The following is a 137,306-nucleotide window of genomic DNA, read 5'->3' as shown; positions in this document are numbered from 1 at the left end:
AAAACTCTCTATGACATGTCTTAGCTCGTTGCTCGATTTCTCGCCGTTGGCACCATCCGAAGCGAGATAGGTGAGACAGGCGAGGGAGGTACCAGAAGGTGCTGCCATTAGTGAACGCGCACGCCACGGCGCGTGCACTTCCACTAATGAGGGAGGAGCGTTCGGTCAGGTGACGCAAAGCTCGGTTCCCCGCAGCACCACCACATGGCGTTGCCCAGCGCGCATCACTAGCGGCGAAACCCGCCGACTGCGCCTGCAGTATCGTAAAGGTTTTCCCGCGTCACGGATGCTTACCTTTCCGTTCGTCAGATCGGTGGCTGAGTGAGGCTTTACCACCTCAACGCATTAACCAGATGGTGTTTAACATTACGGCATCGGAAGCGCCGGCAGTAGTGCCACGTTTGGCGCGCTGCAGAATGTAAGTCAAGCCGGCACTCGTAAGCATACCCTTCTATAGAAACTTTACCCTTAAAACCAGCTTCGAGAAATATATTTTGAGCACGAACGCCTTCCTTTTACAGCGAACCGTTTTACATGCAGCCCTTTGGAAGATGTCGAAGCACTGTCTGGAACGTTTCTGCATATCGCTGCGGAATTCGAGTACCTTGGTTGCGCTGTACGAGTGCTGACCTGGTCACTGCTGAATACGCACACAGGATTAGAGATCGAAGCCGCAAACGCAGGCGCTGAAAAGAGAGAGATATTTGGTTGGACTGATTTGCTCACCGCGGTCGCCTGGCTGCCCCCGTTGCGAGTCTCCCCTCGGCGTCGGCATACTGTTTGAAGTTATGTGTCCTAAACCAAAACGCTATTTGACAGATTATTCCAACGCAGCTTCACAAAGTTTAGTCAGCAGTTCTCCATTAGAAATTGCCTCTATAACAAGAGCCGGAACAATATGGCTGCTGCCACATTTAGTGCGCATCGTCAGAAGGGGCACGAGAGAACACGGACTGTCAGTGTGCTAACTCTTATAATTCTAGCTGTAATTTACCATTTTCCAAGACAGGTTCACTTACTTATTTCCTGTTATCTATAACACGCAATGCATTCGGCAGAATACCTACATCTTTATTTGCCTTCATGAAGATAGCTCGACATATAGACATACCCGAGCGACGAAGAATAAAGTTAGTTGAAAGTTAGTGCTTGTCCGTGTCCCTTATTGCGCCCTTATCTTGGATTCCGCGCACTCCATTTATTTGTTCGCAACATGTCTTATTACAACAGAACGAAATGAATAGTTCATGCGCTATGTCCACGAATATAGTCGCCATCGGCAAAATTTCTCCTTTAACGCCGTGCTTGGCGAATCTGAAACCATTACATGGGTCGTGCAGTAGTGCTCAGCGCTTTGAATTGTCACAAACCATTCCTTTTAATTTGCTTTTTGTTATGTGTGTTCCATAGCTGGCTTCCTCCCCAGCGTCCCAATATCCAGTGCGCTGTTTCTTTGTCTTACATTTGTCATCGCCTCTCTCGACGCGCATGCGTTGCGGTAATATTCACTGGTTGATTTTATATCACGTTTGGACGTTTTATATGCGAGTGCGAGCTGTCCCCAACTAACGAGCTGAGAGCTTCAATGATACTCGGCATGCTACCTTGGATGGAAAAATTGTCTTCTGTTACACGATCGACCACATCTTCGTTTGACTGATACAAGCTGAAGCGAAGATGCACATTTTGCAAGGCAGTCATCAGCGGGGCATGCTGTTCCACCTTGAAATCAAAAGTCACTTAAACTCACATGCACTTTGAACATTCATCGTCGATCATGACGTTGTCAAGATGATTGTGACAGTGACGATGACGCGAGCGTACCTTTAGAGACTGCGTGGTGACGCGTGTCACCAACCTCCTTCTGGTGTGACTAAGTCGTCAAATATATTTATGCTCTTAATTACATATACTGACGTTTTGTACTGAGGCCCGTACACGAAATTAACATAAGGCGATGCCCTGTTTATAAACATTATGTACATAGAACACGCGCAACTTATTCATTGCGTGATATGCAGATTACGCATTGAAACGCTAATGTGAGAAAATTGCCAGATTATGCGAAAGAAAGCACAGCAGTATGAACCACTGACCCGCTTTGCGAATAGACCACGAAGCTGTGCATCGTACCCGTCGACAAAGGTGGCACGAAAAATGTCGCCGATTAGCGCAGAGTGTTTGTGCCGATCTGCTGAGCGTCCGGCCTTCCTCATAGACTGTTGCGGAAATGCGATATACTGCTCTACCACTACTTTACTACCATACTACGATATACTACGTCGAACAAACCTTTTACGTGTCAGTAAAGAAAACTTTAAACATTGGCAGCAAACACCTGTAGACTTGCACTGACCTCTACATTTGAGCAATATAATGGGAAACTTACCAGTGTATTGAAGTATCTCAAGATACACACGGCAAGTATCGTATCGGGTACAATTAATGCGCTTGTGTCTTGTATCTGTATCTCAAATACTTACCGCCTCAGTAACTTGTACCTGTATCGTGACACATTTGCAAAGTATTTTTGCCCATCCCTGGAGCACTAAAATAAAACATTCTGAGCAAGTTTTCTTCATCCTTCAAGCCGCAATGTCTGCAAAAAATGGCGGGCTGGGCAGAACGGGCTTATCGGCGCTAAGCGATCGGGCCTGACCTGAGCATCACTCCTAGGCAGCCGCCCAAACGTAGGGCCAAAACACGGCCATCTCCAGCTGTAATACTGACCCAGAGCTAAGCAAACTATTGGCAAAAAATTGGCAGAGGCTTAGCTTGGCTAAGCCTAGTGGATTGCGAAAGCAATCTTCTGTTCAGGTTGTAAAGTTCCACACTGCTCATCGAACGTGTAGATGCAGTCTAGTCGCCATCTAAAGCATCCATAAGGCTTGCTGTCGAACGATCAGGTGTCGCCAAAGTCGCGTCAGCATTGAGAGCATGCATGATACTAGTGAATGCACCCAGATCAAGAGATGTTGAACGCATTCGCCTGGCTGCATAATATGCACGCCGTTTAGCTAAACGTTGTTTCCGCTCTTCATCCGTTTCTTCCGCACGCCGCCGCTTCTTAGCTGCAGCACATCGTTGCTGCTTCACCTCATACACATTATCCGACATACCGTGGAGGATTCGCTGGGACGACTGCGACGAGCCGAGTTGGGGGGCCGCTTTTCCACAGCTGGTACGACGTCACACATAGGTCACGCTAAAGGTCGATTGGTGGATTCTCCGGGACGGCGGCCAAGAGTGGAAACCTCGAGCAGTATTGCTTTCGCAATAAAAAAGAAAGAATGCTACAAGTAAAAAAAAAGTAGAATGCTGGAAATTCTGACGTTCATTGGGACAGCAAATACTCAAAGCGGTTGATCGCAATCACGGCGCGCCATACGATACTACCCGCCTGCAGTAAATAGGCTGTCGCGTGTCGACGTGCTCACACACATCCTCGCGGCTACATATAGAAGGACCCTTCTCCACTCGTTCCTTCCAGGGCATCGCCCGCCTGCGACCTGGTCGAGCGCCGACCTTCGTCGTCACCTGCAGCAGCGTGTCCGCAGACGTCCGCTGGAACGACGGACGTCCCTGTTCGATGGCGCGCAACGTGGCCACCTTCCTGTGGCGGACGCTGTACGTGCAGGGCGTACGTCGCCACTACATCGCCACGGCGACCGAGCTTGCGGCCGTGGCGTGCCTGTTTTACTTCCTGGGGGGCTTGCGGAAGCCGGCCAAGCGACTCGGCAGCGACTCGGGCGAGGTGGACGCGCGTTGGGCCTTTGTCCCGCCCAAGGTGTCGCACATTGTGTACGCGCCAAAGAGCGACTACAACGACGAGCTGATGGCCGCCGTCCTGAGCCGATTGTTGGGGAATTCAGCGCGCGGTGAGTGGCGCATGGGCGTTTCGTTTCTTAACCCTAACGGGCACCCGCGTGCAAAAGCTGCGCGTGCTGGACGCGACCACCGGACCAGAATCGCTGGCTTTCACCAAACCATGCAGGAACAAAACGACTGGCTCTGAATATGCTTACGTGGAGCGATGACAAATCGGGCTGAATGCAACAGAAAGGAGGACATCTTCTGGGTCACGTTAAAACCTTTGTTCTCCTTTTTTACGCTTATTGCAGCGCTCGTGTGATGTCGTCCTTGTTTTTGTCTTCAGTCATGATCCGTTCACGCTGTGGATGACAGCCATGACTTGCCCGACTTGCCATGAGTGAGCGTTGCATGTCTGTCTTGAAACCTATAAATATAGATGGGCGGCGTCAGAGGAAGTTGGCTTGCAGAGGCTCTACGACTTCAGGTTGATGCCTTTTTCCGTCACCATAGGCTAAAATCCAAAGAAGTCGACGGATGGCCATTGCATAGTCATTGCGCGTAGAACATAAACTCGTGGCATTGTAAACAAGCAACACCAGAAAAAAGTCTGCTTGTTGGGGAAAAGGAAATCCATTTACAGTTTCCAACATTCATTGATTTCTGGAAGCCCAATTAAAATAACAAGATCTTAAGTTTACAACTGCGGAAGCACGGGCCGCAATTCGGACCAAGTGCTGACCATAATCGTCTAGCAAGGCTCACAACGACCAATTGCATGACCATTCGCGGACAACTTTTCTTCGCTATGAAGCGAAAGCTACGGAGGCGGAGCTTCTGCACACATGACTGTATTCGTACGCAATGTAGTCCGGACGCGCGCGGCACCGGTTCCGGTTTCGCCAACCTTGCACAACCTCTTTAGTGAAGGCAGATACAATTAGCTCGGCGTGAATAAACATTTATTCACATCCGATATGCACCAAGTTCTGAACAGCGAGCATCGCAGCCCGCGTCGGAGCTCCGAAGCACACGCACGGCGTCGGTTAGGACTCGGACGCGCAACCGACGCTGGCGTCGGCAGAGCCGGCGTAGCAGCAAAGCCACCTGGAAAAAATTGTGGATTTGGTAGCAGTCAGCTCGCTCACTCGTTTCTACATGCCGAAGGTTGCGATTTCCAGATAGGTTTGCTTTGCTTCCGCTCAGTCGCTGAGCGCTGTCGCTGTCGCAGTCGCAGTCGCTGAGTCGCTGTGCGTTTCAACAGTCTTTTGTTGCTAAAGTTGGTCAACAGCCTCTCAGCGAAGTCGAATGGCGGGACAGCAAGCGGCAATGAATAACTAGAAGAGGTGGGCACCATTTTGCGTTTGATGAATGTGCAAAACGTGCGACGATTTCGGGTGTGCAAAAACTTGCAGGAGCAAACTAGAAATACAATAAAATAACAATGGCGGACCGGTGAATGTTACGTATCGTTTCAAATTAGGTGCTGTAAAATCAAAAAGGATATTGTTTTCTATTTCCCACGTAAGAAAACCGGAGGAAAACTGCGGGACTACTTCCAGCAGCGGTGAAAGAGGCGCGCTTAGTTTTCGTAGCCTTCGTATTATAGCCAAGAAAAGTCCGCGAGTATAGTGTATCTTGGGAAAGTGGGACTAATACGGCGTTTAAAGCGCGAAGCGTGCCGGCGCCACGTTTGTGTTTATCCTATACTGAGAGACTTGCATTTTACACCCGTAAGCGTTTAGTTCAAGTATACTAAACACCAGAATTTTGATATTTTCGAGCTTGAATCTATTGGCTTGGCCCCACTACGGCGTGCCTCATACTCAGATCGTGGTTTTGGCTAAGGACCCATATTTTAATTTTTTTTAAATTGCCTTACTCATTGCCATAATTTTATTACAGATGCATTTTACTCGCTTTAGTGAGACTGTGTGTGTGTGTGTGTGAAGTGATTTTTGGAAAGGAAACGGAAGAGATGAGTGCAGCGCCGTAACTGTCTCTCACAGGAGGACACCTCAACAGCACTGCACGGGGAAGGGGGAATGGGAAGAAAAGGATGAAGGAGAGAAAGACTGGACGAACGTTGGAAGGGGGAAAAAAGGATGTGAGTGCGGGGCTCACAGCCGCGCTCTCAAGTGCGTCGCATTGCAGTAGTCTAGCAGTGCCGAGAGAGCGTGCTTCACGATGGACGAGTGGGCTGCAGGGAATAGCAGCGCGGTCGCCGTATCGTTGTCTTACGCCCCTTTACAGCCAAGCCGGCACTATTGGGCCATTATTGACCCTTGCGCCATAAAATTCCATACATCATCAGCGACGTCAAGTCTACTTTATGTAATTCATTGCTCCACTGCCAACTAATTAGCACCGGCATGGCGCTCTTTAGCCATAGTTGGGCCTTTCGCCCCAGAAAGCCAAATTCGTCATTATCATAATCAAATCGTGGTTTTGCACGTAAATCCGCCATAATTTAATGTTCTTTTTAAAATCTAGGTGACCCTACACGTATTTATGCGTGAAACTACGTAATTTATCCTTGCCACCTCATGAAAAACACCCCAAGCCCTATGCCTCTTACTATTTTTAATTAATACTTCCTTCGCTCTCTCTGTTTAGGTCTTCTGTCTGAAGATAACGCGACAAATACACTCGAGCCAGCAGTGGTCACCCTGAAAGACGCAGACGCCGTGGCTCTTAAGTGCAAGGAGCTCCTGAACGACAGCGACGATAGCAGCACCACCAAGCCGCTGTGCTTAGCCTTTCCCGCCACGGCGAGCGATTCCGCCAGCCTCTCGCTAAGGCTCTACGCTCCCGTTAAAGTTATTTGGACAAGTATGACGGAGTATCACCTCGGTACTACCTTCACGCCTGAATCGTTTTTCGGTGAGTCACCGGCGTGGCCGCAACAGGCCGTGTAGCACACGTGACCAGGTTGTCACGCAATTACGCAAACCTCACGTACCGTGCGCATGTGAAGGGTCCCAGTCTTCCCGTACCACGTAGCGCAGAAAGAATGTATATGGCTTGCAACACCCCGCTGGCGGCGCTCTTCATCGCACCAGCGTAAAGCCCCTTAAATTTCGTAAAGTAGTGACACTCTCCTCCTCCGCCTTCACTCCTCCTCGTTTCTCCTCTCTTTCACGCTCCCTCCTCGACCGTGGCGCCGCCTACACTGCTCGAGCCTAGCAACGGCGCCAACATGCGCTCCTCGCCACTCCGTAGACGCTTCTCGAGCAAAAATGGCGCTGAAGCAAGGCGCGACGTCCCACGTGATGCTACTAGGCCAATAGCGACGCGGCAGCGGCCTCGTTCAGAGCGCGAGAGGAGGAAGTGGCATTTTTCAAAGCGTGGCACTACTTTACGAAGTTTAAGGGGTTTTACAGCAGCGTTGTGAGACGCTTCGTAGCTGCCAGGGTTGCCTTGCGCGCTGCGTCGCGCCAAGATTTCGCACCCGCGTACGCTTTGAGTATCGCCTGAGGAATCCAGGCGCAACGTTGTACCTTGCTACCGCTGTCAATGCGACGCCCTTCGGGCGAGACTGGTGATTTATTAACATGCGGGCATGAGAACGAAAGGTTTGAACGAAAACCCGTCTGTCGGCTTGTGTGTGGCAAAGGAGGAGAGATGGGTGGATAGGAGGCCAGTGCGGGTGGAAGGGGACGCGGCATCTGACTGAGGCAGTGCCAGGAGGCGGGAAACTGCGTTCCTCTCACTGGCCATGTTCCTCTTACTGGCCTCTCACTTAGCAATTTCGTAAGACCTGCAATGTGCGCCAATTCCACCCGTGAGTGCCGCCCGCGCCGAATTAAATCACAAGCTGAACAAAAACCGCGGTGACGTCATGTCCCTCTCCTTTCACCCTTCGCCATCCTTCTTCCTGCCTGCTGCACCCTCCTCTCCCTTGACGGCTACGCCCTGCTCTTCGCATTTTCGCTTCGGACGCGCGCGCGTGACTTATTTTCCAGGGCGGCAGGCCCACGACTGAGGCGCCACCACTCGGCAAAACGTGAACCACGGCGGCATGTCGCCTCCGGGCTCTTTTGCTCCCTAAAGAACCGCCTTTGCCTAGGTACTACGCAGGAAGCTTCCCTAGCTCCATTCGTCCCCTAGCTGCACTGGTTGGCGTGTGTTTTCGCTGGTTGCAACTTGCAAGTTGCAACACAGCCGCCCTGAAGTCGCGTCCGCGGCATTTGATGCTCTGCGGTGCTCTGCGGTCATAAATTGTGTTCTCTCTGTCGCCATGAGGGCATGTGGAAACCCGATAATCGTAAGGTGGTGAGTAAGACGTTTCAAATTAACGACGCGGTAGCGGTATCTCTGGTTCATTTTCGTGCCAAGGCACCGGTAGTGATTTTAATTAGCACAACGTCAGTGAATTGTAAATCTAGCCCAGACCACTGCGACTTTCGCATTTAAATCCATTGGGACATTCTGAGTGTACGAAGTAATCTGCAGTGCAGCTTACTGACCGTAGACGATTGTAAAAGCTCTTCAGCAACGTGCCGATTTGGCATTCACGTGGAACAAATTCATAGCGTTTCTGCACGAGACGCACAATAGGAAAGACACACGAACACACGCTCGGTGAAGCTGCTACGCCGTAGAAATGACGAAGCGCTTCTGGTTAATAAGCGGACGCATTTGATTACGCTGGCTTGCAAACAGGCGTAGGTGCGATAGAAATGACCAACGTGCGCTTCCACAACGCCTTTCTTTAACTACTTGCTATGTGAAACACACGTAACATTTTAACAAAATGTTACTTGAGACACAAGTAACAAGCCCCATCAATAATTGTGCAACAAATTTATGCCGTTCTCCCGCAATTATTCATAAGTTATGCGAATGGTCCAACCATGGCGTGAACCGTTTGCACGAATCCAGGGTTACGGGAATGAACCCAGGTTGTGTGAACACAGGGTTGAACTAGAAATCCCATGCTTCTGATTACTTACTCCATAAGCTTTTATTTTGTAACAGAATTCAGCAAGGCTTTGTTTAGGCCAGATATGCCTAAACCAACACCGCGCATTAAAAAAGCTCCCCTATTTGTATATTTATAAGCAAAAATTGTCGCATATGTTGTAGCAGGAGGAGGACGGAAAGGAAGGAAGGAAAGGTATAGGGAGGTCAACCCTACACAGGGGAAGGAGATTAAGGGTAGAAAAGAACGGAGAGGGAGATATGATGTAGATATACGCTGTGCAGTTACAGGTATATATTTTGACCCCGCAAAAATACATTTGAATTGCAGAAAACTTGAAAATATCAAAACCATTGAAAAGATTTGACACATTGTTTCAAGAGCTGGAGCGTATTTCTGACAGCTCCAGTCTGTATACAAGTTTCACTAAAATTTGAGGTCATTCTTGATCGGCTGATTCATGCCTTCAATGTATTTCATATATTATAGGCATTTGTATACCATTTGTAGAACTTGATTTTATGTTTACTTCGGCTTTGCATATTGTTTACGAGATTGGTGCAAGCAAAAAGAAAACTTTCTTCCTTTTTATTGTTAAAAGTTTCTGGAACATCGCAGGCCCCAAGCTATATTCATCGTTAACACTGCTGGTACTCTCATCCCAGCTAGAACGTTATCTAGCGAGGCGAGGAATTAGAGGGCAGTAAATGGGATATAATAGGGCTCAGTGAAGTTAGGACAAAAGAAGCATATACAGTGCTAAAAAGCGGACACGTCCTGTGCTACCGGGGCTTAGCGGAGACAAGAGAACTAGGAGTCGGATTCCTGGTTAATAAGAATATAGCTGGTAACATACAGGAATTCTATAGCATTAACGAGAGGGTGGCAGGTCTTGTTGTGAAACTTAATTAGAGGTACAAAATGAAGATTGTACAGGTCTACGCCCCTACATCCAGTCATGATGACCAGGAACTGGAAAGCTTCTATGACGACGTGGAATCGGCGATGGGTAAAGTCAAAACAAAATACACCAAACTGATGGGCGACTTCAATGCCATGGTAGGCAAGAAGCAGGCTGGAGACAAGTCAGTGGGTGAATATGGCATAGGCTCTAGCAATAGCAGGCGGTAGTTATTATTAGACTTTGCAGAACAGAATAATATGCGGATAATGAATACCTTCTTCCGAAAGCGGGATAGCCGAAAGTGGACGTGGAGGAGCCCGAATGGCGAAACTAGAAATGAAATAGACTTTATACTCTGCGCTAACCCTGGCATAATACATGATGTGGACGTCCTGGCAAGGTGCGCTGCAGTGACCATAGGATGGTAAGAACTCGAATTAGCCTAGACTTGAGGAGGCAACGGAAGAAACTTGTACATAAGAAGCCGGTCAATGAGTTAGCGGTAAGAGGGAAAATAGAGGAATTCCAAAGCAAGCTACAGAACAGGTATTCGGGCTTAACTCAGGAAGAGGACCTTAGTGTTGAAGATATGAACGACAATCTTATGGGCATCACTATGGAGTGTGCATAGAAGTCGGGGGTAACACCGTTAGACAGGATGCCAGTAAGCTACCGCAGGAGACGAAAGATCTGATCAAGAAACGCCAATGTATGGAAGCCTCTAACCCTACAGCTAGAATAGAACTGGCAGAACTGTCGAATTTAATCAACAAGCGTAAAACAGCTGACATAAGGAAGTATAATATGGATAGAATTGAACATGCTCTCAGGAACGGAGGAAGTCTAAAAGCAGTGAAGAAAAAACTAAGAATAGGCAAGAATCAGATGTATGCGTTAAGAGACAAAGCCGGCAATATCATTACTAATATCGATGATATAGTTCAAGTGGCTGAGGACTTCTATAGAGATTTATACAGTACCAGTAGCACCCACGACGATAATCGAAGAGAGAATATTCTAGAGGAATTTGAAATCCCACAGGCAACGCCGGAAGAACTAAAGAAAGCCTCGGGAGCAATGCAAAGGGGAAAGGCAGCTGGTGAGGATCAGGTAACAGCAGATTTGTTGAAGGATGGCGGGCAGATTGTTCTAGAAAAACTGGCCACCCTGTATACGCAATGCCTTATGACTTCGAGCGTACCGGAATCTTGGAAGAACGCTAACATAATCCTAATCCATAAGAAAGGAGACGCCAAAGACTTGAAAAATTATAGACCAATTAGCTAACTGTCAGTTGCCTACAAAGTATTTACTAAGGTAATCGCAAATAGAATAAGGAACACCTAAGACTTCTGTCAACCAAAGGAGCAGGCAGGATTCCGTAAAGGCTACTCAACAATAGACCCTATTCACACTCAATCAGGTGATAGAGAAATGTGCGGAATATAACCAACCCTCATATATATAGCTTTCATTGATCAGGACAAAGCGTTGGATTCAGTAGAAACCTCTGCAGTCATGGAGGCATTATGGAATCGGGGTATACACAAACCGTATGTAAAAATACTGAAAAATATCTACAGCGGCTCCACAGCCACCGTAGTCCTCCATAAAGAAAGCAACAAAATCCCAATAAAGAAAGGCGTCAGACAGGGAGATACGATCTCTCCAATGGTATCCACAGCGTGTTTACAGGAGGTATTCATAGACCTGGATTGGGAAGAATTGGGGATACGAGTTAATGAAGAATACCTTAGTAACTTGCGATTCGCTGATGATATTTCCTTGCTTAGTAACTCAGGGGACCAATTGCAATGCATGCTCACTGATCTGGAGAGGCAAAGCAGAAGGGTGGGCCTAAAAATTAATCTGCAGTAAACTAAAGTTATGTTTACCAGTCTCGGAAGAGAACAGCAGTTTACGATAGGTAGCGAGGCACTGCAAGTAGTAAGGGAATACATCTACTTAGGACAGGTAGTGACCGAGGATACGGATTATGACACTCAAATAATCAGAAGAATAAGAATAGGCTGGGATGCGTTTGGCTGGCATTCTCAGATCACGAACAGCAGGTTGCCATAATTCCTCAAGAGAAAAGTGTATAACAGCTGTGTCTTATCAGTACTCCCGTACGGGGCAGAAACCTGGAAGCTTACGAAAAGGGTTCTACTTAAATTGAGGACGACGCAACGAGCTATGGAAAGAAGAATGATAGGTGTAACGTTAAGGGATAAGAAAAGAGCAGACAGGGTGAGGGAACAAACGCGAGTTAATGACATCGTGGTTGAAATCAACAAAAAGAAATGGGCATGGCCAGGACATATAATGAGGAGGGAAGATAACCGATGGTCATTAAGGGTGACGGACTGGATTCCAAGGGAAGGGAAGCGTAGCAGGGGGCGACACAAAGTTAGGTGAGCGGATGAGATTAGTAAGTTTGCAAGAACATGACCACAATTAGTACATGACCGGAGTAGTTGTAGATGTATGGGAGAGGCATTTGCCCTGCAGAAGGCGTAACCAGGCTGATGATGATTATGATGACCCATTTTTACCAATAATGGTTATAATAGAAGGTATCGTTGAGTCAAACAAGAAATTTTGCCACCCAATTTTTTCTTTCGTGAGCAAACACCTCTACTGTCCTCCGCAAAACAACCTCTAACTGCATGCTAACAAGTAGTGCGAGCAACGAAACAAAAGAAGAACCACACAGGTTTAGCGCTTAACTTGACCTACATTTTAACGCAATAGTGTTAAGGGCCCCGTGTCGCAAGATATTTGGTGTCGGCGTCGGATATTGTCTCGCGAAAAATCCTTCCGAACCACAAACACGCACACTCTGTGCGTGGCGCAGGTGCTTTACTGAACTAATTGAATTCATCAGGGTAAAACGCGCCAGAAAAATTGCAAAATACGACCTAAATACAACCTAGAGACATGATAGCATCGGACTGTAATTTGAACATACCTGAAAACATAATTCTGCTACGAAGACACTCAAACAAAAGCCCCCTTTCCTGCGTTTCTACCATTTGTAAAGCCGCGGCTCGCTCGCTCGGCTCCCTGCGACAAGACCATCCAGACGGCGCTCTTTTACGGGCATCCGTAAAACCCCTTAAACTTCGTAACGTAGTGACACTCTCCTCCCCCGCCTTCCCTCCTCCTCGTTTCCCCTCTCTTTCACGCTCCCTCCTCGACCGTGGCGCCGCCTACAATGCTCGAGCGTAGCAACGGCGCCAACATGAGCTCCTTGACACTCGGCAGACGCTTCTCGAGCAAAAATGGCGCTGATGCGCGGAGCGAGAGCCCACGTGAGCTGCGTGAGCTGGGATGCTACCTTAGTCGTATATTTATACATCGCCAGTTTGGCCTACATATACTCGACCGCAAGAAATTGGTAGACGCGGTGTGGCGCCTGACTTTGCAAACGCCTTGTTCGGAATCAGTGGTGCGGGCACGTGCTCTTACTGCTGAGGTCTGGGGTTTGCGGCGTGACAAAAACCCCTACTTAGACGTTATAATCGATGACAAGATTCTTCAGTCGATGTGAGACTCGTTACCGCTCTCCGTTGCCACCGAATCGGCACCGACTCACCCACTGGGCTTCTTCGATTTTCCACTGCTGGCTACCCGCGGGCTGCCAGAGCCAGCCAGAGCGCCTTTGTTTTTCTCGGGTTTCTCCGCCCACCGCGTCACCCACTTCCGCCGGGCGTTCGTTTTGCTCAGGCTGGACGGTTCTGGCTACCCGAGGGCTGCAGGAATCTGCCAGAACGATTTTGGCCTGGCTGCTATCTGGACGTTCTCTGGCCAGCACACGACTAAAAGAGGCGATGGGCGCTCGCCGCCATCTTTGCGGATATTTCACGGATTGCAACGCGGGCGCTTGTGGACTTGCATTTACCGCGCTCAGCCAGCTGTCTACGGTCATCTTCGGATTTCCTTAATTCTAGCGTTATCTTCTTAGGTTCTAACGCACCATTCCGCATTGCGAGGTGGTGCGATGCGAGCGGCGGTGAACCGTTTCAAGCTTTTGTGTATGCATGTGTGTGTGTCGCCTGAAGGCTTCTTCCCGGCGGTGACCAGCGCGCCGCGCTCTCATGCGTGCACGTTATCTCCATCGTGTTCCACGCAAGTTGTAGACGCTCATTAACACATTGCGGTACATTTCCGGTTCGTCTTTCTTTGGTGGTGTTCCTTTTCACATATCTCGCGTATGTATGCAGCGATATCTCATTTTTTCTGCAGTTAGCGAAGGCGTTGCCGCTAGCCCGTGTTCACTCCGTCTCTCCGTCGTATGCTTGGGTGGCAGCTCGAAACCGATGTGTGCCCGAACTGCAGGCCGTTGATGCAAGAATGCACTGGTTGAGTAATAGGCACACGTACATTAGACACACGTACATTGGCTTATGGCTGTCACGATCGCAACCAATGTTGGTTTTCGTGTGAAACTTTTCGCTGGTCATAGGCAGCGTGCATTTTCACGCGCCAGCCGCGTCCCCAGCTCCTTAGGGTCAAAATGAGAAGCACCATCAGCCGCGACAAACTTTCTGAAATCGAAGCCTAAGCAGGTCGGCACGAAATTTTATGCGTATTAGGACGTACCCGATATCCTCCTTTTTCATGTCTCGTGAGGTGATGAGACAACGCCAACTCAACGATGTCGCCGGTGGGCGACGTGATCGCTGCGAGCAGGGATCCTCGAGCTATCGCTTTTGTGGGCGCAATCACGCGCGATTTCACGTCTTGTTAGCCGACGCGTCGGAGGCCATCTGTTGCGCTGCGCAAGGTGAGGTTGGCCCAGTGCGCGTCCTGCGCCGAGCCACTCGAAATCGCGCGAAAGAGATCGTATCCCTGAATGCAACTGCATATTTTCAAGCAGGCAACGCACAAATGGGCCGACTACGCCGTGTACGCGCCGGCCTCGCTGGGCGCTGCCATGCCGGTAGCACGTTTACCTTTGGCCAGCTGTGCCGGCGTTCGATTTTGCAAACTTCGGGCAGGTTCGGGTTGTCTTGGGATCCCAGCGCAGGATGGGAACTAGCTGTACAACTCCGTAAATCGAAGAAGCCCACTTTTCAATAACTGCATTTGCTGTATCACACATGATGCAGCAAATTAATCGTTGCCTCGCATAACCAGCCAAATTTACTTCTCCGTTAAAACGTCACAGTAGACTAATGAAGAGGAAATAAATATCCTGATCTGTTCCGTGCACCAATTTGAAGTCTACGAATTGTGGTAATAACCTGCGTGTTTACAAACATAGGCACATTATGCGAAGAGATAACAGTATACTTTCCCGCAGGGGCGTCTGCGTCAGGAGGGGTTTGGAGTGTTGCGAAATCGCGTACCCGAGCACACGAGGGTAGGACCCTCCCGCGTCGAACCGTGCGCGGCTTAGCTGTGTCCGGGCAAAGGGGGATCCTGGGTGTTGAGCCGATGCTGAGTGCTTGGACCTTTAAGGCCCCTCGGCGCAGGCAATACGTCCCTTTGGCCTCGGCTTTGCGTAGACGCCCGCCCCCAGACTGACCCATCCGGAGTAAATCGGTAGTTGCCTTTTCCTATCCCCCTCTCCAATCTTCGTCTTTCTCTCTCACTTTTATTCGTTCCTGTCTTCTCGTCTCTTCTGCCTTATTTCCAATTTTCTATGCAGCGAGGGTTAACCCTATATGATATGACCACTCTAGGTTAGTCATAGCGGTGGCCTATGGCTGGCGTTTCCAGGACCTGTCCTCTACAGACTATGCAGCGTCCCCTTGTTGGGATCCATGGTGGGTGGCCGGCGCCACCGCGGAACCGCATTCTGCATATATGGATGGTTCCTTTCCTGCACTTTATGATCGCAACCAGAAGCGGGGGCGCACCGAAGAAGTATTTCAATTCTTGAGCCAGAAAACAATTTTTTCTGCGCTTTCACGTAATTCATGCTGAGAAGCCAGAGAAGAACGTAAGAGTTGTATCACCTTTTGTCTTGCGAAATGTTTGACCGAAACCATAGATCTAGGCTGCAAGGCTACAAAGTCGGCAAGTGGAGATCTCGAACTTCACGACAAAAACCATGAAAGTTACATACCCTAGTGTCTTTTGGCGAAGTACAGCAACAGTGACCCCGCACCGCACGATTAACACCACTCATGGTGTCATCTCAGATGATGTTCTAATGGACCTAACCGAAGCTGAGCTTCTGGAGGGCTGGATAAACGAAAATGTGATCAACGTAAAACAAATTAAGATGAGACGCGATGGCAAAGAGATTCAGACGAAGCAAATTATTCTCCCATTCGGTACAAGTGTGCTACCCGATACCGTCAAGACCCGATACCGCATCAACTGTGATGACGAGCATGCCGCCTACTCGCTGTCCTGACCATCGTGGAAGAAAGAGACGGAAATATTTGAAACAGAACAGCGCGGTATTCACGGGGACAAGCAGGGAGAAACGACACGGACGAGCCTGCTGCTTGTCCCCGTGAATACCGCGCTGTTCTGTTTCAAATATGTCTTACCAACTCGCCCAAACGTCTGTTTTGAGAAGGAAATAGTTACAGTTGAAGTCAAAAAAAAACATTTCATTTAAAGAGGCATGGAGGCGGGTGTCCTACCTGTCTAATACCATGTTTGACGAAGTGACGCGTCAGGGGGCAGCGTCACAACGGCTTCCAGCTGCCGTCTGGCCCACGCGTAGTGAGCCGGTGGTGACGCCATATGCAGCTAGCACTGCTCCACCATCTCAGAAGAAGGGGCCATCAACCTCCGGGCTGATGGCTTCGAGGGTCTCGCCCCTCGATACGAGGCCTAAATCACGAACAAACCGCTCACAAGAGCGGGTGTCCAGCACCCCGCAAGAGGCGATGGACACATATCCCAGCCAGACGGCGCCGCCAGAGCCTAAGGAGCGGGCAGAATCTCTCGAGCGTTCCAAAAATTGAGTAACATCGCATTACGGGGCCTGTAAAGGGGTCTGTAAGCTGTCTTTTCTTAAACACATAGCACAAAAAACCACGTTCAACATGGAAATAGAAATATTACACTAGAATGTCAGAGGTCTCCTCCACAACTTTGATGACATCAAAGAGCTACTATATAAGCATAATTCAAAGGTGCTGTGTGTTCAAGAGACATATTTAAAGCCCACGGAAACAAATTTTCTTCCACAACATGCTATTCCACAACACGCGATGACACTGTCGTGTCATCCGGTGGTGTGGCTATCATAGTCGACAGAGGTGTTGCCTGCCGGGGATAAAAAGTTCGTACGCCCCTAGAGGCCGTTCCTGTCCGATGAATGTTGTTTGACAAGGTAGCCACTATCAGCTCTGCTTACATCTATCCTAATTATCATCTAACTGAAACCGAATTTCAGAACTACATAGATGGCCTTCTGGCTCCGTACATAGTTGTCTGAGATCTCAACGCACAGAACCCTTTGTGGGGAGACCCTCGCTGTGATGCCAGAGGACAGCTAATCGAAAACATCCTATTCTCTTCAAATGCCTGCTTCCTTAACCAAAAAAAAACATTATATAGCCCTGCACACAAAACCTTTTCTTTAATAGACCTAAGCATAGTGTACAGTACATTCGTACCATATCTGGCCTGGTATGGGATTAATCACCCTTATGGAAGTGATCACTTTCCCATTGTTCCAAACCTCACAAAACAAGCTCAGGGTTCTACAAACGTTGCCCGGTTGAAAGTAGATTCAGCCGACTAGACGCGGTTTCGTGAACTATCACATCTGCCCTAGCTTTCAGCGATGCTAGTTAAAAGCGGTAACGGGAAACCTGCGAGCATCGCTTAACTAGCATCAATCAAAGCCTCGCAACAAGCCTTCAAAGAAAGCAATCGGCAGCTGCTCAATCTGAAACTTGTTCACCGCAAATGGTTGCGGCTATCACATATGTGCACCAAGTTGTGCATAATCTCAAAAAGTTTGTCGGCAGGGCAGGCGTTCGGTTGCTGTTCACTGCCAGAAATAAGTTAGGTAGCCTGTGCCATCAAGTCTGCTGGATGACCGAGAACAACAAAAAATGTTGCGAAAAGCAGTGCAGGCAGAGGTTTGCTGTTGACTGTTGTGACTGCGTGGTTTATAAGATTCCTCTTTCATGCAAGCGTTTCTATATCGGTCATACGGGGCGGTGCATCAATGACCGGATGCATGAACACACAAAGAAAGTTCAAGAACAAGCTGGAAATAATCAATTATCGTTGCATTGCAATGAATGCGGCTGCAAGCAGTCTTTTAACGATGTGACCTATTTGTCAAAATACCGCGATGACCGCGCTCGTCTTACTTCAGTAGCTTTCCACATTCAGAACAGCGGCGAAGCATTGTAAGCCTCCCCTCCATTTCTCTCCTTCCGAAGGAGATAGCCTTCCTATCGCATTCATTGCAATTTATTGCCCTGCGCATGCTGAATTCTGTTGATTCCGTGCTTTGAGATAGCGGTAGAGTATATACCATGCTGACTCAAAGAATAAAGACACTTGGTTGTTAGTCAACGCTGCGGTCTTTGTCTCTATCTTCGTCATGTTGTTCAGCGCTGTTTACTGCTCGCGACCATGAACAAATCAGCCCAAACGCGTACTCGTATGCAGACATGGCGGTTGTGCGACGCTCTATGTTTATGGGCACCTCGTTTTCCACCACCACCACTATCGCCCCGCACCGTCCTCCTTGTGCGCTTAGACACACACACACACATACATACATATATATATATATATATATATATATATATATATATATATATCATGTGAGCGCACTTGAGAGGTGCAGAGCTTTCTTTTACTGCGGCGCGCGTCGGCATCCTATCCAGTCACCGAGCGAAAGGGCACAGCGAAAGATGAGGGTCAACGCGGAGCGTAGCGGGAGATGTAAAACAGGTATAGCGAAGAGAGCGCGAGGAGGAACGCGGAGGAGCAAGGTATTGCTAAAGCTTGAGAAGAAAAGCGTAGTGCAGCGCACGACAGGCTTAGCGGCGCCGATGGCTACGAGATGGAGCCAAAGTAGCACGCGTCCTCTGTATGGAAACAAAGCGCTGCATGAGCTGAGGTCTGTCTGCGGCGGCTGCTGTGAATCGCGCTCACGCATCACGATTAGAGAGTCAGTCGCGTCACACTTCACATCGTTTGCAACGTACTGCACCAGAGAGAGTGTTCGCGCCAGCCAAGATATCGCGAAATCAAAACACGTATAGAGTTGCGCTCAAATTTCTCATTCGGTAGTGTCGTAATCGTCGGTGATTTTTTTTAATGTGCCAAGCATATTTAGAAACACGAGAAACACAACTTCGTGGTTACGAATGGTTTATATGCTGAACAATTTCGATTGGTGGAACAATCTTCTTCAAGGGGATGAAGGGAGGGGCTCCCCGACTGCAACTGTTGGGCAAATAAGCCATTCGGAACCGCGTAGTTGTGCTTTTACATATATATATATATATATATATATATATATATATATATATATATATATATATATATATATATATATATATGTATATATATATATAATCAACGAGAAGAAATGATGATGTGTGGGCTTATTGGTTAGTTGCCTTCACCCAAAACGTTCACGAGACGTGAGGCCTGCGGCAGAAAGGCTGTTTCACATGCGTCGTGGAGGCCGTGAGTGGTGGCAGTGGCTGACACTCTCCGGACTAGTCCTGGTAGATAAACACAAATACCCCACAAAGTGGATGGGAAAACGGCGCCGCAGTCGGTCAGTTAGTAATAGCGTCGCAAGTGTAATGCGAAGGCATGGGCTCGTATGCCACCTGCGGCCAGTTTGTTCGTTTGCTTTCACTTATCATTTCTCAATTAATAACTGCAGATAATTTTCCGCTCTGCATACTTTGGTTTCGTTGATGTTGGCTGCCTATGATATGACTAATTTCTTCTCGTTCACACACACACACACACACACACACACACACACACACACACACACACACACACACACACACACACACACACACACACACACACACACATATATATATATATATATATATATATATATATATATATATATATATATATATATATATATATATATATATATATATATGTGTGTGTGTGTGTGTGTGTGTGTGTGTGTGTGTGTGTGTGTGTGTGTGTGTGTGTGTGTGTGTGTGTCTGACGCGTCGGCAGGTGGACCCGACTTTGTCAGTCTAGACCCTTTGACAAGGGCTGGTCCACCAGCCGAAACGTCAGTCACACATACTGTGCTTATTCAACGCACTCTTCTTATATATATATATATATATATATATATATATATATATATATATATATATATATATATATATATATATATATTTGTTTGCTTTTGGCTTCAATAAAACAATTGAAAGAAAGCGTATTCATTCGTTCAAACATGCTCATGAAATGCGATGTCTTCTACTTTCAGATGAAACGACTGCTTTTCTGCATATAATACAGCAGGAGCACTTAAAGCTAAAGAGTACGGCATTTCCAGAAGCAGAAATGAATTACACGGTGAGTGAACATAATGTACAAAATTTCGTGTTTTAGGAGTTGCATGCGCGCCTATTTGGCTACCCTCGGGGCGTTGTGGCAAAGCAAACACATGGGCTGCAACCTCTCGAGTTTTGAGTTCTACATTCTTGTAGTGAAATCATTGACTATCATGTTGTTCTTTTAGCGGGATAGCGTTAAGGGCCCCGGGTCGCCGAAAATCCGGTGTCGGCTTAGTTTCGGCGAAAATCATTACGAAATACGCATCCCCAACCACGCAGACGCTCCATGTATCGCTAGGAAGTTACCGAACTAATTTAATTTCTTAAGCTACAATACGTCACAAAAATCGTAAAATACAGCTCATACACAACATACCGATATGGTAGTGTCGGATTGTAATTTGAATATACGAGAAAACACAATTCTGTTATGTAGGCAGCGTTTCTGTCAGAAAGCTCACCTTCGAGCATAGCGTTCGCCGCCAGCGTTTCCCGGTAGAAATCACGGTCACATAAGCTGCAGCTGCCGGGAAGCGTGAGAAGCAGTCAGGGATCTTTGAATGCTACCACGTTCCTCGAAATTTTTAGTATAACTGACCTGTGTATATCAGAGCTTTCTCTGAGCTGAGCATATATGTATATGTATATATGTATATATGTATATATGTATATATTAAGTGAATCAGTTATATGAGTTGAAATTGCTCTCTTACGTCCTTAACGAAATCAAGCTCAATCCTTCTAAATACATTTAACTGCACTCAAGCAGTAATGTGTCGTACAAATAAAGACACGACCATTACAGAATTCCACTTCTGCGGACCAACTACGGAACCCAAATGCTTTCATACTTAATTCCCAGTGCTCTCAACAGACATACACAGGCCATCGATATTATTCAGAAATGCGTGTCCCTGAACTTTTTAAAAAAGAATCTTAAAGCTTACCTTCTTTCCAGTCCTAATGAATAATAGGTTGTGTATACAGAATATACTGTGATCCTGAGGTTTCCTTATTTATACGAATTTTCCTTTATGATTGCAAATGTTTGCACCTTATTCCGTTGTTTACTTCGCATAAAACTGTTTTCTGTATATAACGATAGTGTATGTTTTCGTTTCCGTTGCTGCATCCTCAGAGTCTGTGCATTCCGGTTCTGGGGTCCCGTCATGCAGAGCACATGTGCCTTTGGTTTTGTATACGGGACCTTGTTGTGTGAAATTAAGCACAGAATTAATTTACAAATATTATGTCGAGATATATAGGTTGAAAACACAGAGAATGGACAAGCTCACAGACACCATTTAGTGGACCGAAACGACGTACTTCAAATCAAATCAAATCAAGTTTATTTTCCTCATGAAGATATGGAGGGAGGCTTGAACAAAACGTGAAAACTAGTTCACTTGACGAAGGTTCAGGCCCCCGTTTACATAACAGACAGCCGAGGTGTCGCTGAGGTTTGGCTTGTATGCAGCGCGTGTAATGTTTGCATTAATTGTGAGATGTGTGCGTTCAAAAACTATGGGTCAGAAATTCAGCTGTTCATTGCACATAGGCTTTACTAATTAATGTCTGCACTCAGGCTACTGCTGTATAAAACGCGTCAGTGTGTCCGTTTATTATGTGTTGCATAAGCAGCTGCAGATTCTTTTCAGGTAACGTGGGGGGACATCGGATTCGGCCCACTATTCTAACAGCTAATTCCAGCAATTATAATTTTTTTGCAGCTGCTTTTGCAGTATCCACGATCGAAAGAATACATTCTACGCTCGCGTGTCCCAAAAGCGCGCGTCACGAAAGCGCGCGTCGCGTGTCACCCAATCCAGCAAAGGAGACGCCGGCCCCACGACTTCTTCGGCAGAGGAGAAGAGCGCGTACGCCACAGACAACCGACGCGATCAACGGTTACTGACTAAAGCTTCGACAAGATACTCCAAGAAGAGAGCGGAGAGAGAGGACGCCCGCCGAAACACCCTCTCAGACCTCGACACACGGCGAGCATATATCGAGAGGGCAGAGCGACAGCCTGAGCGTGCGCCAACGGCTGCGTCACCACCCTCCTCGAAGACGCGGCCGAAGACGCGGCCGAAAACGCGAGAAGTGTCCGGAAGATTCCCAGGCTTTGCTCATGCTGTGGGAGCACGACTCCGTCAGAAAGTTCGAGATGCGCAGGCGATAAGAGCGCCGTGCTGGGATCTGGGGAAAGGGAGTCCAGGGTTGCCAGGTTTGGCGATCTCTCGCCAAATTGGCTACTTTTAGAAGCTCCAGGTGACGGAAAATCGTGATTGGCGGTTTGGCTACTTTCTGTCTACACTTGGCGGCGGTAATTGGTATAGGCAGTGTCCGAATCACACTCCCTCCAATGGCTCCCTCGATGCAACAGCCCCAAACTGCAGATCATGAAGGCTATGCTTATGTGTGTCTTGCAAGCTGAGTAAGCAAATTCAAGAGCTGAGAATAGATCATAGCCGTCATATGGTCAGTGAGCCTATTCGACTTGTTCTGGGCTGTCCAGGACTGCGCGACATACGCTTCATGTTCAACGCTCGTTGCCTGAAATCAACCTTTTGGGCAGTCCGGGACTGTCATAGACGGATAATTCAACAGGCCAAAGCAGCTCTCTCTGAGTAACAGGAAATAACCAATATTAAAGGAAACGATTTTACGTCCTTCGTACGACGGAAGCAATAAGTGGTGCCCTAATATCACCCCCAGCGGCGAATAATTACCTCTGTAGAGAACCTCGAAGACCATGGTCCTTGGCGCCAGAAACGACTGCAACAACCGAGAACGCGTCACGGCAGCCATGACATTACAAGTGTCACTGTCTATGCGACTATGTGACTGCTTACCAGGGTGGTAAGGAGTGTGTGACGTCATAACGGTCGTCCGCCCTGGAACGTTTGAAGTGAAGTCATAGAGGAGCAAGGACGCCGTGCAGCGAGCTTATTGTACTGAAACTGGCGGCACCGCTTTATCAAAGAACGTCAGCCCGTTATTACGGTAAGTTATGACAGAATAATATGTGATAACATTTGTTTTGTTCTGTTACTTTTGTTTGGCTTCAGTGAAGCAGCATGCTACAGGTATTTTTTGCTTTCTTTCTTCATTATTTTCGCGTCAAAACAATTGTTGGCTTGGCGCATCGTGGCTACTTTTCTGGCTACCAATTAAAGCTTTCGCCGCAGTTGTCTACTTTTTTTTGGGCTACTTTTCGAAAAGTTTCGGCAGCTTTTTCTGCTGAAGAGCTGGCAACCCTGAAAGAGATCGCGCCCCTGAAGAGAAGTGACGCGTAGACTGGCCGTCTGCAGAAGAAGAGGGGCTTCGCCGGCAAGCTGCTTGAGTTTCTCGAGCGTATGCATTTCCGGAAGAAGTTCCTTCTCCGAGATTTGCTTCGAGCTACGCTGAGGATGTCGGGCTCAAGACCAACATGGGTGAATACGAATGGACACTTGGTGCTCTTACTCATTCTGTATTGTACATGCTGAACTATTAGTGCTTGTCGTTAATTATTTTCCAGAGTTTTGTTAATACCCATCTGAATTGCATTGTGATGTGCCTAGCCGAAGTGTGCATGTGTGAATGCAAATGACTTATTTGCAAATGCGTTTTGTTGAGTTTTGACAACTGTGGGCTTTGCCTCGTTCTTTGGACCACAACTAGCGTTCGCAGGGGCACCAGAAGGCCTTTTATTAATTGTCCGTGCTTTAGCGGGGTTATTTTTGGAGGCTAAGTCGGCTTTGGAATTGGCACGGTGTTGGCGCCTCGTTCACGGGGTGTGTGACACCTAGTATTTAAGTTAGTGATTGCGGTGCGGAACTAGCGCGTGGTTGCAAAGAAAGGGACACCATACGAAAATACACGTAGCATTGCGTGCGTCATTATCTGTTGTCACTGCGGCAATTCCATACTGTAATCAGTGAGCAACTAGTCCCTCGAGAAGTTGATCACCCAGACCAACGTGCACGTTAAAGAATCTAAGGCTGTCAATATATTCCAGATTCCTCCCTTACGGCCTGCCTCATAGTTCCAGTGCCATTTTGGGACATTCCATTGCATGACTTGATCAGTAAATATAAGTTGTCTTAAGTGCCTCAAGGCTGTACTGGTTACTGGTTGCTTCTCTATATCGGGGCAGTCGAGCCTTAGTTGCACCCTTGCACACAAAAAGACGAAGACTTTCTCGAGCAGCACCAATAAATGAGGCAACAACAACAACAACCAGAGTGACGCGACTTCGTGTCCCACGATCCTCATCTCCACAGTGGTGACCTGGAGTGGCCGAATACAACGCTTCCAGCGATCACCGGAGCCCGGAACACTGTTGCGCCCCAAATCGACTGTATGAGTTCTTTGGGTGTTTCCCCAAAAGCAGCAGCCAGGCACTGCTGTCGCCCGCCCGACACCGAATGTGACGGCAAAGCAAGCGACTCTCTTAGAAACGACCGCGTCCGTCGCCCTCTTTGGAGGCGGTAACGAGCGTGAACTGTTTCGTGCAAGGAGCGCGAACGATATCTGTTTCCAGATTGTCTCGTCCTTGCTTTGAAGGTTGGATATCGGAGATGGAGTTCTGTGAACTATGCGACACCTCCGATTGGCCGCAACAAGGTCATCCAATTCGCTTGCGTAGGCAACTAGGGAAGCAGAACGTTTTAAAAGCGAGCCCTTGGTGCAGAGAGGTATGCTGACGTGTGCTGGCGTTTGCAGACATGTGTGAGCTCTCACTAGAACCTGACGACTTCTTTCAATATGTGAATAACCTATGATAAACCAGTTCCCTATCACTTCTACTTGTTCTTCTACTCCGTACTCATCCATATGCCATGAAGGATTCGTTGCCTAAACGCTACCCCGATTCTCAACCACGCCAACTTCACCGGCAGCTCAAGCAATCATTGTTCGATTTTGCCCTTTCTGAACGCAAAATCCTGAAGTCTGATCGAGTAAGCTGAAGAATTGTTCCACCTACTCCGCATCACCTGTCCAGGTGTTCGCTATGTCCACATCCAGTGTTCGACGTCCTCTCCAACCCACGCGCGACAAACGAGTAGGACGCTGTCAAGGCAGTAGTCCTGGAACGTATCATGCTGACCGGACGCGACAGCGTCTGCAACAGCTTGTTTCCGGGAAGTAAGTCGGTGGCCGCCGATCTAGACTACTTCTCGAACACATGAAACCCTTGTTAGGAGGTACATCAGCAGCAACATTTTACCAGCAGCTTCTTCGGGACCTCTTTCTCGGCCGCGACTACCAGCGCCCGCGCAGATGATCCTAGCCACAGTGGCAGACCTCTCCCAGCTGGCTTTGGCTGTCCAAACTGACGAAATCGTGAAAGTTGCCGGACTATCTCCTGCCGCACCAGCTGTTTCATCGGCGCTCGTTCATGACGTTTGCTGCGGTTCCGCCTCACTGCCCGTTTCAGTCTGCCAAACTCGCGTAGCGAAACCGCGGAAACTGTGGCAGGACATCAACAACCTCCGGGACCTTTTCGATTCAATGTCATCGCAAACCTATCGAAATGGAGGCCGCGGCTCGTGCTCAAGTTCCTAAACGCGTCGCACCAGCTGCCGCTCTCGATCCCCGTTCACGAACCGCTGACTGATGCCGAAACGCGGCACTCGTTTATTGCTGGTACCATCATCGTTCGGGTGCTGCCGCAGAGCGCAGGGCACCCCCGTGTGCATAGCCCGAAAACGAGGACAGAGACTACTAATACCGACAAATAGTTCTCACGGCACTCGTGATCGCCTCTTATTACACCATCGACAAGTGCAATGATGTTCCTTGCAGGGAATTCGCCACTTTTCGCGTGCAATGTTGTGCCGCAATTTTTGAACCAAACAGAAAAAAGAGAATCTTTGCGATATTGCAGCAAGCATTAGGTTTGATGAAGTAAATATTAGGATGATGCCTTTGAGCAAGCCAATCACTTTGGCAAACCACAGCACACCCTTTTCAATCCACTAGCCCAACTTTGGGTTGGTCAGCTCCAAGTTGTAGTAGCCTTTGTTGTTGAAAAAGTATACGCGTGCTGTTTTGGTACAAAACATGAACTGCAGCTCGTTGCGTCAATATTCGATGAGGCGACCCTCTCAGAATGGCTAAAAACCTGCGAGCCGCCAATGGTAGTTGATGCTGGAGCTCTGTTTACGCGCAATATATGTCGGGGACTGACATTAGAAAGCGACGCCCTTGTATAAGTTCTTGTAAAAGTTCTTGTACAAGTTCTTGTATGATTGTCAGGCCGAGATGCAGAATAAACTGTGTCTAACACGCAAAGAATAAACACGCGAAGTGCCTCGAGCGGCCAGTCAAGCAGTAATTTTGCGAGTATTTACAGGCTTCTTTCACGCCCGGAAAGGCACTTTTAAGCAGCACGTATTGAGCAACAAGGAGCTCTATCGGGAGTTTTTCATGTTGCTCTACAATTTTCTCATTGACACTTTTCATCTAATACTTAAGAAGTTGATTAGTTAAGACTGTAGTTATGTAAATGTACGGAATGTAAAACATACTCCGAGTATCTCCAAGCGATGGCAAACAACATTTCCTCGGTTCTGTCTAGCTACATGTCATTTGCATATTTTAAATCTGGTGCATGATAGTCGGGACAACCTGTACATATACACACACATATACAGCGTGTCCCACGTAACCTGAGCCACGAATTTAAAAAAATGAAAGGCGTGTCAAAAGCGAATTTAACCGAACGCATACTGTTCGCAATAGTCTATAGTAACTCCGGCAGTTTTTGTTTTCCCCCATTACTCACTAATTAAGTTTAATTACCCAACTTTTTAATTCCTGGCTGAGGACTTCAAGTATGATAGGCCGATTTGTAGAGCACCTTCAGAAACCACCGATCGAGTTGTTTATTTGTAATATGAAAAATGCCACGTGACGGAGCGCTTGCGCTGTGGTATCGTGCTGCTTCTCAAGCGTGCGTTCGGTGAACAAGGTCGGCTCTCGCTGGATGACGGCACAAATGCATGTTGGTGGCCGAGCGGTGCCGAGGCGATAAAGAACGCCTTGCCGCTTCCCCGTCGCCAGTCACGATGCAGCTGACCTTGTTGACCGAACGAACGCTTGAGAGCAGCACTGGAGCAGCAGTTCTGCTCCAGTGCTGCTTACGGCAATGGAGCGCAACTGTTCGATTACATCTCGTCCTGGATGTTTCCTAATTCCGCCCTTACTTATACAGCCCATACCTCTCTGTAACCCTGCACCATCCCGCGCTCTGCCGGCTTTCGTCACAAGGATCCTACCTGTCGGCTTGCTAGCTGGGCCGTGCGGCTAAAAGAATATTACTATGCTGTAGTGTACAAGGCGGCCCGCCTGCATCAAGACGCAGGCTGTCTACCACGTTGTTCAGTGGATGAAACACGCCGCTTCCCTGACACCGACCCCGAGGCTTGCGTTTTCCCGTTTCGCGACTGCTCCACGTCACCGACGAGCAACGCCGTGGTGCCTCCTTGCGCGCCATCATTGGTCGCCTAGAATTGTCGCCGTCCGAATCACCTCTTGTTTGTCCTCCGAGATGGTGTGTTACACCACCGCAACGTTCGTCCCTGCAGTCCTGCACTACTACTCGCCATTCCCAAGCACCTGCGGTCGGGTTGCTCTCCGTGAACTTCACGACTTACCAACCGCGGGTGACTTCGGCGTCTCCCTCACTTACGACCGGATTCGCGGACGCTTACTGTAGCCAGGCCTTGCCCGCTCCATCCGAAAATACATTGCGCAGCGCAAGAAATTGCAACGCCGATAAACCCCATCTTTGGTGCCCTCAACCGCTCGACGTGCCGGCGGGGCCTTTCTCTCGCGTTGGCTTGGACTTACTTGACCCGATTCCTCTTGGACGCCTGGCAACAAGCGGGTCACTGCGGCTGCTGATTACACCACGCGCTACGCAATCACCATTGCGCTTCCAACAAGTTGCACCACAGATGTCACCGATTTTCATCTGGAACTTGTTGGGACTCAGGGTAGCGTATCCCATCGCTGCCGTACAGCTAGTTGTTGTGACTTTGCGTCCGAGCGGCCATTACGGTTCCGTAGTTGGTAATATGCCCGGTGCCGGTCAATCGAGAGGTCAAGGGCAACGTTCGAGTCTGCAACCTTAAACTGAGTACACGAAAAACGTAAAGCACCCGCGCGTGGGTGGGAGGGTTTTCATCTGCTTCTTCAATGGCGCCCGTCAAAGCAGGTGCCGGCGCATGGCAGGTGGACTGGCGCGCGTCTTCGTCAGCTTTCTAATTCTGCGGCGCCTGTTGCAAGATGTGGCATTATCATACAAAATTATCACATCAGGTATTCCCCAAGATAGTGTATCGGCACTCTCACCTTTCTAATTTATATTATTGATTTGCTGAGTAACATAACCTCTAGTATACGACCCTTTGCGGACGACTGCTCAATTTCCAGAACTATTAGCGCTCAAGATGATAATCTACCTTTGCAAAAGCACGTTCATTCTTGTAGTGTACGAGCCTTAGCGGACGATTGCTCAATTTACAGAGATATTAGCAATCAAGATGATAATCTAGCGTTGCGAAAGGACGTTCCCCTAGTACATGAGTGGTGGAAGGGTTGGCAAATGACACTAACCACATCCAAGTGCTGCGTAATTGCAGCCATAAAAGCATCATCTTCAACTTGGCGTACGCTATTTGTTCCGCCGAAATTCCGGGCGCCTACTTATTGACATCCATCTTTACTACAATCTCCACTGGTCCGCTCGTGTTGAGATATGCGCTTAGGGAAAAAAAAGTCGCAGTTTCGCCCTAAAAGCGAAGCATCCAATGCTATAGCAAATTAATACACAGCGATACAAAGTAAGGATAGTAGTTTTGACAGCCGTGTAAACTCGTAAACATTCGCTTACTAAGTTAACAAGCATGGTGGCAGCGCGCGCAGGCAGACATGAACACACCACACTTGATGACTGCGGACACTCACTCTCAATACGCTGGCGTGAGGAAGCGCGGTAGCAGCAGCGAGCGAAGTGACCTTCGTGCTGTCTGTCGCTTCAAAGCAAACAGAGTGGCGAGAACATGGCACACGCAAAACTACGAGCCGTCGGAGCACTTAGACTGTGTCCCCAAAGCAGATCGCTTTCACGATAAAAGGCCGCGCCATATGTGGTTGCTGCCGAAGTGCCGCGCCTCCACCCCTCTCTTCCGCCCCGGTACCATGCGCCAGACGGAAGACGGCGCGCTTCCTCTCCGTTTTCCTCCTCTACGCGCGTGAGATTGCTCCGCGATTGTCTCCTCACCCTCGCACGCTTTTACCTGCACATACAGCATACGGTGCTCGGCGACGGTGTCATCGCCCTTAGTGTTTATACGGAACATCAAGACGACGGCGGCGACGTCGAAAATGCGCATGGAGTGTCCGTATTGTTGCGTACTCCAGGGTAGCGTACCGTACTGCTGCCGAGAAGTAGCGGCGCCTGCCTAACGAAGCTCGACCGACATTACTTATTGGGTAGCGTGGCGTTGTCGGCGGGCTGCAGGCATCCGGTAGATCATGGCGACCAAGCAGGGGCGAGACGATTTGCTAGTGCGAAACTTGCACGGTTTATTCTAAGGTAGTTGAAAGAAAATAAGGAAAGCATGAAGTATGAAGTCTCAAGTAAGAAGTATCTCAAAGTACATTTCGGAGCCCCTTAAATAGCTCTCTACACAAGTGTGGGCGGGATCTTGCTTCCATCGATGACACGTGACAGGCACGGAGAGAGGGCCCCTCCTCCTGCAATACCAAGCACGGGCAGGAGAGGTCGATCCTCTCAGCGACAAATCCGGTCCGGTGAATGACCCCTACGGTGCACGTGGGCTCCGGTTCAGAGAAGGTCGGGTGAATGACCCCTCCGGTGCACGTGGGATCTTGTTCAGGGAAGGTCGGGTGAATGACCTGTCGCCACGTGGTGTCAGACGCCAACCCTAACAGTATACTTGCTATCTCAATAGCATCCCCCTGGGATTTTTATGTCGGCATCTTCATCAATCTCCATCTGCCATTCTGTCGACAACTGGCCTAACAAACCTTTGTCCGCCTACAACTTCAATATGCGTCGTCGATCTGGTCTCGCCATGAATTATGAAGTAGATAAGTTATAATTCGTCAAAAATCGTGCTACCTGTTTTATAAAAAAAGCAATTACAATCGTCAATCTAGCATTTGTCAAATTAAGCGCACTAATATGTTTATTAACTTGGATTTCCGCCGTTATATTGCTGTTCTATGCCTTTTTCATGGGTACTTTTACGATTCGTGGTCTAGTCGTCTCTCGCTTGAAAATCCTTCGCGCATATCTGGTGGACATCATAATCACCTCAGTTTCAGGCGTAATTTTGGCCGCACACAGTCTTTCAACAATGCCTCCTTGCCACGCGTCATAGAATTATGCAATAATCTCCCTAGCGATATTCTGCCGATAAGTGACCTTGTTAAATTTCGTGAACCATTCCAATTTTAAATGTCGTTTTGATTTTGTATAATGATGGCTACTTCCGTTCTATTTGCTCTGCGCTTGCGTACTGTTCTTTTTTCTTTCCAACGTAGTTTTCTTTCGCGCGTCTGAACGATTTTTGGATTTCCTGTATTTTTGTCTCGTTCGTTCCTGTATATGCTTTCATTGTTGTTATTTTTTCGTAACCCCCTTACCCAATGCTCCTTTGGGGCCTGGAGGGTAATATGAATAAATAGATAAAAATAAATATAAATAAATAAATAAACACGTCGCCACTCACCAGGCCCCATGCTATCCACCAGTGGCTATTTAGTGCTCACGAGGTCGCTTCCTGTGGAGCGGACCGCCCTACGACGTGACATGTCTTGTGCCGCGGAGATTGCTCCGAGACCGTGACATGTCACCCAAGCGAATCCGAGCGTTCAGGACTTCCCGAGTACGACTGTATATATTCTGTAGTTTAAATGCCCCTACTGCGTGCGCAGTGTCTGTGTGCTTTGGGGTGTTTTGTATGATTTTTCTTTGATTACAAATGTTAGTTTTGTATGTTCAACTTGTCCATGTCTGTATCTAGTCTGCCGAAACTAATGACATGGTACCGTTTAGAGGCTAAACGTGCCATTCCTACTTGCTGAATTCATTTTTGACTAAGGCAACATTAAAGAAGGTTGCGACGTGTTATGGTTAGCGGTTCTCCTGGTTCCGCAATTACACTAATCAGTTATTTTTTTTGTGTGTGGTCCAGCTTATGATTGACAACATGCCCGGCTGGGTGTTTGCGGGGCATGAAAATAGTTATGAATACCTTCTCCAACGTGCAATTTCTGCCGGATTCCTGATTTCTCTCATCAGACGAATGAATGCAATACAGTACGAGTTTTCGACCGGCACTGCGGTGAGTACAAGTGGCCTTAAAGCTTTCTTCACATATACGCCATTCAGAACTATGCACGACATGTCTTCCTATGTCTTTCAGTCTTTCTTTGTTCCTTAAAAAATAAAATATTGTCACGTAGTAGTGACGGTGAAAAGCGCTCACCCGTAAAAGATAAACAAGTCTACGTGTCAATGCCCCCCTCTCAGAGAGCATCGTCCCGATGCTACCAAGATAACAAGAGAGCGAAACCCAAGAGGACACTTATTAAACAAAAGTAACAAAACAAGAAAGAAACATAGTTCAAAGCGACTCAGTCTAAAGAAAAAGTCCAAAGTGCATCTACACGAAGTCCCAAAGTTCGTTAGCGCTGCAAGAGCGGCTTAAGTCGCGCAACATGGAGTACTTCAGGTCGTGAGCGTCGCCGCTGGTATAGCGAAATGCCGTCTGGCACAACCTCATAGTCGACTGTGCCAATGCGTCGGATGATCTTGTAGGGCCTGAAATAGCGTCGCAGTAGTTTTTCACTGAGTCCTCGTTGGTGTATCGGGGTCCAAACCCAAATATGGTCACCGGGCTGGTACACGACCTAATGTCATCGAAGGTTGTAGTGTCGGCTGTCGGTCCTCTGCTGGTTCTTCATCTGCAGGCGGTTGAGCTGTCGGGCTTCTTCGACGCGCTGGAAATAGGTGGCGACGTCAAGATTCTCTTGGTCGGTGACGTGTGGCAGCATGGCGTCAAGAGTCGTCGTCGGGTTCCTGCTGTAAACCAGCTTGAACGGCGTGATCTGTATTGTTTCTTGCACTGCCTTGTTGTAAGCGAAGGTTACGTACGACAGGATGGCATCCCAGGTCTTGCGTTCGACGTCGAAGTACATAACCAGCATGTCGGCGAGGGTCTTATCCAGGCGCTCCGTAAAACCATTCGTCAGCCGGTGGTAGGCAGTTGTCTTCCTGTGGCGTGTCTTGATTGCAGAATGGCTTGGGTGAGCTCCGCTGTAAAGGCCGTTTCTCTGTCGGTGATGAAGTCTTCTGGGGCGCCATGTCACAGCAGGATGTTCTTGACGAAGAACTTCGCCACTTCGGCTGCACTACCTTTCGGCATAGCTTTTGTTCCAACGAAGCGGGCGAGGTAGTCCGTTGCCACGACGATCCACTTATCTCCGGATGTTGATGGCGGAAAGGATCCAAAAAAATCTATCCCCATGAGATGAAATGGTCGGCAAGGCTCGATCGGCTGTAGTAATCCTGCTGGCCTTGTCGGTGGTGTGATGCGTCGCTGACAGTCTCGGCATGTCTTGTAATGGGCGACGTCGGCGGTCAGACCCGGCCAGTAATACCTTTCCTGTATCCTCAACAGTGTCCGGGAGAGTCGGGGTGCCCAGCGGTCGGATCGTCATGTAGGGCGTGCAGTATACTTCTGGACGCAGCGCTGAGGGGACAACAAGAAGGTAGTTGGCCCGGACTGACGAGAAATTCTTCGTTACGAGTAGGCCGTTTTGGAGCGAGAACGAAGACAATCCTCGCTCTGAGGCTTCACCGCATCAGGCGTCCTGAAGGGTACTTTCGCTAGCCACCACAACGCGCGATAATCGCTGAGGAGACTGCCCGTCTGTCATATAGGTAAGAGTGGAATTTCGCTGTAGCCGAAATGATGGCGAGGCATTCGTTTTCGGTCGTTGAATAGTTGCCTTCCGCTTTAGATAGTGACCAGCTAGCGTAAGCTATCACCCATTCAAAACCGTCTTTCCTCTGGACTAGGACGGCGCCGAGGCCTAGGCTACTGGCATTAGTGTGGATTTCTGTATCGGCGTCCTCGTCGAAATGCGCAAGTACCGGTGGCGACTGCACGTGTCGTTTGAGTTTTTGAAATGCGTCGGCCTGCGGCGTTTCCCACTTGAACTCGACATCACATTTGGTTACATGTGTCAACGGCTCAGTGATGCGTGAAAAGTCATTGACAAAGCGCCTGTAATAGACACACATGCCAAGGAATCTACGCACTGCCTTCTTGTCGACAGGCTGCTGGAACTTTGTGATGCCAGCTGTTTTCTGTGGGTCTGGGTGGACTCCAGATTTGCTGATGACGTGGCCCAGGAATAGACGCTCATCGTAAGCGAAGCTGCACTTTTCCGGCTTCAGAGTGAGCCCTGATGACTTGATGGCCTCTAGTGCTGTCGCAAGCCGCCTAAGGTGATCGTCCAAATTTTCAGCGAAGACGACGACGTCATCTAAGTAATCAAGAAAGTCTGCCACTTCAATCCTGCTAACACCGTGTCCCTGACGCGCTGGAACGTTGCAGGCGCCGAGCACAGTCCGAATGGCATGACCTGGAACTTGTAGAGGCCATCTGGCATGATGAAGGCGGTTTTGTCCCGGTCCTTCTCGTCGACTTCTATTTGACAGTAGCCACTCTTGAGATCCATCGACGAGAAGTATTTAGCGTTGCAGAGCCGATCAAATGCGTCGTCCATCCGTGGGAGGGTGGACACGTCCGTCTTGGTGATCTCGCTCAGTCGACGATAATCGACACAGAAACTCAGCGTTCCATCCTTTTAGAGCGCAGCTCTTTGGCGTCCGTTCCTGGGTTTCGCGTCGTCGTCGTCGTCGGCGTCGTCGTCGGCCTCGTAACCAGCTCCGCCCCCCTTTCATCCCCCCAGCGCTAGCAGCGACCGACTGATACCGCTGGATGCCGCTGACGCCGCTAGAGAGTCAAGATAACGTGACTGCATAGAACACCGTCGCCGCCATGCAGAAAGAGGAGGAAAGGGTCCCCCCCTCCTGTTCTTGTGTGGCGGATAGCTGGGGTTGACTCACTATCGCCGTCAGCGGCATCAGTCAGTCGCTGCTATCTCTTCCCTCCTCCCTTTATCGTGTTGTCCGCTTGCTGCGCGCGCTTCTGCCCCCATCGTTTGCCGCTGGGTGTACACGCCGCCCCCCTCCGCTTCCGCTTACTGCTGGTTGCTCTCGACGGCGGCGATGAGCCTCCGCTTCGGCGGCGCGAACTGCAGGGTCTTCTCGGCGGCGGCGATGAGCTTCTGCTTCAGCCTCGCTTACTGCTGGTTGCTCTCGACGGCGGCGATGAGCCTCCGCTTCGGCGGCGCGAACGGCAGGGTCTTCTCGGCGGCGGCGCTTAGCCTCTGCTTCCCCCACGGCTGTGACAACCTCGCGAGGCACTTGTATAGATCTCGTCTTTGAGAATCAAGCATTGGTGTACCAAGTCGAACATATATCAGTCTATTTCTCCGACCACAAAGCTTCCTTCATGACTGTCAAGAACTGTTAGTGGAGTCTTTGTTAAAGGAATACGTGTGAAAAATAAAAAAAAATTATGTGATAGCGCATACATGTGTTGCTCGATTTCTCTGCCTCAATCTATCCAAAAGGTGAAACAGCTTATTTGCTGCGCTCAAATTTCGCATTAGGAAGTAACGTAATCGTCGGTAATTTTTTCTTCGCCAAGACTACAGAAGATGCCCAAGGGCTTTTTGAAGGCTGGATGATGTCGTCGAGCAGCATGTCGTCGACTTCTTCTCTTATAGCTTCACGTTCTTGCGTCGAAACTCGGTAATGGCTCTGGCGGAGTGATCGGGTGCACTCTTCAGTTATTGTGGAATGCTTTGCAACGTGGTGTTCGTCGAAACCTCGATGACGTCGAAAAGCAGTCTTTTTGTCGTCGGAGAAGATTTCTGAGCTCTTGCTGCTTACTCTTGGGGAGACTTGGTTCTATGTCGAAATCTGGTTCGGGCACTATGATCGACGGGGTAAATGCGGCAGAATCTAAAAGGACGAACGCATTGCTGGGTTCAATTTCCTCTATGTATGCGAACATCGTGCCCTTCTTGACGTACTTGAACTCCTTGCTGAAGTTGATCAACATCACTTTCGCTTTTCTTCCATGCCCGAAGGCTTGCGTCACAAATTATGGGAGCCCCTAGCACTCTGGATAATTTCGTTCCGTTTACAAGATAACGCGGTACGGAAACGCTCTGCAAGACTAGTAGATGGCGCACCTATTCATGCCAATCTTCTTGCATACGTTGAGGTACATGCTCATACCAGCCTATCCCACGAGTCCATAACTCCTGGAAGAAGATCCTTATCGCAATGGTGAATGGTGCACCCAACCCCGTTCGTTCGAATACCTGTGATGCAGCCCGAAGAACGACACGCTTAGCCTCAGATTTCATTTATTCGAGAGGTCTACTCACAGAAAAAGTGAAAGCATCCGTGCGCTGATTCCATGCAATTCCAAGTTCTTCCACGCTTGTCTCGAGGAAGAGAGTTAGTTGCTTGCCTGCCGACTGCTTCGCCTGCTCAAATGTGTTAATCATTTCATCTTAATTGGTCGTACGTGCATTTCCGTAGCGTCATGCCTACCTCCTGCACAAACTCTTTTGGCTTCTCGGCAGACTTAAAGTCTCTCTTCATTGAGTCTGCTCCAGCCACTAAGTCATCCTACTAGAAAGTCTCGCTAAGAAGTTTCGCGGTGCTGGCTTTGCTTGAAGGCACACTCTTTAGATAGTGGAGTATAGTTGTCGTCAGAAGCAGGGAGATACACGTCACTGCGAATGGCCACTCGCGTCTCTCTCAATTACTGACGCTCCTCTACTGAGAAACGCTGTGTTTTCTCCAAACCAGAGGAATCGAACGGTGTCTCTACCTTTCTCTGCGATAGAGATTTGAAGAAATACTTTCTTGATGTCAGCTAGGAAAGCTATGTGGTCAGTTTACCAAATACTATTAAAGGTTTTCACACTTCCGAAACATTCATCTAATGAGCTGCACCCTATGGTGTTCAAAGAAGAGTTGAAAACGATCCTGACTTTTGTGGCTAGTACGCGCCCTCGGATCACTTTCCTGTGTGGCATGTAATAAACTTTTGTCAGATCCAGTTGTGGCCCTTCAACAATCTCCCCGTGTCGAACGCGCAGGTACTCCCCTAAGGTGTTGTCATAAGCCTCTAAACGCCATTGCTAGCTCGAAAATCGGGAGAGAACTTTCCGAAACCTTGTTATTGCGATTTGCTCGTTGTCCGAGAGCCCGAAATCTTCCAGACATAATGTGGTGCGAAGACGCAATTACAAAGAAGACACACAGGACATGTCACAGGCGCTCTATGATATCACAGCGCCTGTAACCTGTTCTGTCACAACACCTTATCGTGGTATGTGTACTCTCAAGCTGTAAAGGTATATACATGCTATTTCGACGGTGTTGACATACAATGCTTAAATGAACACGCGTTCCTCTCTAGAGAAAAGTGCAAGAATTTCTTGAAGCAGTACTCCACGATGACCCATGCCTGTGCTATGTATCGTTAATCTTCCAGAACTTCTAGTGGAATTTACCTAGTCCTAGAGTTAAGGCAGAAAATGGAAGCTTCTGAAAGTTTTGAAAACAATTCTAGCATAGAAAGGTTCGGGAATAAGTAATTTTTCCAGAAAATCACCAAAAGGACTTCACTGTGGCTTTATGCAACCCATATTATTTGCCATTGCTGTCCCTTTGCTTTCGGTCCCTTATTAAAGCAAAGCGCGGGAACAATAGAAATGTTTCGTTAACTTCTTGCTTTCAGTCTTGTTATTATCAAACTCCAGATTAGTTTAACACATGCCAACTGCCCCAACAACTATTCTACTCTGGTACAGTTTCCTGTAGCCAATATTTATAACCGGATTGAAATTCTAATTCAATACAATCTCTTCGTATTCTTGCAACGAAAGAGATCGAAATATAACAAATAAAGTTAAACGTTATGAATTATATGCGCCTTGACCTTTGCAACGCTTCTAAATCTTTTGAAAAACCCACATGGGCCCATCAGGCACGGTAACGTTATTACAACGTGGCTGGCGTACAAGCGCGCTCACTTAGTTTGATTAGTATTGGAATAAAATTCAATGATTACACTTGACAAAAGGGGGTGACGAGAAGCCGAGGATTAAACTTGGCTACAATGCTTATTTATGAGCTAGACCCGTGCACTATGCCAAGACGTTATCAGTTGAATTCATAAAAAAAAGGAAGAGGCGGCTTAATTAGATCAAATTGCCCTGTTCAGCATCGAAAATTACACATGCTTATGCTACAGGCTACAAACTCGAAGATGCCGCTTGGTGGGGTCTGCACCTCGTGAGGTACAAACACTAGTCACGTGCGAATATTAGTAGAACAAAATACATGATGAAGAATAGACGATTCCTTAATCAAGCAATGACACGCGCTTTTCATCACAGTTCAGCAAATGCTAAGTTTTAAAAAAATTGCGCAAGCAATAATTTACTAAGACCTAAGTACTTCAAACACCTTCTTAATCAGCTAGCTACTCACACATGAAAGGTTTATAACAATTAAAAGTTGCAAAAGACAAACCTTTTCTTCGCAGTAATATATTACCAATGTCATTTATTTCTCGGGAAACATATCTTCCTCCTTAATTTTTTTATGCAGATATTCTTTCTAGCGTGCGTGAAGAGAGGCATGCAATACGTTCATATTATACGGAGCGATATAGAACAGAATATGTGTCATATGATGAACCCACGCTATCTACAATGCTTCAATGAGAACTCTAATTTTTCGTTACATTTTTCAGGAACACCAAGGTGTAATGGGGCTAACTGATGCCGAGTTCTTCTTGGGCCACTTTCTGACGGCTCTGATCATCGGCCTCATTGAAATTGCCATCGCTATTCCAGTGTTTCTCATAGAAGGAAATGGAGCCCAGGGAACGAACGCGGGTCTGGTGACCGTATCGTGCGTCATCTTTCAAATTGGCTATAGCCTGCTTGTCATACTCATCACGTGGGTGTTCCCTAAAGGTGAGCCCAGAGAGATATGCTGCGACGCAGTGACACAGCCTTCGTAAGCTGTGACCACAGAAACGGGCCGCATAGAAATGATAGCCGAAATAACATATGTGAGCGGTTTGAACTTGATAGGCACCGCATGTTGCTCATTTCTTTGGCACCCGTTCCTCGCTGGCCACTCAAATATTTATGCAGTTTCGCAATTAATTGGCGCTGTTAGTCGCATACGACATCGAGCAGCATCCTCGCTTTAATGTCATCATTGTTCACAAATATTTGCCTGGCTGTCCAGCCAACTCCCGATTGCCGACACAAGAAAACGAACGGGGCTATGGAATGAGCTATTAGAACTACAACAGATTCAACGGCTGCGCGAAGTGATTCTATCCTTAACGTTGGCGTTTCATAGCGTACTTATCGAGTGCGCTCATGGCATAATACGTATTCTACGGAGCTGCTTCTGAGCATATTTTGATCCTGCAATAAAACAGTGTCTTTTTTCGAACAAAGCGCAAGTGCGCGCAATGATGCATTCAGTGTCTGAGCAGCTGACATACTTTTTCAATACATTTGTGCAACTAGGCCTGCAGTAAAGTTGAGACATTCTCGTTCCAATCAGGAAAATTCTGAAAAGTTCTAAAGCACGCTCAGGTCACGTTCCTGGACATTCGACATAGGATAAATGATAGAGGAAAGAACTAGTTTTCGCCTGTTTACAAAACCTACCCTTCTACGGCACAACAATACTGTGCCATTATACAGCTTGGTCAGAAATGTCCAATATGTATACCGTATTAAGACTCTACACGCGTATATTGTAAGAATATGCTTTCTACAATTCATTTAAGTAGGTCGTAGGTGTCTTTGTTTCTCTAACTCGTGCTTGTGGTTGAAGTGGGAATGACCACCCTATATTTTCATTCCTTTATTAAACCTCTAAAGCTGCACCTTATTAGAGTCATTGCAAGATAACGAGGCTGTCCCAAAGCCGTGGAATATTTGCCCAATTGGCATAGCCAGCACGCAAGGTGGCGTTGTATTCCTTATTATGACGCAACTCCGAAGTAATAAATCCTCGTTTAAAACTATGCATTTTATGACGCCATAATGCTAATGGCAGCTAGAACACATCAAGCTTTCTTTGTTATTTCATAAATGATCCCCAATGCAATGGTGGAAGTACGTACTATGAAAATGCTATACGATTACGTAAAGGTACAAAAATAGCCAATGAGCTATTGTCGTCCACTGCATTCAGAAAGTACAATGATGTCCTTACAGAATGTCCTAAAAAATGTTTCAAAATTTTGTAAAAATAGTAGATAACGAAAATGCTGATCCGAAGCTACGCACTCCAGAATCACGGTGTAATGCGCCATTTAGTAGACCACTCCAGACACGAATATGGACACTTACACTGTGATTCTTTAAGGGTGTTTTGGAAAGCAGCTCTTCCTTTTTAGGAATATCAGCACGCGAGTGACCACTGCACAAAATAAGCTCGTTGCACTGGGTATGTTTCCCAAAGAGCTTGGGTCACTGGGTATGTGCAACTGGGCATGTACTGCTGGGTATGTTATACGTGCAAATGAGTATGTGACACAGGATATAGTATTTCCAAATTGACAGCTTGGGCCACTGGCAGTGTGCAACAGCATGTGACATTGCGCATGTTTGCGAATAGACAACTTGGACCTCTCCTTATGGGCAAGTGGGTATGTGCCATTGGGTATGTTTCCAAATAGAGAACTTGGGCACTGGGCATGCGCAAGTGGGATTGTGCGACTGGGTATGCTACTGAACAAACAGCTTTGGTCACTGGGTATGTGCAAATGGGTATGCGCCACTGAGTATGTTACCGAACAGCTTGGATCACTGGGTATGCGCAAGTGGGCACGCGCCGTTTGGTATGTTTCTGAATAGACTACACAGCACACTATACAGCAAGCACGCAAACGCATGTGGCACTGTGTAGATTTCCTAATAGTCAACGTGGGCCATTTTTGTGTGAAACTGGACATGTGCCACTGCGTATGTTTCCAAAGAAAGAACTTGAGTGATGTTTTTTAACGTGGAAGTGGGCATATACTATTGGGTATGTTTCTAAACAAAGAACTTGGGCCGCTGTTTGTGTCCGAGTGGGTGTGTGCCACTGGGCATGTTCCCCGAATTAACAACTTGGGCCACTGTCTATTTTCCAAATGGGCATGTACTACTGGGTATATTCCTTACCAAACAATTTGGGTCACTGGGCATGTACAACCAGGCATGTGCAATTGGTTATGCTTCCAAAGAAACAACTTGGGACATTGTTTATGTGAGAGTGAGCATGCGCCTGTTGGTATGTTTCCAAACAGACAACTTGAGCCAATGGGTACCGGCAAAAACATGTGGCACTGCGTAGGTTTCCGAGTAGCCCACGTGGGGCATTTTTACAGCGAAGCTGTTTAGGGCTAGGTTCCGGTGAATCACGTCTCCATGGACCTGGACCACAATTTTTCCTACGTGGGCCAGCGCTATTTTCTGCAGCCCTTTAGGGAGCACGACTCAGCACCTTCCAGGCCGACCCGCGGCGGAGGTGAAGCAGGCGTCAAGCACTCCTCATACGTGGGCCGATACCGAATAGTGCAACGCTGGGCCGACCCGCGGCGGAGGTGCACTTCGCTATGAAAAGGCCCACATTCAAAGCTTCGCTCGTCATCCTTCTTCAGAGATTGCAAGTGCACTGAATTTTTTGCATTTCGCCCACATCTAAATGCGGCCGCCGTGACCGGGATTTGATCCCGAGACCTCGTGCTTAGCAGCGCGACACCGTAGGCACTAAGCCACCATGGCAGCTGCTACTGGGTATGTTTCCAAACAAACAACTTGGGTCCCTAAGTATGTGCAAATGGGCATGTGCCGCTGGGTATATCGTAGCACTCTTCAGTCAAGCATATTAACCATACTGGTTTATTGTGAGTGAACTTCTACCAAGAAACTAAAGAATCAAACACTTCTAATCAATTTGCAAGGAGATTTAATTGGAGCCCATTCAACAAACAACCACGTCTCCTCACTGGACACACTTCCCTCGCGCCCCAAAGACGAGGAGCCGCGCCGTGACTTCTAGTTGGAGGGGGACTCGAGCACTGTCGAGTGCCCGCGCACGAGAGACACGCGCTGTGTCGCCATGCGCGAGGGTTGCTGGTGCTCTTCTAACGGCGATGCGATGAGGCCCTTGGAAGGGTACCTCGGGTATTCAGGGTATCCAGGCGAGAGTGCTAGGAACTGACATGTGGAGAGCTCTCTGCGGAACTACACTCTCCTTCGAAAACGTATAGTCCCGATGCATCTGAAACAAATTTGATATATAGATGAGTTTTCATTGCCTGTTGTAGTAAGGTTTCGTGCGGACTACGTGTACGACATCCGCAAGGTTGTGCCGCTTTAATCGCTCTTGTCCATGAAGTATGACTTCGTAATTCAGGTCATCTACTGGGTGAAAACCTTCGCAAGGACCAAAGTTTCGGCAAAGGTGTTTTTCAGATAGTCCGCGACGACTCACTGGGGCCCACACCCATACTTTATCGCCTGGCTGGTACTGAACTTCTCAGCTGCGCAGGTTGTATACCTGGCGTTCCTACGTTGTTGCTGGCGAATACGGCACCGTGCCTACTGCATGACTCGTTGTAGGATGCCGTCGACGTCGTACGTGTTGTTGTCATCATCTGCTGGTAACATAGCATCCAGTGCGGTTCTGAATGAGCGAACATAGATCAGTTGAACTGCAGTGACCTGAGCTGTCTCCTGTACAGACGTATTATGGGCGAAAGTAGCGCAAGGCAAGATTGCGGTCCAACGTCTTATGTTCGAGGTCGACATACACAGACTGCATGCCGGCCGGCTTTCGGTTTAGGCGTTCCGTCAGCCCGTTTTTTTTAGGTAAGGTATGCAGTACCTTTCCTGTGACTGGCGGGAGTCGTCTTCACCAAGCACTGCATCAACTCAGCTGTGAAGGCCGCTCCTCGATCGGCAGTCCCGATCATGTCTCAGGACTGTGTTATAAAGGAAGAAGATGGCAACTTCAACTGCCGTTCCTCGCTCAAGGCAGACAGTTTCAGCATATTGTGTTAAAGAGTCAGTCGTTGCTACCATCCATCTTTTCCCTGACGATGACGTTGGTCCAAGAAGATCCATTCCGGTCTTCGGAGGGTCTATGGGTTGGATAAGGCCGGCCGGTTTCCGGTGTGTTGTTCTGCGCCTTTGACACATTCGCAACGTGTCTTCACGTAATGTTGCACCGGCGTTAACAATTTAGGCCAGTAATATCTGAGATAAATTCTGGCGAAGTTGCGGCTGACAGCTAAGTGACCTGACGATAGTCCATCGTGGCAAGCTTCCAAAATTTCCGGTCGCATGGCTGACCGCACTACGAGTAAGAATTTTTCGTGATCGTGCAGAAAGTTCCTCTCGTAGAGCGCATTCTCTCGGAGGCTAAATGACGACAGAGCTCTCATCAGCATACGCGGGACTTGGACGTCTTGTCCTTCGAGGTGATTGATGAGTGGGGACAACTCTGCGTCGGCCCGTTGACGCTCGGCGATTTCCGAAGCTTTCGTTGCAGTAAGGAACGCGAAATCTGACGGAGTAGACTGCACTGGTGGGCGGGACAAGCAGTCAGCATCGTTATGTTTTCTCCCAGACCTGTATACAACATTAATGACGTGTTCTTGTATCCTGAGGCTCCGCCTTGCAAGTTGTCCAGATGGGTCCTTTAAGCTCGCCAGACAGCAAAGGGAAAGGTGATCGGCCTGCAATCGCTCACTTATAGTTTGCAGTGCTTATTCATTCAATTTCATGTATTAAGCACATACATTACATTACACATTACATACATACATACATACATACATACATACATACATACATACATACATACATACATACATGCATACATACATACATACATACATACACACACACATACATACATACATACATACATACATACATACATACACACACACACATACATACATACATACATACATACATACATACATACATACATACATACATACATACATACATACATACATACATACATACATACATATATTACACAATTCAATAAACCCCCTCATTTGGGCTGCAACATTTCTTAAGAAGCTCTGTTAATAGAATGTATTATTGGACGATTTGGTATTCCATGAAAAAAAACGTTTTTAGCGCGAAAAAGAAAAGTTTATTGCAATATTTTTACCGCATAACTGGTACCTTTTGATGACACCCTGGGAATTCCTTAATACAGAGTTGAAGTTTTTGTCAACTTTTATGCTTATCATGCTTTGTTGCCACTGCTTTGTTCTGGTTACAGTATATATTACATATTCAGGCATTCATTAAGCACATGTGCGGGGTGTTTAACTTGGGTGTGGTTACGTATACTACCTCTTTATCTTCCCTCTAATCTTAAGCTTGTGTCTGTCTTCTGCCCTGCCTTGCTGTAATATGAGGTTCTTAGGGGTTGAGAGTTAGTCGGGTCGCCTATTAGGGTTTCTGCGGCCTCCTGCATGCGGCAAATGGGAAACAACAATTGAAAAAAGAAAGAAAGAGCGTCGCACCAGAAAAAAAAAACGCAATGATTACTTCTGTTCTTTACAGGTTGGCTGGCATTCATCATTGGCGTACTACTGATGGAGGCCATGCCTTCATTTTTCTCAGACTCGGCCAACTCAGTGTCATTGCCCGAATATTTCCTGCAATCAAAGACGCAGAAGCTCCTAGCAAGTATTCTGCCACACAGCGGCTTCTACTGTGTATTGAGGATCATCTGCATTGCTCGAGACTATGAAGGTTTGCATTGCCTTAGTTCCATTATATGCAGCTATAGGCACAAAGCTATGTGCTGGCATCGTTCATTTTCGAGCTCTCCCTTACTGGTAAACTCACCCCCACTTGATCACGGCCGTCTGTGTTGTCTGTGTTAGAGCGCAGCTCTTAAGCGCCCGTTCCTGCCGCGAGCGTCAGCGTCGGCGGCGTAACCGAACGAACGAGCACAGCGAATGATGAAAAAGCGAACGCCGAGCGGCATATAAAAGACGCGAGACGAGAACCGTGTAGATCACCAGTTTCCACCAGAACGGCGGAAACTGGTGTCACCACCAGAACGGCGGTGACTCCAGTTTCCTGCGCGCAGGAAACTGGTGTCATGCGGGCCTGCTCAACCGCTCGATGCGTACTCCTAACTGGTTTCGGCCGTACCGCTCGTTTCGCACTGTCGTCTGCTCGCGTCAGCTCTCGCTCACGCTTGTTCGGTTTGCTTGGTTTGGTCTCGTTCGCGCTTATTTCTATTGTCATGGTGTGCAATGGTTTTGTAATGTGGCTGTATGCGCGACGCGATTTCTGTAGCACTTTCTGGAGACCACACGTCGTCAGCGATTACACTAGAACCTTCGACGAGTCGTGTATAAAAGCCGACGTGCTTGACCCGCAGATCAGATTTTCGACAATCGCCGGGTCTTCTACATGTCTCTCTCAAATTATTTGCCTTAATATATCGCGAACCAAAAACACGGATAGAGCCGTGCTCAAATTTCGCATTATGGAGTATCGTAATCGTCGCAGAATTTTTTTTTGCCATCCTGTCTCGGAGAAGTAAATTATTTTGCCGATTGGCCACATTGCGTTGGATTATAGTATTGTGTTGCTAATTTCTCAAATCGCCAACAAACACGACAACCATGAATATAAGGTGAACTTTGCGAGGAAAGATGATGTCGTCGGCGTCTAATGAAATATCCTACGCGTGGAAGTAGTTAAAACAGCCGACTACTCAATGTGGAGGCGCATTGTTCCAGCTTTTTCTGTATGCGAAACCGTATCATTCTCCTTGTAGAATGTTGTATTGCGTAATATATGATAGATATGCACCTTTACAAAGTGTATTTCATTTATGGAAAATTTCTTTCTGTAGACTTTATTGGGATTTATGGTTATTCCTGTGTTCACAGTAGGGTACTTTACAGCTATTGTAGCCTTATTTACATTTATTTCTCTGTACCCCACCTGCACATTACAATGCTTCAGCGATTGAGGGGTAGTTGAAATAAAGAACGTAAAGGTGCTCGCAATAAATCTTTCTTTTCAGAACATATATCATTCCCTATAAACTTTCTACTGATAACGACGTTCTTCAAAAGAAAATACCATTCATAGAAAGCAAGCACACAAAAGTCTAAAAAAATTTGTACGCGCGTCTATATAGTTCAAAGATGAGCTAAACTTTCAAAATTTGGAAAATTGCAGAAGGAGCAACATGGTCCCTTGTGACTAGGAGAGTGCTCGGCCTAGACAGCATCACTATTGCGGAAATTTGGGGAACCATGCTCATCTGCGACGTTGTCATGGCGTTCTTGGCCTGGTACCTCTCGAAAGTTCTTCCCTGGAGCACCGATAATCGGCAGCACCCATTATTCTGTCTTAGGGTAGGTATAGCAGCGAGTTTTGACAAACGCTTACGTTTATGCCCATCTCTCTTCATAGCTCCATTTGTGCGCCCTATTAACGCGATAGCGTTAAGGAGCTCGTGTCGCAGAAAAGCCGGTGTCGTCGGCGTCGGTGTCGGCGTCGGCGTCCGCGGCGTTGGCCGTGAGCGATAAATCACGGCAGGCACTTCATAAATAAAAAGCAACTTCCAAGATGGTCTGGGTGGGAATCGAACCAGGGTCTCCGGAGTGTGAGACGCAGACGTTACCACTGAGCCACGAGTTCTTTTTTTTTCTTTATTTCCAGCTTGTCTACAAGCCTCAAAAGTGTTTGTGATCATAGATCACACTCATTTTATATGTGTCAAAGTATCAAGCATTGACACCAGAGCTTCATCACAGTCATTCATCTTGTACACGTCACGTACCTTCACAACCATTTCCACAAAATATTCATACACAGTTCGGCCTTTAACATCGCAATGTCTATATGCCAACAGACTACGCCATACTGCGTGCAGTCCAAGTAAAAATATCATATCCATCTGTTCAAAATCGCGTTCAGGCGGTAAAAAACGAATGCCATGTGGATTGAGGGGTAGGTCTATCTTTAACGTTCTCTGTAATATATCCCAAAAGAATATGGCATTATTACAATCGATGAAAACATGTTCAATCGTTTCAGCTTTGTTGCACAGAAAGCATCTGCTTCCCCATGGCACATAAATCCCTCTTTCCTCTAGCCATGTTTTAACAGGCAAGGTTCCCGTGTGAAGCTTGAAAAAGAATGTTTTAACGTTCGCCGGTATACACATATTTTTAACCCTTTTAAGTACGTCTTGCCCAGGCCCTTGTTGAAAAATTAACCGATATAATGGAACAGGGAACACACTTTCAATGAGATCCTTCATAAGACGCTTTCTTTTTACATTGGAGAGGTACTCAAGGGAAAATCTCGCCCTAAGGAAACGATAGGACATTACAACTTCACGCAAGAACCTTGAAATTGTGTAGTGAGGGCCAATGGCTGAAGAAACAAAAAAATCAGGCATAGAAACTGTTAACATGGTTTGAAAAAAACAACACAGAAACGGGTCTCTTTCGTCCCTTATCAATATGAAACGTGATACAACTTGCTGAAGAAACAAGTGGCACACCGACAGACCACCTTTCTTTACTCGACGAAACAAATTCGTCCTTGATGTTCGCTCCCACGTAGAACACCAGATAAACGTGGCAAATATTCGGTGAAATTTTTGAATATGCTTACGTGTACAATACAGTGCCTGCAGAAGATACATAATTTTCGCAACGAGAAAAACGTTACAAACAGTGGCACGTGCAAAAATCGACAACTCACGTCCACCCCATGCTTCGGCCATCGCACGCATTTCATCCGTTTTTTCGAGCCAAAGTGACTCGTTCTCACGATACCCATCCAAAGGTACCCCCAGGTAAGTGCTAGGTGTCGTGAGCCACCGAATATTTTCAAAAACACCGGGCGTGGCATTCCAATGGCCATGCCAGAGACCGATACTCTTTTGCTTATTGATTTCACTGCCGCTTTTCTCGCAAAACCTTTCAGTAATTCTTAATAATGAGCTAACACTCTCCCTATCTGCAGCAAATAGGGCAACGTCATCGGCATAAGCTAGAACACGTACTTCACAGGACTGTATCTTAAACCCCCTGATTTCTGTACTATTAACTATTTTTCTACAAAGCGGCTCCAAAAATAAAGCAAAAAGTAAAGGACTTAACGGACAACCCTGTCGAACGGAAGAGAGTACTTGTATGCGTTGTGATAGTTCACCATTAACAATTAAATTGGTACATGAGCTTTGATATGCCATTTTGATGCCTTTACACATGACGGAACCAAGCCCTACATAATCAATTAATAACAAGAGAACACTATGTGGTACCATATCAAAAGCCTTAGCTAGATCTATTTGCAGCATCGCTACCTTGAGGAGAGCGTTATCGCAATATTCTAAAATGCTTCTAGCTGTATGAATATTTGTAAATATTTTCCTACCTCTGATGCCGCATGTCTGATGCGGCCCAACTAACTTCTGTATAACTCCCTGCAGCCTTGCTGCAAGAACTTTCATGAAAACCTTGTAGTCAACATTAGTCAACGTAATTGGCCTGTATCCCGTTACTTTACGTAGCATATATTTTTCTTTGCCTTTTGGGATTAGTACTGTGTGCGCACGATTGAACGATGGTGGTAAAGTCCCCCGCTCGAGTGTCTCTGAAAATACTTCATGCAATGCTGTTGCCATGTCCGTCTTGAACGCCTTGTAAAATGCCGCGGTAATCCCATCCGGACCAGGAGATTTGCCCGAGCTCAGTTCCTCAATAGCCCTCTCAATCTCTTCCATACTAATATTCATTTCTAATAAATTCGTTTCCTCTTTGCCTAGCGTCGGCATTTCTGCCAGAAAGTCATCCTCGTAGCCCGGCACCTTTGGCTCACGACAAGCAAACAAATCTCTATAGTAACTTTCAAATGCCGTCATGATAATTTTCTGTTCTCTGAATATCCTACCATTATATTCTATTTCCAATATTTCATTTCCTCGAGCGTACACCTTTTCATCTGACAAAGCTCGCTTTGTAGGTACTTCCCCCGCGAGATATTTTTCGGCTCGTGCTCGTATAATTGCACCTCTGTATTTATCCTCCTCTAAGCTTTCTAGTTTTCTTTTAATGACTTGTAGTTCTTGCGTCACCAAACCTGGATTAGCTGTTTCGATTCGCACCAAGTCTTCGAGCTCCTGCCGCAGCATCTGTTCATGTTTTTGAGCCTGATACTTCATATGCCCACCTCTTTCTATTGCGTTCAATTTTACCCTTTGTTTAAATAACTCCCATTTCTCTGCGGCACTGCGTAGTGTGTCATTAAAAAAATGATGTATTTCTTTTTTTGTTTCATCTATGAACACGTCATCCTTGATAAGCTTGGCATTCAATTTCCATCTTTCCCATTCAAGCTTCCTTTTTTGCTTTTGGCCGATCTCGAAGGTCACTAAACAATGATCACTGAAAGAAACAGCATCAACATCGTAGTTCTGACACAAAGGCGCAATCTCCGAACACACATACACTCGATCTAGTCGTGCATGGCTGGTGCCTTGAAAGTGTGTGAAATGCTGGCGACTTCCACCTCTTGCGAACTGTGCCACATCATTTAAAGAGAATTTGCTCACGCATTCTTTAAGATACGCAGCACTTTCTTCATTTACACAAGCAGTGGTTGAACGGTCTTCCTGATTAAGGACACAATTGTAGTCACCCAACACAATCAAACACCTCTCACAATCAAAATACATACTCAATTCGCGAAAGAACAAAAATCTTTCATGCGGCTTTGTAGGTGCATAGACACAAATAATTCTAAATTTTGTTTCCCCGTAAGAAAGATCGCACAAAACAAAGCGTCCTTGCAAGCAACTTGTAACCGTTTCAACGACAATGCCAATTGAATTTTTAACAAACAACATACACCCGGCTGATGTTCCCACCGCATGGCTCACGCATACATTGTACCTCAAAGAAAATTTTGCTACCAAGCCTTCGGTCGCCTCCTCTCTGCTAACCTTCGTCTCCTGGACCGCAAGCAAATCTAGGTCTCTTTCTTGCATTATGCGTTTAACTTGATATTGCTTGCGACTAACCCCTAGACCCCGTACATTGAGCGTACCGACGCGTAGTGGTGCAGGTATACTAATCATGGTGATTGTAAGCGCGAACCACCAGTACAACGCTAACCGTGGCTCTACCCTGCAGTGGGAATACCAGGGTATTACTTATCGCGTCCGTGACCCCGAACCGGCGACGATGACGCCGACCGGACTTCAGGGACATATTTTTTACCCTTGGCGCCAGCAACGCGGTGCCACTGACGCTCCAGGCGTTTAACCTTGCGTTCGATGCTGTCCTCCGTCAACTTCGGAATGCCTGTTCTGGGACGCTTCCCGCGTCCCGCGGTCGCCCCTGTAGCGTCTGCTTGATATTCGGCCGTAGTGATCTCGGTGCTGTCGCTCATGTCTTCCTCTTCACTTGCTTGACTTAAGGGCAGTGACTCTTGCGTGCAGCCTATTTCGGCACGTTCCTCAGTTGCCTTCGTCAAGTCCCGACTGTCAGGTGTCGTCCTTCCAGTTTTCTCAGCGTCAGTCTCCCGGGCCTTGTCTTCGCATTCCTTGGTGTTGCTGTTCGGGGCAGACCTTTCGGCCTCCTCCGCGTCCATTACGTTCTCTTGTACTTCTTCTGTTGGGAGAACGGTTTTAGTTACTCTGGCGTAGCTCCTTGCACAGTCATTACTTTCGTGTCCGAACGCCCGGCACACACCACAACGTGGCGTCTGGCAGTCCCGTCGAATGTGTCCTTGCCTGCGGCACCTCAAACATAGCGGGGACCGGCCCGGGGCCACAAGAAGGACGGTGCCACTTCCCAACTTGAAAAGATGAGGCAGGTCATCAAGCTCAACACCTTCCTTAAGTCTCATTCGCACGACTCTCGTCGTGGATGTCGCATGTTCAAAACCGGCGACGGACCACTTGTCGTTCGACACGTCAAGGACGTCACCAAAGCTGCTCAACGCTTGCCGAAAGCTCTCACTTTGGACAGCAAAGTCGACCCAGTGCACTTTCACGGTGACGTCTTGTTGGACGGGGTCAATGACAGCGCAGAAGCCGCCCTTGACCTGAAGTCCACCCGTTTTCACCAGAGCGTCCTTGTCCGCCTTGCTGCGCAACTTGACTAGCCAGACGTGATTCATCTGGTAGGCTCCAATACCCGTGATGTTCTTGATGATACCAGCGTCCTCCAATGGCTCGCGAAAATCTTCCAGCCGATATGGTCTTCTTGCCAGGTCCCCGTGCAAAAAAACGCACTGCTGCATGCTCTCGCCTGAAGGCAATGTTGGCAGCAACATCCTATAATCCGAGGGTGCAGAAGAAAACCTGTCACCGCGGCCAAAGGCGGCCGCCAAAGAACCTCGCACGGAGCGAGCCATCACGCGTCCTTCCTCCTCGAAAGCCGAACGCGGAGTCATGAGCCACGAGTTCGATGCTTCAAAGCGGTACAAAAGCGCCTCTAGTGAACGCGGTGTTGCCTTAGAAACGAGCTGTTTCTAAGGCTCAGGCGTGCGTCGCTTGCTCAGGCGCACATTTCGTTGTCGCGCCGAACGCTGCGTTGCTCGACGCTCACCGCGTCCGATGCGGGGCGCGTAGTCGCTGCGCCGTAGCCCATTGTCTTACACCCCTTGGCGGATCGACGGGAACGCTTTCGCGTTCCACTCTTGAAGGCGAAGCTTAAGCGTCCTCCAATTTTTTTGTTTTTGTTTTTTAGCCGCTAGCCCTTTCCCCCGTGCAAGGTAGCCAACCATAACTACATCTGGTTGACAACCCTGCTTTTTATGCATCCTTTGCTTCTTTCTCTTGGCAGACGCTGCCAAAAAATTCTGTGCGAACAGTTCATTCAAATTATCGACTTGCTGTTATTACGTGCGTACGCATTTTTTTTCGTTTTAACGGCTGGGCGACACTGTCCATCCATGGCGAAATATTTAACTTTGAACTTATTGGCAAGTTAACTCTTTTTGGAGCCTAACAAATCAATAGTGCAACGTTATTGCCCGAGCAATAATGTTTCCATAACAACAATTTCCATAATACAATCCGCCATTCCTCTCTAAAGGAAACATTCCGAACTCAAATTCCTAATTGCATGCTTATGACACGTATATGTGCTTCAGACTGCTTCCAATGCCAGATACTGCCGAAACCATGCCCCCCTCTCGAAGGTTCAATAAGTTCTAATAAACATCTATTAGAAACGCATTGTTATTAATAAATGTCGCCACTGTGTTCATTGTAGCACATTTATACTTGTCTTGAGCGCTATCATTTCGCATGACGCTTAACGTTTTGTTTGTGTGCTTCAAGGCAGCGAAAGAACGGTGCGATTGCTCAAGGTTCTGCATGAGTCCCTGATATATCTGTTTTGATCTTTATTGAGAAATTTGGGGCGCCATAACCTAAAACTATTCCAACCTTTTCTATTCCAATTCTGCAATCAGCCCTTCGCGATTGGTCAAAACATTTTTTGGATCCCCCCCACTTCGCCTATATGTCACGCGACGTCACGCAAACTGCGATAGCTCCCCATATAATATGACGTGTACACGCTTATATGCATGATTGGACAGAACAAAAGAAAAATAGTTATTTCTGATTCGACACCTTTTCCCCATTAGCCCTCGTCTATTCGTCAAAAGTTTTCGGGCTGCAGCCATTTCACCTGCCTGTCACATAACGTCACAAAACGGCAAAAACTCACCGCGCCAAAGTGACGTGTACGCGTTAACGATGCATTAATACGCCGAACAAAACTGAATTTTCTTCTGAATAGCCACAGGCATCCCCGTTCCGAAAGGAATAAAAGATGGCGGCCGCCGATCGCTCAGGCACTGGCTACTCGCTCCTGCCGGAGAGCGTGGGTTTATTTGCGTATAATAAAGCTTCTTGCGTGGCGGTGTAACGTTTTCGAGCACTCTCGGCACGTTTACGACTTCGTTCTGCGAACTCTTCTTTGCTGAGGATCCGGTTTAGTGGCATACATAACCTTCCGTTGCATGCCGCCGCGATTTTTGTTCGACCAGCCCCCGCAACCTAAGTAACAGAAAGCGGACCAATCGCAGACGCCGGCACCACCTTCTTCATTCGGCTATTGACTTTCAGTGCAGTGGCTCGGCCCCAACCAATCCCTCTCCCCTTGAGCGTGATCCTCGCCTCTTGCCAGCCAATTAGACAAGACAGGCCGCTCAGTGTATGCAATGTTATTCGGTTTTCAAGCAAACAAAGGTGACCTCCTATGAACGAGGAGAGCGTTTGATTGGTCTGTTCAGACAACCCTGCGGGTAACCGCCCGATGCTTGCGTCGGCGGTTACGCAAATTTGACGGCAGGAGATTGGAATAAAAACATGTTGGAATAGGTTTACTTTATAGGGCCCTTGAATGCATTTTCGGAATATTAGAATAAGCTCCAATAGTGTTTAACTCATTACGCGTACTACAATTTGGATTCCATATAGAAGCGCTGAATAATTATGCTTACCAACCACTCGAAGTACCCGCTATAACTAATTTAGCACCTAGTATGGCCTTCAACTAATCGATCGCTTAAAAAAAGTCGCAGTTTCGCTGGAAAGTTGACACATCGATTGCGGTAGCAAATTAGTAGGCAGGTATACGAAGTAAGGATAGTTGTTTTATCGGCCGCATAAATGAGCGAACGTTCGCTTACTAACTAAATTAACAGGCATAGTATAACGCGCTTACAAGTAAACATGACCACATCTCACTCGATGACCGCGGAAACTCCCTATGAAAACGCTGGAGTGAGGAAGCGCGGCAAGAAGCAGCGAGCCAATTGACCTTCATGCTGACTCGTTTCAACGCGAACTAAGCGTCGAAGGCACAGCGCGAACGAAGATGCCAGCACTCGGCGCACTTTGTCGACATCCCAGATCGATTTCAAAGTAAGGCCAATGCGCAGCCTCACCGTACCAAGCAACCTCCGTAGTAGAACCCATCCCTCCGTTCCTCCCCTCCCAACGGCGCCTCGCGCGCGACGGAAGGCGGCGCGCACCCTCCCCGCTTTCCTCCTTTACGCGTGCGAGATTGAGCCGCGATCCTCGGGTGACCATTGCAAGTTTCACTTGCACATACAAGATACGGTGCGCGGCGAGTATAATATCGTGCTTGTACTTTATATGGAACACCTCACAGCAACGACGACGACGACGACGGCACAAATGCGCCTGGAGTGTCCGTGTAATTGTTATCGCATACACCTGTCCAATGCAGTGGTCTTGCATGTATTAAAGGAAATAAATTGTATATATATATATATATATATAAATCTTTATTAGAATCTCGATAAACAGAAATCGCTAAAATTGAACTGTCTCTTAAACGCCACGTCATCCTCATAGTTGGTCGGTTGGTTCATAGAGTTGTATTCAGTTTTGTCTCTCCGCATTGGACCACCAATGTCCTACAGATGTCGACCAAGTGCCGAAACGGGACATGCAAATGTCCCTTGGACATACGTAAAGATCCCGTGCGTGATTTTTGGATGTCTGTGGGATCGTCCGATGCACGCGAATTGGCGTTCTAAGAAACGTCCCGTGAGCACAATGCGTTGGCGGGCTAGTTGGTGCGAATCCATGAATACTTTGTTTAGCGCAAAAAGACAGACACAAGAAAGACGACAGGACAAGGCGCTACCCGCCACGTCTTGAGGAACCTGTCCATTCTTCATGCAGAACGTAAGCATCCTTGCACGGCACACAGTAAAGGCTATGTGACTGACCAGAACAGCAGGATCAGGAGATGACACAGACACACAAATATCAGGGCCCACAGTAGAAGAAAGATAGTTCAGCACAATGCGTTGGCGGGCTGGTTGGCTAGTTGGTGCAAGGATGCTTACGTTCTGCATGAAGAATGGACAGGTTCCTCAAGACGTTGCGAGTAGCGCCTTGTCCTGTCGTCTTTCTTGTGTCTGTCTTTTTGCGCCAAACAAAGTATTCATGGATTCGCACCGACTAGCCCGAAAACGCATTGTGCTGAACTATCTTTCTTCTACTGTGGGCCCTGATATTTGTATGTCTGTGTCATCTCCTGATCCTGCTGTTCTGGTCAGTCACATAGCTTTTACTATGTGCCGTGCAAGGATGCTTACGTTCTGCATGAAGAATGGACAGGTTCCTCAAGACGTGGCGAGTAGCGCCTTGTCCTGTCGTCTTTCTTGTGTCTGTCTTTTTGCGCTAAACAAAGTATTCATGGATTGGAACCAACTAGCCCGCCAACGCATTGTGCTGAACTATCTTTCTTCTACTGTGGGCCCTGATATTTGTGTGTCTGTGTCATCTCCTGATCCTGCTGTTCTGGTCAGTCACATAGCCTTTACTGTGTGCCGTGCAAGGATGCTTACGTTCTGCATGAAGAATGGACAGGTTCCTCAAGACGTGGCGAGTAGCGCCTTGTCCTGTCGTCTTTCTTGTGTCTGTCTTTTTGCGCTAAACAAAGTATTCATGGATTGGAACCAACTAGCCCGCCAACGCATTGTGCTGAACTATCTTTCTTCTACTGTGGGCCCTGATATTTGTGTGTCTGTGTCATCTCCTGATCCTGCTGTTCTGGTCAGTCACATAGCCTTTACTGTGTGCCGTGCAAGGATGCTTACGTTCTGCATGAAGAATGGACAGGTTCCTCAAGACGTGGCGAGTAGCGCCTTGTCCTGTCGTCTTTCTTGTGTCTGTCTTTTTGCGCTAAACAAAGTATTCATGGAGTCCCGTGAGCGTCCTAGTGAGATTTTGGGATGTCCAAGAGATGCTTAAATATAAATAATCACTATTGCATTATCCCAAGTACGTGCTAAGGATATTTTTGTAAGAATGTAGGACGCTTTTGGGACATTTTGTGTGGGCAGTTGTCCAAAGGACATTTGTTGGACATTCGTGCGTGGATTTAGGACATCCACAGGGCGTTCATATTAGTCATATAATAATAGGGACGCTCCTCAGAATGCGCCCTAGCAGTGCAGCAGGCCTGCTGCACTGTTAGGGCGCATTCTTAGGAGCATTCCTATTAGGTTAACAGATCCCCATGTACCACTAGCAGTAAATCAAACTCCTAATAAGCGGAACCAATTTCCCCTGGTCCCTTGAGATTCCGTTTAAAGATAGTCCACTTATAATACAATCCCTCAGAACAAGGCAGGAGGAGCACATCGTACAAACAAGCCAATAAACATGTAAAAAAAACGTCGCCGGTTCAAGTTACAAATAAACAAAGATACGGTGTCAAAGAATATAAACATGTGGGAAAGCTGTCCGGCAACCTTTTGTCCACATGACACAGTGTATAGTAATAGAAGCAGAACAGTGTGTCGTACTACATTTGGTATTTAAATTCGGTACGTGTTCAAGTAAGTAAACGCTTTCTCTTATGACCACGTTTGAATTATGCGTATCTTGTGCTCGATGCTCGCAGCCCTCGTATTGGAAGCCCGGAGGTGCTGGACCCACAGTAGAAACGAAGGACAAGCGAGACGCTTACCGATTTGAGGAACTTCCGCCAGGAAGCAAAACTGTCATCTCCATTGATAATCTGACCAAGGTGGGGAAAAGGATGACAATGCGCTAATGGTATACTACGCTTGAATGAAAAGCTTATCAGAAGACCAATACACGTTGCGTTTTTTTTTAATTATTACTGCCCGTTGGCCCCTTGTGTCACTCATTCCAATTCATTTTATTACCTTAAGGATTCCTAATAAAAAGGGTATCACATTATATCACATGACGCATTACAGTCGCTCAACAAATATCATCCCGAAGTAAACATTTCTTGTAACGTGACAACAGCGATAGCTGAGAAACAAGTTAAAACAGTTGCATAGTGAAATTTTACTCGCGATAACTTTTTTTTTTCGCTCCTGAGATGCTTAAAGCTTGACTCCGCTAAAGTTGTAAACCTAAGTACTTAACTCGCTAAAGCAAAAAAGGGGGGCGGGGATATCTCTCCGAATATACTTAAATTTATTCAGATCGGTTAATTAGCTGCATTCTACGAGCATTTTACTATTTGAATTACATTACGATTACCTTTCAGACGGAAGTACATATGAGGTGTTAAGAATCCATCATTGGAGTGCACGAAGAAACTCAATTCGTCATAATCATCCAGTGCAAAGTGGCATCGCATTCAATTGCTTCTGTAGGCTTCTTTCGTATTTAGTGTTTTTACTTTCTTCACTACTAAATTGCTCCCGTGTCTATTATTTGTAACTACTTTTCATTCTCACGAGCACAAGAGTATTTGTGCCTACTCGCACGCAATATCAAATATTAGAACGTGAATTCATGGTAATTCTGCAATGATTTATGCTATGCATTTATGCTATAGTTTTCTTGTCAATTCAAACCTCGAAGAAGGAAAAGCATGAGACAAACCAGTTCAAAAACACAATGAAGGACCAGTGCTCCTTTATAAAAGACACGTCAAAAAGAGGAATATCGCGTATGAACACAAATATGAAACATCTGTAACTTACCGCAACATCCCGTAACGTCGGTGATGCTTGTTCAGTCAGAGCGAGAAGTAAATGACAGTTGTGGGCATGGTGCCTGCAGTATATCAGAAGATGAATGGTCATCTCGCCGAGCCTAACGTTAAAACAGCTCAAATGCCGTTTTCATCGCTGCTATTTCAACAGGCTTACGGTTACGTGCGAGCGTTGAATGGCGTTGACATGAAAGTGTACGAGTCGAAAATCACAGTACTTCTGGGGCACAATGGAGCCGGGAAGACGACTCTGATGAGCATATTGACAGGTAAGCAGCAATTAAACAGCTAGATTAATTGGCTAGGCTGCATCAGGGACGCAGTCGCTGTAGGGCACGTGAAACGTCTTGCACTTGCTGCAGACGGCGTACGGACACTAGGGTACAGAAACTGCGTAACCAAACACACGTGTAACATTCATTGATGCATTATAAAGGTTACACGGCATACTTACGTTATAGTTAGTGGAAGTCTTATACTTTGCAATCGTGCTTAATTCCTATTCGTAGTGGACCCGCTCGTTTTGCAGAGGGCGTTTGAGCACGGGGGTTAAAAAAAGTGAGCCTGCCCTCCACCAGTGGCGCCCGAGCGTGCCCAGAGCCGTTCGAGGCCGCCGCACTCGAAGGTAGCTGCGCCTCCGGCGCTTGCCTCAACCTCCTGCCCTTGAGCTCGCGATCGAAAGGGGACACATTCCGCGGTGGTCAGAGGGTCGGACATCACTTTGTCTTGCTGTTCGACCCTCTTCAAGCCATTTCTGAACCCTACGTGTCGAACGCAAGGGGGGCCCAAGGCCGAGAAAGCGTAAGATTCCTGCAACAAACCGCGCAGCTGTAAGCGTTGTAAATCCTGTTGAAGACAGCCTTGATTTTGATGGATTATAAATGCTACGGCAGAGTGAGTGTTCTCAAACCGCGACCACTCCTGCTCGGATGAACATACGTACTGCCGAACTACGTATAAGGACGCGCGCGAGGCTAAATTTAGCTTCGATTGCGTCACGCGTTGCGCAACAACGTCGCCATCTGCAAACGCGACACATGCGTCGTCAAGTGCCTGTGTTATTTCCTTTGCACAACGACATCAAAGAAAGGCTTGTGGGCGTGATTGTTTGCAAAGATAGAAGCGGTAATGCTATACATATTTTCGTTAGATTGGTTTTATCAAGTGGCCTCCTTTAAACCTTTTCAATCACGTTTCATGTCAGAAAGAACAAAATTCAAACAGAGTATGCAGGCCTTGAGTGTCGAAATAAATTTACGCACCATCAGTGCTACCGCAGTGCGTGCGCAATACAGCATGTAACGCCTCAAAAAGCTTGGTGCCTCATGACTACTGTATATATCCTCTCGTTGCTCCTCCACCCCTCCCCATTAAATAACGTAGGTACAGCGCAACAATTTTTTTAGGAAGGATAGACAAAGAGACAGGAAAGAACGCTGACTTTCAACTGAACTTTTTGAACAAATTCTGGTCCCATTTATATAGGGAAAGAGAAACGCGTATGTGATTATACGTGATAACAGTGTTGACCGAGGAATGAAAACTCTCCATCAGATAGGTGAAGTGAAGTTGTACTGATGCATAAGTTCGCGGCCCTCCTGATGAAGAAAGCTTCTAAAATGTCTTTTTTTGTCGTTCTTGCTGTTTTTCAGACGCCTTGCCTTGTGGAATAACGGCTCGCATTTGCACTCTCTGCAATACACAGCCATATGGCTGTCATACCCATATTTTACGTTATAGGCATGCTGCCTGGCTCGATCCTTAAAGCATTGGCCTGCTTGACCTATTCTTCCCACAGTTTCTTCAATAAACTCAGTTGAAAGTCAGCGTTATTTCCAGTCTCTCTGTTTTCCTTCGCAAGAATTGTTGCGCTGTACCTACGTATTTATGTACGAACCAACTCGCCCAAATCAAGCTTGAGGAAGCAGCATACAATAATTACTAAGTTTACTGTCGTCGCAGGTTCACCTCATAGTTAGGTTATTCAGTAATAAACCTCTTGGTATAAAGATGTGTGTTTTTTAGTGAAAGTATATATACTTCCTATAAAAGGACCACTACGTGTGTCGGGAGTATATATTTCGGAATAAGGCCACAGAAGGTACAGATAATACAGATATTCATCCTGCATTCGAAAAATTTGGCGCGATTTATTTACGACTCCGACATTTCTTGACTTCACTTCACAAGCTTCACAAGTGGTTTATTCAGTGCTTCGTTTGAATTACATAGGTATGCAGGCCCCAACCAGTGGTAATGCAACAGTCTGTGGCTACAACGTCGCCAAGCAGCGTTACCAGGTGCGTCGGCGGGTCAGCTTCTGTCAACAGACAGACATCTTCTTTGAAGATATGAATTGCATCGAGAATCTCCAATACTTTGGATCGGTACGCACCATGCAAATTTTCTTTGGCCATGCATTTCAGGCGAAGCATTATTTAGGAAGCCTTCAGCAAGCTCTAGCAAGGTCATATAAAACTTTTCGGTGCACCTAAAAAAAGGAATTTCCCACTTACAAATCCGCCAAATATTGCTACAGTTTCCAACTAGACCTAATTATGTCTGTAATATCCAAACCAAATGAGGGTATATGCAGTCGTTAATTAGTAAAATTAAACATAACCTCAATTTATTGGTATTGTGAGGAGCGCGAAGTGATAAGCTAACGGAGAAGCTAGAAAATAGCCAATTTGTTTTGTCTGCGTAGTAAGGGTTCATTTAAGGTGCCCGTCACATGATTTACCATAATTTGTGGGTCCGGGGTTCTGTGGGCACGAAGGCCACATCACCCACAACGAAGTCCGAAGCTCCGCCCCCTTCAGGCACGAGAGGCTCAGCTACCGCACATCAGGCGCACACCTAGCGCGGAGACGATGATCGGACAATAGCAGAGGAGGAGGGCTGCAGAGGGCTAAATCTAAGGCCCCTTAAACTTCGTAAAGTAGCGACACTCTCCTCCTTCGCCTTGACTCCTCGTTTCTCCTCTCTCTCACGCTCCCTCCTCAACCGTGTCGCCACCTACACTGTTCGAGAGTAGCAACGGCGCCAATATGCGCTCCTCGCAACTCCGTAGACGCTTCTCAAGCAAAAATGGCGCTGAAGCAAGGCGCGAGGGCCCACGTGGTGCTAGTAGGCCAATAGCGACGCGGCGGCGGCCTCGGCCAGAGCGCGCGAGGAGGAGGCGGCATTCTTCAAAGCATGGCACTACTTTACGAAGTTCAAGGGGCTTTAGCTAAATCTACCCGGGCTCCGCTCGCCATTTTCCACGGCAGCTCCTGCTTTCGGTCGTGGTGCGATCAGTACATAGTGTTTTTTATGGGTGATAGCATTTTACCGTTCGATGCTAACGCATTACCGTCGACGGTTATCGTGAGATTGGTTCTGCCGAATTTCTTTCTTCCTTATTTTTCATTTTATCTTACTGCCTCCTCCCAGTTATACCGCTCTCGCTTCCTCCCTCCCCCCATGTGTTTAAACCGGCTTCATGCTTTCATGTTAAGAAATTGATTGTCTAAGTCGCCCTAATTAACACCAAAGGTCGTGGGTTCTACACTCACGAAAGGTCCAGGGTTCGACTTCCTAGAGTATTGGTGCCGGACATCGGAAATCCGAACATCGGGTTTTTCGTCCCATGAGGCGGCTAAGGCTTTAGAAGTGTAAGTGTAACTATTGTAACTATCGCAAGTGTAACTATTTTCTACCGTCTTCCGCAGTCCTCCCCAAAAGGCAGCATCTGGTGTTGAGACTAGCGGTGGGACTGACACTCGCGCTACGAGGCTGCACGGAAAGTCTATTTTACCTAAATTGAATGTACGGAAAGTCTATTTTGACGCGTTGAGATAAAAAACTTGAGCATTATGCCTAAGTCGTCATACCTCAATTTACTTGCGTATAACTTACGGCAAGTTTTGACTTGGGAAATGATCGATATCCAACGAGGAACACTGTTCAATATGTGCGGGATCCCGTTTTACCGCGCTCATGCTATACTCAATAGTTTACTCAATGCTTTTTTTGCTCGCTGCGTCAGTAGCCAACAAGCTTGCCTACTGACGTAGCTTGCTACGTCAGTGGGAAAACCCGGTAGCCGTCCAGGGCCTATGTTTGTAAACAGTGCAATGATCTCTAGGGAGCTCATATCAAATACATGGGAACTGAGATAGCCTTTTTCTCGGCTACCACTGCATCACTTTCAATCAGGCTTGTTGCATTTGGAAGAGAAATTTCGATTAGGGCAGGCAAATCTTTTTTTTTTAATTGTTGGAAATTCCAAATTTTCGGAAAACGATGCTATCACCTTTACAGTTCCGTGACTCAACAATGAAACATGATATCGCAATTCTGCGAACTTATTCTAATAGCAAATCAAGAACGGACAAAGTTGACGTGTTACACATGGCTTTCGATGCTATAACGGTTGCAGTTACGAAAAATCGAAGGCCTAAAACAAAATTATGCTTACTGCATTCACTAGAATTTAGCTTTCTCTCTTAGATTCAACGAATTTCACCTAAATTAGTCCGGGGGCTGCCTCCTAACGTGATTCTGCGTTTTACGTGTATTTCATTAGGCGGCATCGGATATGACCCCGAGCTAAGACTTCCTCTTAAGTGCACTTCATATCCGACAGTGCCACTTTAACTCTTATACACTTCTTCATATTCTAGGTTTTGGCAATTGCTTGGCGGTAGAAAGAGGGTGTGGATGTTGTTGTGGCGTGACACATCTCCATTTAAATCCTAATTAAAGCAATCTAACCAGGAAAGCCTACCTTGCCCTGGTCTTGCAACTTCCCCAGCTGCGCAACAGGGTCAAAGAGCAGCCTAATGTAAACGTTGCGCGCAACAAATAATAAAGTCTGCCGATTCAAGCAGTGTTTTTTAGAGCGCAGCTATTAAGTGCCTGTTACTGCGGTGAGCGTCGACGTCGGCGTAACCGAGTGAACGAGCACAGCGAACGACGATAGAGCGAACGCGAAGCGCAGTGGTGGATGAAAGACGCGAGGAGGACAGCGGGGGAGGAGGGTGCAGCGGAATCGTGAGGCGGAAAGCGGAGGAGGAGGGCATGGCGAAATGGTGAGAAGGAAAGCTTAGACCGGCGACGACTGCTACGAGATGGCGCCAGAGTAGCGCCCGTCGTCGGGGAGGTCAGTCGGCGGCGGTTGCTGCTGTGAATCGGGCCCACGCGTCACCCACGCGCTGATTCTCGCGATCTCCAGATCATCGAGGCAGTCGCGCCCCACTTCGCTCCGTTTGCAACGGGCCGCACGATACAGGTTGTCCGCGCCAGCCATTATATCGCGAAATGAAAACACGTATAGACCTGAGCTCAAATTTTGCATTAGGGAAGATTTGAAGTGAGGCTATACTCCCCGATCAGCACAATACCCGGTGTCGCCCTTCTTCTACATCTGCGGCTCACCAACCGTCCTTTCGTAGTAAGAGTGTAGCTTTTTGATGTTGTCGAAGCATTCTAAACTTACTCAGCCGAATTTATAATCGTTGCTTACTGTGCGAACCGTATCTCACGAGGTGACGATATCGACAGCTCAGAATTTGTCATCCGCCACGGTGGCTTGAGTGGCGCCGTCATCGCGCCGCTAAGCGCGAGGTTTCGATGGCGGCGACCGCATTTCGATGGCGGCGCAATGCCGAAACGCTCGTATAGTTAGACTCAGGCACGCGTTAGAGTCTCCGGGTGGTCATAATTAATCATTGCATACAAGTAAGAAGTAGAGTGAAAATACGTGGACAGAGCGGCAGAGAGGCAGACATCACATGCGCTGCCAAACTCGCCCCCACTTGACTACTTTCGGTGCTATTGAACAAAATTAATCCCGTGTGACCCCCCCCCCTCTCCTCCAGGGCGTGCTTCATAGTTCCCCTCTACGGCGAGCTTGGCACGTAATGCCCCGAAAGTTGTTTATACGCTATTGTTTGTCATTTGTTTTGCAGCTCAAGGGAGCACCGTACAAGAAGCTTAAAGAATCCATCCAGAATACACTGCGTGTGGTCCAGCTCGAAGACAAGGCCAAAAACATGCCGAATGAGCTTTCTGGTGGCATGAGGAGGAGGCTGAGTATAGCCCTTACCCTTGTTTCTGATCCAGAGGTAAGTTCTCGAAAGCAAAAACTGAATTAGCTGTTCCCGCCACTTCGGTGTCAGGTTGCGATTGCAGTCAACATTACCGTCCTCATATTTCATTGCATTACAAGGACCCCTCGCAACTAACTCCCAATACAGTGGTCTTTGCGCCAGCTTACCCATGCTTTGCCTGCGAATTTCTTAACTGCATTACACTACCTAGTTCACTGCCCTCACTGACTCTGCTGCCTTTGTTTCGGTACCCATTCAGCAACTGTGGTAGATAATCCGTTATCTTTCCGAAGAATTACACGGCCTTCCCAACTCAGTTTCCTACTTTTAATAGAATCAGTTTTAATGCGATTACCATTCTTGCAGTACTTCACCAACTTTCCAGAGGCTAACTGACTATCTGCGTCTCTAACCACTTTCCGGTCAACTTGGGTTACTGGCCCGTCCATAGCCTTGTGGTTAGCGCATCGGGCTGCTGTGCTGAAGGAACAAGGTTAGAACGCAACCGTCGGAACAACTTGGGTCACTGGGTATGGGACAATGGGTACGCGGTAATAGGTATGTGCCGATGTTCGGTGAACCTCTTGGACACCAACTTGGCAACTGGAAAGAATGTGCGACTTCGTTTGGGCCGAGCTTGAATTAGCCTCTCTTACATCAATTTCGGTCACTGGGTATTCGTTAATGGTTATGTACCGATCTTGAACGAACCCTGTTTTGACGTCGACTCGGCTCACCTTATATGTGCTGCTGGGTATATGTCGCTCTTCAATAAACCTCTTTGACCCTAACTTTGGTCAACATAGGTGCGGCCCGCTGGGCATGTGCCGTTCTTCACTGACCAAACAACTTTAAAATGAATCCGGCGTTGGAGCGAACCGAGCCTGCGTTTATGTTTATTCGGACAATCTTCTCTGTATGTATTCACACACACTCACTACACGCGGACTTCGTGGCGGTGCCACCAGATGGCACAGCGCGCCAAGAGAAGTGCCAGAAGGAGCCAGGCTGCATACATACGCGACACATGACGCGTTTCGGCAGTGTACTAGGCTGTGTCGCTACATCGCTGAGATGCTAACCGCATTAAAGTCCACGTTTTTTTTGCTTTCTTAATCCACACCACTCACTCACTATCTCTTAACCTTACATCCAGTGCTTGATATCTCCCTTTGCTGGAGGGGTTTCTCACGCATACATGGGCCGCTTGTCTGTATGTATGAACGTAACTACACATACATACATACATACATACATACATACATACATACATACATACATACATACATACATACATACATACATACATACATACATACATACATACATACATACATACATACATACATACATACATACATACATACATACATACATACATACATACATACATACATACATACATACATGTGTGAATGCATTGTTGATCCCAAAGTGACGGGGGGATGTCCCCCCTCGTCTGCTTGAATAGGGGATCCGGCCCTACCGCGCCTCCCTAACTTTATTTTCTGGTTACACCAATCATCTTTCGTTCTACCGCCTTTTTCGCGGTCACTAGCTACCTCGTTAACCTCCAAGTTTCTGCCCCATAATAAGCGCCGGTAGAATGCCTTATCTGTGCACTTTCTTTTCTCTTCAAACTTAAAAAATTGAATTCTGGCGTTCTACATACCACCAAAAGAACAATATGGTTATGAGCGAAGCTGTGAAGGAGGGACTCCGGAATAATCTTGACCACCTAAACTTACTTAATGTGCGCACCTAAACCTAAGTACAGAGGCGCGCGGCCATCGAAGTGCTGCCGCCGCAGTCGTGAAACCGAACATGCAATCTTGGGCTTCGCAGCGCAACACCCCAGCCGCTTAACCACTTCTACTTCCACTCACGACTTCGTAATGCATTCCCTATGCGCTACAAGCTTCTGTTTATTATTCTACTTACGGCGTTGGTGACGTAACACCGACAAACTTATACACACATAAGCGTTGTTTCCAGCGAAACACACAGAGACGCGTCGCACTGTTTACATCGTCATCGTGAGCTTGTTTTGAAGACTGACCCCCGTATTTGCGAATGTTCCTCCACTCAACATTACACTTCGGTACAGTGATGATGGTGATGATAATTTTTCTTGGCGTCCCTGTTATAGCGGGGCGGCGAACGGTCGTCTAGCCGGCTTGATCTAATCAGGTTTCACTACAACTGTCACAGTTTATCGATTTGCCTATATCTCCCCAAACTTTTCGCTCTTAATTAAACGCTGTTTAATTGTAACGACTCCGCTTTTATGAGTCTCTTCCCTATGAATCTCTTCCCTGCTTTTAATGCGTTAGATCGCTTAGGGCACTTCACGCACCATTTTTCCGCCTTCCTGGGTCAATAGGTAATCTGTAGTCGATCAGGTAGCGCATCGGGATGCTGTGCTGAGGCAACAGGGTTCTAAACCAACCGCTGGACCAATTTGGTCACTCGGTACATGACAATGTGCACATACGTACCGCTCTTCAAAGAACCTCGTCCACGTGGTCATGGGTCACCGTACGCTGCGGGACTGGATAGGTACCGCTATTCGAATAAATTCTTTGACGCCGACTCGGAGCTCCGGGCATGTGCCACTCGGTCTGTGCTAGTCTTTAACGAACGTCTTTGATGGCAATTCAGGTCATTGGTTGTGTGCCGCTGATTTTGCGACGAGCGAGGGAGCAATTCTCAGTGTTCGTATATAGGCACCCACGCGCCACGATTGTCGTCTGGGAGGCCACGCGGGGACTTCCTGGCAGTTCTACGAGATGGCGCAGCGTGAGAAAGCAGCGTGAGAGAGCGGAGCCCGGTTACCGCATGACGTGCTTCTCAGAGTTTGCGCGCACCGGTGTGGCATGCATCTCGGAGGCCACGCACAGGCTTCGCGGCGGCCGCGCTAGATGGAGCCGAGTGACCTTGGGAAAGCGCGAAGGAGGAGTACAGCTGCAGTACATGGCTCATACATAACGCGTTTCGACGGTCGCAATACATTGTGTTCTGTATTGAGTCTGCTAATGCATTACCATCGACATTTATCCTGAGCTGGGTTCCGCCGCACTCCTTTTCCCACCAATATCATCTAAATATATCTTACTTGTCTCGACTGCTGACCCGTTAGTTATTCCGTCTCCTCTGAATCTCAACGCTCCTGGAAGATGGACGTTCCTGATAAGTGTCGCTCAGTAAATTTCGCTGCATTCCATTACGGTGTGCTGATCAATTATCGGTTATTTTTTGCAGCACACGCATGCCTCATCCTGTGGCGCATATTTCCTCCGGCATGTTATTGTCTCCAGGCAGCCAGCTCGGGCCTCAACTATAGTAAGCTACTGGCCCCTGCGTTATCACGCATAATTTTGCTCCTGCTTTTTGCCGTTTTCGTAGATCTCCATGGTATGTTTGATTCCATAATTTGCATCCAATTTACCGCCTCTGGATACTCTCCTCGAGAGAACTATCTAGACAATTGTATGGGAAGCCTAGTGTCTTGCTCAGTCGAGAGAAGGCGCTGTGCTCCGATCTCGGTGGAGTGGAAGAAAGGCTTCGAGTGGAGAGAATGCTTCGAGAACACGGGGGTCAATGACACGCGCGTATGGTAGCGGCGAGAGACAATCAGCGGCATTCGATCCGAAGACTGCCGTCCGTGCTTGCTGCAATCAGCGCCACCGAGTTGGTCTTTTCTTCTTGTCGCGATAGTGCTTATCGGTACGCTCCAGGCGAACTTCCGCCGTCGCCATGAGGTCCAAGTGCGATGAGTTCCTAGTGTGCTCCACATGCCGTGTGTTTTGGTTGCGCGAGAAAGCGCGCCAGGGTGAGCCGAGAAGGACGGTGGCTTGATGCGCGCCGTCTTCCCGCTCCCTCAGTGCTGTGTGTGCAAGGGCCGGATGTGACGTTAGCGCGTAGTAACGTGATCAAGCGCGTGCTAAAGAGCGTGGAGAAGAGGGCGAGGTGAGCGAGGTGGGCGAGCGGTTGAGCGCGACTCCGCGAGAAATAATCCGTGGTGGGTGCAAAGCTTAGGCGAGCCGAAATGGCTGATGTCTTCGCGTGCGCTATGTTTCCGGGCGTCTGGTGTTGGAGGCCGCGTAATCTTAGGTTTAGGAGTGGCGTTGAAGCGAGAGGGGCCACAGGGCATTCGCTAGCCGCTCCGCCACTCTCCATCAGGCTAGTGTGCTGACAGCGAGTGTCCGCGATCATCGAGAGAGATCTCATGTTTGCCTACTTGTTAATTTAATTAATTATTTGCTGTTTAGTATTTTGAGGTATTCAAGTTATGTTAGTAACGTATTAGAGCAATACTGAAGCGAGTTAGCAAAGTACGATGTGCACGTACAATGTACACTGTACAATGTACACGTACACGTAACAATGTACACGCACCCACAGGACAAGCGCTGATACTGTGATGCTCTTCCTGATCATGTGGCGTTGAGGGCTTGTACTGTGCTGCTTATCTTTCTGTGAGTCCTCGTTTCAATCACGTTGCCATTAAGGTTGCAATGAAGTTGTTCTGCGCCTTTAGCAGAGAAAACTGTCAACGATCGAGGGCTTTTTTTGCAAGGCTCTATGGTACATTTTAATGTCGCGATGCGTGTCCTCGTGTTTAATTCGAGTGAATCACAGTAAGATTGTCGCTACGTTGGCAAGCAGAGTAATACCTCGCTAATTTTCTAGAAAAACTTATTCTCTCTCTTAACGGCCTCGATGTTCACCTTGTCGAGGTGAACATCTGTATAAACGAAAACTTCGTAGATATGATTCCACAGGTAGTGACTTTTGTTACCAAAACACATTACAGAACTCCCTTAAGAGGAAGCTTTAGCTCGAGTGCTCCTATCTAAATACATGTAAAAGGAGAATTCGTTTTTCTCGGCAACCACTGCACCAAATTTGACGAGGTTTGTTGCATTTAAAAGAAAAACTTAAAATCTAGTGACTGTTGGTTTCGAATTTTTGAGTTAGGTCGTCAATCGTTTATTAAAAATTGGCGAAAATCAAAAATTTTCAAAGAACGAAACTATCAAGTTTACAACTCTGTAACTCAACCACTAAGAATGATAATACAATTCTGTGAATTGCATCTAAAAGTACATCCATAGCGGACAAAATTGATATGTTACACATGAATATAAAAAAATTTAATCATAGGGAAATACAACTTTTGTAAAACCGTTGTAACCAACGTAACAAATTCATGTAAGATGTAAGATGACATATTGAATTTGTCCGCTTTGAATGATCTAATGGATGCCGTTTACAGAACCACGATATCAGTTTTTGATGCATAGCTATCAATTTGTACACTTCGTGCTTCTATTTTTTTCAAACGGTCAAATATTTGAAAATCGTTTTAAGAAAATTCAAGCCCTAAATCGAAATTCCGCTTCCAACAGTCACTAGAATTTAACTTTCTCTTTCCAATGCAACAAATTTCATCAAAATCGGTTCAGGGGTTATCTCATAAAAACGTTTTTGCGTTTTACATGTATTTGAATAGGCCCCGTCGGAGTTGGGCCCGAGCTAAAGCTTCCTCTTAAAACCTGTTCCAGTGCTCTCTATGAACATCGTAATGAAGTTTGTGTCTTCCAAAAGTGGCAGCGAGGGGGTTAAATCTCTCTCTGCCTCGATACGTGGCGATTTCGACATGTCCGCATCCTTTGCACTCGCTGTGATGGCACAAAGACCACGGCGTTCAGCGATCATGGCAACTCCGGTTCCGTTATGTTCTCTGACAGAGCGCAATGATGATTGCACAGAGAGATAAACATGTCAGCTTAGAGCACTCTGGGTGGCCACCATTAACTGGGAAGCCCTCGACTACGGTAGAGTTCGGGCAAGTCTGCGACGCGGAAACCAAATAACCTCCGATTCCAGCTCCTGATTCTGGATGAGCCAACGGCGGGCATGGACCCGAATACGAGGCGACGTATCTGGGATACCTTGCAGAAGATAGCCACGAAAAAAACGTTGCTTCTGTCTTCCCATGACATGGAGGAGGCCGACGCCATCGCCGATCAGATAATCATCATGGCTTCGGGTGTGGTCATCGGCAGTGGATCGACAGCCTTTCTCAAGAGAGCGTGCGGTAAGCATCTGCAGTCACTTGACAATTATATCTTGATTGATTCGATCCATCCGCCTGTCTTTTTGGCGGCCCTGTGCTTCACGGTGCAAGCGCCAGATACAGCGACGACGACAACAAAGAAATAAACATATTATCTATGAAATGAGTAGCGGGATTGTTTTCAGCGTTGCGTAAAGAACCTGACGTTTGAGCGTTTTCCTTTACTTTCAGTTGGCCCTCAATTCAGCCATCACGCAGTTTGACTAGTCTGGGAGTTTTCGTCAAGGGACGTGGCCTATATTTATGTACACCTATGAGCGAAGGCTTCTTCCAGCTATCTTAGCCTTAAATGTCTTTATTCATGTGACTTAATCCTACCTCTGCGCATTTCTTAGTCAAAATTCATTCAGTCTAACTTACTATACGCCGCCCTCAATGCAGTTGCGCGTTTACATTCTCGTGGCTCGCAAGCTTTTGCTTTAATGGGCCAACGGATATCCAATCACCGCACTGCAGGGCCTCCTCAGCTCCACGCTGTCTTGCTGCCGTACACTATTGTGCCGCTGAAGAACACGACCGACGGTTCAGACGCGAGCTCCAGATTACAAGGCGCTAGTGCACCAGCCCAGTGTTCTCAGGACTACCGGCACCATGTCTGAACGCCACCTCAAAAGAAGTGATGTGAACTGATGAGCCTTCACAATTATCACCGTTGTTCGCGCAGCTTTCATGGTCATGACGAAAAGAACCAAGCGTTGCATGCGCGCACTCCAATATCATATTTATTCTTAATTACAAGAAAAAAAGAACATAAACATGATGTAGCTTAGGATTTGTTTGAGCGAGATGGTCAAGCATACTGTATAAGATTGAGGCCTTTCACAACAGGAAACAGGGTTCGAGAGGTGTCAGTAATGATTCACGGTCTTTACTGGATAAATAAGTGTCGGTTTTGGTAGTGCATTGGACTGCGTTGTAGCTACCGTCAAGATATGTACGTACATTTGTTTAGTCGCCGTTAGTGCGCATGTTATGTTGTTTCTATTGTGCCGCTGGTTACTACAGTGCGTTTGTAGTATAATATGGTCGTCTTCCTGAAATAAAATCGAATCGTAGTTGGCGCTCCTTCTGCTTATGCGCGTACCTTACTCTCTTGTTTATTTCGCGCCTGCATATTTTACCAAGAGGGGCCCAGCAGAAAAACCTAACGAGCCACGCTGAGAAATCACTCATCATACACACTGTTGGAATCGGTGTAAGCAAAGCTTTTCAAAGCGTTCGCATTCTTTGGGTACTTCGCGCACTTTTCGGGAGCTATCTACCTACGTGTGCCTATGTTTGTATGTTTGTAGTTAGTGTCCATCTATGTACGTATCTAACCCGTTCTGACGCTTACCTCAGTCACCCTGTAGTTACTAATCAAATGGGTAGTTCATCGAGCTGCTCTGCTGAAGTAACCCGGTTCAAAACTAGCAATCGAACCAACTTGGGTCACCGAGTGTGCGGCAAAGTGAGCATACGTGCCGCACTAAGATTCTCTTATATATATATATTGGGAAGGGTGTTTAATTTTTTTATATACATGTGTAGGTCAAAGATAATAATCCTTAGCAACTGCCTAATATAGACGTTGAAAATCATAAGTTTGTTTTCCTCGGATAAATTGTAAAAAAAATGAAGTTTTTCAGCATGCGTTTTTTTCATGATATATGTGATTGAGTTTAATTTGCCTGTAGCCTAAAATAGAGCTTTCCCTTAACTTTTTTCACTCGCCGCCGGTCGGGATGCCCTTATAGTGCTAGGAAATCGAATTCGCCATCTCGTGCTCAAAAGCGTATAAGCGTAGCCACTGAATCACTACGGCCGTTTAAACCGTATTTCTGCATTCGAGCCAGGTCACGACGAATTACCTCTAACTGCGCTGTGTGTGCTCGCAGGCGTTGGATACAAGCTGACGTTTTCCAAGGTGCCGAATGCGTTCAATCTCGGTCACGTGATGGACATCGTCCGCAAGACAGCGCCTGACGCTCTCGTGGATGACGATAAGCAGGAACAAGTGTCCGTCGCGTTGGGCACCCTGGACCCCACGGAGTTCCCAGGGATGTTCGAGGCGCTGGAAAGGTCCCTCCGAAGGCTCGGCATTGCAGGCATGGGAGTCACCGTTGCCACAATGAAGGACGTTTACCTGAAGTAGGTCTTAATGAGTATGCTAGTGAACGAATTTCGCATTTATTAAGTTTGGCACGAGGCACATGATTGAAGGAACGTCACTGGGTACTTGGGTCAAACGGCAGGGCACAGAGACGAGAGCAGGTAATCTTGCACAGGACAGGGGCATACAGCATACATGCTACGAAAGGCGAATCATTTACTCCATGTTGTTCATTCATGTTACCCATAAAGGCCCTCACGGGCGAAACTGTGGGCTTTCCTCATATTGCGGCTTGTAAAGTCTAAATCACGTACGCTTGTCTAGGGGTTTTTTTTTGTTTGGTTGCTGCTCGATCTAGGCGTCAGGGGTCCGTATGTATAACAGATAACAGGATATACGAGCGCCATCTCTCCAGTGCATCCTTACATCCTTTTTTCGACAATCGGCGCAGGAGTGAACGCATAATGACTACGAAATACATAGCGAATATACGAAAATACATTTCGTGACTGCCTCTTTTGTTGGACGCGGTTTGTTTGGTTAGCGAAAAATTGTTTTGGTTAGTGATACTAGCACACAGTACACTATAAATCACACTTGTCGATTGGTTCAGTGGCCGGCTGCGGACAGCGCGAGTGGCGAAGCAGCAGCCTCTGGGTATATATTTGTTTATTCTATATAGTGCATGACTATGAATGGTCTTTCGGGGTGTTAGCCGATGCTTCCCTCTTTTTTTTTCGCAAAAGATGGCGCTAAAATCGGCCGATTAGCCACTCCAGACAAGCGTACGTGATTCAGACTTCACAAGCCGCTATAGGAGGTAAGCCCATTTCTTAAATGCGTAAGCATTTGTGCGCATACCCAACGAGTAAAATGTCCGTCCATCCCATAAGACGATCGCTTTCAAGATGACGCCCGCAGCAGCGTGCGAATTCACCTTCGTGCTGCCTCACGCTTTAACGCCAACGAAGCGGCAAGAACACAGCGCGCGAAGCTATCAGCAGTCGGCACTCTCTGTCGGCATGGAAGATCGCTTTCAAGATACGGTCCACGCCAGACGTAGCCGCCGCAGTGGTACGTTTGGTCACGGTTCAAAATGGTTCGACGCGGACGGATAAGGCGCTAAAGAGCGAGTATGGCTTAAAACCATCGGAACGACATCAACGCGTCTGGCGGTGCCACCGGCAGTAGTTTGCTTGCGCAATCAATGCCTTTTGCCTTCATCCTCTTTAGCTTATGCGGAAGTGCCTGTCAACTATTTGGCTATTATTTCCGGCGCGACACAAATTGTTGCCGAGTTTCGCGGCGCTGTCACCGTCGACAGAACGTGGAACGCCTCGACCACGGCTACCTTAACGCCCCTAGATAGGTCCTTGGGCTACTCCAGTCACAACAGTTTGGGGACTCGCGAATTCGCAAATGCCTCATCACGGGAGTGGATCGCGGATGCGCTTCACGATGTGTTACAACTCCATTTAATAGCCTTCTATAGGAGCGTTCGGCTACTCGCTCGCAGTGACGATCACCGTCGACGTATTCTGCCGTAATTTTTCATTATTGTGGGTTCTGAAACTTAAAGAAGTAATTTACCACATAAATATGATGCTTTAGTTTCCAGTTTACATGAATGTTTAGCAACGTTCATCCAACCGAGTTGTGCAAAATTCCAAGCTAGTTGAAAGTGGTGTATAACATATCACGATTATACGGGCTCGCGCCCTGGTGCTGTGGGTGTGCATCTGAACATATGTAGCGCCAGCGTAAGCCGCGTGGTAGTTACCAGCGCTGATCGATAGTTAGACATACACGCAGCTGGCCCTGATATGCTAAGAATAAATCTCTTTATTAGGACTATCTGGTTAATAAAGAAAAGCTAGGCCATAACTAAGCCCAGGTAGCTTTCCGGGCATGGGTTGACAATATCTAGATTGTGATAGTTGTGATATCTGGGCGCGCGAGTGTCCGTCACCGGCTAACCTCGCGCACACTCATTTATCAAGGTTACGTTTCTATCTCTTGCGAACTTGTGATTTTGTGCACACTGGGATGCGCTGACGTCTAAGCTCAACGCACAACGAGTTTTCTGTTAGATTCCCCAACGTGGGTCAAGCCCGCCAACAATGTTATCTTATTAGTGCACTTCGGTGGCGGCAATATCAGCGAGCGCACTCGTCAGTCTAATCGAAAGACGCAGCCAGTGTGCTTCTCTTACACAGGTGTCGTCCTTGATTACAGGTTAGAATAAGACAACCACAAAAGTTCGAGAGCGTGCTGCAGTATACGATTCTCACACACACAATATAAGGGGCCGAGTCGTTTCTTCTGCAAGTGGATGTATAACAATCTATATAGACTAACGGTCTGGTATCGGCAGCGCAGCTACCGCGACGACATGTATGTGACGTCCCGTATCACGTGTAATCTGAGAAAACGTATCTCCAGTACGCTTTCTAAAGATTCCAAAACCTTCAAGGTGCTTTCCGCGTTTGGTTTCTGGAGTGTTGCGAAGGCGATGTCACCACTGAATATTACGAAATGGCAGGTTCGTTAAGTCTGATGAGACCTCACAGGTGAATAAAGAAGTGCGCAATCATCACCTCTTTCCTTCAATACTTTATTAATCAAGCGTTTCATTATTTATACAGTGAGATCGAATACACTTCTACACCTTCGTTGATGATGATCTACAGAGCGGACTTCAAGTATTATTGACTCATGGGTCGCCGTTGTATATATGTCGCACGCCAATAACTCCTCTGGTACGCAAAAGCAATCTTTGTTTTCCATAGTCGCGTATAATGTCAAGGCTTGATATCTTTGGCCACTTGGACGACTTCGTGCTTAGTCTTGACATTCAGATCACCAAATGAGCGTTAGCGTAAAATAAGGCATTTCTACACGAGTGATCATAAACAATTTTTAGAAGAGATGCGAAAAGTCGCTAAACCTGTTTGTTGAAAGTACTTGATTATGAAAGTCTGGTTCTACCCGTAACCCCCCTGTTTTATCATGTATTGCGATGGCAATTATATGGACACTCCAAGCGAATTTCCATCTCCGTTGCTCAGTTCGGGTTAAAGCGAGAGGCAGCACGAAAGACACTTCGCTCGCTGCTGCTGCCGCTCTTCACGCCAGCTTTTTGCAGCGACTGTCGTGATCAACAAGTGAGATGCCTTCATGTTTGCCTCTGCGCTCGTGCCACCACGCTTGTTAATTTAGTTAGCGAATGTTTACGAGTTTACACAGCCCATAAAACTACTACCCTTACTTCGCATAGCTATATGCTAATTTACTATCGCAATCGATGCTTCGTCTTTCTGACGAAACGGCGTATTTTTTTTTCTTTTTGTTTTTTACAGGATTAACCTTGGCTGGGCACCCGGAGGAAAAGCACGAGAAAGTGCAGTCGAAGGTTTGTTATACACAAGTATCCTTGAAGTACATCATAGGTTAACAAAATTCAGATATCTGTCATATAAATATGTGCTTGCACTCTAATATATTGTAATCATACCGTAATGCGTCGTTAACACTCATTTTTCCCCCTCTGTGACACTCCTATGATCAGAAAAGGTGAAAGCCTTAGGCGTATGCTGGAGCAGAGCTTCTGGGATGCGTGTGCACAAAAAACGTGTGGTCTTTCTTTTTGTCAGTGTCATCAATTTTTCTCTAAGATTTCGAAAAGCGATTCGAGTACAGTCAACGTTGGGAATTGCCTTACATTCTGAGAATTTTGTCAACTCACTTTCTTACGACACATCCTCTAGTAATATACAGTTATTAGTGGTATTGTTTGATACAAGATAATCTTTAATCTTCATTCTTATAATATCGGCAGAAAAGCATATTCTGGAATAGCAAAAGAGGAGGATTTAACAATAAAATAGGAACTTGAAATGGGAATTTTGAAAAGCTTTCGAAAAATATTAAGGTGTACGTATACTGTAACTCTCTACTAAAGGGGTGGCAGTATGATAAAATGTTATATTGCACTTTCTGGAGGTAACGTGCATTTTAATTGCATACGTACAAAAAAGCAGTTCATATAATTTTTCGACGACGAGTGAAATGTTTATTAACTTAATGAGGACGGAACCGCCGTGGCTGCTTAGTGGCTATGGTGTTATGCTGCTGAGCACGTGGTCGCGTTATCGAATCCCATCTACGGTGGCCGCATTTCGATGGGGGGAAATGCGAACTTAGGTTGGTGTACTTATATTTAAGTGCACGTTAAAGAAACCCAGGTGGTTCCAATTATTCCAGAGTCCCCTACTACGGCGTGCCTCATAATCGGATCGTGTTTTGGCGCATAAAACCCCATAATTTGTATTAATTTAATTTTAAGTTCGTGTGGTTGTCAAGTCACCAAAAGTCACAAACAAATTCCTTTTCATATGATAATTTACAGATGCTTTCAGTTTTGTAACAACTGCTTTGCTAGACAAATCCGCTTTAAAAACCTGCCGAACGTTAACCTTACACCACACAAGGAGCGGTTACTACAAAGAATGTTATAGGTGTTGTTAATGAGTGTAGTTACTGAATAAAGAAATTGGCGTTTCTTGGCGATGCAAGGCAGAATATTACGCACGAATATGAGGGTTCCTGATCATCTAAAGATAATTGCCCCCAATATTATCCACAATTTTTCTGACAGTTGTATGAAAACAAGTATCAGTATAGTTACTGCATTTAGGCGTAGTTTAGGCATACTAAGCCAACGAGAAAGGTTATCTGATACACCGGTAACTATGGAGTTGCGGTCGCATCACATGCACAGTGGTCGTTGATGGTGTTGCAGCAAGAAATCAACGCACAATTTTGAACTCGCACATATTGATCATTATGCATTGCTTATGTAACTGCGTGAAAGTCTAGCCAGCGATTTCCAGTCGCCCTTGCCTTGCTCCGGATTTTATTATCATACGCATGCATATTTAATAATCTCAGCTGTTCACTCGAATGCTCCCCTCTCAGCTCCCATCTCGAATGCCTTTTTTTTTTAACAATGCCACCGAATCTGCTCACTATAACAGACCATTGGTTGCATTCTATACGCACTACATGACCTACTCAGCTCTGTGGGTCCCCGCAAACCTCACGTAAAAGCATTACTGGCAGGACACAGTTTGCGTATGTATCTAACGTTGCGTTAGAATTACGTTTGTTTTAGAGTTATGCTTACCATTCTTCATTCCACCAGATGTTGCATGATTCTGAGCTCCTTTCATATTTCGAACACACGGTCTTCTTAGCTGACTTCCCACAGGGTTCGCGTATCTGGTATCTGGTTGTTTTGCAACCACTTCCACAAAAAAGAGTAAGTTAGGTGAGTTGTAGATGTCGTATGAACACGAGAATGGTGTGAACTGATACTTTCCCATGCAGATAACTCGTTGCATTAGTCAGCAGCTAAGGATATAATAAGAAATGAGTATAACTCCATCCAAATTTTATTCTGTAAGTTTCCTTCTCATGATCAGGGTATCCTGTGGGTAATTAACCTAGGTAAAAGTATCCCTTCGCGTACTCTAGAGACCGGCTGGTGATCCTGAACTCTTGTTTCTTTGCCAGGCTATTGATCATTATTTTGGTTTCCAGCATATTAATCTTCAACCCCACTCTTACACTCACTCTGTTAAGATCCTCAGTCATTTCTTGTAACTCGTCCCCAATGTTAATGAATAGGACAATGTCATGTGCAAACCGAAGGTTGCTGAGATATTCGCCTTTGATCCTTGTCCCTAAGCCGTCTCAATTTAATAGCTTCAATACTTCTTCCAAGCCCGCAGTGAATAACATTGGAGAGATTGTGTCTCCTTGTCTGACCCTTTTCTTTATAGGCATCTTCCTAATTTTCCTGTGGAGAATTAAGGTAACTGTAGAATCTTTGTAGATGCTTTCCAAAATATTGACACGTGTCTTAGGGACATACTGACACGGCTTAGGGACATGCAGGCGCTTCCCACGCTGTGCGATTACATTTGTTAGGCGGCGAAACGTGGTCGCCCGATAAATATAAGTACAGTGTCAATATTTACGTCAGCTTCCTCTATTCCTTGATTACGTAGTGTCTCTATCACTGCTGGCATCTCTACTGAATCAAATGCCTTTTCGGAACCTATGAATACCATGTAGAGAGATGGATTGTACTCTGCAGATTTATCGATTACCTGATTGATTACCATGGATGTGATCCATTGTACAGTATCTCTTCCTGAAGCCAGCGTGCTTCCTTGGTTGACTGAAGTCAATAGTTGCCCTTGTTCTATTCGAAATTATCTTCGCGAATATATTATACAATACTGGAAGTAAGCTAATGGGCTTGTAATTTTTCGATTCTTTAACGTCTCCCTTTTTGTGGATTAGTATAATGTTGGCATTCTTCCAGTTCTCTGGGACCCTTGAAGTCGATAGTCACTTCGTATAGAGAGAGCCGCAAACTTTTCAAGCATGATGTCTCCTTCATCTTTGATTAAATCGACTGCTATTCCATCTTCACCAGCCGCCTTTCCTCATTTCATGTCTTCTAAAGCCCTTCTAACTTCATCGCAATTTATAGAGGAGCCTCTGTAACCTGTTCATTACTACTTTCAAGGAAGGTGACCTGGCTGCTCTAGGTATTGTACAGGTCAGTATATAATTCTTCCGTGGCTTTTACTATATATTCAAAATTACTGATGATGTTTCCCTGCTTATCTTTGACGGTATATATTTTGGCTTGTCCTATGCCAAGTTTTCTTCTGAATGATCTCATGCTGCGTCCATTTATTACTGCTTCCTCAGTCTTTCTTGCGTTATACTTTTGGACATCCTTTATTTTCTCCGTGTTCATCAGTTCTGACAATTCCGCGAATTCTATGTGATCTCTCGAGTTGGACTGTTTCATTCTTTGTCGTTTCTTTATTGAGTCCTTTGGTTCTTGGGAGAGCTTTCCTACTGGTTGCCTTGGTGCATTGCCTCCCACTTCAAGTGCTGCTTTTGAAGCAAGCCTAGTTATGGTTTCATTCATTACCTCTATGTCGTCTACATCTCGCTGTTTTAAGGCTGCATATTTGTTTGCAAGTAACGGCCTGAATTTGTCCGCTTTTATTCTTATTGCGCCTAGGTTGGCCTGTTTCTTCGTGACCAATTTTACTCTTTCTCTCTTCAAATTCGAGTAAATCCTAGACCTCACTAACCTATGATCACTGCACTTTACCCTACCTAACACTTCTGCATTCTGCACTATGCTGGGATTGGTAGAAAGTATGAAATTGATTTCATTCCTTGTTTGACCATTAGGGTTTTTCCAGTTCCATTTTTGTTGCTACGCTTTCTGAAGAAGGTGTTTATTATTAGTAGCTTCTTCCTTTCTGCGAATTCTACCAACATCTCTCCTCTCGTGTTTCCAGAGCCAATTGCCTGTTCATCATCATCATCATCATCATCATCATCAGCCTGGTTACGCCCACTGCAGGGCAAAGGCCTCTCCCATACTCCTCCAACTACCCCGGTCATGTCCTAATTGTGGCGATGTTGTCCCTGCAAACTTCTTAATCTCATCCGCCCACCTAACTTTCTGCCGCCCTCTACTACGCTTCCCTTCCCTTGGAATCCATTCCGTAACTCTTGATGACCATCGGTTATCTTCCCTCCTCATTACGTGTCCTGCCCATGCCCCATTTCTTTTTCTTGATTGCAACTAAGATATCATTAACTCGTGTTTGTTCCCTCACCCAATCTGCTCTTTTCTTATCCCTTAACGTTACACCTATCATTCTTCTTTCCATAGCTCGTTGCGTCGTCCTCAATTTAGGTAGGACCCTTTTCGTAAGCCTCCAGGTTTCTGCCCCGTACGTGAGTACTGGTAAGACACAGCTATTATAAACTTTTTCTCTTGAGGGATAATGGCAACCTGCTGTTCATGATCTGAGAATTCCTGCCAAACGCACCCCAGCCCATTCTTATTCTTCTGATTATTTCAGTCTCATGATCCGGATCCGCAGTCACTACCTGCTCTAAGTAGACGTATTCCCTTAGCACTTCCAGTGCCTCACTACCTATCGTAAACTGCTGTTCTCTTCCGAGACTGTTAAACATTACTTTAGTTTTCTGCAGATTAATTTTTAGACCCACCCTTCGGCTTTGCCTCTCCAGGCCAGTGAGCATGCATTGCAGTTGGTCCCATAAGTTACTAAGCAAGGTAATATCAGCGAATCGCAAGTTACTAAGGTATTCTCGATTAACTCTTATCCCCAATTCTTCCCAATCCAGGTCTCTGAATACCTCCTGTAAACACGCTGTGAATTGCCTGTTCTCCAGCTTGCTTTTCCCCCACTTTTGCATTGAAGTCGCCCATTACTGTAGTATGCTGAGTTTGTGCTTTTCTCATGGCTAATTCCACATCTTCATAAAACCGATCTACTTCGTCATCATCATGACTGGAGGTTGGAGCGTATGCTTCTACCACCTTCAATGTATACCTCTTATTAAAGGGCCCCTCAAACGGTTCGGACAAATATTGTAGACTCGTAAGGTACAGATAAACTTAGTCATTCGCACCACAATTTGTCTGAAACGGATCATATTAAGAGAGCTACGGACGATTACAAGCTGCCCTCCTCCATGGTCATGCATTTTCTCCTCAACTCGTTCGCCGAGTGATCGGGGCTAAGCTCCGCCTTCACTGGCTCCGCGTCATTGTGGCACGTCGTATCGTTGACTTCCGGTTCACTAGGAGCGAGCGCACGAAGTCTCTCCAAACTCTCCGCCAGCTGCTTGGCAATCGACCCCAGACGAAAGTTATCGAAGCAGCGTGCCTTGCGAGCATTCTGTCGCAGCGCCGAACGTGTCTGGTATTCCGGTAACCACAGGCAAGCTGGGCGTATCGACGGATGGCTGGAGGCATAAACTCAAGCTGATGAAGGAACTTTGGCGTAGGCGTACGTGAGCGACCTGATCGGTCTGCACGGTACAGCCAACCTGTCTGCGCCTATCTTAACCAGCCAAACAAAACGCTAATATTGCTAAACGTATTAAACATGTACAAAAACAACCTGTTAGCGATTACACTCCTGCGAAAAATTTACACCAGCAGCAAGGAAGACATTTTCGTTACTGCTACTGTGTGTGGTTGAGCTCTGTGCCACCAGGTGGCTGCACCGCGCAGACCATTCACATTTGCGCTTCTGCTCATCCCGTGAAACGACACTGTCAAACGGCCACGCCCTGTCCCCTTGCACTTGCGTTTACCCTAATACCGGAATCGCGAAACGCTATTGCGTTAATTGCAAATCCTGGCGCCGGTCGGATAACGCCAGTCAGATGCGCTGCAGCCACTCCGTTCGTCTGCTGCCTCGCAGAGGGACACGATGTCGCAGCTTTACATATTGCCAGTCGCTACGTTTTCAGTCCACAACGCAACAAAGTCGAATCATAGTGCTCGCAAAAAGACTGAGACCGACTCTGACCGCGGAGCTATCGTCAAAATGGCGCACGTTGTAACACAAGCAGACGACGCTCGCTGTGTGGCGGAAGTGCATAAGTGTAGTGGGAAATTGTTCTTGTGCATTCTCTTTCTGTTACTTTCTTTTTATAAAAACAAATTACCTAACATTCCAACTATTACGAACATCATTTGTTCATCATAAAGGTGGAAAAATTATCGATGACGCGCCCTGGGCAGCGAATCGCATAGCTCGCCCTACTGACGTCAATTAGGTGATTTACGTCATATTGGTAGGGGTGGCTGAAAATTCTGCCAAGCATTGTGCTGCGATCGGCAGCGAGGTACATTTTTAAAATCTTATAAGAAATTACACGCTTTACACGGAGCACTTAGATGCGTCAATTAATGATCAAAAGGACCTACTCTAACCACTCAGTACGTTTGTACAAAAGCGTCAAAATCGTTTCATGGTTCCTTAAAGGCTCAAATCGCCACAAGCACAATCGAAAAAGCTCTGAATGCGTGCCAGCACACTTATTAGGCGTATCGGTGCTCGTACTGTGACAGGAGATGGCGAGTGCACACGTGTGATGCAGCGTAGCTTCAACTATCTTTAATCTATACCTCTTATTAAGTTTTATTACGGCTACTGCTACCCTCTCATTAATGCTGTAGAATTGGTCAATAATGCTCTCTATGTCCTTATGTATTAGGAATCCTACCCCGTATTACTTCCTATCTGGGAGTTCTCTATAACAGAGGACGTGGCCGTTAGTCAGCACTGTATAAGCCTCACCAGTTCTTCTAAACTCACTAAGGCCAAGGATATCTCAAACAATGCCTGATAGTTCCTCATAGAGTCCTGCTAAGTTGGCCTCACTCGAAAGATTTCGGGTGTTCAGGGTTGCAAGGGTCAGTTTCCATTCGAGGCCTGTCCGGGTCCAGAGACTCTTAGCACCCTCTGCTGCGTTACAGGTCTGACCGCCGCCTTGGTCAGGTGCTCCGCAGCTGCTGGGGAGTGAGGGCCATGGTTTAATTGTAGGAGTGATGAGGGAAGTAGCGGCCGAATACTGCACCAAGGAGGCCAATTCCTGTTCTCGTGAGGGAGTGACGTTGTTGAAGCTTAGTGGGCCTTCCTAATTCGATTAGTATAGCCTCACTGGTTCTCAGCGTTTTAGCCGATGTCAGGCGCGACTCCAAGCCTGGCGATGATTGAGTACTGGAGATGGCGAGTTCCAGATTACCACATTAAGAATTAAAAAACTCGAGGAAATGACAGACATACTCAGATCCTTACTGGAAGCTTATCATTATCACTAAAAACAAAATGCATTCTACCAGTGCTAACATATGGGGCAGAAACTAGGAGACTGACAAAGAAGCTCGAAAGCAAGTTAAGGACCACACGAAGAGAGAGGGAACGAAGAATTACAGGCGTAGCGTTAAATGAGAGGAAGAGAGTGGTGTGGATCAGAGAGCAAACGGGCATAGCCGAGGTCCTAATCGACATTAAGAGAAAGAAATGGCGCTCGGCAGGTCACGTAATGCGTAGGTCAGATAACCGGTGCACTGTTAGGGTTACAGGACGGGTGCCAAGAGAAGGGAAATGCGGTCGAGGACGGCAAAAGACCAAGTGTGCCGATGAAATTCAGAAATTCGCAGGCGCACGTTGGAATCGGTTGGCGCAGCACAGGGGTAATTGGAGATCGAAGGGAGAGGCCTTCGCCCTGCAGTGGTGTTAAAATAGGTTGTTGTTGTTTTTGTTGATGATGATGATGATCATGATGATTATGATGATGATGACTAGCCATGAACTGGGTAGGATGTCAGTGCCTGTGTTGTCGCCCTCGGCCGTGCCGCCGCCATGTGCCATCCAACTTCACTGCCGCGCCCTCCGCCAGGTGGTGCTAAGTGCCCGAGTTCGGGACCATTAGGATTCCAAGCCATTAGGATTGAAAACTGAGCAAGCTGGTACGTGCCCATCCTCTGAACTGTGTAGCTTGTCCTGCGTACTTCATTTTCTGTCGTTTCGTGTTGTGCGGGTGCCGCACAAATTGCAAGCTGACCTCTAAGCTTCTCGAAACAAGGTGATGAAGCTATGTCGACAGCAGGCTAGCTCCAAGAACGGCAATATCTGCTGGTTGAAGAGCCACGAGCGCGGGTCGCGATAGTGCAAACGAAAACTACAAGGACATCAGGGAATTCATCTGCAAGCAGGTCGGCAGCCAGGTGCAGGCCAGCCACATTTGCAGCGGGAGACATGGCCGCGAAAGGCAGCCGACACAAAGCGCCGAAGGGCCTGCATCAGGCAGGAGATTGTAGCAGACAGTGTCTGGATTGATGGAGGCGTCTTTGTAGACGTGAAGGTCCAGAAACGGCGTCACCTCGTACAGGAAGCGGAGTGTGGACGGCTTCTTCGAGAGGCCTTCCGGCAGGATGGAAATGAAACAACCCACTGGCTTGCGTGCGCGCTTCTTCTCTGCAGGCAAGCCAAATAGCCTAACAGTCTGACATCTTACCTGCCTCCATTCCACCCAATACTGTACCCCACCTTCGAGCTGTAAAAAGCCCAGGGTAAAACGCGCCGCTTATGTGGCGGCGGCGTCGCATGCCCTATCCCCTCTTAAGATATCTCTCGAGGGGGCGCGATGGTTTTCAGGCGCATCCAGACCGGAACAGACGGGCACCCCTCCTACGTCAATTCCGAGGCAATGGGACCTCACAATCGATCTCTCCCTCCTCTGCCAGTATCAGACTGATCATAAAGACCTGCTCGGACATTGTACGTGTTCGAGTGCGGTTGGGACAGAAGTGCACTACAGTATTCATCGGAGCTCACCATCGACGTCGCTTCACGCGTGATCGTTCGAAGCGCCGACATCATCGTGAGAACGCGCCCGATAATTATAGAGCGAGCTGTCCTGTCGCCACTGCCATACCCAGCGGCGCCACCATGTGAGAGATAGGCTACATGAAACCTCTCGGCAAGAAGCGTCACCCCGACGGGATCCATTCCACACTTCTCGCTTCCGAGCCCGCTAAGAAATGCGGATGTAGTGATTTCTGCGTCCCTTTGCACCTCATCGCCTCTCCACCGCAGCGCATTCAACGCAAATAAGTCGAATAGCCGAGTTCTTGACTAGCCTCGCAGCTCCTCGTTGGGTGACGCTAACGTGCGAACGCGCGACGCTCATGGCAGGTGTGGAAGCCAGAAGGCGCCATAGCTCCGACAAACAAACAAATGTTGGTGCACACCACTCGTCTCATGTATTGTCTCTAAGTCGACCGCGTTGGTTAGAGCGTTGCGCAGAGTACACGCTCATCTCTGTGGGAAACTGAAAGGCAAAGCATCTTGGCGTTTAATTTTAAGCGTGGCCGAACCGGGTTCAGATGCAGTATCCCGCGGATGTTGGCGTACGTTCGGAAATGCCTGCAGTGCCGACGCAACAGCGAACGTCTGGCTCGCACTTACTCCTTTCAGAGCGTCCACTTCTAGATATTTAACCTGACTCCAGTGCGCCTCACTATACTTTTTAGCAAAATTACCCTCTTATGCCACACAACAGTAATCGTCATCTGTCTTGTCCGCAATTCCTTTGTTTAACTCGGCGAGCCCGGTACTTCCCGGTCACGAACGGCATGCCCGTTATCCGCATGACAGAGCATTCTCGACAGGAAAGTAGCGAGCGCAGCGTTTTCAAGGAAGGAAACGCAAGCAAGACAGATGACTATTATTGTCTGCCAAATATACACCCCAAAGGGTGTACATTTGCTTAACAGTATACTCGTCTTTGGACACACGAGTCTTAGCTGGACACCCTTTGGACGTAGCGTGTAGTCTCCGAGTTGGTGCTGTGATTTGTGGCTAATGTTGGGCCAAAAAAAAAAGAACGTCTGCTCGAATTAAAATTGTGTTTAAAATGGTAGCCTTCAAAAAATGAACAGGGTTACTGAGTGATGTACGCTTAAAGGTAAATCCACTCAGGTGACACCTTCTGCACGAAGGAACGCGTGTGTAGATTGGTCTGGCAGAACGACACATGAACAATTAAGCAATGGTTCAGACGGCAGGTAATGCTGCAGGGAGGAGAGAACAGGGCGTGCCCCAATTTAGTGTTGGTAAAAGAAATATAAGAAGGCATACGCTGGCTGCTTCTGTGAGACAGCTCAAGGAAGTCGAGAGGAAATTTTTATTGCAGACACTGGCAGCTCGAACACAGTTGCCGACAAGGAGCCCACCTGAACAAATTTATACGTATTCAAGTGCTCATAGAAGTGCAAATGTTTTCGCTCGCTAATAACCATTAATAACGAGGATGAATACAAAATTCTGTTGCTCCTGCTAAACGTTCAAAATTAGAAAGGGAGTACATGGTTTGCAAACAGTTTTCCCCTCTGCTAACGCGGCTTGTTCCTTGATTCTTAACATATACCTGAAACAACAGCATCGCGTCATCTCTTCAAGAAAGGTGGTTCGCAGAAAATCCTGCCGAATCACAGAGGCAGTGCGGAGTGACCAACATGTACTGCTTTATCAGAACATGGCGGTAACGCTAAATCATCCATCCAGTTACTTGCTACACATGGAGCCTGCCATTTGGAAGAATATACGCAAGAGCAATTGAGTAGTTAGCCTTGTGTTCACACCGGCTAGTGTACTGGTTACCTCTTCCCGAAGAGCAACTTACGTTGTTTCTGTGCCTGTTTTAGGCAAAGCTTTCTTCAATATTTGCGTGTGCGTGTTTTCGGAGAGGTCAAATTGCTACATTTGATTCGTTTACCCTGCGGCCATGATAGGAGTCACATTTATTTCCCGTACGTAAAACCCATAGCACCTAAAGTAAGTCTACATACTTCATTTTCAGTAAATGAGCCAGATATATGAGACACATACATTCTGGCTCATTCTTTTACTGCTCCTTAATGAACATTGTCTCTCTCTCAGATTACCAATATTCTTGTAGTTTAGGGAAGTAGTTAAGTCAACAAAAAAACTCAGAATTTATGCGCTATTTCGTTCGCGTTCTGAAATCCGTTACCGGCATTCATTTCGTCAATGGAAGTTCCAGTCACCAATCAATAAACTCGCGAATCTCGCGCGCGGCTTGCAGGAAAAGACATCGACGCTGTTTGCAAGCCCATCACGAAAGAGCGCACGGGCGCACGGTCGTTCGGCGCCCTGTTCGCCAAGCGGCTCCTGAGCCTCGCTCGCAGCTGGGACCTCTTCTTCTTCTTCTTCCTCCTGCCGCTTGCACTGTTGGCTCTGGACTCGTGGCGTTCGAACCCTCAGAACCTGCTGCTGAGGTGGAACAGCGCGGCAGCTTCCGCCGACGTCCCGATTAAACTGGGCGCCCACTTCCCGGAGTCCGTGGTCGTGCTCGGCGAGTCGCCGCCCACCAACGTGAGCCAGAGACTGCGGGCGCTCGTCGAGTCCGAGGGCTGCGGCGTGCGCTCCGCGAAAGACGTGAGGAAGGAGCTCCGCGATTCCATCGAGGACGACTTGCACAGCTACATTACCACGTACTCAATGGGCGTGGCGTTCGAGTCGAACGTGTGAGTGTGCGGACTCGATGTGAGGCCGCCGGCGTATACTGTTGCGTTAGGCTTAAGACGTGTGCACGCTGAATTGGGGCAGTTGGGTGCGGGGACTAATTTCCCCAACGCAGCGCGAACAGACGGTGACGCGGCCAGGGAGGACGTACGAAAAAAAAAACGACAATGCGGGGCGATGGCTCGCAACGGACCGTTTCCTCGGGACACTCTTGTTGTACTGTATTAAACGCATTCGCGCTGGCAGCGCTGAAATCTCATCTTGGACATCCCTCACTATTACACAGGTGCTATTTCAGTGTCTAACAGTGTTATGGAGGCTTAGTTTACGCGTCCGTCACCGTTATTCCTTGCAGATTACGCCGAGAGAAATGTAAACCACCGTTCTGTCATCAACTTGCGCCAAATCCCATGCACCGCTGAGTTAACAGCGTGGTGTCGTGTATTCTGCTGAACTCATTTGCTTCCCACATCTACCTGCGAAAAAAAAATCGCGTTAGAAAATGACGTGTTTACAACGATGGTAGCCGTATTGGGAAGCTATTGTTCAAGTAAACAGAATTGGCCAGACCTTGTCATATAATTTAGATGAATGCCACAAGATGTGGTACTTTGTTTGTACGTTCCCTGCTGCTGCAAAGTTGGTCGGGTGACCGTAACACAGAGCAAGGCGCACATAAAAAGAGAGAACAGGCCGTTTTAGCATTTCTGTTTGCTTCCTTCTTTGATTTACAGTTTCGTAAGTCGAATGTTTCCCCCAATAGATATTACGTGAGGCGTGTGCAGTTTAATAGAAAACTAATTATCGCAACGCACCTGCTGTAGGTAAGAGCACAGGTGTGCAGTACGGGCATCTCGACGACTTTTCGAGTCTGTCACTGAACATGCAAAAATTGTAGACAGGAGGCCTGACAAGTGAACGCGAACTGAATTTGCAACGGCAGGTGCAGTGACTTGCGCATTCAGCAGAACTGCGGTGAGGGACAGACCCAGTTGCGAGTGTTGCATGGAATCACCGAGTATAGTTACACATGCAAATATACTAATGCTTGTCTCTCAAATCGGCGCGCAGTGTATCTTCGCGACACACATTGCGCACTGACAACGCAACGAGATCTCTCATCCGCGCAGCATACGGATGATTCCCAACCCGACGAGTGACGTCACACTTCCAATCATCGTCAACCTGGTGGGCACGGCCTGGCTTCGCGCGCTCACAGCGCAGCCAACGGCGCAGTTCAACGTCACCGTCACTTTCCTGAAATATTCTCGTGTGTGGGGCGAAGCACTCGTCCTCGCTTCGCGATTTGTTGCTTGGTACTACTGGATGGTCGTGCCCTCTCTGACCTACTCGCTGGGCTTCGCCGCGTACGGCTCGTTCCCGGTCACCGAGCGCTTGAGCGGGGCTCGAGACGTACAGCTCATGACGGGCATCCCGGGCCTCGAGTTCGTCTTCGCCCACTTCGCCTTCGACTTCCTCTACCACGTCTTCTTCAGCGTGTCGTGGTGTGCCGTCCACTACAGCTTCGGCCACTACTCGGCTGCCACATTCGGTAAGTGCGCCCTCTGGGCGGGCTCTTTTGCCGACGCCGACACCACGCGCCTCGTGTATAAGTCCCGACCACGGCCGACGAGGTCGTGGATCCCTCGTTGACGCATCCGAAGTAGTGAACCGCCGACTCCGCCGTCATCGTGCTGCCCCGATAGAGTTGCACGCGTGGCTTGCGTTCGCCTTGTTTCGCGCAGCAGACGATTTTGCGCACTCTGCACGAGAACACGTGATTAGCGGTGTAAGTCAGTGCCACCGTAACGAGCACTGCGGCAGGCGCGAGAGGATGAGAGAGCATGATCGCGGCACTGCGAGACGGTAGAAAACGACATAGTTTCGTTCTCGGCGCGCGCGATTGCACGACGGTGGCAAGAAGCAGACGAAACGGAAGTGCACCTCTCTTGCTACGGTACGAAGTAATACAAAAACACCCATACATTCGGTTTGTACGATTTATTCTAACAGACTAAACGAATTCCCCCACTAATGTCGCCTTGAATAATTCTCAACGTCACGTGTAACTGAGTGACGTCACAACACTGCCATGTACGTAGGCGCACTTTTGCGATTGACGTCGACTGTCTGGCTGGGGGCGCGGCCCCCGCGAAGAGAAGAGCGAACGGTGTTTGTTTTGAGATTTAAGCTCCTTCCGCGGCGCGAAGGCGTGTAATACTTAGCAGGCACGATTTTTAGCGCGCATTGTATGCGCTGCGCTTGTCAGCTCAAAAATGGCCAGACCTGGTGAGATGCCCTTTAAGCGGCGGGATTAAATCCCGGCCCCAGCGGCCGACTTTCTATGAGGGCGAAATGGAAAACGTCCGTGTTCCGATCATTGGGTGCGCGGTAAGGAGCCTCAGGTGGTCAAAATATAATTCGGAAGTCCCCCACATTACAGTGGTCCTCATAATCATATTGTGGGTACAGCATGTAAAACCCCATATTTTTAATCTGAGGGTATTTTGTAAACACTTCCAGAAAAAAGAACGGCTTTTGCGCCTCAAGAGCCTCGTAGAGAGTTGAAAGAGCTGTCAAAATGTAGGTCTCAACGAGAAAATAAGCGAGAATCAGTCGCAAAATAAGTAAGAATAACGCCACAGGTGTAATTAGCTTCAATGTAGTCTAACTGGATTTCACTATGCCCCTGTAAAAGGTACACCGCCGTAGGTGTAGGTATGTTGAGGCAAAGCCACCGCACTGCACACATGTTGGAAATGGAGCAGGTTGGCTTGTTACTGAGCAGCGCTCACGAGCGGCATTGTGTCTGAAAGGCGGCTTCGGCGGCGCCCACAAGAAGCGAGAATTAATCGCACGGTATTTAGGAAATAATGGTACGGGCCGGTTTATCGACAATATTGCAATAAATTAAACACATTGCGCCTTAGAATGGCAAATCAATTCTGCGGAAGCCTGCAAGGGGGAGGCAAGTACATATCCACCCGAATTGCAGCTTGTTCAGTTGCTGGGTGGCTTCCTCTGTAGTTTCGTTCTACTATTGGGGTGGAGGCCATTTTATGCGAAGCATACTAGCCGCACAACCACGCTCTTCCTTGCTGCGCCGCGCGCGGCCGCGTAGCTACCACATGACGTCATAACAGCTGCAAAAGCGGAGGCTCAACTCGTGCGCTCGCTTGCGGCCGCGTAGCTACATAGCCGGGTCTCAGCTCGTGCGCTCGCCTGCGGTCGCACAGATGGTACTGCGGCCTAACTCCCGCTCCTCCCGCTAGGGCACTGACGTCACAACAGCTGCAAGCTGGGCTCAACTCTTGCAAGATGGGCTGGGTGGGAATCGAACCAGAAAGGAGCTGTTTCTAAGGCTCAGGCGTGCGTCACTTGCTCAAGCGCACATTTCGTTGCCACACCGAAATCTGCGTTGCTCGACGCTCACCGCGTCCATTGCGGGGCGCGTAGTCGCTGCGCCGTAGCCCATTGTCTTACACCCCTTGGCGGGTCGACGGGAACGCTGTCGCGTTCCACTCTTGAAGGCGAAGCAGAGTAACGCATGAGTTGTTTCTTCGTCTAGCCGAACCAAATATAGCCAAGCAACAGCAGTTCACCAGGCTAAACAGTGGTTCAACTAAAATAAAGGTTAGTATGCTTCGCATCCTGGGCTTAAACTTAGCTAAGCCACAGCCATTTTTTTTTCCCTTTCACTACACTTTAGACTGCACTATGTCAGGGATTGGCCTGCCTGACATTTTGGTTTAACAATATGGTCTCCAATCCACGCTTGTCGAGGTTGTTGGACAGCGAAGCTGTAAACGACAGCAACCGTGCTTTGCACTAGGATGGGGGCCTTGTAGCGGCGCGGCTATCACCTCCAGAGCCGGGGAAGAAGAACACGGCTCACGAGCATAGGGCGCGAGAACACGCTAGCGCGCTTAACCGGAGGGGCCGCGGAATCGGCCGCGCCGGATATGTCAGGGCACCATGGCTGGTAAACCTAAATAAATCCTACAAACATGTGCTGCTGCAATGCGTCCTTGCTAGGGTATTTAGGAGGGCCGCGCAAGCTGGTTTTCGTGGCCTTGGAGTTAACCACTTTATTACATCTAGTCGCAGCTCACGTGGCCGCTTCGCGCGGCTTTTGATTGCTGCGGGGGCCTTTTGTCTATGGCGTAACCGGTGCGAGGCCGTTGCCGCAGGACATCGTCGCCACGCTCTGTTTCCTCTTCTGGAGAAGCTCTACTCGGAGCTACTGTCGTTTCTGTCAGGGGAGTGGTTCTTCCTTTGGGAAGAGGAGTTCCTTCGAAAGTGGCCATGCCGTTGCCTGTCGGTGTCTTACGGACGCGTATGGCATGTACGTGCCCGTGTCTGTGTGTACGTTCTCTCGTATACATGATCATTTTTGTATATACGCATCTCGTAGCATCACTACAAAATTATGTAAAGGGTCTCTGCCACATCATCATTGTACAAAACCATCCTGTACACTGTATATACTGAACATCATTTTATAAAATGTGACAATTAGTTTATGTGTAGCTGTGCGTTTCCGTGGGCCTGTGTGGTTACATGTTAGTGAGTGAGGACTCGGACGCTTCTGTGAAAACGTGTCGTGTATACAATGCTTCCCACTTTATATATGTTATCGTCCAGTTGGAATTGTGCCGTGATTGTCACTCAGTGTTCGTATCGCCTCTTTTTGAAATAAACTATTTGTAAACACGGATTTTCTGCGACAGGGGCCCTTTAGCTCTGTCGCGTTAAAATGCAATGACTCGTACCCCCTTAAGGCGAAGCGCTCAGCAAACTAAAGCGAACAGTGCATACATTCTTTGCAATCACCCATAGAACACACAGAACAGCCTGCGTTTCAATAAAGAACAAGCTCAAAATAAGCATCCGAGCCATCATTAAAGCACTGCATACCCCCCTCAGTCGTTGTATCGATGGCTTCACAACAGCTTCACTGGACATGCACTTTCCCAGAGCCGGGATGGGGAGTCACTTTTCTTCATTATTTGTGCAAACCAGAACTGAACCGGAACGAAATTCGTGCACGTTGGACCCGAACCGAACCGATACTTCGTGCGGTTCGACAGCTTGCTTAGAATGTTGTTGAACGCCGGTGAGCGTAGATGGGCGTGATTATGAGCATGAACAGGTACGTGTTAGTGTGAGCAGAAGAGTGTGCTAGTCAGTGCGTGACAGTGCATGCGTGCAGACGTAAGTGTGAACGTGAACTTGAAGTAAGCTCTGATCTTTCTCTGTATCAGCGGTCCTTTAGTGATGTTGTAATTCACGTGAGAAATGAACCTGCGAGTTCAGATCAAAATCGGGAAGGTGCGATTCCACGACATTTCATAGAGTCCGATTCCACGCTTCCGTTGGTATGAACGCGTCCGTAATCGCGTAAACCTGAGGGATCACGAGTAAACCCGCGACTTTGAACGGGCTACCTGAGTCTGGTTCTTGTAAGCCTGAGTCCAAGTGAGCCGGTTTAGCAAAATTTGGGTGAGCCTGAACCCGAGTGAGTCCGGCTGAGTAGGATTTTTGTGCGCTTGAGTCTGAATGAGGTCAGTTTGAGTAGAACTCTGCTGAGTAACGTTCGGTTGGTGAGCTCGGCTTAGTAGAATTTCGGTGTTTGGGTGAGCCTGAACCCGAGTGAGTCCGGCTGAGTAGGATTTTTGTGCGCTTGAGTCTGAATGAGGTCAGTTTGAGTAGAACTCTGCTGAGTAACATTCGGTTAGTGAGCTCGGCTTAGTAGAATTTTGGTGAGTCTGTCTGATTAAGAAAAAATATATCAGTGAGTCTGACTGAGTCCCAATTCTATTTCCGACCTATGATAATCCCTGGCCGCACGCGCACTTGATACAGTACGTTGTAAAAAATTGAAAGCCTGAAATTTATCAGTCATAGGGTACGTGGATCATGCAAAGCATATGTACAGAAGAATAATAGTTTGTTGGATATCATCCGGCAGGCATTACCTACTGGTGACCAGATGCTCGCCGCTATTGTTGAGAATAAAATTGTACAAGCACAGCATAATAATCGCACCAGCCGAGGGAACTGAAACTGGCAATTCAGGAAACGGTAAAGGGATGCTAAAAAACACTTTAAGCGCACTTAAATAGAAAGACTCCTCGTCTAGAAGTCTATCCCCGTTTTATAACTGCCTATAAATGACTTTATCGCGTAGAAAATTACCGCACGAGGTGTTGCCGTCGCTCCTCAACTTGAATCGCCCACGCCAGGACGGTCAAATTGTCGAAATCATCACGTGGCCCCCTCTTTGCCGCTCCCTGTACTGACGTCACGTGAGGGATACCACAGTCTAACATAGGTAGCGCCACATTGATTTTTTTTTCATTTTCGTCATTATTTCGCCTACAAATGCTCTGTTTTCGCTATGAATGACGAATTGATTATTACAGAAACCTTATCCTTGAATCTAGCTCGACTTACTATTTTTCTTTGGTTTCCTTTAGTAACTGCGCAACGACCGATGGAACGACAGATGATAGACTTAACGTTAAGAGAAAAGAAGACGGCGGCGTGTAGCAAAGACCAAACGGAGGTAGCCGGCATTCAGGTTGAGAGTAAGAAAAGGGGTAAAAGCAGTTGGGCAGGCCATGTAAAGCCGTAGAGATGATAAGCGGAGGCACACATGAGGACATCATGGGCCTCACGGAAAGGTAGCCGCAGTGAAAAGTAACAGAAAACTAGACAGTGTGATGGCATTAGGACGCTTCCAGACATAGGACGGCGTCAGCTGACGCAAGACTGGGGTGACTGAATTTTGGCAGGGGGCGTAAAATGGAATGGCTATGGCGATAAATCGGGATGAGGGTCAAGCCACGGTCATGCCACTGAAATTCGCTGTATACGTCTCCCTATCTCTTTCTTTTTCTCTTGCAGGCATGTTCTTGTTGGTTTTTCTATTTTTTGGGCCGCTAGCTATTGCCCTTGGCTACTGGGTGGCGGAATATTCACTGTCCTCAGGTGCAGCAGTCATTTGGATTTTCATAGCCCTCTACATTGGAGGTAAGCAGCAACACCATCTACAGGTCTCCAATGGCGTTTGGCAATACAGCCTGCGGAGCCTCGAGAAATTCTGTTTAAACCACTTGCAGGTTGAACGTTCTAAGCTGTTCAACATATGTATAATTACAGAAAAACACGTATTTGTTGCGCCGGCTTCCTATATACACGAAACGAATGCTCGTATTGTCTTTACCACAACGTTTTACACAGTGCAATCTTCCTATATGCAAGGTGTTCTGGTTATCATGCAGAAAGATTTTTTTTAAAATGTGGGGCCAATTATATGGGTGAAACAAACTCTAAACTGGTATCAGTAACCCAAAGGACCTTTCAGTGTAGTCGACGTTTCTTTTAATTAGCACGCGATGATTTATACCTTAAGTTAATAGTTTAAATATCTTCATTGCGAGAGCAAAATTGCAAGGTCGTCCAAATAGGTCGCGAAGCTTCGGGCGAAAAGCGGTTCAGTACGAATTGTCACCGACATCAGCAAGGGTGGTTAAGGGAGCAGCGATTCAAGCGCGACTACGTTTGGCGGGAACAAACATTGGGAAACAAAAAAGCGTTTTTTAATTCAAGCGAGGCACAGTTAGATTCATTAAACGAAAATAAAATTTCTGGTCAATCTATATATTGGTGACGAGTTAAGAAAATACAATTTCATTGAATTTTTTATTATTAATAAATACATTTCTTTTCGGAGCCCGTCGTTACAGGGGGCGTTGACGCCGCTATCACTCGCAATGCAATGCAGCTCTTGAAACGTGCAGAAAGGCGCGCTCGTAAAGTTCACCCGTTGAAATACGCCCCCCTCATACGTTGTGCGTTATTGCATGTCGCAGCTTGAATTTGGTGACGCGGGTAGCTTCATCGCTTTTTAACCTGTTCAGTCAAAAGTAGTGAGTTATGAGGGCCAGATAATTGTTTATTTGTTTTCATGCGACTGCGCTGGCCGACGGGCTTGGCATCCGACGAAGCTCTCTTCGTCGGCTGCTACTGCCGCGTTCCACAACGCCAGCGCGCAGGACACCATGCTCGTCAATTTAGTTAGTGTGTCCATGTTTACAAGTTTATACTGCCGATAAATCTACTATCCTTACTTCGTATAGCTGTCCACTAATTTACTATCGCAGTCGATTGCTATAGAAAATTAGTAGGCAGCTATACGAAGTAAGGATGGTAGTTTTATCGGCCGTATAAACATCCGCTTACTAACTGAATTAACGAGCATGGTGTCAGCGCGCACAAGCAAGCAAGAACACATCACACTCTACGTGCGCGGGCACTCGCTGTCAAAACGCTGGTGTGAGCAAGCGCGGCAGCAGCAGCGAGCGAAGAGTCCTTCGTGCTGTCTATCGCTTCAACGCCATAGCGGCGAGAACACAGCGCGCACAAAGGTATGAGCCGTCTGCAGAACCCTTTCAGATACCGCGCGCTCGACCACGCACGGTCGTGCAAAGTGCGCACTCGTTGGCGGAGTCTAAGCCGCCCACCTACCTCACGCGCTGCCTCCCCCCCCCCGCTTTCTTCCATATAGGGCACGCGAGATTGAGTTGCTATCGTAGTTCCCCTTGCATCCGGTTGCGAAATGCGTAGTTGCTGCCCGAGCACAACGCCGCCCCCCTCTCTCCATCCCTCCATGCACGGCTTTTCGCGCGGCGGAAGGCTGCGCGTTTGCTCTTCGCTTTCTTCCTTCTCGAGTGCCAGATTGAGCCGTGACCGTTGGCTTCATTCGCGTGCTTTCATGAAACTCGCACATACAGCACACGACGCGCGGCGTCGGTGCAATCGCCCTTCGGCTCCTTGTGGAACATTACGGTGGCGTTGACGCAAAACTGCGCCCGAAGTGTCCATGTAATTGCTATTGCAATAAAAAAGGAGATAAAAGAGAAAGATAACCGTTCTCGTCTTTCCGCCTTGAAAGCTTATTTTTCCGCATTACTTGGGTGTGTGCAAAGGAGCCTGCTTTGGGACTGCGCAGTATGAATAGTGATAAATTAGGTGCTTGTAGATGCGATAGCGACGCAATAGCAGATGACTGACAGACTAAGGAAATGCCACGTTACCGCGCTCACATCGCAACATAAAAATGCACGCAGAAACTCCTCTGCGAGTTGCCTGAGTATGCGTAAGCATTGTGCCACTCGCTCATCACCACGCAGCCCGGTGTCATTATCAATGTCATGAAACTTGATCGGTCGAGTACAAACGACAACGCTGTGGCGACATGAACGGGTGCGGCCGGCGTCGCGAGGTGCGCTGATGACGTTCCGATCATTACAAGCTGTTATCGCTCTTTAGCACCTTATCCATCCGCGTCGAGCCATCGACCAAACGTACTCCGGCGTCGGCTTCGTATGGCACCGTCGCGCGGGCCGCACCTTGAAAGCGATCTGTAATGCCGACAGAGAGTGCCGACTGCTGATAGCTTCGCGCGCTGTGTCTTCGCCACTTACTTAGCGCAGAAGAGACACAAGCGCGCGCGTATCTCGAAAGTGAGCTGCGAAAGTTGCACAGGGAGGCGTGTGCTGAGAGCTCCTTGAGTGCTGTGTCTTCGCCGCTTCGTTCGCGTCGAAACGAGAGGCTGCACGAAGATGAGTCCATTCGCTGCTGCGGGCGCTATCTCGAAAGCAGTCGCCTTAGGGAACGGACGGGGGTGACGGTTTTCTCGTTGCGTAAGCATAAGAAAATGCTTGACGCATTTAAAAGGGAAATAGGATAAATAAATAGGATAAACTGCGTGCTCTAACCTGTGTAGGAGAAACAAAGAAGAAGAGGCAGATGAAGAATAAGCAGCGAGACATTTATGGCGAAGGAGAAGCAGATTCCCTGCCTCCACAGAAGAAATGCAGGTCGTCTGATTAAAAAGAAATATAGTACAGAACGCAGCAATACAGGAACATTGTAACCCTGTGATTGCATGAACGTAATTGTGTTTAGAACATTATGATGTGGTGTAAGCAGGACAGACATGATAAGCCACGAAAGTGGCTACAGAAATTGTGAGAATTGCCTACTAATGCGTAAGCATTCTTGGACACCGGAAAATTGGTGGGTAGACATGCATAAGCTAGGAAAAGGAAGTAAGCAAAAGCGAAATAACAGCCGAGCCAAAGAATGATTATGGCTCGGCTGTTACTTCGCTTTTACTTACTTGCCTTTGCTAGCTTGTGCATGTCTACCCATCAATTTGTGGCGCCAAAGAATGCTTACGCATTAGTAGACAATTCTCACGATTTCTCCGGCGCTATTTGTTTGGTCGCTAGTAATTGAAATGAAACGTATCTATTTCAGATGGCAGCAAATTCAGTTAAAGGATTGTGTAGTTAGCGATATCCACATGATTGGCATCGCTTCTAATGCGTTCTTCTCCAGTGTTGCAACAGAGAACGTTGCGCAGTTCGCTGGAATACCCGTGCAAGTCATAATTCCCCGCCCCCCTCCGCAATGGCTAAGTGCCCCGCCTCCCCCTTAAAAGACGCTGCGACCCATAGTGGCTGCTTCGAATGGCATTTCAAGCTTCCCCGTAGACAGTGAAAAATAAATATGATCACAATGTTACAAATAGAAGTTTACGTGATGAACAAAGAGTGTGGTACAAATCTTGTATAAATGTTAATGTATATGAATTGAAAGTGATTAAAATGCACTGGCAAAAAGAAACTATTTGTGAACTGTCAGCTGCTGTATAGCTACGTTATCGTAAATTACTATATATGACTGTGTTAATGTGCGCGACATTCATGAAACACCGGAAAGAATTAAGGCTATGTATGTTGTAAACAAGACACTGGATCAACATACTTCCACTTCGTAGAAGGTTCGGGACCAGAAAAGGAATTTTATAACACTAGTTTTGAGATACACTGCTCTCCTGATTAATCATTTTTAGGTTTAAGCGGGCCGTGCCTAGTTCTTTGTGCAATGTAAATGCAATGGAAATGCAATGGAAGTGGCGTTTCGAGCCCCTGTAGGGGACTCGAAACATCATAAAGAGCAGTTTTTAGTTGAAACTATGGCGAGTGTTTGTTTGTTGTCAAGAATAAAAATGCCTCATGATTGAGAGCCTTTGTTTTTGTGCACCCCCGTAATGTGTTAGCGGAGCTTAAAGCATTAATGGTGCTGGGCTGCTAAGCACGAGGTCGCCGAATCGAATCCCGGCCATGGGGGCCGCATTTCGATGGGGGCGAAATGCGAAAACACCTAGCTGTGTACTTAGATTTAGGTGCACGTTAAAGATCCCCAGGTGGTCGAAATTTCGGAGTCCTCCACTACGGCGTGCCTCATAATCAGAAAGTGGTTTTGGCACGTAAAACCCCATAATTTAATTTTTTTAAGGTATCAATGAATAACTGAGAGAAGAAACACAACTGAAGCCACCTGCGGCGCCTGCATACGTAAAATTTCGCCCTGCGCCGTTCCCGTCTGGTGTATGGGCTGTCGGTGCGTTGCGGCCAAGGCGGCCCCCGGCACCCTGCACGTTAGCGTTTCGCGGAACTCTGCAGCTCGTAGCGACAGCACTTCTGAACCACGGAAGTGCCCGCGTGCGCAAACTCGCGCAAGCAAGCCGAAACGTAAAGCGCTATGCGTGGAGTCGCTGACAAACTCGCGTTCTTGCGAAAAAAAAAAAAAAAGATCCTATCTCGCGCTGTCCCGAGCAAGACGAGAGCCACGAGATATCCACTACACGTCACGTGTACGCTCCGGCCGCGAATGCTGATGACGCTCCGTTCTCGTCGTGAACTGCGCATGCGCGCCGCAGTTATTTATATATATATATATATATATATATATATATATATATATATATATATATATATATATATATATAAGCGGCGATATAAGCGATATATAAGCGCAGTACTAAACCGCATTTCAAGGCGATGTGGCAGCATTAGAGATGCCTATATTTTTTTTATTCCCACAACTACAGCCTTCACACCTAGGATCCATGTTAGGTGAACGGGTTTTCGTAGGGCACAGTATAAACCAGTCGCATGAAACAAACCATCCAGAATCGTGCCCCACTTTCCGGACTACAATCCACCTTGTCGTAGTGTCCCATTCTACGATCGATTTGTCCCGTTCGCGTCTGCAAAGACGGCAAGCCGAAGTAAGAACACATACAGTGTCTGCCAGTAAAAGGAGCCCTCAGTTCAATCCGTGCTGCTTCAAGATCTAGGAACGACAGCGATAGCCCGAAAATGCGCAGAGAAGCTGATCATGTTAATTTTTTTCTGGATACTGAGCGTCAGAGGTCTGTGCTTCGCAAGTGTATTCGAAGGCTACACGGTAAACTGATTTGCGCCCTCGAGAGTACTTAAGAGTGCAGATTCGTCAACAGCTCACATCCTTACACCCGTAAAAATGTAGGAGTGTTAGAAATCAATGTGCACTCTTAAAGGTGTAAATCGGTTAGCAGTGTAGCTTGCACTCTTAAAACGGATGCACCCTTTGGGGTCTATATTTGTCCCAAAACAATAATCTCCATCTCCGTTGCTTGCGTTTCCTTTCTTGAAAGCTCGGTGTTCGCTACTATCCTGTCGAGAATACTGTGTCACACTGATAGCGCGCAAGCCGTACGTGACTGGGAAGTGCCGGGCTCACAGCATTAAATAAAGGAAACGCGGGCAAGACAGATGACGAATATTGTTGTGGGATAAGATAAGCCCCAAAGGGTGTAATTTTTAAGAGTGTATAGTGTTCGCTTCCCGCTAAGGCCTGTGATATTATCGGTACAGCATAAAGGGGAACATGACATCCCCTTGCAAAAGTCATGTAACCAAAAGCCCATTAAGACGAAAAAAAAAACTTTGTAATTGAACAGAGATTTACCTTCGTCCTAATTCTCGAGCAAATGAGAATTTCATGCAACAGTGAAACTCGCCTGCTGTCGATCCCACTTAGACTACTTTTGTAGCTTTATAAGTATGACGATATCCCTCGTCACAAAGCCTTCTACACTTTGTGGCATGCCGCAGTACTTATTTCCTCATTAAATTTATGAAATATTAACTCCTTGGGCTTTAACGCGCCAAAACTATGATCTGATTATGAGGGGTGTCGTCGTAGAAAAGGGGGGGGGGGGGCGAACTCCAGATCAATTTTGACACCGGGTTTTTCTAATGGGCCCCTAAATATAAATACAAAAGTCGTTTTTGTTTTGCGTGTACTCGTCAACTGGCCCACTGAGCAATGTGGCCCATTGAGCATCTATAGCAACGAAAACACGTCACTTAATTTCGCGCTGCCAGCGACGTCCCTTCATGAGTGCGCCTGGCACGCTCATGACGCGGCGTCACGTGACGAGGCGCTTGTGACGTAGGGGCACAGTCGTGGCGCAACCACGACTCTACCGAAACGTGACCGTCCACGGGAGTAAAGCGCAGACGCAAGTAAAGGAGCGGAAGAACGCAGGAAAACGAGCGGAAGTGCAGGCAGCGAGGTACGCCATCGTCGCCAACTTCCGCAATGCTCGGCAAGCGGAACGAGCATCAACGTAAACAATACTCGTGGCGCAAAAACTCGGTCAGCACAGCGGCGTTCAGTTGGACATTAATGCTTTCGCATTCACAAACCGTAAGAAACCGTAAGCTCTCTTCGGATATTTTTTTTTTCATTTCGTCTCTGTCAAACTGTGACCGCCACTGCAGAGAATTCAATCCTCGACCTCGTACTTGGCAGCACATCGCCATGGTCACTATGTCATCGCGGCATGTGATGATTAAACTGTGCCCTATACATCTAACAAACGCGTGATGACAAGCCAATTCTCTCTTACCTCTTTTTTGGCGCTAGATTTCATTTTTTTTTTTCGCCGACTTCCCGATAATTTTCTTTCCGCGTTAACTCCAAGCTTCTGTCGCGCACCTCTTGTGGATTTCAGGTTGGGTGACCGCCACACTCGGCTTCTTTGTTTGGATTTTTGTATCGAAAGAAACCGTGCACTACGTGTCGCTCCTCGCCCCTCCGTACGCACTGTTGTCCGCGCTCGTCAAAGTGTGGAACGACGAAGAAAAACAGCTGCAGTGCAAGCTGCTGGGAAAGAGCAAGGTCCTCTTCAACAAAGGTGCAGTATTTTTTTTTTTTTTTAGGACAAAGCTCTTTGCTGACTTCACACGGGTTTCGCATATATTTGTATTTTCTGACCATTTCCAAAAAAAAAAAAAAGCAGCCCTGTCGCACCTCTGGGGCCTGGTAGCCCGTCGCAAGACATCAGAACGTAGGCCTTAACGAGAAAAGGAGTGAGAATTAGTCGCACAATAGGTAACATGAATGGTAAAGGCGCAATCCAGTACAGTATAAGCTTGTTACCCAATTCACTTTACCCCTGTAAAGGATGCACCACCGTAAGTATATACATGTTGAGACAAAGCCCCTATGGCCTCTTCGTCAAAAAAGGAAAGATCCGCCAAGGCTGACGTAACTGACCGTGAAATACGATGTGACAAGGATAAGAAATGAGTCAATACTAAAACACGAAAAAGAGACAGTAGGGATGGGTATATTCAAGATTTACTCGTAAATTCATTTGAACCACCATGTATGTCGACCTTGTTTTCCTTAGCATCGACATTTCATACACCTTTTCTTCTTTTATTTACCGACTTCATACGGGGTTTTTAGTATATCTGGAATCTTAGTATCTATGTATATAACCTCTTGACAAAAGGAGTGAATTCGTGAGTTTGGAATGCCGTAGGGAGTTGAAACAGGTGTCAAAACGTAGGTATCAACGAGACAAGAAGCGAGAATTAGTCGAAGGGTAGGCAATATTATCAGTGTAGGTGTAATTAGCACCAATATCGCCAAAATTAGCCAGATTTCACCATAGACGCAACTATCTCTGGCATCGGTCCACCTGGCACCTTGGTAAAAAAAAGCGTGTCAACATTGTTTGGCACGAAAGAAGGCAACATCGACGTACCTGCGCGCACAAAACTGAAAGAAAGCATGAAAAAAGCGGAGCGAACTTTTAGTAATTATTAGCAACCCTTCAAGTTGAGCGGGGTATTTGAAATGTTTCGCCACACATTACACCTAACTATTCGCCTATTTTTACCTAATTTGAACCTGGTGTCTTAGACAGTCGTCTTGTCACTATAGGAAACATTGCGATTAGCTGCAACATGACACTCTGGAACGCTTACACAAATTAAGAAATTATTGTTCGTCACTCACTACATCCTACTTAAACGAAATATAAAGAATGTGCCTTCCATTGTTCACCAATGAGTCCGGGAAAACCAGCTACACGCCGCGTATAACGCAAGAAATTTGGGAGAAGACGCAAATAATTCAGTACTTATTTCCCGAGAACATAACTAACGTGCACAGTTGAAAGTTCAGGTTCACTTCTCCAATAAAGCGGCGCACATTTCCTGTAACTATGAAATTTCTGGCGTTCTTGTGCTGTCAGCTGGATGGGGAAGCTTTATTATAATCGATTCACGTAATGATTTTAAGCGGAAAAAGCTAACGAGAGTTTCGTAAGTTTCATTTATCCACTAAGTGGGACACTCATATTTCAATATTTACGTGCATACTGGCCCTAACATTCTGCACATTTTCTCGAAACGTAAGCTTTGCGAGTGATATAGTTCTTTCTTCTTCTTCTTTTCTTTTTTTTTTTGAGCAATGGTGAAAACTGGCGTATAACGTTTTCAAGCACTTCTAGTCGCATTAGCAGCTTCGCCATAAGAAACAGGAGGCCATGTTGGCGCAAACCCTGCCCCTATAAACAAAAAAAACACAGTTTCGGCCGAAAGGCGAAGCACCAATTGCGATAGCAAATTAGCAGACAGCTATACGAAGTAAAGATAGAGTAATCAACAAATGGAGATTAGTGCAGGACACGATTAGAGACTTCCCCAGGGCGTTGAAGCACTCGCCCGATAACGAAGGCCATTATAATTCTGTCACCAGTACTCAACCTCTCGTAATGAAAAGGCCATTGTACTGTAATATCTGACGGAGAAGTGCGATTTGTCCAGTTCTATTCGATATTTCGAAAGAAGAAAAGAACTAATTGACATTACGCTTGACAACGACGCGAGTGGTGGAAAGGTTTCGTTTTCGCACTACTCAGCCCCACCCGCGCTTTCGCGCTTCAGTTGTTCGGTTATCACGCAGGGCTGCGCTCGTTTTGCTGGCTCGCGAAACTGGTACAAACTGCAAGTAGCCGGGAATTCCACGCTCACGTGATGTCGCGGGATACCCGAGCACGCCGCCTGACGGAAAGCCGCTGCAGCGGCGAATCCAACGTCATGTCTTGGCTCGGATTCTCCGTGGCCGCGCGTTTGTGTTTAACGCAAGAAAACCGTAACGCCGCCTGTCGGGCGCCGTTCTATTCACCGACGGCAGTAAAGGCCAGTGGTGGCGTGTGCAACGTCACCACTCCCCCGCTCGGGGCGGGCGATCTGAAGTGCGCTGAAGGTATGCAGACCCTTCTGACGCAACTTTCTGTTAAACTAAGTCTTTCCTTGTTGCTGCACACCGAACCGAAACGACGGAAACGCAACCAGATAGTAAGAATAAGACGCGTTTACGTCACGTGACTTCCTTCGCCCTCCATTTGTCGCGCGGGAGCAGCTCGAACTGCTCTCGGCGTCGACAAGCTGCTGCTGTTCTGCCATTGGATCACAGCACTCTCGTTCCTGTTCACCCATTGGAACGCAACCACTCCAGGGAGAGAACTTTGAGGATGCTTATGAGTGCACTCGCGAGCCAGTGTGCTCGGTGAACCCCCTTCGCTGCGTCGAAGTGCGTAGCCTCGGTACAAAAGCTCGTGATGATCGACGATGTCATCGCGGTTGCAATTATTGACATCGTTTCTATTAAACCTCGCGTTAGATACTGTTTTTAACTATGACATGCTCACATTTTGCGACCGTTGCTCGAAGTAACACACATGTGCTGTGCCGAACGGTTCACGCATCGCCAGTGCCATCAACTTTGCTTTCTCCCGTTGCAGTGCGCCGCCAAAGTGATATACTCACTGCACTGAGGTGCACTTGCTCGAAGTGACGCTAAAAAAAAATAACGCGGTCAGTTTCCACCGCCACACCCGTACAAACTGCTTGCTGGCCTCAAACGCGAAAGTCTGTAAAACGCAACGTGATCACGGATAATATACTCACGCCGGCCTTCACCGCATCCACAAAAATGGCCGCGAAACTCACTAATACGGCTTCGATGTAAAGCTAAAAAATAAGATCGCACCGGAAACCACCCACGATGGCTTCTAAGTTACGCATAACCTTCCCCAGCGCGCGCACGTGCAAACTTTATTCAACCACCATTAAGCATTGCTCACTTCACCTGTCGCGCTTAACGTAGCTCTCACGGTTCAGTGCGGGCTGAAACATGGTACGTGCATAAACGATTTCAAACGTCGTATCCCCCTCACAAAGACGTCATCAATGATAGTATCTGTCATTGAGGTACGTGTCAAGCTTGTAACCGCAAGCCCTACCCTCAATGTCCCTTTCGATAATTCCGCGGAACCATTTGTTCCGTTTTTTTTTCTTCTTCTGCAACATCTAGAATCGCGTCATGCCAAGCGACATCAGTGGTCACGCTGGCCAAGTGCCATCGGGCCACGTGGCATCGCTGTTAGCATGTCCGGAAGGACAGTTACTCAATTGCAATGCTGAAAGCCCCGGGTATACGTTAGCTCAGTTCGCTTAATTCTTTTTCCACGCGGTAATACTTTCGAGGCCAGCTGGCCAGGCAAAAGCTTGCGGTCGTATAGGCAAAAATTGTTTTCGCACTAAAAAGCGGTTCGGCAGCTATGCGACAGCCCAGAGCTGAGCCTTGTTTGCAACCATCATTGTGAACGAAGCTCGCGCATGGAAGCTGGGACGTCTGGCATGTTTATTATTATTATTTCTCTTGTTGTTGTCGTCGTCGTCGTCGTCGTCGTCGTCGTCGTCGTCGTCGTCGTCGTCGTCGTCGTCGTCGTTGTTGTTGTTGTTGTTGTTGTTGTTGTTGTTGTTGTTGTTGTTGTTGTTGTTGTTGTTGTTGTTGTTGTTGTTGTTGTTGTTGTTGTTGTTGTTGTTGTTTGTAGTCGGAAGACTCGTCTTTGCCTTCGCCAATGATTAGTCCCGGCCAGACAAGTTTTCATCAAAGCCTCGGCTTTGCACCTTTCTAAACTATTATTCTTTCTCTAATCGAAGCTTAGCAAAAGTCCACGAAAATGTGGGCGCCTGGAGTGACGAACAGTTCTTCTAAAACTAGTCCCACGGGTTTCACGACACCTGCACACACACGAAAGTTCTTGTCCGTCTTTTTTTTTTCTCTCTCTCTCTCTCCACTTGTGGGAACACCCCCCAGCAACCAACTTTTCGGAATAATTTTAACCCCGTTCTCTGTACGACAGCTTAACCCTTCTTGCGAAATATTTCGACTCCTCTTACATCACGAAGCCTGACACATCCCCTTTCTCGCCTGCTTTTAATCGCTTTATTCTAGTTGTAACTATGCAGCGCAGAATCGCGGGTGTAGCACTGAGCCAGCTAGGGAGAGGGGGCACATGTAGGAACAGAAACCGCGAATCGGGAATGGCTCACCTTCAGCAACGAAACAAAGGGGTGATAAAGGAACCACGCGTGGGTGATGTTCTCGTTGAGATTAAAAGGAGGACGTGAAGTCCGGCACATCATTATTAAACGGAGAGAGATCATGATCACTGCTCTGTTAGGATAACAATGGGTACAAATTGACAGATACTGACAGACGTTAGTCGAGGTCGGCAGGAAATCGGCTGCTCTCGGGGTATACGGAAATTTCCAGGTACAGGGAGCAGTCGGCTACTGAACGAGACAGTGATTTCACGTCGCTTGGAGAGGCATGTGTCCTTGGGGCGAACATAAAATAGGCTGATGATGAAGCTATCGATTAACAACTTCTGCAATGAAAATTATCAGAATTTTTTTTTAATCGGGAAAAAGTGTGCCAATTCATGCAGGTCCATAGCTCACGAGGCTAATGTGTGACTAAATACAAATAGGTAGTTACAAATGATTCGTAGCAAAAAGGAAAGAACATGGCACTCCATAACGGAACATAGGGCGCTATAACATAAAGTTATTCCAAACTTTTCTATTCCAATTCTGCAATCAGCCCTTCAGGATTGGTCAAAAAATTTTCGGGCCACCCGCGCTTCGCCTGTCTCTCACGCGACTTCACAAAAACCGCGGGAACGCCCCATCTGATATGATGCGTGCACACCGATTATGCATGATTAGACCAAACGAAACAAAAATAATTATTTCTCATTCGACGCCTTTTTGCCACGGTACTCTGCCATTGATCAAACGTAATCGGACTGCGCCCACTTCGCCTGTCTGCCACGCAACGTCATGAAACCGCGACAACGCATACTGTCAAAGTGACGTGTACGTGTAAAAGATCCATGAATATGTCGAACAAAACTGATTTTTTTTATGAATAGTCGGAGGTTGCCCCGTTTGGAAAGGAATAGAAGATGGCTGCCCACATATTGCTCTGCACTAGCTAGTGGGAGCAGCCGCGGAGCGTGGATTTATTTGCGTATAATAAACGTTTTTCCGTGGCAACACAACGCTATAGAGCTCTTTCGGCACGTCTGCGTTTGGCAACTCTTCTTTGCTGAGGATCCGTTCTGGTGGCATTTTTAACGTTCCGTTGCACGCCGCCGCGATTTTCGCCCATCCACCGCAAGCTAAGGGGAAGCGGACCAATCGCAGACGCCGGCCCCACCCTCTTCAGCCGGTTATATACTTTCACTGTTCTGGCTCGGCCCCATCGAACTCCACTCCACTTGAGCGTCCTTCTCACCTCTTGTCTGCCAATTCGATAAGGGAATATCCTCAATGTAGGCGACGCTATTCGCTTTGAAAGCAAGAAAAGTGACCTCCTACAAACAACGAGCCCGTTTAATTGGGCTTTTCGAACAACGCTGCGGGTTACCACCCGATGCTTGCGTCGGTGGTTATGCAAGTTTGGCGTCAGGAGATTGGAATAAAAACAAATTGGAATAGTTTTACGTTATAGAGCCCATAGTTTAAGAGAGCGTACAAGCAAATTTCAACATGCGAAGAAGCACCGCACAGCATTGCATAAAGGAAATCCCAGAGCTGCCTCTTAGAGGAGCGAAGTGCAACTGGCAATAATCCGGAACAGACCACTGTCATTTGCACTGTGTGTGTGTGTGTGTGTGTGTGTGTGTGTGTGTGTGTGTGTGTGTGTGTGTGTGTGTGTGTGTGTGTGTGTGTGTGTGTGTGTGTGTGTGTGTTGTGTTGTGTGTGTTGTGTGTGTGTGTGTGTGTGTGTGTGTGTGTGTGTGTTGTGTGTGTGTGTGTGTGTGTGTGTGTGTGTGTGTGTGTGTGTGTGTGTGTGTGTGTGTGTGTGTGTGTGTGTGTGTGTGTGTGTGTGTGTGTGTGTGTGTGTGTGTGTGTGTGTGTGTGTGTGTGTGTGTGTGTGTGTGTGTGTGTGCGCGCGCGCGCGCGCGCGCGCGTCTCCCACGTGACCGGCTTCCTACACATCGCATACACTGCTTTTAACTCCTACACTCCTAATGCTAGCGCATTAAACGTTGTCAACCTGTCATAGCGCGGTAAGCTCGGCAAGTCGTCGGTAAGCTTTGGTACGTCAACGGCGGCGCTTCGCTGGAATTATTGTCAATTACTTGGCATTGGAATGTTCTGGAGCGAAGACACGTGATACGCCCCTCGAAGATCACTTTTTTGTACTAGAAGCGGAGAACCTTTCTTTGTAAGTGAAAAGCACGGAATTTTTTACAAAGCTGCAGGACTTGGCACTCAGCTACACAATGTTTGCTGTCACACGTTCATTGAGCTTTTCATAGAGTTCGGCTCAAATCGTGCCCCAACCACATAACACTGCTTACCCGATGCCACATTTTGCTGCAATTTTCTGCACTTTCAAGGCAGAGAGTTGGGCTTGTTGGAATTTAGATAAGGACGTGTTCCAGTGCGTAACGAAAATGATAAGGGCAGGTGCAGAAAGGACGATAGAAAAGGTAGAGCGTTGGACTAGCGCACCACGGCGATAACCTAATTTTTACAGCGTGTATGACTCGAATCCCGGAATTTCTTCGTCTCCGTCAACAGAACAGTCGACAGAAAACCATTCTGAGAATTGAAGCGAGAAGTGCCGATCTCCATTGGAATTACGCATGCAAGACACACCCCAATATTCGTTTCAATAAAGAAAAGCAGAAAACAAATGTCAAAACCACAAGATAAGGCGCGTTCAAACAATGCGAAGCGCGTAGTGTTCGCCGCATGAATTTCCCGGCAAAGATTACGGCTGCATAAGCTGCAGTTGCCGGGGGATGGAAAATGTAGCATACGAAGCAGGGAGTGACGTCACTACACGTTCATATTTAAATAAAGAACCCGCCTAGCAACTAATTTCGTTTTTTTTTGTGATAGCGCTATGGGAAGGTCACACATAGCTAGGACTCCCGAAGAGCAGCGGGAACATGCTGAGCGGCGACGGGAACAGCAACGCTAATACGCGCAACGGCGTAGTGCTCAGGCTACGCAAGGACGCAGCGGTTCCCGCCCAAAGCAAGCCACGCACAGTTAGCGCACTTTTTACACTGTACCTTTTTAGTTAAGTGCTGTGCATTTAACTGTCTTGCTGTCAATCATTTCACATAGTGCATTGCTCAGTCGTTCGAGGCTACGTCACAAGGCTACGTCACAAGGCTACGTCACAAGGCTACGTCACTTCGCTGGTCAACCACCTTCACAACGTGGATTGGAGCCCAATTCTTTAAGAAAGATGCTCGAAACGACTTTTTTGACCAGCTCAAAGGGACACTAAAGCAAAACACTAAATCAGCATAGACGTATAAAGCGTTCTCCGAAAAATCTGTTGTCGCTGTTCATTTCGAAATACTAGCTCGATTATTAGACGTGAAAATGAATGTCAAAGTTTGAGCTTTTTGGATATCGCACCAAATTCTCAACGCCGGTACGTCACTGTGACGTCAGAGAATTCAAACTACTTCTTTTTTTTTTCATACTTAGGTGGCGTTAGCGCCGCAAGAGTTCCCGAAACTCGCAATGCTAAATGTTCGGCTCCTTTAGAACACTATGTCCTCTATATTTACCGCTAAAGGATCGACTAGGCCCTAGAAGACGTTGTCGAAATCCATGACGTGCCAGCGAGCTGGTGCTAAAACTTCACAGAGGTGTCGGCACCCGTCTATTGTTATTTAGCTCTTTCTAGCTTATACCGAGCATCTTATCGTGGTAAGAGTGGTGATTTCGATGTTATAGAAGAGTAGTTTACTGATACAGAAAAAAGTTGATGTATTTTTTTTCTCCTTAGCTGCCCTTTAGAGCGTTGGGCGTCAACGAAAAAAAAATGATGAAGTGTATGTGGCTAATCTATAAAGCCCTACCGACCACGCAAGGTGCGCTGTACACAGGCAAGCACTAAATTTATTACAGCGCAGAGACAGCCGCACGAACCAGCGCCGCAGATCGTCGCAAAAAAAAAAAAAAGATGGACAGACAAGATCTAATAATGAGAGCCTCACAACCACGTAACACAAGATGGTCACACGATATAGTCTTGTGACGATTTAAACTTGCTTATACGCACTGGTGGCTAGCAGGCGACTCGGCGGGTGCGATCAATATTAGTGCAAGACTGCAGACTGCGAGTGGGTGGCACTCGAATTTCTCGGGGCTAATGGTATCTCATTAGGAATTACATTTCGTCAAACAGAACGTAACGCAGAATTCCAGGGCAAAATATCTATTCTTTTATGCATACTGAAGCGTTAAGTCCATATTCGTGCCAGTCGGAAGGTTCTTTAGCTTCAATAAACGGCTGCTATACGGCAATGCACTGGTCTTGAGATTTTAGTATGTTCCGAGTTGCTATGAAGTGCCGGCCTATAGTGCAGGTCGCCCATGTCGTACCGCGATTCACGAAGGACTGGAAGCTAATACAGTAGTATACCGTGCGCCCCAGCTAACCCGGATCAATCTGTTTAAACAAAGGCCTACGGGATACGACAATGGGAACCAACAGGGACAAGAAACAAAAAAAAAACATTCTTTCTATCCGGTTATTCTTTTTTACTATGTTCTCGTATTTTTACTCCGCAAGAAGTTATCAACCAACCAGCTCAGCGACAAGAAGTAAAACTTTTTCCCCGTTACCCAAATACAAAACCAACCAATTTAAGGGCTGGCGCTTCGCTTAGGTGATTTTCGTTTACCGAGATTCTACTCTCTCTATCTTTTAATAAAGAAAATGCGTTTACAAAGGTTCTCCGACGATTACGATACTTCCTAATGCGAAGTCTGAACGCAGCTCTATATGTGTATTCATTTCGCGGTATATTGGCTGGCGCGGACAATCTGTCTCGTGCGGCTGACGTGAATGGATTCGCTTGCATCCTACGCTGGGCTCGTTCGCTCGGTTGCGCCGTCGACGCAGACCCGCAGGAACTGGCGCCTAAGAGCTAAGAGCTACTCTCTCTCTCTCTCTCTCTCTCTCTCTCTCTCTCTGTGTATATATATATATATAACGCTCATTGGTGAACGACTTGGAAAACAAACAGCGCTAAAAATGGGACTAAACAAGATCCGGCCTGTGTCTGCTTGTTTATTCCCGTTTTTAGCGCTGTTTGTTTTGCAAGTCATTTATCGGTAACTTGCTTCCGACCAGCTGCTGGATCGAAGGCAAATGCCAAACGGCGAAGTTTACATTCTTCCCTCCATATAGCATAAGTATGCGTAGCTCCCGTTTAGGAAATCAACTGCTGTTGACTGCAACGTACTTCTCTCCCGAGACTGAAAATAAAGTTGTACCTCAGTCAAGCGCGCTCGTTCCGCTTTCCTCGCCGTTTCTAGTCCGCCCAGCCACCCCACTATAGGCCTCGTGCACCGCCTATAGAGGCGCCACTGATAGCCACCTAGCGGGCGCTTCCAACAATACGCGCGGGAGCAGTAGCAGACGACAACGCTTTGCAGCAAGGGTGACTGAAGTTCGCGGCTGCGATTTGTCCTTTGTTCGGGCGCCAGACTGCTGCTTCTGCGGTGACAGCTGTAGGGAAGACGCAAACCTCTGTGGGAGCGGGTATGAGCAAGATGTTACCGGTGTTTGGGGCAACATGGTCCACATACGCGCCAGGTGCGTCCCGCAGACAAACGCCGTGAAGACAATTTACATGAAGTGGAGCTCATGTAAACTCGCCGACAAATTTTGTTGACTAATGCGATGTCTCGACCGTGTTTCTTTTTTAATTCTACCCTTGCCGTAATGCTGCTTCTGTACCTCAATAATAAGCACCCGTCGTTAGTGCAGACTTAGATAACAAATCCGCACGGTGCGATGTCTGCATATGCCGTTGTGATTTTTCTGCCGATGAATACATGTGACGCCGCCGAATAAGTGTAGTGAAAGTCGCCTGAAGAAGAGTAATTGCGAATTTATTGATAGAAACGCGTACACTATAGTCAACGAAGCCACCAAACGCACGGGTTAATAAAAGCGCGTGTTAGCGCTGTACCGCCGATGAACTGCCGTTCGCGCTGCAGTTTTTGCAATTTTAAATTCCCTAAGGGAGCTGCTCGGAAACGTACAAAGTTATAGTCTAACGTTGCAGTACTTTTTTTTAATGTTACTAGAGAGAGGTGCCACATGATATACTTAAAGGCAGAGCAGCACCAGTCAAATTAGATCCAGCGCTGGCGGCAAGGCCGGGTTTAGTCCTAAGCGGCGTAAGCATAATAAGAAATAATTCAGTTGAGCACAAAATTCACTTGCAAGAAGCGACTACGTTGTGAAACAAACAGATCACTCGGCGTGTTAAGTCTGCTCAGACAGCATCAAGGTGTGATGACTTACCAAACGTGACGCGAACTATTCAGCGAAAAATGGAACAAAATACCATATGCAACAACTATTAGCAATTCTCGCCCTGAGCTACCTATTATCTAAACACATTTCCCAAAAAACCACGATATCTAAGATGCCCTCGGGCGAAATGAATAAAGCTGTTAAAGAAGCACTTGCTTGGTGTCATTCCGATAAGACACAGCGTGATTTATACCCTTTACAAACGAGGCAGGGTGAAAACCTCGCAGCTCAAAAGAATCAAGAGTTATGCATGAAGCAACTAGCAACAGTTAAACATGTGCGAAGCCACGCATAAAATAGATGTAAAAACATGAAGTGCGCGACAGCTGGTGCGAGGATTTACCGGGCCACATAAAACTAACAATTTCAGTTCTTGCAAACTTCTGTAGCTTTAACATACAACACAATGCGCTCATGCAGTCGTGCTGCCTAGCTAGCCCAACGCGGTAAAGAAGCGGAAAACAATATAAGCGGCAAACGGCATTCCGAACTTTAGCGAAATGCCTTTAAACCACATGCTGCACTGCAGAAGGACTTCGTCGCTTACGTGTCTAACTACAATCGAGTAAAAAAATAATAAAAAAAAGAAAAAAAACCGAAGCGACGAAGGAAAGGATGAGAACAAGAAATTTCGCGCCGAAGTGACGATCCATTGCCACCGTTGCTCCTGCTGATGAGGCTTTGCGGGGAATAATTAGAACCCTATCGCCGGCACGTTTTTGCCGGTATTTGAGCCCCCCACCCTGCAACAATTCTTCTTCGACATTCTTCGGAAGCTTTGGCCATCCCACACATGCGAAGGCTGTTGCCTATTTTCCTCTCAAAACACAAATAAGATGGAGAAGCACTATCAGCGACGCAACAAACTACGGCGTGCTACGGCGCGCGGCTCGCTCCTCTCCCGTGCGTTCCGCGCAAGGCCGCCACCAGTGGCGCGGCCATCGGCGTGCACGCCGCCTATAGGTTCCCTCACGTTGGAAAGCGTTTTTTTGCTGGCCGTTATACCAGCTGCGACAGGCTGTCTTGAATGCCATCGTCGCTGACGGTTGGTCTTTTACTGTTCCAGTCTTCGGGATCGATTGCAGCGGGGGTCTGCTGAACTTCAGCTACGGAGGAATCGGCTGCGAGCTGCTCGTCATTATAGCCGAAGGCTTGTCCTTCCTGGGCCTCATGGTGTTCACCACTTCCGGCTTCTTCAGCCAAGCGACCCGTTTCGCGCCGCAGGAGTTTCCCGTCGACGACGACGTGGAAGAGGAGAAGTCGCGGGTGATCGTCGCTTGCCGACAGAGAGACTTCGCCCGAAACTCGATGCTGGCCTGGAGCCTGCACAAACACTTCGGCGCGTTGCACGCCGTCAGGGGCATCTACATGGCGCTCCGGCCCTCCGAGTGCTTCGGCCTCCTCGGCGTGAACGGCGCCGGCAAGACCACCACGTTCCAGATGCTGGCCGCCTTGACGAGCGTCTCACACGGCGACGCCTGGACAGCGACGGCCAACCTCAGCGAAGACGCCCGTGCCGTGAGTGGGCTTATTCGTAACGGCTATGTTTCCTTTCCGCAGCGCCAATTTGCAAAGCGAGACGTATACGCAGGTTGGGACATTATACCCCCCGCCGAAAATTCCGGGCTTCTATCCGATGGGTGGTAGAGAGTGGCGTGAAGTTTGTTCACTCCGCATTTCAAGCAACTGTGCTGCCGGGTGACTCCACCCACGCGCAGATCCTCTTTGAGTTTGGCAGCTGCATTCATCGGGGGGCGAAAAGCTGCCTCCGCGTAGCTCACGGCGTTAGTCTTCGATGACACTTCTGGCGGGTGCTTGCCACGTGTTCCCGAAGCTCGACGCAATCCTTAACCTTCTGCATCGCGACACTCGTGACAGCATTCTGTGTGAAACGAGCATCTTTAATTCTATAGCTCCGAAGCCCCGAGTGAATTTCTGCGCGGTTTCTTCGCCATATTGAGCGAAATCGAGAACAGACGCCTGCGACAGAATGGTCGCGGTTTGAATTGCTATACAAGTTAACCGCATCTGGGCCTTTATTCGTGCCAAACAACATAAAAGCGCGTTGTTTAGTTCACCGACGACATCGGTGAAGCCTACTGCGTTCCTCGCTGAACGCGTGAAAATAGGCAGAAGAACGAACATCCTGTAATCGCTTGCAGCTAACATAATTCAAACAGAAACGATGATCTTTCGCCACGTGTCAGACTTAAAATGGTCCCCATTTTCACTGAATGTGAACCGAATGCGACGTAGAGATCCCTCAGGACATTAGAAAGTGTAGAGTATAAAGCTCATAAATCATTTAAGCGGTGATTGAAGGATTTTTCATGCAATTAACATTCTTTGGCGCATTTCAAGCCTATCCATTCATTCCTTCATCTATCCAGCCATCCATCCATCCATCCATCCATCCATCCATCCATCCATCCATCCATCCATCCATCCATCCATCCTCTTATTGCGAGCAACACTCTTGTTGCGTTTCGCCTGCGACACGTGGTTTTGCCGGCGCGTCTGCGGCGGGGCGGCAGACATTTTGGCCCGATCGTCGTCGCCGCAACACTCATCGCCAGGTGTTTCCAGGCGCGTCTGCGGCGATGCGACCGCCTAGGGATCCTCCTCGCATTCCAGTCATTGTGCCCGAAACAGACGATGCCAAAGCAGGGATCTCGTTCCAGTCATTGTGTCCGACCGGCAGCGCCACGACAGGGTGCTACGAGATCGTGCGCAGCGCCACGACCAGGTGCTACGAGATCGTGCGCAGCGCCACGACCAGGTGCTACGAGATCGTGCGCAGCGCCACGACCAGGTGCTACGAGATCGTGCGCAGCGCCACGACCGGGTGCTACGAGATCGTGCGCAGCGCCACGACAGGGTGCTACGAGATCGTGCGCAGCGCTACGACAGTGTGCGTCACCATTAGCCCATTGTACATTCACGTGCTCGTCTTTTGAGGGGTTCCTTCTTGCCCTCAACTGCGAGAGTATAAAAACAGCTGCCCCCGGACGCCAAAAGGAGGGCTCCGATTTCTTCTGTTGAGTGAAGTGCTCTCCCGTCTCTCTACTTCGGTCAAACCTGACCACCAACTCTTTGCGATGTTAAAATAAACAAGTTGTTTCGTTGTTACCAGTCGACTCATGCTTTGCCGGGACCTTCGGATGCTTCCAGTTGTACCCCAGGCCGCCAGGCCAACGCTACCCTTGGGGCTTGCGACCCAGGTACAACCACGGGCGTCAGCGCCGAGTTCCCAACAGATCGTACCAGCAGTCGGATCCAAACATCTGGTTGCCAGCGGTGAGATCGCCTCCGACTTCAAACAACTGTCTGCCTGCGGTGAGATCGCGACAACGGAGGCCAGCAGCGAAGAGATGCAGTTGACTGTATGCTGAGCAGCTCAACGACGATCCGGGAGCAGTGCAACGAGCCCTGTGTGACGACTGGTTGCCTGCAGCGGAACGACTGCGTGGAATTCCTGCCTGCGAGGTTTGGTGAGTGCGGGACTTTCTTCTTCTGAGCTTTGCCAGGCTTTTTGTTAGTGTCAGAAACAGAGCTGGTAATTGTGGTTGTCGTTGCTGCCGGGTTAGTTTGCGGCAAGACAATAGTAAGCAGTAGAGAAAGCAGCATTCAGAGCAGCCATGGATTTGAAGTCGTTGCGCAAACCGAAATTGTTGGAGCTTGCAAGAGAGTTGGGTCTGGATGTCTCGGACAAACTCAGAAAACCAGAACTGCTAAAGGCTATTCTTGAGTTAGAGGCTGAGGATGACGAGCTGTCGGAATGCCTTGAGACTATTGAAGAGAGGGAGACTGCAAAAGAAAAAGAAGAGCGTGAACGTAAAGAACAGAAAGAGCGAGAGCAACAAGAGCGTGACCGTCAACACGCTTTGGAAATGAAGCGTCTTGAGGTAGAAATGGAACGCGCTCGTAATGGAAGTCAGGCACACGGTGCAGGAGAACGCGTATTGTTCAAAATGACTGACCTGATGCGGCCGTTTAAGCTTGGAGAGGACATTGGTTTGTTCCTGGTTAACTTTGAGCGAACGTGCGAGAAGCAGGGGTTCTCTCGGGAAACGTGGCCACAGCGCTTGCTCACTTTGTTACCCGGCGAGGCGGCCGACGTAGTCGCTCGCTTGGATAGAGAGGAAGCAGAGGATTTCGACAAAGTAAAATCGAGTCTGCTAAAAAAGTACCGGCTGTCTGCGGAGGCGTTCCGTCGGAAGTTTCGGGAAAATGAGAAAGGCAGAAGTGAGTCATATACAGAGTTTGCGTATAGGCTTATGTCGAACATGCAGGAGTGGCTCAAAGAAGAGAAAGCGTTTGGTGACCACGATAAAGTTCTGCAGTGTTTCGGGCTAGAACAGTTTTATAGTCGGTTACCGGAGAACGTGCGATACTGGGTCTTGGATAGGCCAGACGTTTGTACGGTGGCTAAAGCCGCTGAGCTAGCCGAGGAGTTTGTGACGCGTCGGGCTCGCGGAGCTAAGGACGGTCAAAAGGGTGAATTTGGCTCGAAGTTTGAGAGGCCGAAGTTCACACCCATGAGAGTAAAGGGGGACACGCGTAGGGAGGATGCGAGTGAAAGCAGTCCGACCAAACGTAAAGAGACGGCGGCAGCCAAACGCAGAAAGCGGTTCGAGATGAGGCGAGCGGGCGTTTGTTATACGTGCCAGAAGCCGGGTCACTTTTCGGCGCAGTGTCCGGAAACAACACCAAAAGTTGTGTTTTTTTCAATAGGCAGCACTGACGAGAACATGAAGCTTCTCGAGCCTTACATGCGAGACCTCCTCGTGAACGGGAAAGAGTGCCGAGTGCTTCGCGATTCCGCAGCTACGATGGATGTAGTTCACCCATCTTACGTAGAACCCCATATGTTCACGGGCGAGTGCGCGTGGATCAAGCAAGCCGTGGAAGCTCATAGCGTGTGTCTGCCAGTAGCAAAAGTGCTTATTGAAGGACCTTTCGGAGCGCTTGAGACGGAGGCCGCAGTGTCATCTATGCTGCCACCCCAGTACCCGTACCTATTTTCAAACAGGTCCGATCACCTCCTGCGCGAGAAGGGGCTTTTGTTTGGTGAAGCTAGTGTTCAGGCCTTAACCAGATCGAAGGTTCGGGAGCTCGCTGCAAAGGCGGTAGTTGCGGGGCCGACGTTATCAAACAACGAAAAAGGGTCAGAGGCGCAGCAAGCTGATATTCCGAGCACGCCCGAACTGAATAAACTTGAGTCTGTAACGTTAAAGGCACCAGATACCGGAGAGGAAAATCCCGATTCGGGAAAGTTAGAAGAGCTATCTACTGATTTGCTCATCGCGCCTACGTCAGACGGACTTGATAGGTTGCTAAAAGTCAGCCGGTCGGCTTTGATAGCCGAGCAAAAAAAGGATGGTAGCCTAGAAAACATACGCTGCAATGTCAAAGAAGGTATCGCCAGGAAAACTGCGCGTTTTGTGGAAAGAGGTGGAGTCCTGTACCGGAAGTATCTAGACCGCAGAGGAGTGGAGTTCGATCAGCTGGTCGTGCCTCAATGCTATCGTCAGGATCTGTTGCGCTTGTCACATGGGGGTTCGTGGTCCGGACACCTAGGAGTTAAGAAAACTAAGGACCGTCTCTTGCAAGAGTACTATTGGCCAGGGTGTTTTCGGGACGCAGACCATTTCGTGAGGACATGTGACACTTGTCAGCGGGTGGGCAAACCAGGGGACAAATCGAGGGCGCCGTTGAAATTGGTACCTATCATTACGGAGCCCTTTAGACGGCTCGTTATTGATACTGTGGGACCTCTGCCGGTAACAGCCACGGGGTACAGACACATTTTGACTGTGATCTGCCCAGCGACAAAGTTCCCTGAAGCAGTGCCGCTTAAAGAACTCAGCTCAGTTGAGATAGTTAATGCACTACTGTCCATATTTGCGCGAGTTGGTTTTCCTGCGGAAATCCAATCAGATCAGGGCACAGTGTTTACTAGCGCTTTGACGACAACTTTTCTCGAAAGGTGTGGGGTAAAGCTGTTACACAGCTCAGTGTACCACCCACAGTCGAATTCCGTTGAGAAGCTCCACTCCGTCATGAAGCGCGTGTTGAGAGCGTTGTGTTTTGAACATCGAACTGACTGGGAGCTGTGTCTGCCTGGGGTGATGTTTGCTTTAAGGACCGCGCCGCATGCGGCTACGGGGTTTTCGCCAGCTGAACTGGTGTACGGTCGCTCGCTTCGATCTCCGCTTCGCATGCTTCGAGAATCGTGGGAAGGTAGGGGCGACGACCCAGTCGTGGTGGAGTACGTGCTTAAGCTCCTCGAACGCTTAAGAAGGGCACAGGAGTTGTCAGGTGAAGCAATGACAAAGGCCCAGCAGAGGGCCAAGGTTTATTATGATCGGACAGCCAGGGCCCGTCGTTTTGAGGTTGGCGATGAGGTCATGATATTGCGCACATCGCTAAACAACAAACTAGACGTGCAGTGGGAGGGCCCAGCACGAATTGTTCAGAAACTGTCGGACGTTAACTACGTGGTAAGTCTGCCAGGAAAGCGGAAAGCACAGCAAGTTTACCACTGTAATCTGCTCAAACCTTATAGACAAAGGGAAGCAGTGGTGTGCATGATGGTAAACGTTCCTGAAGAGCTTCCGGTCGAGCTTCCGGGACTAGGCTCAGTGACGAACAGGGAAGACACCGGTCAAGTCATTAGTGACCTTATCAGTAAAGCACCGCTGTCGCCTGAGCAGAAAACCGAACTACACCAGCTATTACAAGAGTTTCAAGGTCTGTTCTCTGAGAGGCCTGGTAGGACTTCGGTACTTACTCATGATATAGAACTTACCTCCCCAGAGCCAGTACGATCCAAGGCGTATCGGGTGTCACCCCGCCAGAGCGATATTCTCCGCATCCTGGTCTGAGCATATGGCACACTTGCGGGCAGTGCTAACCCGCCTGCGCGAAGCGGGCTTGACAGTCAAGGCTCCTAAGTGCCAGTTAGCACAGGCCGAGGTTGTCTACCTCGGTCACATGATTGGTCAGGGTCGTCGCCGCCCCTCTGAAATAAAAGTGGCCGCTGTGCGAGACTTTCCGCAACCGCGCACCAAGACCGATATTCGGTCGTTCTTGGGTGTCGCCGGCTACTATCAGAGGTACATCCCTAGGTACTCTGATATCGCGGCTCCCCTGACGGATGCTCTAAGAAAAACAGAGCCTCAAACAGTCGTCTGGGACGAGACAAAGGAAAGAGCTTTTAGCGCCCTAAAGAGTGCCCTAACAAGCCAGCCTGTGCTACGATCGCCAGACTATACAAAAGAGTTCATTGTTCAGTGCGATGCTAGTGAGCGAGGCATGGGCGTTGTACTGTGCCAACGGGAAAATGAAGAAGTAGAACACCCCGTCCTGTATGCTAGTCGTAAGCTGACCAGTCGTGAGCAGGCGTATAGCGCCACCGAGAAAGAGTGTGCGTGTCTCGTGTGGGCCGTTCAGAAATTGTCATGCTATCTAGCCGGCTCGAGGTTTATCATTGAGACGGATCACTGCCCTCTCCAATGGCTGCAGACCATCTCTCCCAAAAATGGCCGCCTCCTGCGCTGGAGCCTCGCTTTACAACAATATTCCTTTGAGGTGCGTTACAAAAAGGGGAGTCTCAACGGTAACGCCGATGGCTTAAGTCGAAGCCCCTAACGTAGGAATCAGCCTCAAAATTGTTTGTTACTGATGTTTTTCTTCCTGAGGCAGGATTTTTTTTTAACATATTGCTTTTGTTTAGTGTTTCAAAGTGATGATATGCTTTCTAGTGCAATTTTTCAATTTGTGGACGCGTTCTGAGTGATGCTAGACTACTGTAAGGAACTAGGCAGTGGTATAAAAAGGGGAAAGAGCCTGGCAGGGCTTAGTGAGGGTTGTGCCGTGCTTGCTGACTGAGCGGTTGAGTTTTCAGCGTAGTTCTAACGCTTGCCGGGAACGAGAACAAAAATGTGAACTCTCCCGAAGTCACTTTGCAGTGTCCCGTGCGAACCTGAACGAGAGAACGAGGCCTTCTCTGTGCGCTGCGCTCAAGAAACGTCAAGGGACGCCCGACTTCGGTTATGAGCATCATCGAGCGACATCCCTCCGGACAGCGGATGCAGTCCCCTGTCCATCGGGATCTCCTTCCCCCGGCGGGGCGGTCTGTTGCGTTTCGCCTGCGACACGTGGTTTTGCCGGCGCGTCTGCGGCGGGGCGGCAGACATTTTGGCCCGATCGTCGTCGCCGCAACACTCATCGCCAGGTGTTTCCAGGCGCGTCTGCGGCGATGCGACCGCCTAGGGATCCTCCTCGCATTCCAGTCATTGTGCCCGAAACAGGCGATGCCAAAGCAGGGATCTCGTTCCAGTCATTGTGTCCGACCGGCAGCGCCACGACAGGGTGCTACGAGATCGTGCGCAGCGCCACGACCAGGTGCTACGAGATCGTGCGCAGCGCCACGACCAGGTGCTACGAGATCGTGCGCAGCGCCACGACCAGGTGCTACGAGATCGTGCGCAGCGCCACGACCGGGTGCTACGAGATCGTGCGCAGCGCCACGACAGGGTGCTACGAGATCGTGCGCAGCGCTACGACAGTGTGCGTCACCATTAGCCCATTGTACATTCACGTGCTCGTCTTTTGAGGGGTTCCTTCTTGCCCTCAACTGCGAGAGTATAAAAACAGCTGCCCCCGGACGCCAAAAGGAGGGCTCCGATTTCTTCTGTTGAGTGAAGTGCTCTCCCGTCTCTCTACTTCGGTCAAACCTGACCACCAACTCTTTGCGATGTTAAAATAAACAAGTTGTTTCGTTGTTACCAGTCGACTCATGCTTTGCCGGGACCTTCGGATGCTTCCAGTTGTACCCCAGGCCGCCAGGCCAACGCTACCCTTGGGGCTTGCGACCCAGGTACAACCACGGGCGTCAGCGCCGAGTTCCCAACAGATCGTACCAGCAGTCGGATCCAAACACTCTTAAATATAAAGTACCTATAAATGCACGCGGTCAACTAGATTGCTATGCATTTTACTACCTTCTTACTATTTCTGTAATAGCCAGTGGCTAGTAAGGCTAGTAAGCACGGCCTTTGTTAGCCAGAAAGCCTTCATAATAGTTTGTACTGAGCTACTACTAAGCCACTGCTACCTCCTCAAGCCGCGCTATATTATGCAGTGATTGTTAGTCTTATGCGAAATTTAGATAACCTGTAGTACTGTTTGTTATGTTGGACTAACAGTTATTTACGACGTCGTAGCACAATCGTATTCATACAGCAGGCTATAGTTGTTTAGGTACAAGGCAGTGATTATTTATCCAAATACAAAGCTGCTCACCGGTGTAACATGTACTCCCCCAAACTAGGGATATGAATACTCTTGAAGTTGCCCTTAGATGGCGCCTCAGGTAGCACTTCTGTCGTCGTTTCATGGAGTTATGTAGCAGATTGTAAGCAGGTGTCATTGTGCCGTAATGTCCTTGGTAAGCATGATGTATAGCAATAATTGATGCTTAATGTTAAGCCAAATGACGCAACTCTCTTCATTTCTTTTATTATTCCACCTTCTTATGCTTTTACAATAGCGTCGACTTAATATGACAATGGAAGCGGCACTTACAAATCGAATGGTCCTCACTGTATTCTAGGTAATTTTATTTTAGTTGCGTTAGTATAATTGCACTGCCGAGGTAGTATACTCCGTACTAAGTTTGTACTTTTCTTTCAGGCAGTGAAAAGCACTATCATTTTACCACCTCCACTTACAAAGAATGGTAGTGATTTTCTGATAAGTAACGTGTTAGTAGTTAGTTATTGAATACGAGACCCTCTTTATGAAGAGTGCAGTGGCCAAATCTGTCTACTAGCTTTGACCACTAGGTACGTGCTCGTAGTCGTGACGTAGTCGTGCTCGTTGTATCGTCTCCATTACAGCTTCGTCATCTAAATCCCGTCATACCGTCGTCGTCACGTGATCTTCGCCGCACCCTCGTTGTCGTCGCACTGTCCTCAAACCATTCCCACGCCATCGGCATCACTGAGTCGTCGTCAGCCAGTCGCCATTTTGCATTCGTTGTCATACCGCCGTCGTCGTGCCGTCGTGATGGTTCCAGCGCTGTCATCCGGTTGTCGGGATATCGCCTCTGTTGTTACGCCTTCGCCATCTTCGGAATACAGAGGTCGTCAAGCCACCGCCGTAATACCATTGTTCTCATGGCGTCGTTGTCACGCTGTCGTCTGCATACCATCGTCATTTCAGAAACGTAATCTCATATTTGTGATTCCGTCATCGCGACACCGCCTTCGTTGTTTCATAGACGTTGTTCCTTCCTCGTCATTCCATCGTTCTCAGCGCGTCGTTGTCACGCAGTAGTCGTCATACCGTCCTACTCGGGGCCGACCTTGGCAACCAAGTGTCATAGCAAAACGGGCCGATAGCTGAGACGATGTGCGTTGCATGTAGCTGAGGCAACTGAAATCTCAGAATGACCACTACAGATTCTAAATAACCGCGTCTTCAGTAATACGTGATTTCGCTTTGCATTGCTCGAACGCTAAACGCATTTCCGTCGACAGTCCCATCGTAACATGGCTTCTGCAGGATTTTTTTTTTTAATGGAGGCTGCGATTCAGGCACATATATTTAATGGCGGCGTGAGCGGCGCAATCACGTGCACATGCAGCGCAGACAGAAAAGTTCCAGTTTCGTCTGAAAGGCGAAGCATCGATTGTCATAGTCAATTAGTGGACAGCTATACAAAGGAACGACAGTAGTTTTAGCGGTAGTATAAACTTCTAAACATAGGCGTACTATACACGCGGACAACTTTCTGTGGCTATCAAGGGGAAGCTACGGGCGCGTGGCTGCTGCCCATGTGCTACCGAGCCGAGTAGTCGAGCGGTGTTTTTTTCTTTGCTCGGAGCAGACGCTGAATCGACGCAGCTTCCACCTGCGGCAGTTTCGCGTTTCCCCAGAAGCGGAAAGGAAAAATGGCTCTGGCTTAGCTAAGGTTAAGCCCAGGATGCGAAGCATACTAGCCTTTATTTTAGTTGTTGAACCACTGTTTAGCCTGGTGAACTGCTGTTGCTTGGCTATATTTGGTTCGGCTAGACGAAGGAACAACTCATGCAGGCGAGCGCACGAGCTGAGACCCGGCTATGCAGCTACGCGGCCGCAAGCGAGCGCACGAGTTGAGCCTCCGCTTTTGCAGCTGTTATGACGTCATATGGTAGCTACGCGGCCGCGCGCGGCGCAGCAAGGAAGAGCGTGGCTGTGCGGCTAGTATGCTTTGCATAAAACCGCAATATAAGTAAACTTTTACACTCAGTGATGGGTTCTGTCTTATTTAACCGTTGCTAATAAGGTGTTTGTTTTGTCTTCCCTATAGCCTAAACTAACGTGGACTAAAACGCGGGACTCTTTCCAGAAGCGTTCTCACTTGTGCGCGCTTTGCCTCCTTAGCCACAGAATGTTGTCCGCGAGTATAAGTAAATTAACAAGGATGGTGTCACGCGCGCACGCCAGCATGAACACATCTCACTCGATGACCTCGGAATCTTGCTGTTTAATTAATTATGCGGTTTTACGTGCCAGAACCACGATCTGATTATGAGGGACCACTTAGGGTTTTTTTAACGTGCACCTAAATCTAAGTGCACGGGTGTTTTCGCATTTCGCCCCCATTGAAATGCGGCCGCCGTGACCGGGATTCGATGCCGCGACCTCGTTCTCGGCAGTGCAACAGCCACTAAGTAACCACGGCGTGTAAACTCGCTGTGAAAACGCTGCAGTGAGGAAACGCGGCAGTAGCAGCGAGTGAATTGACCTTCGTGCAGCCGCTCGCATCAACACGAACTACGCCTTGAAAACACAGTGCAGCGCGGACTCTGCACCCGTCGCAGACGGCTTTCAAGATGCAGCGACCCGTGCGGGCGCGAGCGGGCGCCTGGACCACCCGGAGGCATTTTTAACGCGACAGCGTTAAGGAGCTCGTGTCGCAGAAAAGCCGGTGTCGTCGGCGTCGGCCGTGAGCGAAAAATCACGAAAGGCAATTCATAAATAAAAACAACTTGCAAGATGGGCTGGGTGGGAAACGAACCAGGGTCTCCGGAGTGTGAGACGGAGACGCTACCACTCAGCCATGAGTTCGATGGTTCAAAGCGCGACAAAAGCGCCTCTAAGTGAATGCGGTGTTGCCTTAGAAACGTGCCGTAGAAAGTTCTACTGCGGTGAATATCGGTAATTATGAGCATGTAAATTACAGAAGTCGCAGTTAAACGAGTAGCGAAGTACGTTTCCGCTACATCTCATCTGCGCTTGGCGCACACGCAGAGCCATCTTGCGGCAAACACAGAAGACCCCCTGCTCGCAATGTACGGCGTTGCCGCGACAGGTGGCGCGCGACTCGCCCGCTTCTCCCCTGCGTCTCGTTAAGAGCATGCCGAGCGAATAGGTGGGCGGTGCGAACGGGGTGCGATAACGCTATCGCGTTCCACTCTTGAAGCCGAAGCTAAAGCGTCCTCCGATTTTTACGATTGTTAGTAGGTACAGCGGGGCATGGCGTTTCTCGAGGCGCTCCACGTTTCTGCGCAGGCGCGAGTAAGAGCGGGTCCGAAAGGGAAAGTCTGCAGGGGCCTTTTGTTCCTTGAATATCTGATTCTACTTGCACTAAGGTGGAGAAGTTTCTTTGCGCGTGTTGCATGCGTTTGTCCCCTACGCATGCCGGCGACGCTCGGACGCTGGCTGCCGGCTAAGTGAAACAGGTGAAGCAGTGGGCACCGACGCCCCATTTAGTGATCGCCGTGTATGAAGATGCGCCGAACAGACTTTCTGGTGTGTGCGGCGCTGGTGCTGAGTCAGTCATGCCGGATTAGAACTTTGTCGCGCCTTACGGCACTCTACCTTAAAAAAAACGTCGCTGATTTTTCTGGGGGAACGATAGGGGCCATAGTAGGGGCTGCGCCTGCTCTCCTGGACTATTCAGGAGCATTTTTGAGTGGTCCCCTTTGAGTGAAATAAACGCACAGTGCCTGAGCAACCATGCTTGAGCGCGATTGCCTGATGTCACGCCGTGAGGATTATTGGCTTTGCGTCTCGTCCCGTTAGGTCAGGTTAGCTTAGGTTTAGGTTAGCTCAGGATACATTAACTTAGCGTAAAAGGCGTTAGGCTGGCGTGGCGTTTTCTCATAGCGGTTACCCCGTGCGGGTTATTGTCTTTGCGTCTCGGCCACAATAAGTTTGGTTAGGTTGGGTTAACTTAAGTTAGCTTCAGTTTCGTTAGGTTAGGTTAATATTAGGTTCGGCTAGGATAGAGTAAAAGGCGTTAGGGTGGCGAGGCGTATTCTCACAATGGTTACGTGGTGAGAAATTTTGTTCTTTGTCGCGGCCTCATTAGGTTAGGTTAACGTTAGATTAAGCTAGCATAAAACGCGTTAGGGAGGCGCGGCGAATCCTTATAGCGGTTGCAGGGGCGTCGAGCGTCACCGGCGCCCTATGAGCCACTCGCGTTCAACTGTGGTTGCTACGGCGCTCTGGCTTCTAGATTTTAAATATACGCGGACAGACGTCTTCCACGGTCCCTAGTGCTCCCACGGAAACATCTGCGATGTCATCGCCTATTTCACCGCGCCGGCAGCCAGTGTCTGGGCGTAAACAAAGTTTACCCGACTCCGCAATGCCGGCGCGCCTAGGGATAAACGCATACAAACGCCTAGGGACAGACTTCTCCTCCCTACTTCCTAGGCAGTCATGTATTCAAGGAAAAAGCCCCCACATTTTCTCTCTCGCACCTGCTCTTACTCGCGCATGCGCGCAAACGTCCGACGCCTCCGCAAGTGCCACGCCCCGCTATGCTTACTTGCAATTGTAAAGCCGCCGCCCGAAGTAGAACGCGCCCTCCCCCCCTTTCCCCAAGCCTCGCGCACGACGGAAGGTGGCGCGATCCCTCCCCGCTTTCCGCCGTTGCGTGCGCGATTCCCCTCGCACGCTTTCACTCGTACGTACAGCATACAACACGTAGTGACGATTTTATCTCCCGTGGACTTTACAGAAAGCTCATGGCCACGGTGTCCCGATGGCAAAGATGCGCCTGGAGCATCCATATAATTGTCATCGCAACAAAAATTCGAAAGAAACTAAGTCCGGAAGCGGAATTCCGATAAATTATATGATAACCGCAGCTGCAACGTAGGCGTAAACAACTTACGGTGTTTGCTGCGTATGCCGAACTAATTAAAAGGGGTAGCCAAATTTCCCGCTTGTACTTACTTATATTTAGCTGCAATTGAAGAACCAAGGGAGATCAAAATTCACCCGGAGCTCTCCCCTATGACTTCTCGCGTAGCCGAAGAGTTGCTTTGGGACTTTGAGCCCCGTAAATCAGCCAACGCATACGGTGTTGATGTAATCACGTACCTTTCGAAATGTTTGCACGATGTGCTCTTTCAATCACGCGTTTATAAACAAGAAGTAACGACGAAGAAAACTCCTCAAGATTTCAGGGCCAGTAAGTGCAGCCACAGCATGAGGCGTGTTTGGCGCACTTTTAAATGACTTCCAAATATTCCAAATATTAAAAAAAACGAATTTTTTGTTTATTTTGGTGCCGATTCTCGCGTGAAATAAATAACTTTCTTTCCTTTTTTTGTGTGTGTATGTGTCCTCGTGTACCGCAGTGGCAGTCGCAGATCAGCTACTGTTTCCAGCTCGGGGGCCTGCTAGACAGGCTGAACACGTACGAGTATCTCTACCTGCTGGGTCGGCTGAGAGGCATCCCCGAAAGCGAGCTGAAACCGATGGTGGACGGCATAATATCCGTCGTCGACCTCACGGAACACGCCTCCAAGGAGTGCGGGCTGTACAGGTTCGTAGCTTGAAATTAGCTTCCGAGTTCTTACAACGGTCCCCGCTGACCGTTAAAACTTTGCAAAGCATTAATACTCGTCAGTTTTGCCGTTCACTTCGCACAAACGTTTGCGTTGTGTGCGTTCCTGAATCATAGCGTCAGGAACTTTCTGTCGCCCTTTCCTGTTCAGTTTTTTGCGCAAGCTACCAGTAGTACTTGTCAAATGTACACGCCTTCTTGTCATCTTTGAAATCTTTAGTGACTTAGTTATCGTAATAGTGATAGCTCCTTTTTTTCGTGTAACAATATTGTGTGCATGCATATTAATTGATTAATTACCTGCTCAAAGCACTACGTACTGAGCTAAATGGTAAAAATAGAAATATGTGAAAGAAATAGAAAACTGTAGCACAACATTGCTAAACGTGGATGGTGTTTCGATTGCTAAAAATTTCGCTTCAAAATTAAGTTTCGAGATAAGAACACAAAGAAAGAAAGATTGTCATCAGCGAGCCTGATCTTTGTCGAGAGAGCTTGCCTATGGTCCAACAGAAATAAAGAAGGGAGAAAAAAAGACGGAGTATATAAGGTTGTGGTGGGAGGTAGCGAATGGGAAAGCTTTTTTCGATCGTAAGTGCCGTATGGGGCAACGAGATCGAGCTATGGGTGGCGCCACCGTCGCCGCGTTAGCGGGGCACGGACAGCCGGCGGTGCGCATGTTCACGATACAGATAGTTTTCATGTGACGTCACGGACGCGGCTGTCACTGCGCCAATACCAAAACATGGCGGCCACGATGATGTTAGTGGATTGTATTATCACGCGCGCATTGCTTTGCTCATCGACGGTGATGGTTCTTCACCGGTTTATCAGTGTGGTCGCTTTGGTCGTTCGACACAAGATGGGCCCATCGTGCTGCCATGCTGTCACGTTCTCTCGATTACGCTCCTTCTCGACCTCCTAACTAGTACCTAAAGATGACGGCCGCGATGACGTCTGTTCAAACTATCTATAGCGTTTCGCTGTGAGCGGTTTGAACAAATTTTCTGCTAATGAAACACGCCGACTGGGGAATTGATAAAATATTGCCTTCCAATGCCCCATTTTTGTCCGAAACACGCAAAATATTCCTACTTGCACACGAAACGAGCGCTAACTGTTATACGATGGGACACACCGACACTCAGCCGCACAGTCTGTGTTTTGGCACTTTCCTGGTGTGGGTGCGTGCGTGGGTGCGTGCGTGTGTGTGTACGACACTCGCTGCTTGGTTGGTTTGCTGGGTTTGGTTTGATTGCTTGGTTTGGGTGGTTTGGGGATTGCTTGGTTTGGTTGGATTGGATTGCTTGGTTGGTTAGTTGGTTTCTTGCGTGTCTTCACTGTGTCCGTGTCAGCGCGCTGCTTCACCAGCAAGGCATGGCGATTGATCACCAACTAGCCCAACTTTCCACATTACGTAGATGTCGTAGCCATCTTTGTTTGTTTGGACAGTGTTTCCTCCACAAGTAACGCATTCTGGAACTGCAAGAAGGCAGCGTTTCAGGTTTGAAAGTTTGGGTTAATAATAATATATGGAGTTTTACGTGCCAAAACCATTTTCTGATTATGAGGCACGCCGTAGTGGAGGACTCCGGAAATTTTGACCACCTGGGGTTCTTTAACGTGCACCTAAATCTAAGCACACGGGTGTTTTCGCATTTCGCCTCCATCGAAATGCGGCCGCCGTGGCCGGGATTCGATCCCGCGACCTCGTGCTCAGCAGCCGAACAACATAGCCACTGAGCAACCACGGCGGGTGAAAGTTTGGGTTCAAATGTGAGTTAGAAGGGTGATGGTTTGGGCAAGTTGATTTTCCATTTTAGGCTGTGTGGCACAACGCGAAGAAGCGACAAGGGACGCGAGGAAAGCGAGGTTTCCTCGTTCGTCCTCGTTTTTGTTTTTTTGTTTTCGTTTTGTACCTGCTTCGCGCTGTACCACACAAGCTTAAATGTCAGCTTGCAGCCCAGTATTCCTGCGTGAATAACGGTATTGGGGCCGTCTGGCGTGCCCTGGCCCCTTTAAGTAAGTGTAACGGTACCTGGCAGAGTATGCGGCTCCCGTCTCGCCGTGGGCAATACTTCTGATCGTCGAGTGTTATTTGAACGCGCTTTTCTCCGGCTCTCAGCGGAGGCAACCGCCGGAAGTTGTCCATCGGTGCTGCGCTGCTGGGCATGCAGCCGTTCGTGTTTCTCGACGAGCCGTACGCCGGCGTGGACGTGGTGTCCCGCAACAAGATCTTCCGAGCCATCGGCGAAATCAAGAAGCGCTCACAGACAACCTTCGTGCTCACGTCACACACGTGAGTAACTCGTGTAACGTGCAGGTAAAATCAACAGACGGTGAAGCCAAGGAGACGGTGTAGGAAAACACGCAGCTTCGGCGGATTCCTCGATACGAGCCAATGGCTACATTTGTAAGCGGATCTAAATGCAGCCAACAGGCAGCGAAGAAAAGGCAGCCTTCGTAGGTGAAGGACGAACCATAGCCTCCGAGATCGGCTGACGCATGCCGCCCAGTATCGGAGGCCATTGCCAAACCAACAACCTGCGTGCAATGCTTTAGCAATTGAGCCTACTAGCCGTCTGTCCCTCTTATTGACTTTCGTGGGCATTTGTGTGCATGTGTTAGAATTAGCCATAGCAGTATAGGGTGCCTCGATGTCCCCTTCGCCCGCCGCTCCGTGGAGCGGGGGAGGAGGTGCGCATTAAGGCATCCTACATAGCAGTGTTAGCTGGCGCCATTCACCCCTGTTGCGATGGATGTAGAATATCCTGCCTATCACAAGTGGCATGAAGTACGAAAACTTAGCTGCCCACAACTGACCAATAAAGCCTCGTATATTACGTCAAAGCACCACATCCGCCAAGGCCCATGCCCCCTCTACAATGCAGTGAGCTGAACCAACGCGAGTGGCTGCAGGCACGTAGTCCATTCCTACTGGATTTATTATTTTTAACTCAAGATAGATTTTCTTCCAACACTACTGCGGAACGAGGTATTTCGGATTTAAAAAGAAGATAGTAGCTTCTCTTAATGTGAATGATAGTCCCATGAATAAACGTTTACAAATTTAATCAAGCTGACGACACGTCAATTCTCGGATATATGGAATATGCTGTCGATGCAATGTCTTCGGTAGAGGACGCAAACCGTAAAGACGTAAAGTATGTTGGGAAATGTTGCCCATCTCCCTTTTTCCCTCGGAAATCTAAGCAAATATGTAAACCCAATCTATATGAAATGGCGGTGATCGCAGGCGCGTTACAGAATGCCTCAAAACCGTGTCGTTATGGCTCTGCTCAATGCTCAAGTTCGGAAGGAATTTAGGCAACACAAGTTTAAATTTATTTACTGGGGAAAAAATGCACCACAGAAGTTTTCGAGGTGCTTGTTGGGTACTAAACGTTCAATACGTGGCCTACGTGCACGTGACCGCATTTGCAGTGATCCAGCTTCAATTGCCAAAAAATTGAATAAATATTGCAGCTAGAGCTCAAATCAAACTGTTGTTGTCATGGGAGGCCTCCCGACTTTGCTGCTGAGGCTCGATATTAAAACGTCTCCAGGTCCTGACATGATTCCAAATGCGTTTCGGAAGCGTTATCGTGGTTGGGTATTTATATTATTTGTCCAACCCTTCACCGTGTCCACGTCAGGGCACTGTTTCAGAGGCTTCTGGCCAAAGTCGTACACATTTTTTTTTTAAACCTGGAGACAAAGTAGACGCGGGGAACCTAGTTGGGTTCCGAGAGAACACGGACTGGTTTCTATAACCTCTGACGGCCGGCCTCTTTGCATGTGCTGGCAGCAATGGCTGCGACGGTCGCCACATCTGTCTCTTGTGTTTTCCTCTTTATTTTTACCTTCCATTCCCCAATGCGTTAATCCGTGCTTCCCCAAGGGACTGCGAAAACTACCGCCGCTTCCTCGCCGTAGCATCCCTCGCTCTCGACCCGCCACCTCCCGTCACGCGGCGGCACTTCGGCCAGCGTAGTGGGCTCTTTGTCGCTTCAGCGCTGTATCCGACGGCGGTGGCAGTTAAATAATGAAGTGGTAGAATGCTCATGCCGAGCTTTAAAACCTACTTGTCGATTAGCAGTAGTGTTGCGATATGGATGGTGCTATTTCTTAGCTCGATAGGCGAGTGGGTCAGCAAGTCCGTGCCTTTAGATGTGATGGTCCTTGCACTTGGCGCGTAGGAATTCTTATTCTGTGGCTGTTATTTCAGAAATTGCAAATTTCTCATTCGTCAGTAAAAGAAGGAACACAATTTCGCGCTGCGTTCTCCTTCGCGTGCACGCGTCCGTTATGATATACAAATAATGTCGCTTCAATAAGAGACATTCCAGGGGTAGAGGAGGAGGAAATAAATTTATTGCGTGTCCTGCGAGTTGAGGGCCAAAGGCCCCGCTTCCAGGGGTGGGTACAAACAAAAAATGTTAACAACGGTGATAACTATGAAACGTGCAACGGCGTACACATGGCCATTTGTACGAGGCATTGCAACTTTGCCAGTATTGTCGCATTGTAGTGACGGCGAACAACCGCAGTGACGCAACTCGCGTCGCGAAACGGTATGTTTATTGGGCGCACATATGAATGGCCAGACAAGTGGGACAAATGACTGCGGCGCGAGCCCACTCGCCGTTCGTCGAGGGAATTCGCTCGGCACGTCAAGCGCGTCGGCTTTTTTTTTTTTTTTTTATACGCGACTCGTCGAACGTTCTATCGTAAAATTGCTGGTACTCGCACACCTTCCAGAAAGTACACTATTCGCGTCGCGCATACAATCTCATTGCACAAGGTTCGGCGAGGAGGAGGAGGAGGAAGAAACAAAGAGAGAAGGCAACCAGAAATGCGTCTGGTTGGCTACCCTGCTCCGGCGGACGGGAGAGAGGGAACGGAAAGATGAGATAGAGGGAAGGAAGGGGAGTGGTGAGGAAAGCTGCGGGGAGCTCGCGCACGCACACGGAAGGCACGCACACGGAGGGTAGGTGGGTTGGATGGATGCCTCGATTCTAACGAAATTCCTTAGTCTTAAGGCTGTGCCCCGTATACGTCTTGTCAACGCATGTAGCATGGACGAGTGCGAGTTCTCTTGCGACCGGCTCACCATCATGGTCGGCGGTCAGATGGTGTGCCTGGGCACGCTGCAGCACCTGCGGGAGAAGTTCGGCCAGGGCTACCGGCTCCAGTTCCTGCTGAAGCACACCGCCGCAGCGGATGCGCCGAGGCTGGACGAAGCTGTGCGACAGCTCTTCGCGGGAATCGAACTCGACGAATCCCACCAGGTATTGGCGATTTCTTCGATTTTTTTTTTAACAGAAGAAAAAAATACGCTTTGCCGCCACGTATATGTGCTGGTTTTTTAATGTTCATAGCGCGTGTTGACGATACAGTACTCTTGTTTCATTGTTTCGTTTTTCGCACGGACATACTGGTTCGTTCGGACGATGATGCCGGCATTATATTTTGTGCAAACATGTCATCACTGATATAAATCTTCTTTTTTTAAAGACAGCAGTGGGCCTCAAACTCTTGTAGAACCACTCATGCCTAAAATGTTACAGAGAACCTCCGTGTAGTGCGGCTTTGGAAAAACACGGTCACTGCGTAGAGTGTCAGTCAGGCATCAAAAATTGTGAATATGAAAGCTGGAATGTACCGTCTAGGTTGGCACGCACCCAAGACAACTGCACATTCCAAAGCCGAATATTGTTATCGTGAAATTCTAGACACTTTGTTTAGTCCGGTTCCGCAGGCCGCTATGCTGCACATGCAATCTTTCTCCTACATTTTTTTTTTTTATTGGATTGACATCTGATTTTCAAACATGTCCCTTCTCTTGGCGCGACGGAGAGCTTATATCCCGTCGAAATTTCTTGGAGTTCATCGCCAAAATTTGTGGAAATTTTTAAAGGGGTATTTTTTGATCAGCTAAGTCAGTTCTGCTTACTATGTACGGACGCCGTCAACAGCGATAACTGATATCGATGGCGGCAGTAACTGAGCAATACGAAATACATGCATATTAGACGCCGGAGTAGCTATTCCTGTCAAACGCCGAGACTGCAGCGTAAAAAAAAAAAAAAACCGCCGCAACAACTTTTTATTATTCTTTGAGATGTTTGAGACGGAATGCTTTTTTTCTATTTTGCAATGTTTCCTGCCAACGGCAGAATAAAACATGGCTGCGTTGACGCTTTAGCCTTCGAGATCTGTTTCTGTTGGTCAGAGCGCATCTCAGAGGCCACCGTCGCTACCTAAGCGTCCGACTAATGGACGAATGGGCCGAGTCGACTGAGGCACGTGGCGGTGCAGGTTGCACCACCACTGGTATATGGTCGTCCCTAGCTGCCTATCGACCGGCGTGCAGGCGCCTGCAGGTTTTTGCGGTACAGTCGGTGCAGTGGTACAGTGGCTGGTTTTGTACTTGCGAGGAGCTTGCGCGAGATGGCGGTGCTCCGTCAGTGAACTGTACGCCTTTCGCGCGTGCAAGGGGCGCCATTTTTCTATAAAAAACAATTTGCAGGTTACAAGTACGCGGATATACAGCGATAATGTGCAGTGATTGGTAATACGCGTTTTCATGACTTCATAGATGTAGCACATGAAACCAACTCAAGCTTCTACGTGTATTTAGAAACGGACGCGATTTTCAAGGCCTGGTAACACGTTTCGCCGCAGAATGCCTTCCCCCTCCCCCCCGTATTTTTTGCTCCAGTTTCAGTGCCGACTTAAAAATGTAGCTCCTTATTGAAGGGATAAAATTAATCTCGTTCCAGTCATTGCGAGCCAACGTGTTTCCATCGGCACTATAATCTCACGACACATTCCGGACGATTGTCCGTTCCTTTAAAGAAGGTACGAGGAGAGACTACTGAAACCGCACATAGACATTATAAATGTTCACTCCTCGCGGTACTTTTATAGCAATCCGATATATTTTCTGCATGGTATCTTTCAATTACTCAAGTTTTCCGAACATTCCTAAAATTTTTCTTGGCTCCTTTGCACACGCAAGAAAAGTATTAGTAGTAGGTTAGTACGAATACCAGCTGGTTGTAATGTGGATCGCATCATAATGAAATGTAACCGGCAAATTGCAAACAGCACTAATTACGAACGACAGGTTTCGTGAATTCAGCCCCATAAAACCATGTAATGCAGCGTGTAAGGCGCACGGACGGTAAGCTGTAACCTCTTTCCTGACTTTAACTGTGTTTAGAACGTAAGTAGTCATTACTGAAAAACCTTTTTCTTTTTCTTGTTCACGGCTGGTTCACTGCTTATTGCCTCTATAGGGCTATATCATTTTGTACCGGGTGTTCTTTCTTTCTTTTTTTTAAGTCATACATATATATTGCTTACTCCAGAACTGTGGCAAATGGCATCATTGTAGTCACTGAGTTGGGCTACTTAATGCGGAGAACATTACATGCACAAGACATCGAAATGCATAATCGACTAGTTAGCAAAAATTCACTGGTAAACATTAAAATAGCTACTTTACTGCGCAAATTGTAATTAACTAATTGCAGCCGGTAAACGAAATTTCATAGCACCAGTTTCCAGATATGTATTACGAAATTGTTCGACGAAATACGTCGGCGTTCCACTTACTATTTGTGCTTAAATTTATTAAACGGTGGTCGGTTCAAAAAGAAAAATGAAGAACACTGCATTTCTACCGCAAGGTTCGCGGTGCATATTTCGAAATCCAGGCGATCCTTAGAAGTCGTTGCAAACAGATATGCCTCGCAAACTCTGCCGCTAGAATTCGTAAATTGCAATACGTGTCATAAAGTAATTAAACACAGTAGTTAATTAGCGCATTTCTGCGTATTAGTCAATTACGCATTTTGACTTCTCGTGTCAGTAATCTCTGCCGCCTCGAGTATTTCCGCTCAAGGGTGACAATTGCACTGTCTGTCACCGACACTTTTTATAAATTTTCTGGGGTCTAAAAATATGACCGTGCCCTTATCCTTCAGAAATGATCGACGACATCAATTCTAATAGCAATCCGTCTAATGGTCAGTGCGTAGTTGTCGATATGTTTTATATGACGATTATCGTGAAAGGTGGCACACAACCAGAAACTCAAATTGGCATCAAAGCGTTTTATTGAAGAGCGGCGCATGACCACTGGCGAACGCCCTGTGACCCAAGCTCACGTCGAAGGGGTTCGTTTCAGAGCTCACCTACTCAGTATTACATACCCGGTGACCCAGTGACCCGAGTTGCGCCAACGGTGGGTTTTGAATCCAGTTTTCTCAACACATCCGAAGCCCAACGCTCTACCCATTTGTTCGTGGACTACGCACTGAGCCAAGATGGCGAGAAAGAGTTTATACGCGGACTTTCACACTTGGACACATAACGACGTACCGCAGGCTGGGTGCAGTTCTCAAGGAATGCTAACAGCACTAAAGAAAACACACCCCGTACGTAGGATCCAATATGCTTCATAAGGGACCTTTATAAATATGAGTCATGGCGAACGTTATATTTGTATTTTGATTGTAATTACACACTTTAGATGCTTCCTTCATTGCGCGTGATGCCCCGTAGTATAGCGCGTCGACGCGTGTTCCATGCCATCCAGAACCTGCTTGGCTATCACCTGTCGGAGCGGATTCCTTGGAGCGTGCTGTTCACCAAGGTGGCGCAGCTCCAGAAAAACTTCCAACTCGAGCACACTCTGGTCGGGGAGAAAACCCTGGAGGACATCTTCTTGATCTTCGCCAAAGGTGTAGCGCGGCCACATCTTCCGAGCGGTGCCCCACAGGGAGGCGGCTATCTTGCACCCCCGCCAGGTCCAGCGTACTAGACCCGACCGCGGCACCCGGAAGATGCTTCGCGTGGGCAGCAATAAAAGTCCTTTTTCACATCAAATGGTCTACTCTTGGTATTTTAAAAGTACAATATGCATTCAAATTCGACCCACGCGATGTAATCTTGGGAGCGGAGCTTTCGGCAAGCCATTTAAGTAAACACGCGATGTGCAACTAATTGTATTCTGCCCTGCATTTTGAACCATTGCGATTTGATCCACTATTTCGATCCCATAGCGATTGCCTGCCTGCCAGTGAACAGGGCAAGACGCGGAGAGCCGTAAGGCCAGTAGAGATAGTGCAGTTTGGCGTTTGACATATTCGGCAAGACAGCAGCGCCTATCAAGGGTGAGAAATGATCACTAAGGTTTGCTAAGACGACTTCGCTTTAAAATTATATCTGCATCGCGAGCTGACGCAGCAATTTCTTTATTTTACATAGCACGACGTGACTCCGAGCATTCTCGGATCATTCGGAGTATAGCCACGTGATCGTGTTTCTGTCGGATCGTGGTTCGCGCCTTCCAGTTGAAGGTGGGAGCGCCTCCCGAGCTCGCGTGCGCCGCTCTAAAAGCAACAGACGAACGTGTTGCGAATGCTGGACTCCGACCCTACAGAGAACTCGGAAATACCAGTCTTACGTGCCACGAGACAAAAGACCACGTTCCCGTGGGCGCCGCCGAGTTCTCCCACGTGGTTCGACGCCATTGCATGCCTCTGTAAAGTGCCTCGTCTACGCCTCCGGCGCCGCTATTAACAAAGGCAGCGCACAACGCTGGCGCGCGTCGCAGCACGCCGCTGCATCGCGGCGTCTGTCGCAGACAATCACGGCGTGAATCGCATGAAGCTTTGGTCAAAGCTTCGCAGGATACGTAAACGTCGCATATCCATCCTTCCGAGCTGATTAGCTTTGTCCAAATGACGCGAGTATTTCAGAACGGTGCGCATATACGGGAAGGCAGAGATGCAAGTTGTTTTCCAATGCGCAATGGCACTTACTTTCAGCCGTTTTATCTAATCAGGATAACTGCTCATAATTTTTTTAACGCGATAGCGTTAAGGAGCTCGTGTCGCAGAAAAGCCGGTGTCGTCGATGTCGGTGTCGGCGTCCGCGGCGTTGGCCGTGAGCGATAAATCACGGCAGGCACTTCATAAATAAAAAGCAACTTCCAAGATGGGCTGGGTGGGAATCGAACCAGGGTCTCCGGAGTGTGAGACGGAGACGTTACCACTGAGCCACGAGTTTTTTTTTTTTTTTACAATGAGCCAAGTTCGAGCACTTTACTTCCAATCAAGACAATCCAGGTGGCGTCACCGACGTGATGAGAGGGACGCATGATGAGAAGACGATGACACAGCAAACTCCCCGGCACTTGGCCACTCTGGGCACCTCCTTACAGCTTGAGCTTGGTACGGCGCCAGTGACGCCTCTTGGCGTTGTAGCGGATGGTGTTGCCGGTCTTCATCCTGATCCACTGTGGAATCGGCCGGTTCTGTTTGAGCTTCTTGGCGAGCTTCTGTTTTATCCGGAACGTCTTGTGGGCAGCCATGTCGCCGTTCGCAAGATGGCTTGAAAAAGAGGAAAAAAGTTCGATGCTTCAAAGCGGTACAAAAGCGCCTCTAGTGAACGCGGTGTTGCCTTAAAAACGAGCTGTTTCTAAGGCTCAGGCGTGCGTCGCTTGCTCAGGCGCACATTTCGTTGTCGCGCCGAACGCTGCGTTGCTCGACGCTCACCGCGTCCGATGCGGGGCGCGTAGTCGCTGCGCCGTAGCCCATTGTCTTACACCCCTTGGCGGGTCGACGGGAACGCTGTCGCGTTCCACTCTTGAAGGCGAAGCTTAAGCGTCCTCCAATTTTTCTTTATGTTTTGCCAACGGCTTGAAAGCCACAACTTGTCATATGATATTTTTGGTTCAGTAATGCATTTTGCTGCGATGTCATTAAATTATATTATTTTCACGGTATAATCCCTCGGGAATGTGTCAATTGCGCTAGAGTTCTTTATGCCGCGTTTCGAGGTTATATCATCACTGGTTTGAAGCTTTGTAGTAACTTACGGAAAGAAAGTAACATCGTTCGTCATTCTTTTTCGCTGTGGCGCATAACTAAACGTTCGGCTTTGAACATTCTTACGTCACACGTGTAAATGACTCATTGGTCGGCATACTCCCTGCGCTCATATCTAATAATTTGACTAAGTCGATGAACAAGGGCGTACGTTAGTGGAGATCAGAAAAATTATATTTACAAGCGCGAGCGAGTGCGTAATAAACTTGAGCTGCTATAAGGCCATCATATTTTTTTTCGGAAAATTTGCGTTTGATAAAGAATAATCGCGAAATTGTTTTGCTACAGCCAAGCCTTGGCTTGCGCGAGATGACGGTCCGACAATTTATTTCGGGGTTGTAGCATGAAAAAAACAGGGGCTCACCAAATCTGGGAGGACCATAGCTACAGTAAAGCAGGATTAACAACATGCCA

General features: G+C 47.8%; 3 protein-coding genes across 3 annotated transcripts; all 3 read left to right on the top strand.

Moving 5' to 3' along the window:
- The first annotated feature begins 45,616 nt into the window (after positions 1-45,616).
- On the top strand, positions 45,617-58,663 carry LOC142563354 (ATP-binding cassette sub-family A member 9-like). Its single transcript, XM_075673917.1, has 4 exons — positions 45,617-45,753; positions 55,825-55,950; positions 57,050-57,167; positions 58,551-58,663. The coding sequence occupies exons 1-4, from the start codon at positions 45,652-45,654 to the stop codon at positions 58,661-58,663; spliced, it is 459 nt and encodes a 152-aa protein (XP_075530032.1). The 5' UTR covers positions 45,617-45,651.
- A 12,408-nt stretch (positions 58,664-71,071) lies between these two features.
- On the top strand, positions 71,072-105,219 carry LOC142563353 (uncharacterized). The gene is made up of 7 exons (XM_075673916.1): positions 71,072-71,265; positions 74,587-74,639; positions 85,769-86,210; positions 87,339-87,760; positions 93,118-93,243; positions 100,130-100,312; positions 105,212-105,219. The coding sequence occupies exons 1-7, from the start codon at positions 71,072-71,074 to the stop codon at positions 105,217-105,219; spliced, it is 1,428 nt and encodes a 475-aa protein (XP_075530031.1).
- A 6,888-nt stretch (positions 105,220-112,107) lies between these two features.
- LOC142563741 (phospholipid-transporting ATPase ABCA3-like) lies at positions 112,108-134,875 on the top strand. The gene is made up of 5 exons (XM_075674342.1): positions 112,108-112,652; positions 125,780-125,967; positions 128,114-128,287; positions 131,066-131,279; positions 134,597-134,875. Exons 1-5 carry the CDS (start codon positions 112,305-112,307, stop codon positions 134,819-134,821), a joined length of 1,149 nt encoding a protein of 382 aa, XP_075530457.1. The 5' UTR covers positions 112,108-112,304; the 3' UTR covers positions 134,822-134,875.
- The last annotated feature ends 2,431 nt before the right edge of the window (positions 134,876-137,306 follow it).

The sequence above is a fragment of the Dermacentor variabilis genome, chromosome 11 (genome assembly GCF_050947875.1).
Source record: "Dermacentor variabilis isolate Ectoservices chromosome 11, ASM5094787v1, whole genome shotgun sequence".
NCBI lineage: Eukaryota > Metazoa > Arthropoda > Arachnida > Ixodida > Ixodidae > Dermacentor > Dermacentor variabilis.
Note: the sequence above shows the minus strand (reverse complement) of the source record. Positions and strands in the feature narration are given on the sequence as shown.

Coding starts and splice junctions, on each gene's coding strand:
- LOC142563353 (XM_075673916.1), top strand. CDS start 71,072: ATGGACATCGTCCGCAAGACAGCGCCTGACGCTCTCGTGGATGACGAT. Junction 74,640..85,768: donor ACGAGAAAGTGCAGTCGAAG/GTTTGTTATACA, acceptor CGCGGCTTGCAG/GAAAAGACATCGACGCTGTT. Junction 86,211..87,338: donor GTGGCGTTCGAGTCGAACGT/GTGAGTGTGCGG, acceptor TCATCCGCGCAG/CATACGGATGATTCCCAACC.
- LOC142563741 (XM_075674342.1), top strand. CDS start 112,305: ATGGTGTTCACCACTTCCGGCTTCTTCAGCCAAGCGACCCGTTTCGCG. Junction 125,968..128,113: donor AAGGAGTGCGGGCTGTACAG/GTTCGTAGCTTG, acceptor TCCGGCTCTCAG/CGGAGGCAACCGCCGGAAGT. Junction 131,280..134,596: donor AACTCGACGAATCCCACCAG/GTATTGGCGATT, acceptor CATGCCATCCAG/AACCTGCTTGGCTATCACCT.
- LOC142563354 (XM_075673917.1), top strand. CDS start 45,652: ATGCTCATCTGCGACGTTGTCATGGCGTTCTTGGCCTGGTACCTCTCG. Junction 55,951..57,049: donor CCATTGATAATCTGACCAAG/GTGGGGAAAAGG, acceptor CTATTTCAACAG/GCTTACGGTTACGTGCGAGC. Junction 57,168..58,550: donor TCTGATGAGCATATTGACAG/GTAAGCAGCAAT, acceptor GCTGTTTTTCAG/ACGCCTTGCCTTGTGGAATA.